The 144,179-nt window shown below is 39.6% G+C and overlaps 1 protein-coding gene and 1 pseudogene across 2 annotated transcripts; both read left to right on the forward strand.

The window, feature by feature from the left end:
* The first annotated feature begins 42,051 nt into the window (after window positions 1-42,051).
* On the forward strand, window positions 42,052-92,533 carry LOC308273136 (tubulin alpha-1A chain-like; annotated as a pseudogene). The gene is made up of 5 exons: window positions 42,052-42,208; window positions 48,649-48,709; window positions 74,013-74,186; window positions 74,431-75,157; window positions 92,379-92,533. The product of its transcript is annotated as a tubulin alpha-1A chain-like (transcript).
* An 11,872-nt stretch (window positions 92,534-104,405) lies between these two features.
* TRIML1 (tripartite motif family like 1) lies at window positions 104,406-111,882 on the forward strand (the record flags this gene model as incomplete). The annotated part of the gene is made up of 6 exons (XM_080709692.1): window positions 104,406-104,831; window positions 105,310-105,405; window positions 106,879-107,109; window positions 109,017-109,039; window positions 109,217-109,314; window positions 111,332-111,882. 6 exons carry the CDS (start codon window positions 104,406-104,408, stop codon window positions 111,880-111,882), a joined length of 1,425 nt encoding a protein of 474 aa, XP_080565818.1.
* Between the last annotated feature and the right edge of the window lie 32,297 nt (window positions 111,883-144,179).

The following is a 144,179-nucleotide window of genomic DNA, read 5'->3' on the forward strand; positions in this document are numbered from 1 at the left end:
TGGTCAAGAAAACAAAAATCCTTGTACATTAAGCCATCTGCTCCTAAAGTGGTTTGCGATCTGTTTCTATACACCCTTTAGAATTTTCACCAGCAACCTCTATCCTAATGTATGTGATAGATACATTTTTTTGGACAGTACTTTCTGGGATTTATTTATTTATTTATTTATTTGCACTGGAGATTGAACCCAGAGGCATTATACCTATGAGCTGCACCTCTAGCACTACTTTTTGCTCTTTATTTTGAAGCAGGGTCTCATTGAGTTTTAAAGGGCCTCACTAAATAGCTAAGGCTGTCCTTGAACCATGATCCTCCAGTCTCAGCTTCCCAAATGCTTGGATTACAAGCATGTGGCATCACGCCCGGCTCATTTTTTTGGTGGAAAATTTCTTAGAGCCTACTAGCCTTTGGGCAAAAAGGGCATATTAGGGAGAAAAATAATATTTTTTCTTCCCATGAAAATATCCAGTCATAAAACTGGATATAGCTGAGATCTGGTATAAAAAACGTTAATAAGAGGAATTGTACACATTTATTTAGTATAAATTTTATGCAATATATAACCTTCAGAAATAAAGACACAAAAACTGGGAAACTTGCATGTTTATGTGTGTGTGTATGAGTGTGTGTTTTCTTTTCTTTCTTTCTTTCTTTTTTTTTTTTTTTTTTGCAGTCCAGGGTCATTCTATCTTTGAGCTATACCCCACTCCTATTTTTTATTCTTTATGTTGAAACAGAGTCTCACTGGGTTGCAAAGGACCTCACTAATTAGCTGAGGCTGAGAACCAAATGCTGGGATTACAAGTGTCCACCACCAGGCCCAGCTGTGGTTTTCCTTTGGGTGCGGTGGAGGACTGAACCCAGGGGCATCCGATGTCTGAGCTACACCCCTAGCCCTTCTTTGTTTCTTTACTGTGAAACAGGATTTTGCTAAATTGCTAATTCTGGCCTCAAACTTGTGAACCTTCTGTCTCAGCCTCCTAAGTACTAGGATTACAGGTGTGTGCCACCATGTCCTGTTAAAACTGGGCATTTTTCATGCCAGGGTTGATGAGGAAGTGGCTGGTCCTGGAAAAGTACCATTAGACAAAGGGACATGACCTAGAAGTGATGAACCTGGGGAAGGAGTTGAGGCTGTCTGCTCAGATTTCTGTTTCTCTGTGTCTTCAGAGAGGACATTCCTTTCCACCTGGTATGGGGAATGTGCCTCTCACCTGAGGGTCTGATGACTTGCTTCAGGGGATAAGGCTGTGGGGAAGGCCAGAGGGAATTTTCTATGGCTACAGCTAGTCCGAGCAAGTGTTCCTTGGGGGGGAGGGGGCTGCTCTGTGCTACATCTGTCATCACACTTATGTCTACATCTCTTTCATCAGAACGTTTTGCCCAGTCTCTTCAAATCTGCCCATTGGAGCCTGAGCTTGCACAGACTCTCTTCCAAGTGGTTTTGAAGCTTTGCAATCTTTTAACCAGATAATCTAAAAGAGATTTTTTTTACACAATTAAATAGTATAAAATTTAAAGATAAAATGGAAAATTTACAAACAATATTCTGATATATTATGCAACTAAATGACCAGTGCTTATGATATACCATAACAACATAATAAAAGTTACTTACATTGAGGAGAAAAAAGATATATGTGCCTAATTTTTATAAATGGACAAAACTTCCCATGAAGTATCTCCTCACAGATCCACCCTGTATTGGCATGGTGAGCCTTCCTCCCTGTCTCTTTTGGCTTTCTCCATCCCCCAAGCTTTTTTTTTGTTGTGGTACTGGGAATGGAACCCAAAGGCATTCTACCTCTACTTCTGAGCTATTATTATTATTATTATTATTATTATTATTATTATTATTATTATATTATAATTATTATTCAGCCTTATTATTATTTTTTTTATATTATTATTTTTGTGGTACTGGGGATGGAACCCAGGGGCATTCTACCTCTGAATACATCCCAAGCCCTATTTTTTTAGTTCTTTGTTTTGAAATAGGATCTCACTGAGTTGTAAATAGTCTCACTAAGTAGCTGAGGCTGTCCTCGAACCTCAGTCCTCCTGTTTCAGCTTCTCAAATGCTGAGATTACAAATGTGTGCCACCACGCCTGGCTTTCTTTCTTTTTTAAATTTTTTTTAATTTTTGCAGGTCTAGAGGTGGGACCAGGGGCACTCGACCTAAGAGCTATACCCCCAGCCTTATTCTTTATTCTTTATTTTGATTGAATCTGGCTTTCTTTATTTTAAAACAAGATCTCACTAAGTTGCAGAGGGCCTTACTAAATAGTTTAGGCTAGCCACAAACCTGTGATCCTCCTGTCTCAGCCTCCCAGTGTTACATTTGTAAGTGTGCTGTGGGCTCTTCTTCCTCTATTCAACTAGGATTTGTTGAATAGGGAAATTAAAACTAATAGACAGTTTGGTGCAGCTTTAACAATTTTTTATTACAAAATCAGCAGAAAATATAAAGGGAAAAGAAGAAAAGCAGAGTGTCTGGGGTAAAGCCCCTCTCTACCCCGAACCTTTAAATAGATTTTGTATTAGTATGTTCTTTTTACTGTTACCAAGGCAATGGGCTAACTTATTTTCTTCCAAGTGGTGCCCCTTTGCCTCCAGACGGTGCACTTACTAAGTGCAAGGTTGAATAATCTACCTTATTTCTACCTCTATTGAATCGGGCTGTATTGGTTGCTTATCAATTATGGTGCTTTGAAGCAGCACAGAGTTTACATTTCCTATACCCAGGCCAGGTCACAAAGGAGAGGAAGGAAACAGAGGCGCTGACTGCCTCTACATATTAGGGCTAAAAGCTTCAATTTTCTCCAGGGCTTTTAATACTAAAGGAGGGAGGGAGCTCTGCAGTGTAATAGCTGCTGTCCATCCCTGCCCGTGCCTACACAGCACCCGGCACCTACACAGTACCCAGGCTCTGACGGCTTTTTACACTTTGGAAATTAATACTGGAGCAACTTTCCAATACCGGCACACCAAGTACTTGGATTAAAAGTGTGCGCCCCCACGCCCAGCTATGAATTAGTTTTTACTTCTAAAAAGTCACTATTTAGTGGTTTTCCACTTCTGGAAACAGACCATTCTGTACCCTTTTATCATGGCATTCTGTTAACATGTACCCCCACTTTCCTAAATAAACCTTTTATATCACTCTAATTTATTTTTTAGAACCAGTAATGAAACCCAGGGGCATTCTACCTCCGAACTACACCCCCAGCCCTATTTTGTATTCTTTATTTTGAAACCGGGTCTCACTGAATTGCAAGGGGCTTCGCTAAGTAGCTGAGGCTGTCTGTGAACCATGATCCTCCTGTCTCAGCCTCCCAAATGACGTACACACACACACACACACACACACACACACACACACACACACTGCTGGGGATTGAACCCAGGGGCAAAATATATATGTTATTTCAGCCAGTTGCAATACTCCTATGCCTATAATCCCAGTACTTGAGAAGATCACAGTTTCCAGGCCAGCCTCACCAATTTTGCAACCCTCAGCAACTTAGCAAGACCGTTTCAAAATAAAAAATCAAAAAGGCTAGGTTAGCGGGGTGTGGTGGCGCAGGTTTGTAATCCCCGCGCTTGGGAGAGACAGGAGGCAGAGACAGGAGGATCAAGCAGGTTTGAAGCCAGCCGCGCTGGCTTAAGAGACCCTATTTCCAAATAAAAATATAAAATAGGTCTGGGAGTGTAGCCCAGAGATAGAAGGGTTTCCAGGAACCCCAGCACCACCACCACCAAAAAAAAAAAGAAGGGCTAGGTTATAGCTCAAAGGTAGAACATTCCTGATTCCTGAGTTTAATCCCTGAGTGTGTGTGTGTGTGTGTGTGTGTGTGTGTGTGTGTGTGTGTGTATCTCCTAAGGTAAAATAGGTAGCTAATTAGAAGTAAATGGAACAATCAGAGAAATACTTTGTAAACTGTGTTTTAGTGAAATGAGAGACTTGTGATAAATAGGAGATTGGTGCTAAAACAAAATAAGCCTAGTGCTTACCATCCTAATTTCAATATTTCTCTAAATTAGTTTTCTCATTGTACTAAGTGAAAAAATCTTGGATAGTTTAAAAAATGTGGAGCCCTAGGCTCTACTTAGAGCATATTAAATTAGCATATCGAAGGTTATCTGCAATTGATGGTAATTTTCCATTTAAATAAGCATCTTGCTTAATAATTGCAGACCTTCAGAGTTTAGAACTACTTGGTCTACAAAAATTATCACAGAAGTGTGAAAAGATAGTTTTGGAGTATTATTTATAGCAGTGCAAATTTTGATACCATCTACCTGCTCAATGAAATGACTATTAGTTTTAATGCCACCTAGAAAATATTTCCTTTATTTCTTTTTTTTTGGGGCGGGGGGGTAGAACCCAGGGCCTTTCTACCTCCAGGCTATCCTCCCAGACATATTTTATACTTTATTTGGAAACAGGTTCTCTTACTAAGTTGCTGAGAGCCTAAGTAGCTGCGGCTGGCTTCGAATCTGTGCAATCTTCCTGTCGCAGCCTCCCAAGTGTGTGCCACCAAGGCCGGCTTCTTTATTTCTTTTAAAATAGGGTCTTCTTTTGTTGCTGAGAGTCTTCTTAATTTGCTGAGATTGGACTTCAAACCTGCAATTCTCTTGTCTCAGCCTCCCAAGTACTAGAGTAGATGTCTGTACCACCAAGTCCCCCTTAGAAAGTGTGTTTGTGTGTGTGTGTGTGTGTGCGGTACTAGGGATGGAACCCAGGGGCATTCTACCTCTGAGATAACCCCCCCAGCCTTATTGTTTATTCTTCATTTTTGAAACAGGGTCTCACTAAGTTGCAGAGGTCTCATTAAATAGCTGAGGCTGGCTGTGAACCTGGATCCCCCTGTCTCAGCCTCCCAAATACTGGGATTACATGTGTGTACCACCACACCCGGCTTCCCACTTACAAAGTATTCTTATTGGGCTGGATGTAGCTCAGTGGCAAAGTGCCTGCCATGTAAGCACATGCCCTAGCTTAGATCCCCAGTTCCAAAAAGAAAGAAAATATTTTTGTTAAAATGTTCATCATGAATCCAGCCCTGGTAGCCCACGCGTATAATCCAAGTATCTGGGAGGCAGAGATAGGAGGATCACAGGTTGGCAGCCACCCCAGGTATTTAGTGAAGTATCCCTCCAACCCCACAACTTAATGAGACCCTGTTTTAAAATAAAGAATAAAGCGGGGGTGATGTCACAGGCTTGTAGTCCCTGAACTTGGGAGGCAGAGACAGGAGGATCGTGCAGGTTCGAAGCCAGCCGCGCTGGCTTAAGAGACCCTGTTTCCAAATAAAAATATAAAATAAGTCTGGGAGTGTAGCCTGGAGGTAGAAGGGTTTCCAGGAACCCCAGTACCACACACAAAAAAAAGAATAAAAAGTAGGGCTGGGAGAGTAGCTCGGAGGTAGAATGCACCTGGGTTCAATCCCTATTACTACACACAAAAAACGTTCATCTTGTATCTAATTCTCAAGTAACAATTAGATAATTAGATTTAAAATACTCTATGAGGTAAGGACCTTAATTCTTTGACATATTGCTAAATCATGAAATAAAAAGACTTATAGTAATGCAAATGATATTCCTGTCCATAGAAATGCAAACATTCCCCTGGAATGCATAACAACAAATTCTTCTTCTTCTTTTTTTTTTTTTTTTTTTTTTGGTTGGGGATTGAGCCCAGGGACATTCTACCTCCAAGCTACATCCCCAGCACTATTTTATATTTATTTTTGAGACAGGGTCTCACTCCTTGTGGCTATCCTCAAAACTGCAATCTGCCTGTCTCAGCCTCACATGTGCCACCATGCCCAGCTGATATCAACCAATTCTGACAATATTTATATCTATTTGTAAATTTGTGACAACAGTTCTTATTTAACACATATGTGTGGTTCTCACATCTATTTGTAAATCTATTACAGCTTTCTTTCTTTGGCATATATGTGTGGTACTTTTAAGTTCTCCTTTGAAGTGCTTATAACAGCCTACAATTTATGCTTTCATCATAAAATAATAAATTAAATAAAATCTCCCAAGCTTATTTTGAATTTGCATTTGTATTACAATCATTGTATTCTCTCTCTCTCTCTCTCTCTCTCTTTTTTTTTTTTTTTTTTTTGCTGTCACTGAGGATGAAACCCAGGGCATCCTACCTCTGAGCTACATTCCAAGCCCTATTTTTTATTCTTTATTTTAAAACAGGGTATCAATGAGTTGCAAAGGGCCTAAGTAACTGAGGCTGTCCAAGAACCCCGATCCTCCTGTCTCAGCCTCCCAAATGCTGGGATTACAAGCATGTGCCACAATGCTCGCCTCCCCCTCCCTCCCTTTGAAAGCAGGAAAGAGAAATTTATTCAATACATTCATTCTGGAAAGAAGGCAAAGTGAGATGTGTTTTCGGCTTGCTGACAGGACTTTAGGTTTAAGTAGAGTAAAACCTGGGGCTCAGGTGAAGAGGTATACATTAAAGTGCAGTGTGGCTGACCATGCTGTGCAGTTCCGGTCCTTGGAGGTAGCTCCAGAGGTCCTTACCGCTAGTGGGGGCAATTTCCACTTGCAGCTCAGAATGTCAATCAGATCTGTAATCCTGGAAAGGGGGCCAAGACTGGAGCCTTCTAAGCACCGCCCCAGGAGTCAGAAACAAGATGCTGCAAATCCTGCCTCAGTCTTATAGTTATCTTCAAATTCTTGATTGTATTCTCTTTGAAGATTTATCTTTTTATCATTTTATTTTATTTTATTTTATTTTATTTTGAGGCACTGGGGGTAGAACCCAGGGGCATTCTACCTCCCAGGTACACCACCAGCTCTGCTTTTTATTCTTTATTTTGAAACAGGGTCTCACTGAGTTACAAAGGGCCTAAGTAGCTGAGGCTGTCTGAGAACCACTATCTTCCTGTCTCAGCCTCCCAAACGCTAGGATTACAGGCGTGTGCCATCACATCCTGCCAAAATTTATCTTTTTAGATTTTAACATTTTAAAAATTAACATGTTTTTTAAAAAAACTTTTTTTTTTTTGGCGGGTCTGGGGATGGAACCCAGGGCCATTTGACCTCCGAGCTACACCTCCTGCCCTATTTTTTATTCTTTATTTCAAAACAGGGTCTCACTAAGTCTTGGAGAGGCTCACTAAGTCTGAAGCTGTCCGGGAACCGTGATCATTCATCTCAGCCACCCGAATGCTGGAATTACAAATGTGTGCCACCACGCCTGGCAAAACACATTATTTTTAAACAGAAAAAGAATATTGCATAAAAACTTGAAATACCTGAAATACACTTAGTACTTAATTCTGTATTAAAATTTTGAAATACCTGAGATATACTTAGTTTTTATTCTTTTTCTAAAACTAAGTTTTTATTGCAATATATATATATATATATATATATATATAGAGAGAGAGAGAGAGAGAGAGAGAAATGCATACCCATATATGATTAAGATATGAAAGATATAGATTGATTTAGCTATAAAATATATAAGGTAAAATATATACCAGCTATAAAATAAAATAATAAAACCAATTTTTTTGCCGGCTGTGGTAGCGCACGCTTATAATCCCCGCGCTTGGGAGGCAGAGACAAGAGGATCACGCTGGTTCGAAGCCAGTAGTGCTGGCTTAAGAGACCCTGTTTTCAAATTTAAAAAGTATAAAAATAGGTCTGGGAGTGTAGCCTGGAAATAGAAGGGTTTCCAGGAACCCCAGTACCACCAAAAAAAGAAAAAAAACAAATTTGTTTTTGGTACTGGAGATTGAACCCAAGAGTATTCTACTTCCAAGCTACAACTTCCAGGCCTTTATAGTTCTTATTTTTTAAGCAGGGTCTTGCTATGTTGCTGAAAGTCTCAGAGTTTCGCTAAATTGCTGTGGCTGGTCTTGAACTTACAATTCCTCCTGTCTCAGCCTCCCAAGTACTAGGAACAGAAGGGTGTACTGACATTATAATATGAGTCATGATGCAGGGTTCGCCCCCCTACACACCAGCCATTTTAATTAAAAAAAAAAAAACGAAAAAAGAAAAAAAAGCTGGTCAGCTAGTCATGGTGGCACATGCTTCTTGTAATTACAGTACTTGGGAGGTGGAGACTGGAGGACTGAAGGTTTGAAGCCAGCCTCAGCAATATAGCAAGGCCCTGTGCAACTTAGTGAGACCCTGTTTCAAAATAAGGAATAAAAAAGGGCTGGGGTGTAGCTCAGAGGTAGCATGCCCCTAGTTCAACCTGCAATGCTGTGTGAGCATGCGCACACAACCCCCTCCCCCACCATCTAAAACATGTAGAAATAGCTTGACTTGAAAAGCATGATGGCAGTGAGCCCCAAGCATGTTCCTTCTCAAGCCCTACTGGATAATAAGCACATAGGAGAAATGGCAGGAATAGAAACTCTTTAAAAACATTAATACTGCCGGGCGTGGTGGCGCACGCTTGTAATGCCCGCGCTTGGGAGGCTGAGACAGGAGGATCGTGCAGGTTCGAAGCCAGCCTCTGCTGGCTTAAGAGACCGTTTCCAAATAAAAAAATATAAAATAGGTCTGGGAGTGTAGCCCCGAGGTAGAAGGCCCCTGGGTTCCATCATCAGTACCACTAAATAAATAAATAAATAAATAAATAAATAAATAAATACTTTAATACTAAGTGCTAGAAGCCAAATTTATCTGTAATAAATAATAATACAAAAGCCAATGAGTGGACAGATGTGTCACTGATGATAAGAGAGAAAGTCAGTGCTGGAAAAAATATGCAGCTTCTGAAATATTCCTTTAAACGTTACTAGGATACTTTAGGTTTGGTTTCTTTTTGCCTCTCTTTTTCTTCCTTTTATTTTAAAAGCTTTATTATTTTCAGTTTTATTCAAATGATTGCAAATGAACTAAATTGAATAGCTATTGCTGAAATGAGTGGTGTGTGTGTGTGTGTGTGTGTGTGTGTGTGTGTGTGTGTTTACTGGGGATTGAGCCTAGAGGCATTCTACCTCTGAGCTACAACTCCAGCCCTATTTTTTATTCTTTATTTTGAAACAGGTGTCACTAAGTTGGAGAGGATCTCACTAAGTAGCTAGAGCTGCAATCCTCCATCCTCCTGTTTCATCCTCCCAAGTACTGGGATTACAAGTATACACCACCATGCCTGGCTCTAACCGATTTTATAGGAATCTATTCTTGTGATAATGGAAGCTGAGAAGCCCCATGACATCCCTTTGACAAGCTGTGGAACCAGGAAGGCCTGGGGTGTAATCCAGTTGAAACTCAAAGGCCTGAGGCCCAGGGGAGGCAGGGAGGTAACTCTCAGTCTAAGTCTGAAGGCCTAAAAGCCAGAAGTGATGAAGATAATCTTCTGGTGTGATTCAGGAGTTCAGAGGCCTGAGAATCTAGAGTACCAATGTCAGAGCAGAAGGAAGCTGCCATCAGAGCTCAAGTAGAGAAAGCCAACAACCTTTCCCTACATTTTTTGCCCTATCCTGGTCCTCAATGCGTTGAATGATGCCCGCCCATATTAGAATGGAGATCTTTATGCAGACTACTGATTCAAATCTTCTCTAAAAACACCTTACAGGACACACTCCAAAATAACGTTTCACCAGCTATATAGCCACCCCTTAACCCAGTCAAGGTGACACATAAAATTACCTGGACTTGAAAATTAAAAAATACAATAAAAACATTCTCATCACACTTAACAAAATGATTGTACTTTATTTCAAGTGATTTTTTTTTTGTGTGTGTGTGGGTCTGGTGATGGAACCCAGGGGCATTCAGCCTCCGAGGTACACCCCCATCCTATTTTCTTTTATTCTTTATTTTGAAACAGGGTCTCACTGAGTTGCAAAGGGCCTCACTAAGTAGCTGAGGCTGTCCAGGAACCGCGATCCTCCAATCTCAGTCTCCTAAATGCAGAGATTACAAGCGTGCGCCACCACACCCAGCTTCAAGTTATATTTTCTACAAATATTTTTATCATTAAAATCTTTGTATCACTCTTCTGTACTCTTTTAAAGAAATCTAGTTAGTACTTTAATGCAGCTATATACTTAGGGCCAGGCAGGCAGGAGAGGGAAGGTTGAAGGTACATTTTTTTCAATATTCTAGTCCTCAGTGCTCTGAAGTGGCAGCAATTCAGTCCCAGCAATGCAATTTAGTTCTTAATTATGAAATAGCTTTTATATTTAATTTATATTTGTTCCCCGATTATGTGGCGAACTCCTTGAAGATAATGACTGAAGCTTTGCTTTTTTACAGAGATAAGCAGACTTCTCAAACATTGCTTTTTTCTAAAAGTTCTTCAAAATTTTTCATCTTCTTTATTCATAATTTTTAAAAATAGCATTTCAGTATATATATATGAGAAAAAAGTCAAAATCATCAAGTCTCTATTTTAAGTGGGAGGTTTCTTATTTTTTTATAGGCAGAGAAAAAAAATGAAAGCCTTTTTCTTTTGGAGGAAAAGATGAATGTTTATTTTTTAGTCAGAGTAAAAACTGACATATAAAAGTGACAACACATGCATTGAAATGTCAAGTACCCACTGGAGGATACTAGAGTCAGGCATCGCTGAGAGACTCTTGGTTGCATTTCTCTCATTCTTGTTCAAGTAAAGAGCAAGGTCAAAAGAAAATCTGGAAAGATCTTTTACTTTAAAAGAAAAATATTTCCCCCCAAAATGACCGAGGTTCTTAGCAAGCATCATTCATTGTTCATTCAGAAGTCAATGTTATATATGAATGAAATTATTACCAGAATGCATGATTTGCCTTTGTTTTGTGGTCCTAGGGATGGAGCCCAGGGGCATTCTCTTCCAAATTACACCTTCAGCCCTATTTTTTATTCTCTATTTTGAGATAAGTTCTCATTCAGTTGCGGAGGGCCTCACTAAGTATTTGAGGCTGGCCGCAAACCTGTGATCCTCTTCTCTCAGCTTCCCAAGTACTAGGATTAAAAACATGAGCCGTCATGCCCAGTTCATGATTTGCGTTTTTAATACAAAATGCAAGATACATTTTGCATAATAGATCACATTAAGGGCTGTCCAATTAAGGACGATTGTAGCAAGAATTCTCTGGAGAGAAGAGGTTTGCAAATATTTTTAATAACTACAGGTAGTATATAATTGTTTTAGCAAAAGCTAATAAAAACATGATTCCAGGTTTGGTAATGGATCAGGGAAATTAGGATATCGTGGACTTCTATGTTCTGAATATTAATGTCTCCTCAAAATACATATATTGCTAGCGTGCACTTGTAATCCCAATACCTGGGAGGCTGAGACAGGAGGATGGCAGGTTCACAGCCAGCCTCAACCACTTAGTGAGATCCAGTTTCAAAATGAAAGAATAAACTAGGACTGGAGGTATAACTCAGAGGTAAAATGTCCCTTGGTTTTATCCTCATTACTACAAATTATATATGTACTACAAATCATATATATAAATTTACATATAATTTTATATAATGTATTTTATATATTATTTATTTATTTATTTATTTATTTATTTATTTATTTTTGTGGTACTGAGGGTGGAACCCAGGGGCTTTTCTGCCTCTGGGCTATACTCCCAGACCTATTTTATACTTTATTTGGAAACAGAGTCTCACTAAGTTGCTGAAAGCCTAAGTAGCTGAAGCTGGCTTCAAACCTGTGCGATCCTCCTGTCTCAGCCTCCCAAGCACTGGGATTACAAGTGTGCACCACCATGCCTGGCTCCTAATATATACCTTGCAGTACAAACCAGGTATGGTAGTGCACACCTATAATCCCAGTATTTGGGAGTCTGAGACAGGAGGAACATAGGTTTGAGAACAGCCTCAGCAAGTAGTGAGATTCTCATCAACCTAACAAGACCCTGTTTCATAAAATAGGGGTGGGGTTTTAGCTCTAGGTAAAATGCCCCTGGTTCTATCCCCATTACCACAAAATACAAAAGTAAAATAGACTCTGTTTCAAAATAAAAAGGGATAGGGGATATAGCTCAGAGGTAAAATGCCCCTGGGTTCAATCTTCAGTCCCCCCTCCCCCAAATTCTCCCCAAATTTTATACACTTCCTTCATACTTTTCTACCCCAATATTTATATTGTTGTTATGGCAATTGAAACCAAGGACATTCTACCTCTGAGCTACATCCCCAGCCCAATTTTTTATTCTGTTTTGGGAACAAGTTCTCATTAAGTTTCAGAGGGCCTCACTAAGTAGCTGAGGCTGTCTGCAAACCCGGGTCCTCCTGTCTCAGCCTCCTAAATACTGGGATTACAAACTTGTGCCACCATGCCCGACTTACCCCAATATTTTTTGTCAAGGTTTTTATTAGAAATATTCGTGAAAGACAAATGGATACCTAATGGTAGGTTTACACACCTATTTTGCAAGGAATCTTGCAAGAAATTTGGAATCTAGTTCTGTTTGCCAAGTATTTGCTAAGTGATCATGAGCAGATTAGCTTTTTTGTTTGTTTGTTTGTTTGTTTTGTACTAGAGATTGAACCCAGGGGCGGTCTATGCCTGAGCTATACCTCCAGCCCTATTTTATTTTTTATTTTGAAATGGTCTTGCCCAGTTGTGAAGGGTCTTATTAAGTTGGTGAGGCTGGCCATGAAACCTGCAATCTTCCTGTCTCAGCCTCCCAAATACTGGGATTACAGCCCTGTGTCACCATGCCCAGCTAGGTTTTCTAACTTTTATGACCCTTAAGGTTTTTTTCCCCCATAAATGAAAAAGAGATTTGACTAAAATGACCCCAATATATATGCCCTTTCTAAAATCCTACAAATCCTTACAAACTTTCAACTTTGGGAGGAAATCAGATTTATACAAGATTTTCTTTACTTAAGAGCAATTAGAGGTTTCCTTTTTACCACTAAGGAGATAATAGACACATGGTTATCAACTGCTTAAGAATAGTTCTGAAATGATACACATTAGTACATTTTCTGCAAAGATTTAGAAAACTTTTGTGTAAACAAAATCACACCCAGAGCAATTTGGAAAATCTACTAGTTCATCACATTTCCTGTTAATCTAAAAGCTAATGAATATTGCCAGTCTATGATTATAAAACAAATAAAGCCTGTAAGTCTGGTAATATGCTGTTCAGAGACTATCATTGTTACAGTGATATTTTTGGACAGATTCTGTCTTGAGAATACAAAAATGCATTATGTTTTACTTAATTGTGAAAAGACCATGCTAATTAATACCATCAACTTGCCTTTTAATTCTGTTAATATTTAATTTTCATGAAGGAAAGTTTCTATATTGTAGAGTGTTGTTATTATCATTAGATTTTTTATAATTCTGGCTGTATTACTTACCATTAGTCAGATATCGAGGTGGTGTGGAATGGAAGCCAGAGGCATGTTACCTCCGAGCTATACCCCCAGCCCTATTTTTTATTCTTTATTTTGAAACAGGGTCTCACTGAGTTGCAAAGGGCCTCACTAAGTAGATGAGGCTGCCCATGAACCATGATCCCCCTGTATCAGCCTCCCAAATGCTGGGATTACAAGCGTGCGCCACCACGCCCAGCTGTGGTATCAATTTTGAAATTCTGCCAAGCACAGAAATGCATTCTGCTCCCTGGCTTAATTTACCTGGTCATAAATTCCACAGCTAATAGGCTTAATTTTGTCATTTCTGGCTGAAAGAGACAGATTTTTTTTTTTATTAGCCACAGACAAAGCTTTTTCTATATTTGCAATTTCCAAACACAGCCAACTGCTAATTAATTTTTAAGAGTATGTAACAGATACACATTCACAGTACAAAATTTGAGAGGCAAAAAATGATTTACACTGAAAAGTAAATTTCTGTTTTGGACTGTTCCTCCAGGTATCCAGTCTCCGACCAGTTCACATAATTTTGGTAAATTAAGATTGGTCTAGAATTTTTTTTATTGTTTTCTAACCTTTAAAAAAAGTCATTATAACTGGGAAATGCGGCTGATTTTTCAACTCCTATCTCTTTTCCTTACTAGGTCATATTCTCTGACGTTTTTATGGCTTTTCTTGACTTATGACAGCTTTGTATTTCACTTCATTTGTAAAGGTTAAGGTGCAGTTTATTCTTTTATTATTTCCTGACACTTCTCCAAGAAATAAACTGTTTCAGAGCTGAAGGTGAATGTATTTTGTTCTGTTGTTTGTAAGCAGAGATAGTTTTTAATATTTCAATACTTAAATATTTAAATGTGCTGCAGAATATGATATTTTGCCCTCAAATTGATCACATAGCCAATAGCGATTCCATAAAATTATATTGCCTAGTGAGTGACATTGTACTGGCAAAAGTCAAAATTGTCCAAAGACATATTTCATCCAACATGGCCTGTTAAGTGAGACACGACTGTAAACTTTTAATTTTAGACTAGTTTCAGATTCAGAGCAAAGCTGAAAAGATGGTACAGAGATACGCCATGTACTCCATACCTGATTTCCTCCATCATTAACATGTTTAATTTGACCAGAATACGCCACAACTAAAGACTAACCTTGATATGTCACCACTAACCACACACTGCACTTTATTTTGTTAGTTTTTCCTACTTCTTCCTCTTTCTGTTGCAGAATATTATCACAATGCCTCATTAGGTTAGTTGTCGTGGCTCCTTTTTGTTGTTTCTGGCAAATTGTCACGGGATTTCTCTTGCTTTGGTGACCTTAATGGTTTTTTACAGATACCAGCTATGTCGTTTGTAGAAACTGAACCAGTTAGGGGCAGGGACACAGGAGAAGGAGGAATAAAAATAAGTAACAAACTCAAACTCCGGGGCAAAAGGAGAGTAATTGTTTATTTATTTGGACTACTGGAGATTGAACTAAGGGGCATTTGCCTGCATCTCTATTTTATTATTTGAAATGAATATTTGAAATACTATTATTATTTATTATTTATTATTATTTTACTTTGAAACAAGGTCTTACTACTTGCTAAGGCTGTCCTCATATTTGAGATCCTCCAGTTTAAGCCTCCCAAGGACTGGGATTATAAGCATGCACCCCATGCCCAGTTCAAAAGGAGAGTCATTTTGAAGAATTTAGATTTAATCAACAACAAAATACCCTATATTAATACTTGCAGAATATAGCTAAAGCAGTATCTAGAAGGAAATAAATTATTTTATTGATTGATTGATACTGGAGATTGAACCCAAGGATGTTTTACCTCTTAGCTCTACCTTCAGCCCTATTTCATTTTTTATTTTGAAATAAATTTTCATTAAGTCGCAGAAGGCCTTGCTAAGTTGTGGAGGCTTGCCTCAGCCTCCCAAGTACTGAGATTACAGGTGTGCACCACCATGCACAGCTAATAACTTTGTATTAATTAAGGAATAGGAAGGATTACAACAAACAAATCAAGGATTCGACTCAGAATTATTTTTGGTTAATGAGTTGTAATTCATACAAGTAAGGCAGGATACCTGCTTTGTTTTTCTCTTTTCCTTTATTTAGTATACTTTTGAATAATTAATTAGAAATTAACAATTATATCTCTAGATAAAATATTCTGTGTGACTTTTCACTTCATTTATACTTTTATTTATGGAACATTTTAACAAGTATAGTTTAGTTTATTATATTGTATTGCATTTATTTATTTATTTATTTATGTATTTATTATGGTACTAAGGATTGACTCTAGGAATACTCTACCACTGAGCTACATCACCAGCCCTTTTTGTATTGTATTTTGAGACAGGGTATCACTAAGTTGCCCACCTGGTGTTGAATTTGCTATTCTCTGCTTCAGCCTCCCAAATCCACTACTGGAATTACAAGGATATACCACGATGCCTAGCATAGTCTAACTGTAATCAATCAATCAATCAATCAGTCAATTTGTTGTTTATTTTTGTGGCACTTGGGATGGAATCCAGGGGCATTCTACCTCCAGTATATACCCACAGCCCTATTTTAGTTTTTATTTGGAAGTAGAGTCTCACTAAGTTGTTGAGAGCCTCCCTAAAATTGCTGAGGCTGACTTCGAACCGGCGATCCATCCCAGCCTCTCAAGTATTGGGAGTACAGGTATGCACCACCATGCCCAGCATAGTCTAAATTTATTATCAGAAAAAAAAATATTTTTTTGGTACTGGGGATTTAACCCAGGGGCATTCTACCTCTGAACTATACTCCCAGCCCTTTTACTTTTTTGTTGTTTTGTTTTGAAACAGGGTCTTGATAAATTGCTAAGGCTGTCCTTGAAACTGGATTCCTTCTGTCTAAACCTCCCAAATACAGGGCTTACAGGTGTATGACACCATGCCCAGGAGAAAAATGCTTTTGAAAAAGTCAGGTGATACCTTGTCAGATTCCCCTGGTCTTCTGATATATTAAAACTTTTGTATACGTGTGAAAAAACTTGAGACACTTCATGAAATCTGACGCTGGGGTGCTATTTGGAGGTTTTTAATGAAAGAATCTCATACCACAGTTAAGACATCTGTTTTGTGCCATTTTTAAAAAGATGATACCTCTTTTTGCTGGGGCCTCAGTTCAGCACTCGGAGGACTGAATATCACTTTCTGCATCACCAACCACTTCTCTTAGGAAGCCTCCGACTTCTCGGGAGGCCCCTCATCTCACACAGCCAATGCTGGCAATCAATCCACAGACATGATAAAACCTGAGGAATTGCTGCCAGAGGTGAAAAAGCTCCATGACCAAAAACCATCAAGAGAAATTGAAAATGAAAGGTGAATGCAATTATACTTTTAATTTATAGCTAAATTATAATAGAAATTAAAATGGTGTTCCTTCACAGAGGAACGCTTAAAAAATCTGAAGACTGCGATTATGACAATTAATAGGATCATGATGTTGATTTGTGTCACATTACTGATATTCTTTGTCAATGAGACATTAAATTTAATAAGTTAATGAAGAAGTTATGACTCTGAAAAATAATGGGAGAGATTTTCATTTTAAATTTTAAAACGGATTCAATTTAATTCTTTAAAAAAAAAACTTACACAGTTTACCCAAATAATTTAGCCACAAGCACATCCTTAAGTATTTCTAATTCTTAAAATAATTTGATTTTACAAAACTATAGGAAGCTAGGTGTGGTGGCACATGCCTGTAATACCAATACTTGGGAGACTGGGACAGGAGGATCGCAGGTTTAAGGCTAACCACAAGAATTTAGTGAGGTCCCTAGCAACTTAATAAGACTCTAGATCAAAATAAAAAATACAATAAGGCCAGAAGATAAATAAGGCTCAGGGGTAGAATGCCCCTGGATTCAATCTCCAGTACCACTATCACAACTACCAAAAAGAAAAAAAAAGAAAAAAAAGTAGTTGAGCAACCTATTGTAATGTAGGTGGGGCCAAGCTAGTGCCATGGCTTATATTGAGGTTCCAGGAAGACCCATCCTGATCTTGTAAGGCTCCCCCAACGAGTGCCCATCAATTTTGCCCCTGCCTAAAATGGGATACACTTTTAAAAGCCCTATGGGAAGCTGAGCTCAGGGAAAGCACCTGCCTTCATATGCACCTGTTACCGTGTCAGCAGAACCCTTTCCCTTTCTGTACCTTGCACGCCTGTAATTTCAGTATTTGGGAGGCTGAGACGGGCAGATTATAGGTTCAAAGCTAGCTTTTGCAATTTAGAGAGGCTTTCAGCAACTTTGTGAGAAACTATTTATAAATTAAAAAAAAAGATCTGGGGATATAGTTCAAAGGTAGAATATTCCTGAGTTACACCCCCAAGCGCTTATAACTTGTAACTATGAAAAAAAAATATGGAAACCAAGCAAGTCCACAATGTTTTTCTTCCAATATATATATTTTTTTAAATTTCAGGAATGTTCAACCTGCAGAAAAGCTGCAACTAGTCAGTGAAAAACATTTTTATGAGCTGAAATCATTTGTGGCAGTCCTGAACTAAAATATATCAGAATGTGACTGTATTTGGAGATAGAGTAAGATCCTACTAAATTGGACGTGGTGGTGCACGCTTGTAATCCCGGTACTTGCGAGACTGAGACAAGAAGATTCCAGGTTCTAGGACAGCCTCGGCAACCTAGTGAGGCCCTTCCCAACCTAGTGAAACCCTGTTTCAAAATAAAAAATAAAATAGGTATAGGAATGTAGCTAAGAGGTAGACTGCCCCTGGGTTGAATCCCCAGTAGTGCAAAGTAAATTAGCAGGCAAGTAAATAAACAAATAAATAGGTGATTAAGTTTAAGAAAATGAAACAGGATGAGTCGTGGAGGGCCCCTGGCCACAGCCGAGCTATGGGATTCTCTTGGGGGAAGGGAGGGTGGATGCGGGGGAGAATCATCCTTATAACTAATGTAGGATAGACAAAAGGAACCCTGGACCTCTCCCGAGCTTGCTTAGGTGCAATGGCTGCCATTAAGTGACCTGGAGCCTCATGCTTTATGGGGTAATGGCTCTTGCAGCCTATTGCAAAGCAAGCGGGACCAAGCCAGTGCCACGGTTTATACTGAGTTTCCAGGAAAACCCATGCTGATCTTGTAAGGTGCCCACAATGAGTGCCCATCAATTTTGCCCCTGCCTAAAATGCCACTCTTAAAAGCCCTATGGGAAGCTGAGCTCAGGGAAAGCACCTGCCTTCATAAGCACCTGCTGTGTCCTCAGCAGAATACTTGTCCTTTCTGTAAGAAGACTGGAGCTGCAGGGACCCCTGCCTTCCAGGTCCTGCGTCCCACTTTTCTGTCACTGGACATAGTTCCCGAATGCACCAAAGGTCCTCTGTGCAGAATTCAGGAAGAAGGAGTGCTCACGGGTGGTCATTTCTGGTCTCCTGTTTGTTTGAACAGTTATCCCCACCTAACTCATGCAACATTCCCTCTGAGGTGCAGAAAGACTAACAGAAGGAAAGATTCTCCCACACTTGAGGTTTTAGCAATAGTAGCCTCCATCCATCCACCTGTGGCTGCTCTGAGTATTTGGGGAATTGCAATATTATATCAATTGGAAATATCAGTGATATCTGGGGTACAAGGGAAGATATATGGGATCCCACCCAGACAGAGGGGGGATGGCAGGCAGGGAAGGATAAATCGAGGCAGGGGCAAGAGTAGCAAAGCCCCATGCTCATAGAGGCCATCCCCGATAGACCATGAGACCAGTCTTTTGAAGCCCATGAATGACACCTGGTCAGATTTACCCCCAACTGGGTTTCTATCACAGGGTATAAGGAAAGAGAGTGACCGCCCAAGCACAGGACACCCTCTGTCATAAATGGGATCCCAGCAGTCCAAGGTGGAAGCTCAAACTCCCCTGATGTGGATTCTTCAACACTGGAATAAATTTGACTACCAGGCCCTAAAGAAAAAATTCTCATTTTCTCCTGCACTCCACATATAGGCCACAGAGTTCAGGTGAAATAAATAAAACTACCAAGACTGTGTTAAAAGTATGTCAAAAAAACCAAGCTAACTTGGCCTCAAGTCTCCCTTTAGTCCTGTGTGGCCCTAGGGATTGAACTCAAGGGCATTCTAGCTTCAAGCTGCACTCCCCCTCCCCCATTTTATTTTTATTTAGAAACAGGGTCTCACCAGGTTGCTGAGGCTGTCTTCAAACCTGTGATTCTCCTGTTTCAGCCTCCCAAGTACTGACAAGTACTGAGATTACAAGTGTGTGCCACTCTGCCTGTCTGTTTTTTTTTCTTTTTTTTTTTTTGTAAAATCAGAAGTTTCTTATTCAGGAAATATATTTTAGCACATGTGCTGACAAAGGGAGTACTGCTCAGGAGATATAAACAGTGATACAATGTGGTTGCTATAAATAGACACATATCTAAATTTTCTATTTGTCCTAATATAGCTAGATTTTGTTGGCATTGTTTTTCTCTGACCCTAAATTTAGTCATTTAATTTGTTTTGGTGAATGTTCTTCCACTTGAATTTGTCTGATAGTTGATTCATAATTAGACTTAGGTACAACATTTTTGGCAGGAATGGCACACAGGTGATGTGTGTCCCTTTAATTGTGTCACATCAGGAAGCTTTTATCATGGGTTTGTCTCATTATCAAGGACATTATATATGATCAAAATGGTGTCCTGCAGATTTTACCATTAGAGTGTACTCTTAGAGTTGCAATTCATAAACTGTTATTTGGCTGAGAGTTTGATATTCATTGTGTCCTCTAGTAATTTATCATACAGTAATTTTTTTTAGCTTATTGATGATTCTTGCCAGAATCATTATGGTGGTGGGCATAATATGGTGGTTTTATTTAAATGTATGAGATGGAATTTATTTAAAATGTATTAGTTGGGGCACCACCAGGTTTGGTGGTACACACCTGTAATACTAGTACTTGGAAGGCTGAGATAGGAGAATTTCAGGTTCGAGGACAGCCTCAGCAACTTAGCAAGACCTTGTTTAAAAAGAAAAATAAATAAATAAATAAATAAATAAATAAATAAGTAAATAAATAAATAAAATTTATTCATTTATTTTTGTGATGCTGTTTATTAATTTAATAAATTTATTTAATAAATAAATACTATTTATTTTTGTGATACTAAAGATTAGCTCAGGGACATTCTACCTCTGAGCTACACCCCAGCCCTATTTTTGTTTAGTTCCAAACATGGTCTCACTAGGTTAATGAGAGTCTACTTGTTGAGGCTGTCCTCGAACCTTCAATCCTCCTGTCTCAGCCTTCTAAATACTGGGGTCACAAGCGTGTACCACCATGCCGGGCTATAAATAAATAAATATAAAAAAAGAGTTGGGTGTGTAGCTTGGAAGTAGAATGCTCCTGGGTTAAATCACCAATATATATGCATGTGCGCGTGCACACACACACACACACACACACACACACACACACAAATTCCATATATATAATATATGTTGGAATTTTTAAAAAATGAACTTTTTAAAAACACACACTAGTTCCACATATATAATATATAATATACAGAATATAGAATATATAACATATATAAGTTGGAGGCTTTTTTAAATGAACTTTCAGCAGGACATAAATGGCACATGCTTGTAATCTCAGTATTTGGGAGTTTGAGACAGGAGAATTTCAGATTTACGTCTAGCTTCAGCAACTTAGTGAGTGCTTCTCCAACTTAGCGAGACCCTGTTTCAACATAAAATATAAACATAAAACATAAAATAGGGCAGGGAGTATAGCTTGGAGGTGGAATGCCCCTGGTTTCAATCCTCAGTAACACACACACATACACAAAAGGACTTTCCCTTTACATTTTCTCCTTTTAAATTTTCTTGGCAACATGGACTCATGAATTTATTTTGCTGAGCTTTTCTAGTATATTCTTGTCATTTTTTATTTGGACATTTAAATTGTTCCAGATTTTTCAAGTGAGCATGCTTTAGAGTTCAAGCCCATGCTCTGTGACATGGTTCTATAGGTTGTGGAACCTGTCTTTATTTTCTGAAAAAGATGTTGGAATCAATATACAATAAATAGCAAGCTTTTTATTGTATCTTATAGGTATATTTAAATCTAGAAGAGTAGCCTGTTTTTGTTTTCAAATCATAGTGACATATTGGAGAGACTAGTCCAGTTTATATAATGCTCCACCTTCTAGAATGGTACAAGTGCTTCTTCATGATATCACTTAACTTTCTTTATTACTGGTAGGTATTTTCTATAATGTGAAAGTTTGAACTAAAGGTTTTATTAGTTACATGGTATTTTTGGCAAGAACACTTAATACATTTCATTATACTTTATATCACATTAGGATATAACATTTAGTTGTCCTACTATTAAATTTAATAGATACCCTACTATTAAGTTGAGCTATAATTTCATTTTATGTATATACAATAAAATGTTTTTTACTCTATTTATAGTTAGTATCTATTTTTATTGAAATTAGTAGATATTACTATGCAATTATTTTAAATAATATTTTTACTGATTTCAGTAAATATATTTAATGGCTCCTTGAGAACACAACCTAAGGAATCAAAAAATTGCAAGTAGAGATGAAGAACCAACACATTTTTGCAATTAGATTCTAAAACATTGGCATTTTTTTTTTGTGCCACTAATTCCGATCTAGAAACATTCAACAGATACTTGATATACTGAAGAATATTCACAGTATCAATATTGATAATAATCAGCACTCCATATGTCAGGTTCCTCACCCATGAATTCATCCGAGGACTGAAAATATATATATAAAATGTTACATCCGTCAGGCTTGATAGCACACTCCTGTAATCCCTGTACTTGGGAAGCTGAGACAGGAGGATTGCAGGTCCAAAGATAGCCTCAACAAGTAGTAAGACTCTCATCAACCTAATGAGTAGGATTATAGGTGTGAGGCCATCTTTAGCAATTTAGTGAGGCCCTGTTTCAAAATAAAAAGCAAAATAGGGCTGAGGGTATAGCTTAGAGGTAGAATGTCCCTGGGTTAAATTATCAGTACCCTCTCTTCTCCCGCCTCCACACAAAGTTACATCCTTACTGAGATGTATTGTGTAGCCAGGCCAATGATGGTTGCCTCTATTAAACATGTGCAGATTGTTTTGATCTCATCATTCTTTTAACAATGTAATATAATACCTATTTACATTTGTTTCATATTAGGTACTGTAATAATTTAGAGATGATTTAAATTATTCAGAAGATGTATGTAGATTGTACTCAAATTCTTTCCCATTTTATATTTTGTTTATTTTTGTGGTGCTGGGGATTGAACTCAAGCTCTAAGCACCCTTTCCTTTTTAAAATTTGAAAATATAGTCAGGCTAGGTTATTGAAAGCCTCACTAAGTTGCTTAGTTTGTCCTTGAACCTACTATCCTCCTGTGTCAGCCTCCTAAGTACTGAAATTACAGTTATGCGCCACCATGCCTGGCATACTTTGCTATTTTATATAAGGGACTTGCTCATCCTTGGATTTTGGTATCTATGGGGGCCCTAGAACCATCCCCTCTAACTCTCACAGATACTGGGAGACAGCTATAGTCACAAAAATATAGGAACAGGTAAGGGTTCGGCAAGAGGAGACTTAATAAACCCAAGGTAGAATGTTTATCATGTAACTATTATGAAATTATTAAAGATAAGATTTCTGTGTAAAGATACAGAATAATGGGCAAAATTTATTTAAGGAGAAAGGTAAATTTCAGAGCCCTATCTATGACACTATTCTATTTGTGTTTAAAAATAAAGTAACTGAATGAATGATTAGAGGACATCTGAAACATATACAATAAGATTTATTTATTTATTTATTTGTTTATTTATTTATTTAGTTTGCGGTATTGGGGGGTGGAAACTAGGGGCATTCGATCTCCGAGCTGAACCCCAGTGATATTTTTATTCTTTATTTTGAAAGTTGCAGAGGGCAACTTTTTTTTTGTTTGTAAGAAAACAGTAAGCCAGAAGTGGTGGTAACACACTTGTAATCCCAGCATTTGGGAGGCTGAGACAGGAGGATTCTGATTTGCCACCAGCCTCAGCTACTTATTGAGGCCCTTTGCAACTTAGTGAGGCCCTGTTTCAATATAAAGAATAAAAAATAGAACTGGGGGGGTGTGGCTAAGTGGCAAAATGCCCCTGGTTTCTATTTCCAGTACCACAAAACAAACAAACAAACAAACAAACAAAAACAAAAAACAAAAAAATCCCCAAAACCAAAAATCAGTAGAGTTGAGCATGGTAGTACATGCAATCCCAGTACTTGGGAGGCTGGAAAAGGAGGTTACCATATATATATATATTTTTTCTTTTTTGGTGCTACTGGGGAAGGAACCCTTCTACCTCCGGGCTACACTACCAGACCTATTTTATATTTTATTTGGAAACAGGGTTTCTTAAGCCAGTGAGGCTGGCTTCGAACCTGCGCGATTCTCTTATCTCTGTCTCCAAAGCGCGGGGATTACAAGTGTGCATGACCACGCCCGGCAGAATAGGATATTTGAGAATAGCTTCAGCAAGAAATGAGAGGTCTCATTAACCTTGTGAGGCCTTGTTTTCAAATAATAATAAAATTGGGCTGGAGTGTAGTTCAGAGGTAGAACATCCCTGGGCTCAATCTCCATTACTGCATAAAAAATAGAGAATAACTTTGACAATATTACACATTTTTAAGGCATCGATTTTATTTAATTAATTAATTTATTTATTTATTTATTTATTGGTGGTACTGGGGGTGAAACCCAGAGGCTTTCTACCTCTGGGCTATACTCCCAGACCTTTTTTATATTTTATTTGGAAACAGGGTCTCACTAAGTTGCTGAGAGCCTCACTAAGTAGCTGAGGCTGGCTTCGAACCCGTGCGATCCTCCTGTCTCAGCCTCCCAAGCGCAGGGATTACAAGCGTGCGCCACCACGCCCGGCATGGCATCAATTTTAAATAAAAACTTATTTAGGTAATTGCTTACTTTTGACATTTTTACTTTCATTTAGATTTTTTTTTTTTTTTTTTTTTTTTTTGCGAATCTGGGGATGGAACCCAAGGGCATTGGACCTCTGAGCCACACCCTCTGTCCTAATTTTTTATTCTTTATTTTGAAACAGGGTATCACTAATTTGCAGAGGGCCTCACTAAGTAGCTGAGACTGTCCATGCACCCTGATCCTCTGGTCTCAGCCTCCCGAATGCTGGGATTACAAACATGCGCCACCACGCCCGGCTTAGATTGTTAAATTTATATGGAACGATATCTTTATATCTAACACTCTTCAAAAATTTTAGAGCAAACAATTGGCCTTTGTGAAATTTGGTATTATTGATTTACTACTAAAAAAGCAAAGCTGGGCATGGTATCACACGCTCGTAATCCCAGTATTTGGGAAGTTGAAACAGGAGGATCATAGGTTTGCAGCCAGCCTCAGCTTCTTAGTGAGGCCCTCCACAACTTAGTGAGACCCTGTTTACAAATAAAAAATAAAAAAATTGGGCTGGGGATATAACTCGAAGTTAGAATGCCCCCGGGTTAAATCCCCAGCACCAAATAAATAAATAAATAAATAAATAAATAAATAAATAAATAAATAAATCAAACAAGGTGTCCTGGGTTTATATCTGAGCAAATCATCCTTAAAGAATTATCTGATTCTCTAACCAAACTCTCTGACCACAAACATGACTTCAACTAATCTGGTTACGTGTGTGTGTGTGTGTGTGTGTGTGTGTGTGTGTGTGGTACTGGAGTTTGAACCACGGGGCATTCTACCTCCAAGCTATATCCCCAACCCTATTTTTAAATTTTTATTTTGAAACAGGGTCTCACTAGGTTGATGGGAGCCCCACTACTTGCTGTAGTTGTCCTGGAACCTATGATTTTCCTGTGTTAGCCTCCCAAATACTGGGATTACAAGCATGCACCACCACACCTGGCTTCTTGTTACAAAAATATTGAACTAGTAAAGCCAGAGAACTCTATAGATCAGAAAACTTAAGTATCAGAAAATACAGTTAATAATTGACAAAATAACAACAGAAACAAACAGGAGGGGGAAAAACAAGCTCAAAATAACAAAAGTAGGGAGTGATGCTGCGTGCTTGTAATCCTAGTACTTGGGAGGCTGAGACAGGAGGATTGCAGGCTCACAGCTAGCCTCAGCAACTTAGTGAGACCCTGTTTCAAAATGAAAAATAAAATAGGACCAGGAATATAGCTGGAGGTAGAATGCCCCTGGGTTCAATCCTCAGCACTGCACATGCAAAATTAGAATAAAATAAATATAAAAATAAATAGTGCTGGGGATGCAGCTTGGAGATAGAATGCTCCTGGGTTCAATCTCCAGTACCACACACACACATACATACATACATACATACATACATAATTTTAGATTAAAAAAAGTGTTAAAAATCATTTTAAAATTTATTTCCTAGCTGCCCAAGCATGTTGGCACATGCCTGTAATCCCAGTCCTTGGGAGGCTGATACAGGAGGATTGCAGGTGCTAGGCCACTCTCAGAAATTTAGCAGGACTCTAAGAAACTTAGTAAGACTCTGTTTAAAAAAAAAATCTGGGTATGGTGCCACATGCCTGTAATCCCATACTTGGGAGGCTTAGATAGGAAGATCATAGGTTCAAGGTCAGCCTCAGCAAGTAGTGGGACTCTCATCAATCTAGTGAGACCGCGTTTTCAAATAAGAAAATCGGGGTCGGGGTGTAGTTCAAAGATAGACTGCCTCTGGGTCCAATCCCCAGTACCACACATACAAAAATAAATAAATAAAAATAAAAATAAAATCAACAACAAAGGGCTGGGGGTTGCTCAGAGTTAGAATGCCCTGGGAGCAATCCCAGTATCATGACTGTAGTCGCCACCGCCGCCGCCATCATCATCACCATCATCATCGTTGCCGCCAGCATCATCATCATCATCATCATCATCATCATCATCATCAGAATGGATTCCTAAATAAGGTAGCAAGCTATAAAAGATATACTTTAGTTCTTCTATAAAAAACATCCATTATAAAATTAGTAAGTATACTATGCACAGGTAGATACACTGTGCATATACTGTGCCGGGGATTACCCAAATGTGTCACCACGCCTGGCTTGTGTCTCATTATCTTTTGAGTTCTGTTAACATGGCTAGCACATTTCTTAACCAGTGTAGGTATTCAAATACTGTTTAATTCATTTATCAAACATGTATTGAGCTGCTGTTCTGGGAAGTATCTTAGTAATCACTGGCAATAGAATTTACAGTCACAATCCTTGCCCTCAGAGATCCCAGTTAATGATGAAGATAAACATGAAGATAAATAATCCTAATGGTGCAATTTAGAGACAAGTAAAGAAGCAAAATGATGAACATCAAGTAATTATCTATTTCAGCACTTCCAAGGACCGAGTTATACAGCACATCCTCATGATGATTCTAGGTGAGCATCAGGAACTTTTTTTTTATTAGATAATAATTTATTGTAGGAAATACATCACAAAAACCAATAATTTTGTAGAGATTAATTTAGTATGAGGTGAGAGTAGGCATTTAATTTTAAGAAGCCAGTCACTATAAAAATATTAAGCAAATAATGGTTTGCACAGAATAAGGCTACTGCAGTAGTGTGGAGCAGAGATAAGAGTGGCTGAAGTTTTCTAAAGGTTCATCTGTCTTATGACATCCAGGTGTGCATTGCCTTAGCAGTGATTCTCCCTTCCTTCCTTCCTTCCTTCCTTCCTTCCTTCCTTCCTTCCTTCCTTCCTTCCTTCCTTTTCTCCATCTCTCTCTCTCTCTCTCTCTCTCTCTCTCTCTCTCTCTCTCTCTCTCTCTCTCCCTCCTCTCTCTCCCCTTTTCTCTCTTTGGCACTGGGGATTGAACCCAGAGGCATTCTACCTCTGAGATACATCCCTAGCCATTTTTAAACTTTTAATTTTGCAACAGGGTCTTGGTAGGTGGCTGAGAATCTGGCTAAGTTGCTGAGGCTGTCTTCTGTGATCCTCCTGTCTCAGCCTCCCAAGTATAGGAATCATAGGCATGAGCCGCCACATCTCACCCTGGCAATAATTTTTATATTTTTTAATTTTTTCTGGTACTGGGGGTGGAATCCAGGGGCATTCTACCTCTGAGCAACACCTCCAGTCCTACTTTTTTTTATCTTTATTTTGAAATAGGATCTCACTGAGTTGCAAAGGGCCTCACTAAGTAGTAGCTGAGGCTATCCTCGAACCGCGATCCTCTTGTCTCAGCCTCCCAAATGCTGGGATTACAAGCATGCGCTACCATACCCGGCTAATTCTTATATTTCAATATGAAAATAGCTTTGCTGTTTGGGGGATTTACTCTGCATCAAGCATATGTTATGTACGCCATGCTATTTCCTGTAATAGTTACAAGATTCCAAAGAGATAAGACTTTTCAGCTGGGCATGGTGGCACATGCCTGTAATCTCAGTACTTGGGGAGACTGAGACCGGAGGATTGCAGGTTTGAGGACAGCCTCAGCAAATAGTGAGACTCTTATTAACCTAGTGAGACCTTGTTTCAAAATAAAAATAAAATAGGCTGGGGGTATATCTTGGAAGTAGAATGTCCCTGGATTCAATCCCCAGTGCCACCAAAGGGGAATAAAAAATAAGGCTGGAATGTAGTTCAGAAGTAAAATATCCCTGTTCAATTCCCAGTACTACAAAAATAATTTAAAAATTAGTTAATTAAATTAAAAGAACCGAGGATGTGGCTTGAAGGTAGAATGCCTCTGGATTCAATCCCCGGTATCACAAAAGGAGAGAAAAATGTATTTTCTAGTGGACAAGATCATTTTTTTGTGTGTCTGTGTGTGGACCTGGGGATGGAACCCAGGGGCTTTCTACCTCTACTACACTCCCAGACCTATTTTATGAGCCTCACTAAGTAGCTGAGGCTGGCTTTGAGCCTAAACAACCCTCCTGTCTCAACCTCCAAGATAATTCAATTAAATGACACACTGAATTTTATTTTGCCTGGCTGGCAGGATTTTTGTGGTACACACCACCACTTCCGGTCATGAGCCTTACACCTGTGGTGCAAGGAAAATGTTCCCCTGGCTGGAGGCTGCTGGAAGGTGGGCAGTGCATCAGGGGAAACCTAAAAATTAAATCATAAGAAAAAAAATAGAGAGCTGGGTGTTGTGGCTCATGCCTGTAATCCCTGTATTTGGGAGGCTGAGACAGGAGGATCACAGGTATGAGGACAGCTTCAGCAGTTTATCAAGGTCCTCAACAATTTGGTGAGACCCTATTTTAAAAAAGAGGAGGGGCTGGAGTGTAGCTCAGGGGTCGAATCCCCTTAGGTTTAATCTTCAATACAAGACACAAACAACAAAAACCAGGCCACATTTGGAAGCCCTGTAATTACAGGTAGGTCATCAGTTTGTTAAGACTTGAGTCTGAGGTAGCCAGCAGTATGATTCTTGAAAGATCTCTGAGTTGTGTGCAGTTCATTTCTTGCGAGGCTGGTGGAAAGCAGGACCCTGTCCTGAGGCAGGTGGAAGAAAAACATCTAGTTATATTTTCTTGAGCAACAAAGGAGATGTGGCAATCAGGGAACAGTGAAGTGTAACCAGTGGGTGATATCAGTCAAAGCACAATGTGGCCAGAACATCAGCGTTCCGGCCAGGCGTTGGCTATGTGGTTTATGAGGTGTGAAAAAGGGGTCTCGAAAATACACAGAAGGGCAAGTAGACTGATGAATACATGGAAATCAGTCATAGCTGGTAATGTTATGTTGTTCAGTGACTAGATCAATGCAGAAGCATGGAATGGGCGATTCTTGGGCTATTGTTTTGTACAACCCCATTTTCCCTTCCTTCCTTCCTTCCTTCCTTCCTTCCTTCCTTCCTTCCTTCCTTCCTTCCTTCCTTCCTTCCTTTTTTTGGTACTGGGGTTGAAATGCAGGGGCATTCTCCCTCCAAGCTACACCCCTAAACCCATTGTATTATTATTTTGAAACAGGGTTCACTAAGAGAATTTCACTAAGAATGAGACTCGCCTTGAACCTGCAAGCCTCCTGTCTTAGCCTCCCAAATACTGGGATTACAGGTATGTTCCACCATACCCGACTACAGTCCCATTTTTGAGTCATGTGTAGTTTTTAAAGTTCTAAGGACAAGAATTAAAATGTTTTTAATACTTAAAAAAGTTTATTATTTCTTTGCTATGCAGTTGTAGCTACTCTAAATTTTGAAGGAAACGATACCTTAGGTTTCTTTTTTCTTTTCTTTAACGTGGTCTTGGGGATCAATCCCAGAGCCTTGCAGAAGAGCTAAGGTGTCTGACCTCATAAATTTCGAGTTTGATTGGGGAAAACAAATACCAGGAAAGAAGTACCATTTTCGACAGATGCTATGACAGGATGTTATGAGTACTTACGGTAGGAGAACGATAGAGAGGAAGAGGCAAGGTCAGAGAACACTTCCTAAGGGAGGTGATGTAGCATCGTGCTCCGAAATATGAGAACAAGTTAACTGGGCACTACACAAAGAACACTGCAGGTGGAAAGCCCTGAAAAGGATGTAAAGACGGCCAGTGTGGCGGAGTACAGAGATCTTCCTGGTCTCATACATGATGATAAGACAGTGCCAATGTTTTTGTAGCCCTGACGAGAGTAGATGGTTAAAATACTGGAATCTTGACGATCTCATGGATTAAGAAATGTTACCCTGGAGTAGCTTTAGATTGCAATTGTCTTATTATGAATATATTTTCATAAGATGATAAACTACATTCTTTTTCCTGTAAATTCTGTAATGTTTTTTGCATATTTTTCTATATTTCCCATTTATTTGAGAAACATCTTAACTTTATACATGACAAAAAATTAATAATAAAGATGAAAGATAAAAAGCAAATTAGAAAACAAGTGTCTGATGATATAAATAAAAGGCCACAGGAGGATCACAGGTTCAATGCCAGCCTCAGAAATGTAGTGAGGCCTTGTTTCAAAATAAAATAAAACTAGGGAGGCTCACTCTTTCTCAGAGGAAGGATGCCATCATATTCTATTCCCAGTACCAAAAGTAAAATAAACAAATAATAAATAAATATTTCCACTCCTTCTGACACCATGTTTAATAATCTATTTTTTCTAGCTGATTTGAAATGTCATCTCTATTAAATACTGCCTACATGTATGAATCCTTGTCTGGACTCTATTTTGTCCCGTCTATGAGTCTATATAGTCATGTACTAGTGGCACTTTTATTTATTTTTTTTGTGTGTGTGGTACTGGGGGTGGAACCCAGGGGCTTTTCTACCTCCGGGCTATACTCCCAGACCTATTTTTATACTTTATTTGGAAACAGGGTCTTACTAAGTTTCTGAGAACCTCACTAAGTAGCTGAGGCTGGCTTCGAACCTGTGCAATCCTCTTGTCTCAGCCTCCCAAGTGCTGGAATTACAAGTGTGTGCCACCACGCCCAGATTGTACTGTTTTAAAATTAGTATTGAATAGATTATTTTATTGACTTGTAAGGCTGATTATTTGCATAGAGTATTCTGTTTAAGAATGTTTTCTATTTATTCCTTTATTTTTCCATGTGTACACCTTGGAACCTTTGTGTTTGAGGGGATATATTTGTTTAATCTGGTTTAAACATTACACAGTTATGTGTATTCACTCTGTAATGTATATATTACACAGTGAATAAAAAGAAATGTATCAAATCATTACATGGCACCTCATTAATGAGTAATTTCTAGGTTTTTATGTATCAGTTGAAATTAATAAATAAGATAGATGATAAAAATAACTTTTAAACATCCAATTAATTTTGGTGGGGGGGTATTGAGGATTGAAAACAGAGGCATTATCCTCCAAACTACACCCCAGTCTTATTTTTTATTTTTGTTTTTTGAAACAGGATCTTGCTAAGTTGATGAGGGTCTTACTACTTGCTGAGGTTGTCCTCAAACCTGTGATCTTTATGTCTCAGCCTCCCAAGGACTGGGTTACAAGAATGAGCCACCACGCCTGGCTCAATTAAATTTTTTTCTATTGAGAAATTAAATAAAGAAAACAAAAAGGAACAATGGGGCTGTTTTAAGGAAAATACTCCAGGTGGAGGGACAGTGTGGGGCAGTTTGCACTGAAGTACACAATATGTGTTTGCTCAGTCGCAGCAAAAGAGAACGAGGAGCTGTGTCGCAGGCAAGAAGAACAGAGGTACCACCCATGTGGGGGAGAGCGGGCCATGAAGGCCAGACCCTGACTGGTTTTTAGTCAGAATGAGATGAAAAGTCACTGGCAGTTTTAGAGCATGGACGTACCATATGTGAAAACTTTGTATTTTGGGCATCTGAAAGAGATATCCTGCCCATGCAGAAGAAAAGAAGAAATAAAAAAAGAAAAGCATTATACAACAATAATTGCAATACTCTAGGTCAGAATGAAAAAATAACAACTGAAATGTGTAATAATAGAAAAATTAGGTCCTAAAATTTGTGCTGTACTCATACTGTAGAATACTAAAAAGTACTTGGAAGAACAAATTAAGTCTGAAAGCACAGAAAAAAAAAATTAGGGCTGTTATTCTGGGGGCAAGTTGGTATAACAGAGGGTACCTGGCTTGTCATTTGGGACTATTCATTGAAATATTTGTAGGTGGCCCCATGTGGTGGCATAAATAAACCAAAAATAAGATATAATAAAAATAAAAAGGACTGTGAGTGCAGATTAGAGGTAGAATTCTTCTGAATTCCGTCCCCTATATGAAAAAGAAGGAAGGAAGGAAGAAAGGAGAAAGAAAGAATGGAAGGAAACAAAGAAAAGGAAAAAGAAATATTGACTGTCAAAATGCTATGCCATTTGAGATTTGGCCCAGAGTGCTCAGCAGGAGGCTGAGTGGGGGCCAGAAAACATGATCAGCAGACTGGAAATCACTGAGACTGGGATGCTGGCATATGATGATTAGTTTCTACTTTTGATATGTTTGAAAAATCTATAAAAGTAAAAAAAAGTGATAAAGACTATAAATTCATTAAAGAGTGAGAAATAACTGAAGCTTAGAAGTCAGGAAATTATTCCACAACAACCTTAGCTGTTACTTTATTATGCGTTTAAGGCATATTTTTATCGAGAAAAGATTTGTAATAAATGTCTTGATATATTAGAAAATCGGTGTTGTGAAGATTAAGTGAGATGTGTAAATTATTGAGCCCACAATACTCAGTACCTATAAACCTAAAAGTTTTTTTTCCCCTGAAAATTGATTTTATCACTCAAAATATAGTAAGCTGGGCATGGTGGTGTACACCTGTAATCTCAGTGCTTGGGAGGCTGAGACAGGAGAATCACAGGTTTGAGGACAGCTTCAGCAAGCAATGAGACTCTCAGCAACTTACTGAGACCCTGTTTCAAAACAAAAAATAAAAATGGTCAGGGAAGCCGGGCATGGTGGTGCACACTTGTAATCCCAGCATTCAGGAGGCTGAGACCCGAGGATCATGGTTCGCGGACAGCCTCTGCTACTTAGTGAGGCCCTCTGCAATTCAGTGAGACCCAGTTTCAAAATAAAGAATACAAAATAGGGCAGGAGGTATAGCTCGGAGGTCGAATGCCCTTGGGGTGTAGCTGGGAAGTAGAGTGTCCCTGGGTGTTCCATCCCCAGTACACACACACACACACACACACACACACACACACACACACACTTCATTCTCTTCTCCATGTTTAACTTGCATTCCATGTTTATTATTCCATGTTTATTGTCTGTTTTTATCTCTGTCATGGCAAAATACCTTTCCATGTTTTTAAATTTTCTGTTGGACTCTGTGTTTTTGCTATTGATTTGTTAGAGTCCTTTATATTAAGACTATTAATTTTTTGTTATATATGTTGCAAAAGATTTTTGTAGTTGCATCTTTCTTTCATTTTACACAGTTTTAAATATTTCAACTTTTATTTTATATTATCTAGAATTTATGGCATACTTTAAAAAGTATTTTCTGTTCCTAAATCAAAAGGCTTTTTTTCCCCTGTAGTCTCTTTCACACTGTTGAATTAATTTGTTTGTTATTTCTATCTTTAATCCATCTGGAGTTTATTTTAAAGTGAGGATGTATATTTAATCCCTAAATGCATAACAGACCATTCCAGCCTGTTTATCGGATAGTTTATTACCTAGATCTAGTGAGGAGTTCCTTATTATATTTCTTTCCCTCTTTCTTTTTCTTGGAGAGTATTGGAGATTGAACTCAGGATTGCTTTGCCATTGAGTTACATCTATAACCAATTTAATTTAATTTATTTTATGTTTTGGGGACAGGGTACTAGAGATAGAACCCAGGAAAATTTTACCTTTGAGCTACACTCCCACCATATTTATATTTATTTATATATATTTTGGGTGTGTTTGGTAGAAAGAATTCCACCTCTGAGTTACATCTCCAGCCATGTTTTTATTTTCTATTTTGAAACAGGGTCCCACTAAGTTACTGAGGGCCTTTTTAAATTGCTAGGGCTGGGCTTGAACTTAAAATATTGTTTCAGCCTCCCAAATACTGGTATTTACAGATATGTGCTGCCACGCCAAGCCATATTTTATACTTTAATTTGAAACAATGTCTTATTTTTATTTTTACTTTTTTTGTGGTACTAGAGATTGATCCCAGGGGCATTCTACCTCTGAGCTACATCCCCAGCTCTATTTTTAATTCTTTTTTTTTTTTTTTTTTTTTTTTTTTTTGCAGGTCTGGGGATGGAACCCAGAGGCATTTTACCTCTGAGCTACAACCCCTGCCCAATTTTTTATTCTTTATTTTGAAACAGGGTCTCACTGAGTTGCAGAGGGCCTCACTAAGTAGCTGAGGCTGTCCGCAAACCATGATACTGTCTTAGTCTCTCGAATGCTGAGATTACAAGTGTGTGCCACCATGCCCGGCTTATTTTTAATTCTTTATTTTGAAACAAGGTCTCACTAAATTGCAGAGGACCTCACTAAGTAGCTGGGGCTGTCCGCGAACCTATGATCCTTCTGTCTCAGCCTCCCAAGTACTGGGATTACAAGCATACACCATCACGCCCAATTTGGAACAGTGTTTATTAAGTTGCTGAGTGTCTTACTAAATTGCTGAAGCCAGCCCCGAGCTTGTGATCCTTCTCTCTCAGCTTTCCAAGTATTAGGATTATAGGAACGAGCCATCACACTTGACTCTTCCAGCCCTTTTTAATTTTATTTTTGAGACGAGGTTTCACCCAGCTGCCCAGGCTGTCCTTAAACTGGCAATACTCCTGATTCAGCCCACATGGAGCTGGTATATTACTTTTCTTCCTCCTCTTCCTTTTGTTATTGGGGATTGAACCCAGGGGCATTCTACCTCTGAGCTAAACCCCAGTCCTATTTTATATTTTAATTTGAAGCAGGGTCTTCCTAAATTGCTGAGATTGGCCTCAAACCTGTGATCCTCTTGTCTCAGGCTCCCAAGTACTGAGATTAAAAGGGTACTTTATACTCCTTTGGTATACATTTTATCGGCTCTTTTCATACATTTATTATTCAATTTAAATGTTAGAAACACTGTTGTATTCCAAGAAAATATCACTTTAGAAATTAGGCGAACTCTGGAGATCTGTGTGGAGATTCCTTAGAAAACTGGGAATAAATCTGCCATATGATCCAGCTCTACCACTCCTGGGTATTTTTCCAGAGGGATTAAAATCAGAGAACTATAGCAACATATGCATACCTATGTTCATAGCAGCATAATTCGTAATAGCCAAAATATGAAACCAACCTAGGTCTCCTTCAATAGAAGAATGGATTGCAAAATTATGGGAAATGCACACAATGGAATTCTATTCAGCTATAAAGAAGAACAAAATCATGTCATTTGCAAGAATATAGAAAGTCCTGGAGAGCATTATGTTGTGAGATCAGCCAAGCACAGAAAGAGAAGGGACATATATTTTCTCTAATATGCCCAAACTAGGGAGCACTGGGGATACCAGAGGGACTCCAGATAATGGAAGGGAAATCTCAGCAAAGTTTGAATGGAAAGATAGTAGAGGAAGAAGGCAGAACTTGATTAATGAGGGTCTACATCCGAATATGTGTAAAAGTATGACTATAGCATGGTTACCCTGGACAATCATTGGTAGGAGGGAAGGGAAAACAGGGGTGGGGGAGAGAGGGCACCAAGTACAGTTTAAATGTATACCATTTATTTTCAATAAAAATGTATAAAAATAATCAGAACAATAAAAAATAAAATAAAATAAAGAAATTAGGCGAGAACTGGCATTTGTCCATACCAAATGTTCAAAGTGGGAACATAGTATGTTTTCAATTTTTTTTTTTTTTTTTTTTTTTTTTGCGGTACCGGGGATGGAACCCAGGGGCATTGCATCCCAAGCTACACCCCAATCCTATTTTTAGTCTCTCTCTCTTTTTTTTTTTTTGGTGGTACTGGAGATGGAACCCTTCTACTCCGGGCTACACTCCCAGACCTATTTTTATATTTTATTGGGAAACAGGGTCTCTTAAACCAGCAAGGCTGGCTTCGAACCTGCGCAATCCTCCTGTCTCCGCCTCCCAAGCGTGGGGATTACATGCATGCGCCACCATGCCTGGCAATTTTTAGTCTTTTTATTTTTTTGAAACAGGGTCTCACTGAGTTGCAAGGGGCCTCACTAAGTTGCTGAGGCTGTCTGCCAACTGCGATCCTCCAGTCTCAGCCTCCTAAATGCTGGGATTACAAGCGTGTGCCACCATGCCCCAGCTTTTTAAACTTCTGATGTCTTTCAAGTAAATTTTACTATTAATGTTTCCAAAATTATTTAAAATAGTTTTGTTAATTCATTGTTATTTCTTCTTAATTCATAGGGTTTTAAAAATTTTTGAGTTTTAAAAAATTTCACTGAATTTTTGCCACTCCATGTTTTAAATTTAGTTACTGATAAAGTAGCCTGTAGAAAACATTGTGAATCTTTGCAAACAGAAATACACATATACATATTCATAAGTCACGTAACAAATAATAACATGCCAAGTATAAAATATTAGTAAACTTTTGAATATATATTATTATATTTGCACATGTGCTTCTAGACATATACTCAAGAGAAAGCAATGCATGTGTGTACCAAAAACATGTATGGGACTATTTATGGCAGTATCATTAATAAAAAACTGGAAATAGCCAAAATGTCTACTATCAACAGAATAGATAAACAAATTGTAGCTCTGTACAATGGGGTATATCTGAACAGCAGCAAGAATAATAAAAGAGCCGGGTGTGGTCGTCTCCCTACTTGATAGGCTGAGACAGGATGATGGATGAATTGCAGGTTAGAGGTCAGCTTGACCCTCCATAGGGTTCTGTGACCCTCGATGTGGTACTATGCTTACAGCAGCAACAATAATAAAAAAGCTGGGTGTGGTCATCTCAGTACTTGATAGGCCAAGACAGGATGATTGATGAATTGTAGGTTAAAGGTTAGCAAGACCCTGTTTAAAAATAAAAAAGGGTATGGTGGCACACACCTGTAATCCTAGCCTTTGAGCAGCTGAGACAGAAGGATCACAGGTGTTAGGGAAATCTCAGTAGTAACATACCAAAATTCTCACAACCTAATGAGACTGTTTCAAAACAAAAAACAAAAAATATCTGAGGGGATCGGTCAGAGGTATCGGAGATAGAAAACCCCTGGGTTTAATCCCTAGTAACACACACACACACACACACACACACACACACACCAAATAACAAATAAGAAAAAGAAAAAGAAAAAAGAATAATAAAAGTTTTATTAAGTCAGGCATGGTGGCAAATGCCTATAATTCTAGTACTTGGGGAGCTGAGACAGGAGAACCGTAGGTTCAAGACCAGCCTCAGCAACTTAGGGAGATCCTGAGCAATTTAGTGAGATCCTGTTTCAAAATGAAAAATGAGATTTGGCTGGGCATATAGTTCAGAAGTAGAATACCCCTGGATTCAGTACCTAGTACAAAAATAATAAAAATAAAAAAGTCCCATTAATGTAAGAAACAATATAGAAAATTCTCAGGAGCACTGTTGAGCAAAAGTTTCACATAAAAAAACCACATGCTGGCCGGGCGTGGTGGTGCACGCTTGTAATCCCCGCGCTTGGGAGGCGGAGACAGGAGGATCGCGCAGGTTCGAAGCCAGCCGCGCTGGCGTAAGAGACCCTGTTTCAAAAATATAAAATAGGTCTGGGAGTGTAGCCCGGAGGTAGAAGGGCTTCCAGGAACCCCAGTACCACCAAAATAAATAAATAAATAAATAAATAAATAAATAAATAAATAAATAAATAAAAAAACCACATGCTCAGCTGGACATGGTGGGGACCTGTAAGCTTAGTACCTGGGAGGCTGAGACAGATGATTGTTTGTTCTCGGCCAGCCACAGCAACTTAGTGAGGCCCTTTGCAATTTAATGAGATCCTGTTTCAAAAATAAAAAGTAGCCCATTGTGGTGGCATATGCCTGTAATCCCAGTACTTGAGAGACTGAGACAGCAGGATCTTAGGTTCAAGGACAGCTTCAGAAGGCAGTGAGACTCATCAATTTATCAAGACCCTATTTCTAAATAAAAATAAATAAATAAATAGGACTGGGAGTGTGGCTCAGAGGTAGAATTCCCCTGGGTTCAACAAAAAAAAAAAAAAAAGAAAGAAGAAAAAGGAAAGAAAGAAAGAAAGAAAGAAAGAAAGAAAGAAAGAAAGAAAGAAAGAAAGAAAGAATGGAAAAACTATCATTTGTTTGAAGTTTGAAAACAGGTGAAACTAATCTTGTAATAAAAGTCAAAATACCGGTCTTATTTTGGGAGGTGGGGTGTTATTTAGAAAGGCATTAGAGTACCTGGGACATCTCTTGAATCTTATTCTTGGTGATAGTATTACTGTCATATAAATATGCAAAAGCTAATTTGAGCTGTATGTACTAAATACTTACCTACTTTATTTAACACAAATTTACCTAAGGTTTTTTTTTTTTTTTTTTTTTTCAGAACTGGGAATGAAACCCAGGGGAATTCTACCTCTGAGCTACAAACCCAGCCCTATTTTTTATTCTTTATGTTGTAACAGGGTCTCACTGAATTGTGGAGGGCCTCATTAAATTGCTGAAGCTGGTCAGGAACCTGTGATCCTCCCGTCTCTGCCTCTCAAATACTGGAATTACTAGCGTATGCCGCCATGCTTGGCTACCTAAGTTTCAAAAAGTAAGCTTCCTAATAGGTTTGTGCATATCTGGTGACCAAATAAAAGTGAAGTGAAAACAAAACCAAAATAGAAACTAAAAAAGAAAGTAGCTGTCTGACTTGTCACAAAAGCTCACTCAGTATTATAAGCTCCATGCTAAGCACTGACACATTGACCTGCTCTATCTGGACGGCCCTCGATATTCAACTTGGCACATCCCCACAGGCTCTTAACTCCCACACTTGTTGTTTCTTATGTGTCCAATATTTCTCTTTGTGACATTTCCATCTTCCAGGCTTCCAGGCTGAAAGTTACAGCATTACATTTTATACCTATAATAATTGAACATCATCTGATATCAATCTCTTTTCCATTTTTACTAACACCATTTTTAAGTGGACTACAAAAATAGCCTTCTAATAGGATCCTCCCCACCCAATCTGTGGCTCTTATGTACTTTGCAAAATGCTGTCAGTTTTATTTTCTAAAAAAATGATTTTTGCAATGATGGAAATGTTCTAGAGCCGTACTGTCCAACGCGGTAGCACTAGGCACAGCTGCTATTGAGATTGAGTGCTTAAAATGTAGACAGTCTGGGTGAAGAACTGAACTTTTTGTTTCTTTTTAACTCATTTACATTTACCTATTTATTGGTACTGAGTATTGAACCCGGGGGCATTCTACCTTTGAACTATCTACCCCTATACATATATTATATATATATAATTTGTGTATCTCTCTATATATAATATAATATAATATATATATATATATATGTATGTATATATATAATTTTTTGAAATAGGGTCTAAGTTATTGAGAGCCTCATTAAATTGCTGAGGGTGCCTTTGAATGTGCATTCCTCCTGTCTCATCCCATCAAGTACAGGAATTATTACAGGTGTACTGGGATTACAGATATGTACCACCACTCTCAATTAATTGATTTAAATAGATACACGTGGCTCGTGATTAGTGTGTTTGGCCAATATAGTTCTGGAAGTAATTGATGTCTGAGCTGTTTCTTTCTCCAGGTAGAATTGAACTTTACTTATGCCATGACTTTAGACCTGAGTAATTCCCTCTACCACAAAAATTTCATTTTGCATTGTGAAATCTTCAAGCTGAATTTGTTCTTTAAATACTACTCAAGTATATGATTCTTTCCTTTTCTTTCTTTCTTTCTTTCTTTCTTTCTTTCTTTTCTTTTTCTTTCTGTCTTTTGTGGTATTGGAGATTGAACCCAAAGGCATTCTTCCTCTGAGTTACACCCCCAGTCCTATTTTATTTTATTTAATTAAAAAATTTTTTTTTAAATTTTTGGTGGTACTGGAGGTGGAACCCATGGGCTTTTTACCTCCGGGTTATACTCCCAGACCTGTTTTATATTTTATTTGGAAACAGAGTCTAAGTTGCCGAGAGCCTCACTAAGTAGCTGAGGCTGGCTTTGAACCTGTGCAATCCTCCTGTCTCAGCCTCCCAAGCGCGGGGATTGCAAGCGTGCGCCACCCCGCCCGGCTGTCCTATTTTATTTTGAACAGGGTTACACTAAATTACAGAGGGAGGAACTCAAGTTGCTGAGGCTGGCCTGAGTCTCCTGTTTTAGCCTCCCAAGTACTGGGATTACAAGCCTGCACCATCACACCTGGTTCTGGATTTTTTTTTTTTTTTTTTTTTTTTTTTTGTGATACTGGGGTTTCTGGAAGCCCTTCTACCTCCAGGCTACACTCCCAGACCTATCTTTTTATATATTTTTAAAATTTGGAAACAAGGTCTCCAACGCCAGCACTGCTGGCTTCGAACCTGCACGTTCCTCCTGTCTCTGCCTCCCAAGTGCAGATTTTTAAGTAATTGCATAGGTACAATCAAAAGGTTTTTCTATCTTCAGGTACAACAAAAGGTTTCAGCCTCTACTTACTTATTATCTCTATTTCAAATGCACTTTGCAAGAGTCTCTATTCCTACATAGTAAACTTTTTATGACTAAAACCAGGCTATAATGTCTATCATATGTACAAATAAGCAAAATTTATAAACCATATAACTGGATCCAATCAAAGCTTGAGTAACTCACTATGGTAAACTAATTGGATATAGTCACACAAGCCATATAGCTACTAGAGTGATTTAGATTTGTATTAACACAGAAAGATGTTTATATAAAAATACAATATAAAATCAGCAGCATGACAAATACTAAGTATCTCAACCTAACTTACTTAAAGCCAGGCGTGGTGGTGCACGCTTGTAATCCCAGCATTTGGGAGTCTGAGACAGGAGGATCATGGTTTGCGGCCAGCTTCAGCTACTTATTAAATATAAAATATGTCTACATTTATACAGTAGTAAATGGAAAGAAAATATATTATTTCTGTTTTTTATTCTTTATTTTGAAACCAGGTCTCACTGAGTTGCAAAGGGCCTCCCGAAGTTGCTGAGGCTGTCCGCGAACTGCGATCCTCAGGTCTCAGCCTCCCGAAGACTGAGATTACAAGCGTGCGCCACCACGCCCGGTTTACTCACACTTAAAAAAAATAAAAACAGCACATTCAAATCCTGCAGTGTACTTATAAAGCAGATGTTCTTTAAATTCTGCATTAATAACTGTTTTCTGTCAAATCCATAGCTACAACATTAGTCGAAGCAGGAGTCTTAAGGTTAGGGTTTTAATTATTTAACAATGGGCTTCTGCTGATAGAGATTCTGGAAAAGGAAAAATGTCTCTACATTCAGTCTTCAACTCTGTCAAGCAAACTTCTTCCTGGGGAGGGCTATTCTAAAGACTGACCACCAATTCCAAAGTTCACAAGAGGGTCTACGCCAAGATACTAATTGAAAAAAGAAAAAGAAAACTATTTACAAAAAAGAGATCTTAAAGATCTCAAAGTGGGGAAGATTTTTTCCAAACATCACACAAAACATAGAAACTAGAGAAGATTTAAATACCTGGCAAAAACTATAAGAAGCAATATCAAGGCAAGCAACAATTGAGAAAAAACCTGTAGCAAGTATCAGAAACAGAACTCTCTCAACCTATAACTTCTATAAATCAAGAATATGAATAAGATTTAAATATAGAATTGAAAGTTATGGTTATTATTATTATTGTTATTTGAGTACAGGGATTTAAGTCCAGAGGCATTCTACCTCTGAGCTATGTCCCCAGTCCTTTTTACTTTTTATTTTGAAACAAAGTCTCACTTAGTTGCTAAATTTCTTGAACTTTCCATCCTCCTGTCTCACTCAGCCTCCCAAGTACTGTGATTACAGCTGTTCATTGTCATGCCCAGTGAAAATAGTGGTTAGTTTTGGAAACAGAGGAACAACCAGGCAGAAGCCCACAGAAAGTTTCCAAGATGTTGTAAAGAGACAGGGCATGTTCCACTGTCACCAGATGAAGCCAAACAATGGCCTGACAGGCTGGAGGTGGAATAAAACCAGCAAGCTAGAAGATGGGGCCTCTTGTCCTAGAAAAAGATGTCTTCGTTAGGAGGTGCAGATGTAAGGCTTTTGTAGAGATTTTCAGGGAGCTACAACAGAGGAGCGGGCACGAGGTGGTCATGCTTCGGATGATCTGCTTTTCAGACACAGGGCCTGTGTTATCTGCAGGTAACAGGATGCTCTGCATTCTGTCAATTGAAAGAAAAGCTACTGATTAGAAAAACTTATTGCTCATGTACTTTAGTTCCTTTTTCTAGGAATAGTTAACCTGCAGTTAATTATTAGTATAAAGTAAGCATCTTCATGAGAGAACACAGCAAGATAGTGAAAGCTAACTATTCCCCAGAGAACAGGGGAAGAAAATCTTTTCCCAGAGAAAATGAGAAACAAAGGAAAAGCAAGTTTCAGCAGAGAAGATATAAAAATGCAACTTTTCATGAAGAACAGCTTTGCTGGTGCTGGGAATTGAACCCAGGAGTGCTTTACCTTAGAGCTAACCCCCCAGCCCTTTTTACTTACTTTTATTTTATTTTATTATTAGAGTGTGTGTTAGAGTGTGTGTGTGTGTGTGTGTGTGTGTGTGTGTGTGTGTGTGTTACCAGGACTGAACCCCAGAGATATTCTACCTCTGAGTGATACTCTATATTTTATTTTTAATTGAAACAAGGTGTCTCTAGGTTGCTGAGGCTGTCCTTGAACCTGTGATTCTCCCGTGTCAGCCTCCCAAGTACTGGGATTACAGGCATGCACCATCATGTCTGCTTCACCAGAATACATTTAAATATCCATAGAGCTGTAACAAAAATAGGTAAATAGATCAAAAGGATTCCATGACAAATTAATTTGGGAAAAATATATGAAAAGTATGTTGTAACTGTCTATTTTGGGAAGAAGGATAGTGAGAATTAAACCCAGAGAATTTTTACCTCTGAGCTACACTTCCCAGTTCTTTTTACTTTTTGTTTCGAAACAGGATCTTGCAAGGTTGATGAGTGTCTCAATAAGTTGCTGAGACTGGTCTTGAACCTCGGATCCTCCTTGGCTCAGCCTCCCAACTATTGGGATTACAGGTGTGCAGTACCATAACTGGAAATTAATTGGAAAGAAATATGTTAATGTTTTTATTTTCAGACTCTGGAGCGGGATATCTGATTGGATGAAGGAGCAGACGTAGAGAAGCGTGACCATTCACATGAGAAATTTAAAAACAAGTTTCTACAAAGTCCTGCAATTTAGTGATCCAAGCAAATCAAGTGCATTTCATAATTATGCTTAGGACAACTACAGTTACACAAATTAAAACCTTAACAGAGGCAAGAAAATTTCAAGAAATACTCTATATCCAATTAATTATAGTTCTATTTGTGTGAGATGGAACTCGGGGGGGGGTAAAAATCAGTTTTTTCTTTCTCTATTTTCATAATGACAGCTCATGGATATTTAATAACTGAAGCCTTTAGTTTTTTTTTTATAAGCTATCATAAAGCATTATCCTGGCAATATTTGAAAGAAGATGCTATATTCTTTCCTTGTTGTAGGGAAGGTATCCAGTTGCCATTTCAGGTCACTGAAGAAGACCAGGGTCCAACTTCACGGCACTTTGGTGACTCAACTCCAAGTCTCTTCCCTGTTTTACTGGAACCATTCAATTCTGTCTCAGCTCATTCCAGTAGGACAGAATGAATACCAACTAGTGGATGTTGCCTTCTAAGAATACTGTGGATGCAGCTCCCCAAGGGCAATATGGGGTTATTTGATTTTGTCAAATCAAACCCAGAACCTGAGTGCGTGTGTGTGTGTGTGTGTGTGTGTGTGTGTGTGTGGCTGCACACATGTGTGTCTGAGTCTAGAAAGTAATAAACCAAATGTAGCAAAACAGGAAGATATGTATATGTACATGAAATTTTTTCTTCTTTGAGGTTTGAAAGGTACTGGGGATTGAACCCAGGGTCATTCTACCTCTGAGCTATACTCCCAGTCATATTTTTTTATTCTTTAATTTCAAACAGGGTTTCACTAAGTTGCAGAGGGCCTCACTAATTAGCTGAGGCTGACCATGAACCCAGATCCTCCTATCTCAGCCTCCCAAGTACTGGAATTACAAGTGTGTGCCACCACACCCGGCTGAAAGTTTTCAAAATAAAAAGTTGATATTAAAAAAAGAAAGAAGCGGGACATCTGGGAAGATGGCGACGGAGCAAAACAGGGCTTATGAGCCCCGCTAACAACCAATCTCTATTACCACAAAATCAGCGCCTTTCATAGCCAGAAAACACCATCAGCAGAGAAACAAAAAATGTAATTTTAAGGGATAGAGAAAAAGAGGGCTGGAAAAACGAGACACCAGAAACCAGACCACAGTACTGCAGCCGGAGCCGCAGCGTGAAGCGGCAGGCGCCATTTTGCCTTGCAGCACCAGGCTCCAGAGAGGAAGGGAACTCATAACGGAGCTCAGAAACCAGAGAGGAGATACGCTGGCCTCACGCCCGAGAATGCAGCAGCAGCGCCTTACTGCTGGCGGCAGCAGCGAGTTCACCGGACGGCACCAGACCAACGCACTCAACAGCTCACCAAGCTCCAGAGAGGAGCGGCGGACAGCGAGCCGAGGTGAGCCGCTGTGGAACAGCCGGGCGGGATTCGGCAGATTTATCGGCGCAGGGAGCAGCTAAAGCTCCCAGGGGCTGGGCTCAGCGCACCCTGAAGGGACTCAGAGTGGAGTTCAAAAACAGAAAAGAAATACGCCAGCCTCACGGCCGAGGGCGTGACAGCAGTGCCATATTGCTACTGGCGGCAGCAGACGCGAATTCACCGAGTCCACGACAGCTCCATATGTGCACTCAACAGTGAGTCAAATTGCGGCCCCAAGAGGAGAAATCCCAGTACTGTACTCCCAGGGACTTGACCCAGTGGGGGAGTGGTGGTGGCAGAGATATCACACCATAGGAGAACGCCCACCTGGCACCCCCCATGGTCTAAAGCAGCCTCGATTGACTCCCTGGGTCTGAGACTCTGCAATACAACCCAGTAAAGGAGTAGTGGGGACTGAAATACCACAGACTCGAGATCCACAGCACCTTAAGTGAAGTCGTAGTGACCTAGGGAAGAACCCAGAGAAGGCACAAACTTCCGAAATCATGGGAAAGAGGAATAACACTGGAGCAATGAATGCCCACAACCCCACAACATCAGAACCAGATAAAACAGAAATTCAGAGATTTCTAGAAGATCAAATCAGGAAAATAACTGTAGAAATAATAGAGGTTTTTCGAAAAGAATTCAGAGAGAGCCAAAGAGAGATAAAGGATGCAATTAATGAAGTAAAGGCCTCAATTCAAAGTACAAACAACCGATTAGTACCACATGCAGAATAGAATCTCGCTCCTAGAAGATGATCATTCAAAAAATGAACGCATAGTTTCTAATTTAGAAAAAAAAAATCGGCAGCAGGAATCTGACATTGAAGAAATATGGGCCCATTTTAAGAGAGCTAACCTAAGAATAATTGGAATAGAGGAGGGAAAAGAAGGTGAAACCAAAGGGATCAACAATCTCTTCAAGGAAGTAATAGCAGGAAATTTTCCAAACATAGAGCAAGAGGTCGATACACAGGTCCAGGAAACTTATAGAACTCCCTTTAGACAGGATCGGAGAAGAGGATCCCCATGCCACATAATTGTCAAAAAGACCAATGTGGAAGCCAAGCAGAGAATCTTAAAGGCAACAAAAACAAAGGGCTAAGTGACATTCAGAGGCAAACCAATTAGAATCACTCCAGACTTCCCAAACCAAGTCATGAGAGCCAGAAGGGCTTGGAGTAACATATTCCAAACTCTGAAAGAAAACAACTTCCAGCCAAAAATTTCCTACTCAGCAAAACTTTCTATCAAACTAGATGGGGAAATAAGAAGCTTCCATGACAAACAGAAACTGAAGGAATTTATGTCTTCAAAACCAGCGCTAGAGAAAATACTCAAAGAGATTAACTCCAAAGAAGAAATAGGTAACACACACCAGAACCAGAGAAATAAGATTTTCCATCCATCAGACAACTAAGACTGGTTATCTGTGGAGATTCATTATTTATGTTAGTCTTTTACCTATCTCTAAATTGTATTGTTTGCTTTTATTGTTGTTAATTTTTAGGATTTCTAGTTGGAATATTAATATACCTTCAGATATAGCATTTGGAAATATTTTATCCAATTCTATTAGTAACTTTTAACTCTGTTTACATTGTCTTTAGATATACAATATTTTTTTATATTTTAGGGAGTTTGTATACTCTTCTGTTGCCTGTGCCATTGAAATCATATCCAAGAAATCACCGTCAATTTCAATGCTGTGAGGTTTTATGACCCAGATTTTCTTCTAAAAGTTTATAGTCTTAAGATTTATATTTCGGTCTTTTATCTATTTTGAGTTAATATTTGTATATGTGTTAGGTAAGGGTCCAATTTTATTCTTTTTCATGTAATTATTTTTCAACAATATTTAGTTAAAAGATTATTATTTCCTCCACCAAATGTTCGTGGAAATCTTGTAAAAAATAACTTGACAATATATGGAAGAATTTATCTCTAGGCTTTTATTTAACTCCAATGGTTTATATATCTGCCTTTAGAACAGTACTACACTGTTTCAATTATTGTTGCTTTATATGGTTTGAAATCAGAAAATATACATCTTCTAGCTTTGTTCTTCTTCGAGATTGTTTTGGGTATCTAGAGTCCATATTCCATATCAGGATAGATTTTTTTCTGAAAAATAAATAAATAAATGTATGATAGCTTCACCTAAAAAAAAAAAGAAAAGAAAAAAATATTCTCTGATAAGAAAGAAAGCAAAAAGAAATATTGAACTGTTATCTTTTAGTCATCAAAAGCTTGGTATCAGACAAATGAAACTGTTTTGTGAGATTATCATCGTTAATATTGTATAAATTGCTATAAAACTAGATGTCAACCACTAAGCCAAGCATGGGAAGGAGGGATGGGGAGGGAACGGGGTGGGGATCGGGTAGGGGCTAACTGGGCAATGTGTGCATGTATGTCTACAAAAGTATTTTCTTTATACCATTATGATGTATGAATACATTGCATCAATAAAAAAAAATAAAAAATAAAAAAATAAAAATTTAAAAAATTTAAAAAATAAAAAAAATAAAAAAAGAAAGAAGCTGGGCATTGTGATGCACGCCTGTAATCCCAGCATTTGGGAGGCTGAGACTGGAGGATCATGGTTCTCGGACAGCCTCAGCTACTTAGTGAGGCCCTCTGCAACTCAGTGAGACCCTGTTTCAAAATAAAGAATAAAAAATTGGGCAGGGGATATAGCTCGGAGGTTAAATTCCTCTGGGTTCCATTCCCAACCCCCCCCCCCCAAAAAAAAAAATCTAAAGGTCTGGCCAGGAAGCCTTTCCTAAGGGTGAAAACTTAAAATACAAAGTTTCTAAGCTCAGCTAATTTAGGATGCCTGCTGGAGTTGTGGTTGGCTGGGAAGCAGCATGTAGGTCTTTGGCGGGTAGATGATCTTTAAGAATTCTCCTAGCTGGGCATGGTAGCCCATACTTGTAATCCCAGCATTCGGGAGGCTGAGACTGGAGGATTGCGGTTCGCAGACAGCCTCAGCTACTTAGTGACGCCCTCTGCAACTCAGTGAGACCCGGTTTCAAAATAAAAGAATTAAAAACAGGGCAAGGGTGTAGCTCGGAGGTCGAATGCCCCTGGGTTTCATCACCAGACCCACACACACAAAAATAAATAAATAAATAAAAGAATTCTCCTGAAAGCTATGTGTGCTGAAGCATACCTATAATCCTGGTACTTGGAATGTTGAGATAGGAGGATTACAGGTTCAAGGTCAGCCTCAGAAATGAGCAGACTTTCAGCAACTTAGGGACACCCTGTTTCAAAAAAAGATACAGGCAGGGTAAACCTATGATCCTCCTGTCTCAGCCTCCCAAGTACTATGGTTGCAGGTATGGGCTATCGTGTCTGGTGTACTATTTTGTGTGTGTGTGTGTGTGTGTGTGTGTGTGTGTGTGTGTGTTACTGAGGGTGGAACCCAGGGGATTTTCTACCTCTGGGCTATACTCCCAGACCTATTTTATACTTCATTTGAAAACAGGGTCTCACTAAGTTGCTGAGAGCCTCACTCAGTAGCTGAGGCTTTGTGCGATCCTCCTGTCTCAGCCTCCCAAGCACAGGGATTACAAGTGTGCGCCACCACACCTGGCTTGGTATACTATTTTTAAATATTCAAAATAATCCTCACCAATTCACATTCAAACTATTATTTATTGCTTGCTTACTGCACTTAAGTGGCAAACCATATGCCCAGGAATCCTAAGTTTTCAGTTAGACACAAGTTTAAGGAAACATTTGAGTGTTGCGGATAATAAAGTCACTCAGTGGGTGCCTTATCACTGGCTAACAAGTCCTGGAGGAGCAGCTTATGTCATTTTCTTTTTTTAAGTTTTTACTGGACTGATGTTCTATAATAGACTTTTCATTTTATTGAGTTTCCATAAGTGTCAATTTCTGTAAGCCTGAAGCAGTTCAAATTGTTTATTGGTGTATTTTTACCAAATTTTTCTTGTGCTTTCCCAGGCTGGAGTACCCTGACTGTCACGGTCCTCCCCTCGGCTTCTCTTCTCATTTCACTTCTTAGGTTGGTAATGTGGTGATGTGCCCTCAATTGTTGCCCCCTTTCTTTGAAACTATATATGGGCTTGTCCTTTCTTTCTTTCCTTCCTTCCTTTTCTTTCCTTCCTTCCTTCCTTCCTTCCTTCCTTTTTCCGGTACCAGGGATAGAACCCAGGGGCATTCTACCTCCGAGCTACAACCCCTAGCTACACGCCCAGCCCTAGTTTTTATTCTTTATTTTGGAACAGGGTCTCACTGAGTTGCAAAGGGCCTCACTGAGTAGCTGAGGCTGGCCACAAACTGTGGTCCCTCTGTCTCCGCCTCCCAAATGCTGGGATTACAAGTGTGTGCCACCACGCCCAGCTTACATAGGGTTTTTTTTTGTGTGTGTGTGCTACTGGGGATGGAACCCAGGGGCATTCTACCTCCAAGCTACACCCCCAGCACTTTTTTTTTGTTCTTTATTTTTTGAAACAGGGTCTCACTGAGTTGCGAAGGGCCTTACTAAGTAGCCAAAGCTGGTTGCAAACCGCGATCCTCCTATCTCAGCCTCCCAAGTACTGGGAATACAAGTGTGCGCTGCCACCCCTGGCTAGGGTTTTTTGTTTTTGTTTTTTAAATGAGAGTCAAAGGTTTCACTAACATCTTAGTACATCTTTTAAAAATTCCTTGTATAATTATCATGGGATCATGTGAGATTCCTGGTAACCTATAACATTTAAATTTTCATAGTTGTCTAAAAGAAAGATAGTCCACTATTTACTCATTCTTCATTGTTTTGAACTTGATTTACTTTTATGAAAGAAATACATATACTTTGATTCATAACTTCAAAAGGTGTTAAAAAAGGTTTCTAATTTTGAAATCAAAACAAGCTGGGAGTGGTGGTGAACACTTGTAATCTCAGTACTTGAGTGACTGAGAGACAGGAAGATTGCAGGTTGGCCACCAGCCTCAGCTACTTAGTGAGGCCCTCCACAACTTAGTGGGACCCTGTTTGAAAATAAAGAATAAAAAATAGGGCTGGGGGTGTAGCTTGTAGGTAAAATGCCTCTGGGTTCAATCCCTAGTATCTCAATGAATGAATGAATGAATGAATGAATAAATAAATAAATAAATAAATAAATAAATAAATAAGTAAATAAATATCAAAGCAAGCCGGGCGTGGTGGCGCATGTTTGTAATCCCAGCGCTTGGGAGGCTGAGACAGGAGGATCACACAGGTTCGAAGCCAGCCTCAACTGCTTAGTGAGGCTCTCAGCAACTTAGTGAGACCCTGTTTCCAAATAAAGTATAAAACAGGTCTGGGAGTATAGCCCAGAGGTAGAAAAGCCCCTGGGTTCCACCCCCAGTACCACAAAATAATAATAATAATAATAATAATAATAATAATAATAATAACAACAACAACAACAACAAGTTTAATTTGGGTGTGGTGGTACACATTTGTAATCCCAGTACTTGGGAGACTAAGACAGGAGGATCACAATTTTGTAGACCAGCCTTGGCAACTTAGTAAGACTCTCAACAACCCAGCACAACCCTGCCTCAAAAAAACAGAAATTAGTATAGCTCAGGTAGAAAAGCCCCTGGGTTCCACTCCTAGTACCATGAAATAAAAAAAAAAATTAGCTGGACGAGGTGGCACATGCTTGTAATCCCAGTGCTTGGGAGGCTGAGATAGAAGGATTACACAGGTTCAAAGCCAGCCTCAGCTACTTAGTGAGGCTCTCAGCAACTTAGTGACACCCTGTTTCTACATAAAATATAAAATAGGTCTGGGAGTATAGCCCAGAGGTAGAAGACCCCTGGGTTCCATCCCCAGTAACCCTCCTCCCCACACACACACCACAAGTTCGAGTTCTTCTCTGCACCCCTTCCTGCTACACAGATACGTAGTCATATTCAATTCTCATTCTTTTATTTTTTATTTATTTTTCATTTTTTATTTATTTATTTTTGTGGTACTGAGGATTGAACCCAGAAGATAGACTACCTCCAAGCTACACCCTAGCCCTATTTTTTATTCTTTATTTTCAAACAGGGGCTCACTAAGTTGTGGAGGACCTCACTAAGTAGCTGAGACTGCCTGAGAACCCAAGATCCTCCTGTCTCAGCCTCCCAAGTACTGGGATTACAAGCATGTGACATATGCCTGGCTTCAATTCTAATTCTTTTAAGATAAAATTATTGTCTCAAGTGCATAAACAATAAGATATTAATAAAGTGTTCTAAGATGTAAGATGCTTCCTACAACCAGTCAAATTAAACAAAAAAAAAATACAATTTACATGATATTTCTTTCTTTTTTTATGTGTGTGTGGTACTGGGGTTCCTGGAAGCCCTTCTACCTCCGGGCTACACTCCCAGACCTATTTTATATTTTTATTTGGAAACAAGGTCTCTTAAGCTAGCGTGGCTGGCTTCAAACCTACAAGATCCTCCTCCTGTCTCCGCCTCCCAAGCACGGGGATTACAAGCATGCGCCACTCCCCCTCCCCTGGCTACATGATATTTCTTAACTTTTCAATTTCAGGTATTATGAAAAGCTTACTATTATAAGAACTAAGGATTTGCCAGGCTTGGTGGCCCATTCCTGTAACCCCAGGACTTGGTAGGCTGAAACAGAAAGGTCGCAGGCTCAAGGCCAGTCTCAGCAACTTAAGTTCTGAGCAACTTAGTGAGACCCTGTTTCCAAATTTAAAATAAAATAGGGCTGGGGGTATAGGCCAGATATAGAAGGCCCCTGGATTCCATCCCCAGTATCACAAAATAAATAATAAATGAATCCACTCCCCACAGATAACCTTGTTCTCTCATTCTAATTGGCTGTAGTCACAGCATTTGATGAAATCTTTTTCTATTGTATACTTTGTGGTCAAGAAATATCCCCCAGCTGAGCAAAGATATTTGTCATTAATGGACCATTTAGTTTGTTACATAGTTAACAATTTTCTCATTTTTCTATTAGTTTTATTTTCCTTTCTTATTTGTTTTTACTATTCTAAACACAAATTCATCTCTCACCTTTCACAAGGGGTATAAAGTTTTCTTTGATATAATCAAACATTGGTCATTTTACTTTTATTTATTTTTTCTTCAAGTTACCTTTCCACGAATCCTCTCTATTCAGTTCCAGTTTGGGCTAGCTGTTGACATCATTCTGGGGATTCCCCCCATCAACATCACTGCGATAATTCCCTTACCTTTTTTCTTCCCTATATTCTGTAGACAATGATCAGCAACACAGGGATCATGATTTTTATTTTTATGTTTTTGCGATGCTGCAGATTGAACCCAGGGACATTCTACCTCTGCGCTACACCTCAAGTTCTATTTTTCTAATTTGGAAAGAGGCTTTCATTAGGTTGCTAAGAGCTTCACTAAGTAGCTGAGTCTAGCTTCAAACCTGAGATTAATGTATTAATCCTCCTGCCTCAGCCTCCCAAATACTGGGATTACAAGTGTGTGCTACCATGTCTGGCTTAGGTGTCTATCATCTTGACTAAACAAACAGTTCCTTATACAAAGCACTAAAATCAAACTGCCCAATCTGCCAGGAATCTTTGCTTTGTTCTCTCATGTAACATACATTTCTAGCATATGGCAATCACTTAATAAATATTTGTTAACTATCTTGAAGCTGAGATAGGATGATTACAGTTTTGAGACCAGCCTCAGCAACTAAACAAGCTTCTGTTTAGAAACATAAAACCAAAAAAACCAAAAAATATTTTAAAAAAAGGCTAGGAGTGTAGCTAGGAGGGAGGATGCTCCAGGTTTAATCCTCAATACCCCAAACAAACAAAACAATAAAAAAAGATAAATTCTTAGGCTAATGTGTTAAGAGGAAAAATAGTAAAAAGTTTGGATGGAGGCATGTATTGAAGGTAGAGTGTATAGTACTTGTGGATAATACTTATGGATAGATATTTGTGGATTCAGTGATTACTCCAAGGCTATCGAGGATCAGACTGGAAGGTAACAGGTTCAAGCCCGGCCTCAGCAGTTTAGTGAGATTCTCAGCAACTTAGTGAGGACTGTTTCAAAAGAAGATAGAAAAAGAAAAAGAAAGGGCTGGGGTGTACTCAGAGGTAAAATGCCCCTGGATTCGATTCCATTTCCAGTACCACAAAATCAAAACAAGCAAAGTAAGCCCTTGAAGTGTGTATAGAACATGGGTTGCATAAGAGCTTGGTGTTTTCAGAAAATCAGCTGACTCTGATGGAAGCTATAGAGAAACACTGTAAAGATATGAAGAGGGAGCACATGAGCCCGAGAGGCTCTTTGTCCAGGGCCGGGCATCATTCACAGCTTGTGTGAGGAGAGCTCATTGTCGTCATGAAGGGAGACGAATGTATTAATTCAGAAGTGTGAAGAAGACTGAATTGAGAATGTTAAGCTTTCTTTTTTTTTTTTTTTTTTTTTGGTGGTGGTACTAGGGGTGGAACCCAGAGGCTTTCTACCTCTGGGCTATACTCCCAGACCTTTTTTATACTTTATTTGGAAACAGGGTCTCGCTAAGTTGCTGAAAGCCTCACTAAGTAGCCGAGGCTGGCTTTGAACCTGTGTGATCCTCCTGTCTCAGCCTCCCAAGCGATGGGATCACAAGCATGCACCACCACGCCTGGCTAAGCTTTCATTTTTATCAAACAATTCACCTTTGACCAAGGTACCATATTAATGTATTTCTGCTCATTAAACAAATTAAATAACCCAAAGAAATCAGTGAAAAAGCGGTTTGGGTGGGAAAGATGTTTGTGATAGATAGTCACATCTTTTCCATAAGTATTTGGAAAGAGGCCTTGTTCTTAAGGAGGTGAAATACGTCACACGCCTTGTTCAGCTCTTCAGACTACTGTAGACCACGGAACTTGGATCTTTGTCTCTCCTTCACAGCCAGTAATCAGCAACTCTACAAAGACAAGGATCCTATATTATTTGAGGAAATGCACATAAATAGTTCCTGGACTAAAATTCATTGTTATTTGAAGTTCTGAATCTCAATTTTAGATGTAGGAATAGCTTTTAGCTTCAGACATTCCCCATTCCAAAGAATAATGATAAGAGAAAAGGAGATTGCCACAGAAGCTCTTGCCTCCCTCCACCCACCACCATTTTCAAATAAAAAATCTTCTAGTATCTGTGGTATGTGGACTGGCCACATACTTCTTCTATCTGAAACTAGAATCACAATATAGGGTAACCGTAAACTGATTAGAAAATGTTCCTTAGGGTAACACAGAGCTCTTAAAACACTTAGGAAAACAACCAAAGACTTATTCACAGAAAGTTTAATCTATTTCTTAATTGAAAATATTTCGCAAATATGTGAATATTTCTTTAAAATAGTTTTACACTAAATTTCCATTCATTGCTTCTTTTGAGAAAGTGAGTTTCGTTTTCCCAATTTTGTCAGCCCTCCTCTTTCCCTTTTTTTCCCCCCTGGTGAGCCTTAGCCATGGACTCTGAATCCCTTTGTGGAGGAGTGCCAGGTAGAAAGAATAGTTGCCTGGGGTTTCAAGAGTTTGAACTATTGTTACTCTGTGAATTTGAGTTTGTTGGCTTCTTGGCTCCACTTCTGTCTCAATAAAATAAAACAAACATATCAACCTGTTGAGGTTAAAGGATTAATTAATGCAATAGAGAGAAAGCATTTGGAAGGCTGGGACCTTGGGTTCAGTTTCCAGGGCTGCAACAACAACAAAGAGAAAGAGGAAGCATTCACAACCTTATCTTGATAGATAGCAAATATACAACATTACATTATTATTTTTAAATGACTGGTGATATTTAAGACGGCTGTGGTGGTACACGCTCATAATCCCAGTACTTGGGAGGCTGAGACAGGAGGATCACAGTTTCACGGCCAGCCTCAGCAACTTAGTGAGCCCCTGTTTCAAAATAAAAGAATAAAATAGGGCTGTGGGTATAGCTCAGAGGTGGAATGCCCCTGGGTTCCATCCTAAATACTACAAAAAATAAAAATTAAAAATAAAAGACAGGTAACATTTAAATCCAATGCCCTTTCTTTTTTGTCATTCTGTAGCATCCATCAACACAGAATGGCTTCTTCTCATGTGAGGAGAAAATTTCAGTTTCACACTTGATTCTCTCCAGAACAAAAGTCCCGTTCTTTTAGGTTCTTTCTGACTTTCCAATTTGTCAAGAAACAACTACAATGCACCCTTCTTCATCTTTTCTCATCCCCTACTTGTGTGAGTTTTTTGGTTTTGTTTATTTGTTTATTTATTTATTTATTTATTTGGTTTAGGAGATTGAACCCAGTAGCACTTTACCTCCGAGATACACCCCAGCCCTATTTTTATGTTTTATTTTGAAACAGGGTCCACTAAATTGCAGGGGGCCTCACCAAGTAGCTGAGGCTGGCCATGAACCTATGGTCCTCCTGTCTCAGCCTCCCAAGTACTGGAATCACAAGCATGCGCCACCATGCCAGGCTTGTATTTTATTTTGTACTGGGGATTGAACTCGGGGGTATTCTACCTCTGAGATAGCCCCCCAGATTTTTTATATTTTATTTTGAAAAAGGGTTTCATTAAGTTGCTGAGACTGGCCTCAAACCTGAGATCCTTCTGTTTCAGCCTTTCAAGAACTGGGATCACAGGCATGCGCCACCACGCCAGGTTCCGCTTGTATATTTTCAGCTTTAATGTCCCATTGACAGTGTTTATCACAATTTAATATGGAAATCTGAGAAATCAAACCTTTAAATATTTTTTCTATTTTTCATGAATTCTTCATGTCCTTTATATTCCGAGTTTTCTTCTCTTGCTTTATACAAGATGTGTGTGTGTGTGTGTGTGTGTGTGTGTGTGTGTGTATGTGTTTGCATGCAATGAGGTCTCTTGCCTTTCTTTAGCTCTTGTCTTTTATCTAACAGACAGTATTTCAGGGAGAAGCCCTGTCTCTGAATTGAGGATAGGAAGTGTAGATAGGTATGTGTTATGAGACTTCCTCAGCCCTTCCCCCTAGTTTTTATTCAAGAAATGTAATTTAGTTCAGCTCAAAAAAGTCTCATGGCTTGACTTTTCTGCATATTTGTAGAGCACTTTTTCCAAGTTATAACTACAGAACAAAATTACATTTCCTACTTGGTCAATAAATGTGCAGCCCAAGATAACATTTAACACAGACGATAGCACTATCTTCCCAGTATGTGGAATAATCCCAGGTGTTTCATATCATTGAAGGCTTCTCAAAGAGCCTGAGATTCCAGAAGTCTTCCTTAGCCCAGATACTCAAGACTTAAGAGTTTCTTAAAGCTACTTCGGATTATATTTTCTTACACCAACAATTTTCCTAAAACAGCTATCTGATTGGCTGTCGTGGACTGAAGAACACGTTTGCCTTTCTCTAAGAGGATGTATCTGAGGCTCAGCTATCGCTACATCTTTGCACTTTGAAGCTTAAGATTGCACAGCAGGAAAAACACCAGATCCACTCAGTCCACCAGCAATTGTTTTCTATTTTTGCTTATCCTAACTTTGTTCTTTATCTGGGCTACCTATCTCAATTGCCTAGAGAGCTTTGAGAGAATGATGCTTAGTTCCCAACCCCATTGATTATGATGTGATCCGTATGGAAATTTGGCTTGAATGTTAAGGTTTTAAAAAATTTGTCAGATGACTTTTGGATAGGCAAAATTTTCAGGAGCTAGGGATGTACCTCAGTGGTAAAGTACTTGCCTAGCACTAGGAAGGCTCTGGGTCCAATTCCTGGTACTGCCAATAAAATAATACTGCTGGGAGTGGTGTCAAACACTTGTAATCTCAGTACTTAAAAGACTAAGTCAGGAAGACTGTAGGTTTGCCGCTAGCCTCAGCAATTTAGTATAGTTGTAATCTGGGTGTAGTGATGCATGCCTGCAACCCCAGTACTTGGCAGGCTGAGATAGGAGGGTTTCCAGCTCAAGGCCAGCCTCAGCAATTTAGTGAGACTCTCAGCAACTTAGTGAGACCCTGTTTCAAAAATAATGGCCAGGTGTGATGGCACACGCTTGTAACCCAGTGCTTGGGAGGCTGAGATAGGAGGATCACACAGGTTCAAAGCCAGCCTCAGCTACTTACTGAGGCTATTTGTAACTTAGTGAAATCCTGTTCCAAAATTTAAAAAGAATAAAATAGGTTTGGAGGTATAGCTCAGAGGTAGAATGCTTCTGGATTCCATCACCAGTAACACACACACACACACACACACACACACACACACACACACACAGCAAAAAAAAAAAAAAAAAAAGAAAAAAGAAAAGGGTAAGGGTGAAATTCAGAAGTAGACTGCCCCTGGGTTTCATTCCCAGTTACCCCCCCCCAAAAAAAAAAAAAAAAAACCCAGCAACAACAACAACAAAAACTTTGTAAATGTTGCAATGATGTTCCAGGAAGAGTTCTTGCTAAGGATATCAGAAAGACTTCCTTGATCTAAACAATGAGCTGGGGTTAGAAAAAACAAAACAAAAAATAGAGGTAGAGGAGGGCAGTGCCTTAGTAACAGAAAAAGATGTGCAAAAACTTTGAGACTGCTGATTTCACCAGGCACTATTGACTCAGAAGGTCAGTATCCTGTCAACACATTACTCTCAAGGCCTTAACAACATGGGCTTCAATATAGGTGGGCATGTGGCAAATTAGTAATTATTTGGGAAACTAGTCAGTAAAGTTTGTTCCAAGAGGGAAGAGAAGGACAGGTTTATATAGATTATCAGGAAAGCAAAGAAAGTTACAAGCGAGATCGTTTAGATTAGTAGGTAATTCGAAGGTCCTCTGGGGTTCAAAGACAACCTCAGCTAGTAGTGAGACTCTCATCAACCTAGTGAGATCTTATTTCAAAATAAAAATAAAAAAGGGCTGGAGGTGTTGCTTGGAGGTAGAATGCCCCTGGTTTCGATTTCCAGTACCAAAACACAAAAGAAATAAACAACCTCCCACCAGTATTCTAAGATGGTTGACTGTTCACAGATAACTTATAAAGCTACTTCACTAAATGATAGCTTTGTGTGTGTGTGTGTGTGTGTGTGTGTGTGTGTGTGTGTGTATGCCATGCCAGGGATTGAACCCAGGGACATTCTACCTCCAAGCTATACCTTGAAACTATTTTAATTTTTGTTTTGAAACAAGGTCTTGCTGGGTTGCTGAAAGTCTCACTACTTGCTGAGGCTATTCTTATACCTGTGGTTTTCCTGTCTTAGCCTACCAAGTACTAGGAATACAGGTGTATGCCACTATGCCTGGCTTAAATGATAGCTTGGAGAAAGAATACCGACAATGGTGCGACAATGGTCTCTATAAGGATTGAATTTCCAAAGTTCATTATCCCTGCTTTTCACAAAAATCTTTGGTGTTACTCAAGGTTTTTCAACCTTAACAATAATTAACTTTTGGGCCAGATAATTCTTTCCCTGGGGGGGGGGGCTGTGCTGTGCATTATAGGATACAGAGACAACACTGGCCTCTACTACCTTCTAGATCCCAGTAGTACCCTGCACTCTCTCACAGCTGTGATATTCAGACATTGTTTCTGGACACTGTCAAACGTTCCTGGGGGTGGGGATGGGAGCAAAAATGCCCCCAGTGAGAACTACTAGTCTGGCTTCCTGTAAACTAGTTTTATTACTGTGGGTTGTATGGCAATGAAAATGTTTAATTTGAAATATCTTTTTTTTTTTTTTTTTTTTTTTGGTGGTACTGGGGATCCTGGAAACCCTACCACCTCCGGGCTACACTCCCAGACCTATTTTATATTTTTATTTGGAAACAGGATCTCTTAAGCCAGCTTTGCTGGCTTCGAACCTGTGTGATCCTCTTGTCTCTGCCTCCCAAGTGTGGGGATTACAAACATGCGCCACCACGCCTGGCTAATTTGAAATATCTTTTAGCAGAAAATTTTCAATAGACTTGGAGACATATATATATATATATATATATATATATATATATGGAATTTTGAACATTAATTATATCGATATTTATTGCTATGCTCTCTCACATTTCTCTGCATAATGAATCATCATTCATTACAAATTTTTATGTTTTTCTCAGGATATGGGGAAGGGATTGGGAGCCACTGTTCTGAATGAATGTTGCAAATAATTTTCTCACTTGTGACTCACTAACAATGTAGTCCTTTTCTCAGAGTCAGGACACTTTTCCCCAAGTTTTCTTGTGATTCCCTGTGAAGATGCAAAATAACTTTTCCCAAACTTACCTATTTACCAAAAAAAGAAAAAGAAAAAAGGTGCTTTGGAAGCAAATTTTGAAAATTTCAAAAAGCCAATTAAAAATCTCTTTAAAGAGACAAGTCCCAGACCTCCATGAATCGAAGCAAGCACCTTTCTCCTATTTGCCGTTTGCTTCCTCTTATTCCATCCATCCTTAAGAACTTAGTCTCCTCCGTGTACCAGAGCATACCTAGAGAGAAATGTAAACCCTATGCTTCTACCAGATGTGGTGGCACAGATCTGTAATTCCATTACTTATGATGCTGATCCAGGAGGATTGCAGGTTTTAGACCAGCCTTAGTAAGTTAGCAAGCCTCCGTTTCAACATAAAAAAGAAAAAGGTGTATAATCCAGAGGTAGGACACACTACTACTACTACCACTACTACTACTACTACTACTACTACTACTACTAGTAATGATGCTTTTTCACTATCTTTAGAAATTGGCTTGTACTTTTGGTAAATTTGAGTAAAACTGGACCATTGGACAACTGTCCTACTACCTTCTTGTGCTTCTCAGAATATGCAATCCTGTTCCTAAGCAATAGGATTAAAGACCAAGCTCGCTTATCTTTCCTGTGGTACTGGGGATTGAACCCAGAGGCATTCTACCTCTGAGCTACACCTCCAGCCCTACTTTATTTTAATTTTTATTTGGAAACGTTCTTGAGCCTACGATCCTCTTGTCTTAGTACCCCAAGTATGTCTGGTTCAAGCTTGTTTTTTGACATGAAGATCTACATTTAATCCCTCATGTTTATTACTTGCTAGATACTTAACAGCTATGTGATTTTTAAAAAAAGGGACCTCTAGGCTTTGCTTCAATGAATGGATGTCATGAAAGAAGGAAGTCAGTAAAATGATGGGAAGGTACATAGTCGCCCAAGAAATGATGAAACAACAAATGGTGGACTAGGAGCATTGTAGAAGTATCTGAAACCCTGAGGCTGCTCAGTTGTCCTGATAACCAGTGACACCAGGTACCACCTGGAATCCATTCCAATTTTCTAAAGATCTTTACCAAGCTGGGAACAGCTAGAAGCTCTGGTATCTACTAATAGAATAGCTGATCAAAGGCTCTTCCCCATGACTTAATCACTCTACTCATCTTCAATATCCTCCATGGGATGTAAATTCCTAAAGTTGCTGACATCAGGTGCTTGATATTAAGTAAATCAAGGGAGAATGGTTGAACTAAGGCTAGAAAACCTATGAGAATTCTCCAGGAAATCAATCTGGGAAAAGAAGGAAACTCAGTGTGATTCCTTGTACTTGAAGGAAAAGTGACACTCGTCTTTTTTATGTCTCAGACTTCCCCTTCTCTAGACTTTCTTTTCAACCTCTAAATATTGTGGTTTTTCAGGGATTCCTTCTTTCTCCAAGGTGACCTCACCTAGCTTTCATTTTTAATCATCTTTTATACGTTCATGACTCACTACACAAACATATTGCTGAATACTAGTTGGATTAAAATACAGGAATTTCAAATATAATAGACCCAAAATGTAATTCCAACCCTATCTCTCTCCAGGCCCTGCTTCTCAGTTAATAGCATTCTCGTTGCTTTGTTGGTTAAGCTATCAATTTGGAGGCGTCCTGTATTTCTTTTTTCCTCTAATGTCTAATCCAGCTGCAGGTTCTTCAAGTTCTATTACTTTACTTCAGTAAGTTAAATTAACTTAACGTCCTGGACTGGCAGCCCAATCCACATTATTAGAGTAGTCTCAAAAGCCATATGGCTTGAACTTAAATTGCAAGTTGTCCCAGACTCTTAGTATCTTCAGAAGACTGGCTGAAAGAATGCAAATTCTTTCTACAAAAATTCACACTTTTATTGAGTGTGGTGGCACGTGCCTGTTATCTCAGTATTTGTGAGGCTGAGATAGGAGGATTTCAGGTTCGAGGCAACTCAGTGAGGCCCTCAGCAACTTAACAAGACCGTTTTCAAATAAAAAATAAAATAGGGTTAGGGGTATAGTTTGGAAGTAGAATGCTCCTGGGTTCAATTCCCAGAAACACACACACACACACACACACACACACACACACACACACATACACTACACACCTTTATTACAGGTTTCAAAGGATTTCTAAAATAAAATTTGAGGAATAAAGAGAAACTTATAAAAAATCAGTAATCACATGTCCCCCTCAATAGAAAACTACTATTGAGAGATATTAGCAAAAAATTAATCTGTAAGGAACTCTAGATAATGGAATTATTAAGCAAAGATTTTGAAGTAACTTCACTTACTATATTTGAAGAAAGAGAAAATCTTAAAAATATTTATAGGTTATAGGGGCAGGGGATATAGCCTAATGGTAGAGCACATGGTGTGAGGCTATGGGTCCCATACTTAGCACCACCTCTTCCCCTAAAAGAAAAAAAAAATACAAAAAAACCACTGCTACCAGAAAATGTCTATAGGATGTAGAAAACTAAAAAGCAACACTGAACAGATATAAGAACCAAATATGTGATCCAGAAATCAAAAGCAAAATAAATTAAATGTTCTAACGAATGATTATAAAGTTACTAGACTGATAACCCTCATAAATATAAGTATAAAATTCTTTAAAAAATGCTAGCATATTGAATAGAGCAATATATAAAATACATAAAAATTATCACCAACTGTTTATCATATAAGTGCAGGGCTGGTTCACCATATGACAACAAATCAATATATTTTATCTTATTAATGATTAAGAAAAAATTAAAATGTCATGAGATACAGAAAAGGCTCTTGATATATTCAACAATCACTCATGATTCAAATGTTTAGCAAGGAAGGAATACAGGAGAACTTTGTCAACTAATATAAGGGCAACTATAAAATCCATATGGCTAGCTGGGTGTCATGGTGCACGCTTGTAATCTTGGCATTTGGGAGGCTGAGACAGGAAGATCACTGTTCACAGTCAGCCTTGGCTACTTAGTGAGGCCCTTTGGAACTCAGTGAGACCCTTTTTCAAAATAAAGAATAAAAATAGAGCTGGGGCCGGGCGTGGTAGCTCAAGCTTGTAATCCCTGCGCTTGGGAGGCAGACACAGGAGGATCCGCGCAAGTTTAAAGCCAGCCTCGCTGGCTTAAGCCACCTTATTTTCAAATAAAATATACAATAGGTAATAGGTCTGGGAGTGTAGCCTGGAGGTAGAAGGGTTCCATCCCCAGTACCACCAAAAAAAAAAAAAAAAAAAAAAATAGGGCTGGGGTGTAACTCAGATATAGAATGCCCCTGGGTTCCATCTCCAGTACCGCATACACACACACAAAAAATCCCTATGGCTAACAGCACATTTTAGGGAGAAAGATTCAACATATTGTAGGTTGGAGCTAGTACAATAAAGCAAGAAAAATATTGAAGAGGTATAGAAAGTAGAAATGAAGAAAAGAAACTGTCCACACTCATAGATTATACCTATGTTTTAGAAGAAAATTCCAAAATGATTTTCATGAAAAACAAATTTACTAGGTCTATGAATGTGCTTAGCATAAGTAAAAGATACAAATGTCAATATACATAAGTTAATATAATTTCTGTATAACAAACTAGAAATGATAAAATTTCAAGTAAAAATTGGTATTTAAAAATACTAGCCAGGTATGGTGGCACATGCCTGTAATTCCAGTACTTGGAAGACTGAGACAGGTGGGTTGCAGGTTCAAGGCCAGCTTCAACAACTTAGCAAGACCCTGCTTCAAAATAAAAAATAAAAATAGAGAGGTGTAGCTCAGAGACAGAATGCCCCTGCATTCAATACTTCCTATAGAACTACCCATCAAGCTAACGTGATATTGACAAAGAGATAGACACAATACAATGATCAATAGACTTATTTGATTCCACAAATAGGCCTGGTCCTATATACCAATTATTTCCAACAAAGGTGCAAAGTAAATTTAATGGATAAAGGACAGTGTTTTCAACAAATGATGATGAAAGAATTAGAAACCTTTGTACAAAATAACAATAATAATAGTAATAAATAATAATAATAATAATAATAATAATAATAATAATCATGGGCCATGGCAAATAGTGTGACATTTGGGACACATACTTCAACAAAGTAATAATACAGAAAATAAAATAAACAAATAGAAATATAACAAATCATTAGTCATTCCAGAAATGCAAATTAAAATAGGATAGCATTACCCATCTACTAGGCCAAATTTAATAAAATAAGTTGATGTTAATAAATGCCAGTCAGGATGTAGAATGACCAACTCCTTCATACATTACTGATGGGAATTAAATGGGTCAAGTGGTTTGCAAAACAAGTTTAGCAATCCCACTCCTTGAGAGTCAACCAAAAGATAGAAAGTCATGTCCACACAAAATTCTGTATGCAAATACTTACAGCAGGCTGGAAACAAGCCAAGTTTCCATGGAATTGCAAAACTATAAATAAGTTATGGTATGCTAACAAAATGTATAGCTATCAACAATAAAAAGGAAAAATTGCTGACACATGTAACAACTCAGATATATCTCTACTGCATTATGCTATGTGAATGAAGTCAGAAGCAAAGGCTACATGCCGCATGACCCCATGATAGGAAGGCCACATTGAGAAAGTGCAAATCACAAGGACAGGACAGATGTATCCTTTGTTACACTTGTTGAAAAATTCTCCCGAAATTATTAAATATTTAAGAAGAGGAATCTAGCTGAGAATGGTGGCTCATATCTGTAATTCTTGTACTTGGGAGGCTGAGACAGGAAGATTGTACATTTCAAGGCCAGCTTTAGCAACTTAGTGAGACCCTGTTTCAAATAAATAAATAAATAAATATATAAATACATAAATACATAAAGGGCTGGAGGTATAACTTAGAGAAAGAATGTCCTGAGTTCAATCCCCAGTACCACCACCAAAAAACAAACAAACAAGCAAACATAAAAGCAGATATATCTCCTTGGAAGTATATCTCAGGGTTGGTAAAATGATAAATAAATAATTTGCATAGGAAATTTATATATATTTCTTGAAAGTTGTTTAAGGAGTATGACATATAAAACTGTGTGTTTTACTGGGGATTGAACTCAGGGGCATTCAACCTCCAAGCTACACACCCTTTTTTTTAAACAGTGTCTCAGTAAGTTGCAGAGGGCCTCAAGAAGTTGCTGAGGCTGGTAGCAAACTTGCTATCCTCCTGGAGCTGACTTTTTTTTTTGGTGGTACTGGGGTTGGAACCCAGGAGACTTCTACCTCTGGGCTACACTCCCAGACCTATTTTATATTTTATTTGGAAACAGGGTCTCTTAAGCCAGCTGAGGCCGGCTTCAAACCTGCGCGCGGGGATTACAAGCGTGCGCCACCACGCCTAGGCTGAGACTGACTGTTTTTGATTCTACAAATGAGTGAGATTGTGTGGCACTTGTCTCTCTGTGCTTGGCTTATATTACTTAACATAATAATAATCTGATTCCAAACACGTTATCCCAAGTTACAGGATTTTGTGGTGGAATGGTATTCCATAGAGTATACACACCACACTTTCTTACCCACTCATTAATTGATGGCCACTTAGTTGATTTTATTTCTTGACTATTGTAAGTAGAGCTGCAATAAATGGGTTTGCAGCTATCTCTTTGACATACTGGTTTCATTTCCTTTGGAATATTGAGACTACTGGATGATAGGACAGTTTTATTTTGAACTGTTTGAAGAACCTCGGTACTATTTTCCATAATAGCTGTACTAATTTACATTCCTCCATGAGTGTGCATAATGCTTTTGGCAACTGGAAAACAGCTGCTTAACCTTCTTGCATGGTTTATCATTGGATGTTCTTTTTAGGAAGAGACCCTGAATGTGTACCATTCACTGCTTATTTCCCAAATGCTGTAAAAGTTGTTCTAGAGAGTCTCATCTGGAGCAGTGCTGAGGTGGGTTCCACTCACATCCTTGGCCGCTGTGCTGTGATCTTCTGGAGGCTGCAGAGGTGTTCAAAACCCCTGACTTCACTCTCCTTCACTTTATCATGTTCTCTCTCTCTCTCCAAATGGTTTATTCTCTGCAGAAACATTTCTATTACTGTTTGACAACAATATATTTTTCCTTCCTTCTTTCTCTTTCTCCTCTCCTCCTCTTCTCCTCCTCTTTCTTCTTCTTCCTATTTTTTTTTTTTTTTGTGTGTGAGATTGAACCTAGGGACATTTTATCTCTGAGATACATTCCAGCCTTATTTTATGATTTTTTTTGAAACAGGATTTTGCTAAGTTGCTGGGAGTCTCACTAAGCTGCTGAGGCTGGCCAAGAACCTGCAATCCTCCTTGTCTCAGCCCCCCTAGTACTGAGCTTACAACCAACCTTCCTTCCTTCCTTCCTTCCTTCCTTCCTTCCTTCCTTCCTTCCTTCCTTCCTTCCTTCCTTCCTTCTTTCCTTCCTCTCTCCTCACCTCCTCTCTCTCTCTCTCTCTCTCTCTCTCTCTCTCTCTCTCTCTCTCTCTTTCTTGGGATTGAAGCCAGGGGTGGTCTACCTCTGAGCAGCATCTCAAGCCTTTTTTATATTTTTGCTTTAAAGCAGGGTCTTACTAAGTTGCTGAGAGCCTTGCTAAATTGCTGAGGTTGACCTTGAACTTGCAGTCCTCCAGTTAAAGTTTCCCAAGTCCTGAAATTACATGTGTGCACCACCATGTTTGGCAGATCTTGTTTCTTATTTACTAATTCAACCATGTTGCATTTTTTATTTGTTATGGCATTTTTGTTCAGAAAGTTTACTATTTCCTTCATTAAATTAAAACTATTATAATTTAATTAAAAACTAAATTATGCCAGTTAATGAGAGAGTAACTAATTTAGCTGATGTGTTTCTCTTTTTATTCTTCGAAATGTATTCTGTTTCGTCCCATAAGCACATAATTATGTAATTAGGAAAAATAATGAATAATGGCATATTATACAGTATTGTTAATCTGGTATTTGCCTTTTCTTTTCTTTTTATTTCCTGTGTGTTTGTGTGTGTGTGTGTGGGGGGGTATGGTATTGGGGATTGAGCCCAAGGCATTCTATCTCTGAGCTGCAAGTCCAGTGCTATTTTTTATTTTTTTGAAAGAGTCTCACTAGGTTAATGAGAGTCTCTCTACTTGCTGAGGGTGTTCTAGAATAGGCTGCCATCATCCTCTTTCAGCCTCCCAAATACTGAGATTACATGTGTACCACCAGGCCTAGCCTTTTTTTAAAAATAGTATTTCTTAGGCTATGTGCAGTGGCACACACTTGTAATCCCAGTGTTTGGGAAGCTGAAACAGAAGGATCGCAGGTTCAAGGCAGCCTCAATTCTCAGCACCTTAGTGAGACTTGTTTAAAAAAGAAGGCTGGGGGTGCAGCTTGGAGGTTGAATGCCCCTGAATTCAATCCCCAGCAAAGCGCACACACACACACACACACACACACGCACACGCACACGCACACACACGCGCACACACACACACACGCACACGCACACACACACAGAGCGTTTCCCATATGTTCACATAAAGCCATTGTATCCTTGCTACATGATAAAGATTACTTCATATTACTAATGTGGTATAATTTATTTTGTGTCATATTGTTGGATATAGGTTGTATGTAACCTCTTGCTCTCAATAAATGTTGCTTCCAAATGCACTTCTTTTATCCATACATGCACATGATTATGCTATTTGGAAGTAACAGTAATAACACCTACTACTTATTGATTGCTTAAAATGTACAAGAGACTAATTAATGGACCTCCTGTAGATCATCTTACACAAAATTCACAACAATGTTTGGAATAGGGGCCATTGTCATCTCCATTTGCAACTAAAGAAACCAAGTCAGAGCTACTGTAACATGATGAAGGCCCCAAGGAGCCAAAAGATAGCCATGCTAAACTCAGCATCCCATCAATCTGGCTTCAAAAGTTAATTCTGTGTGTGTGTGTGTGTGTGTGTGTGTGTGTGTGTGTGTGTGTGTTTTACTGGATATCGAATGAAGGGACATTTTCTAGCTCTGACCTATACACCCAGCCTTATTTTATGTTCCTGTTGGTGCTGGGCTTTGAAACAGGGGCATTCTATCTCCAAACTCCACCCCAGCCCTATTTTATTTTTTGGTTTGAAATAGAATCTCACTAAGTTGCAGAGTGCCTCACCAAGTCCCTGAGGCTGGCTGCAAAACTGCCATCCTCCTGTCTCAGCCTCCCAAGTACTGGGATTACAGGCGTGTGCCAGCAAGCCTGGCTGTGCTTTTTCTTTTTTGGATGTAAGTATATTTGCAGCATAAATAGTATCTATAAACTAATAGATGTATTTTACCTTACCCATATGTCTTTTTCTATACATGTGAGGATAAATTCATAGAAACAGAATTACCAGGAGTGTATATTCATGCATTTAATACATCTGTGGTTGTCAATAAATAGCTTATTCTGGAATTGACATAATGTTTAGCTCTTCTTTTTTTGTTTCCAAATATTACAAGGATATTGCTATTAATATCTCACTTATAGTATCTCCCGGGACTTCTCTAGCTTGGTGGCAAATCTCATCATCCATTGATTCATACTAGCTTCTCGCCAATTCACATCCTGTAGTCTCAGAAAGCTCAGCCCGTTTATTACTCAGCAGCCAGAGCCTGTCTTCTATTCAGACCCAGCCATTGCTTTAAAATTCCCTTCTTCCTCCCTCAGATAGTGATAGGATAGATTTCAGGATAAACACAACAGACTGACCACTAATAGATATCCCATTACCATCTCTAACCATAAAGACAAAGAAACAAAGTAAAGGAAGAAATAAAAAGCAAAGATCCAAAGGACAAGGAGAATTTGAAGCAAGATTAGCCAAGGTAGTGACACAGTCTGAAAATACGGAATGCAGATATGGGAATGTTAATTGATTTAGAAATGATCTGGAAGCTACAGGCTCTGAGCAAAGAGGAGACCAGGGCGGTGGAAGGGCTTCTGAAGGGATTTCCCCCCCCCCCGGGGACTGAACACAGGGGTATTCTACCTCTAAGCTACACCCCAACCGTATTTTTTTTTTTTTGAAACAGGGTCTCACTAGGTTGATAAGAGTCTCACTACTTGCTGAGGCTGTCCTCCAATCTACAAACATCCTGTCTCCATCTCCCAGGTACAGGGATTACAGGGGTGTGCCACCATGCCCGACTAACACCGAGGTGTTTAGACTAAGTACATCAAAAATATAGATACCAAAATATATAAAGAGAAATCATGGGAGAGTTGGATTCCAGAGGTAGGGAGTATATCAGAGAATCAATTTTGGATATAATTTTTGTTGTTGTTATTGGGGTTTGAACCCAGGGGTATTCTACACTGAACTACACATTCAGAGCTATTTTATTTATTTATTTATTTATTTATGATACTAGGGCTTGAACCCAGAGGCTTTCTACTACTGAGATACATTCCAGCCTCCTCCCCCTTTTTTTGTTTATGAAAAAGGGTTTTTTAGGTTGCTGAGAGTCTTGCTATTTGGTGAGGCTTTCCCGAACCTGAGATCCTCCTGCCTCCATCTCCCAAGTACTGGGATTACAGGATTTACAGGCTGGTACCACCATGCCTAACTTGCTTGCTTATTTATTTATTTATTTATTTATTTATTTATTTATTTATTTTTGTGGTACTAGAGATTGAACCTGGGTGCATTCTATTTCTAAACTACCCTTCCAGCCCTCTTAATTAATTAATTAATTAATTAATCTATTTATTTTTGTTAATGTTTGGTAATGGGGATCGAACCCAGAGGCATTCTACCTTAGAGCTATACCCTCAGCCCAATTTTGTTTTTATTTGTAAACAAGGTCTCATTAGGTAGATGAGAGCCTCACTACTTGCTGAGGTTGTCCTCAAACCTGTGATTCTCTTGTCTCAGCATCTCACATACTGGAATGACAGGTGTCCACTGTTACACTTGTAATGGCATTATGGGCTTTCTTTTTCTTTATTCAGCTAGACTTTGTTGAATAGGGATATTAAAACTAATAGACAGCTTGGTGTAGCTTTAACAATTCTTTATTACAAAATCACTAGGGAAACAGAAAGGTAAGAGACATAAAAGCAGTGTGTCTGGCAGGCACAGCGGAGAGCCCAAAAATGGAGCTTCGGCCCCATCTCCATCCCTGGTCTTTATTTATTTATTATTTATTATTTATTTTGAAACAGGGTCTCACTGAGTTGCAAAGGACCTCACTAAGTATCTGAGGCTGGCCACAAACTTCAGTCCTCCTGTCTCAGCCTCCCAAATGCTGGGTTTACAAGTGTGTGCCAAGAAGTTTGGCAATCCCTGGTCTTTATTTTTATGTATTTGCTTATTTTTGTGGTACTGGGGGTGGAACCCAGGGGCTCTTCTACCTCTGGGCTATACTCCCAGACTTATTTTATATTTTATTTGGAAACAGGGTCTCACTAAGTTGCTGAGAGCCTCACTAGGTAGCTGAGGCTGGCTTCGAACCCGTGCGATCCTCCTGTCTCAGCCTCCCAAGTGCTGGGATTGCAAGTGTGCACCACCACGCCCGGCAATACCCGGTCTTTAAATACAGATTTTGTATTGGTGTGTGTTTATCAGTGTTAACAAGGCATCGGGCTAGTAATTTATTGTTTTTTTTTTTTTTTTTTTTGCCAGGTGATGCCTCTTTGTTGTCAGACAGTGTACTCACTTAGTGCAAGGGTCAACAATCTACTTAGCTCTGTTTTATAGGGCTGTATTGTTTGCCCATAAACTATGGGTGCTCAGAAGCAGCACACAGAGTTTACCTTTCCTATATCCGGGAAGGGTCACAAAGAAGAGATAAACAGAGGTGCTGATGGCTTCTACTTATTTCTAAGGCCAAAGGCTTCAATCATCTCCAGGGCTTCTAAGACTAAAGGCCTTAGTTTTCTTTACATTTTTACTGTAGGTTGGTTCATCATTAGAACAAAAGGCAGAAAGAGAGAGAGAGAGAGAGAGAGAGAGAGAGAGAGAGAGAGAGAGAGAGAAGAGAGGAGAGAGGAGAGAGGAGAGAGGAGAGAGGAGAGAGGAGAGAGGAGAGAGGAGAGAGGAGAGAGGAGAGAGGAGAGAGGAGAGAGGAGAGAGGAGAGAGGAGAGAGGAGAGAGGAGAGAGGAGAGAGGAGAGAGGAGAGAGGAGAGAGGAGAGAGAGAGAGAGAGAGAGAGAGAGAGAGAGAGAGACTGACTCTGCAGTGTAACAGCTGCTGCCACTCCTTGCCTGAGTGCCTGTGTAGCACCCGGACTCTGAATGCTTTTACATTTTGGATGTTAATACCAAAGCAATTTTCCAATACCAGCACAGGTGCCGCCATTCCCAGCTCTTTTTCTTTTTCTTTTTTTTTTCTTTTTCTTTTTAAACTTTGAAACAGGGCTTTATTAAGTTGCTGAGGCTGGTCACAAACCTGAGGTCCTCCTGCTTCAGCCTCCCAAGGACTGAGATTGTAAAACAGTGGGCTTGATATGGTGAGTTAGATTAGTCAAGTAGACATCAAATAAAAGATGCTAAGTAGTAAATTAGAAGAGTTCTGTTTGGAAGTCTAGGCTACTAATCTAATTGGGAACGGTCATTTTGGAGGTGACATTTGACCCCATAAGACTCAACAGGATCAACGTGCATGGAGACCCTGAGCAGTGGTCACCGCCAAGCAACCAGCCCGCTATCACCTGGCTCTGACTTTTGTAACTGCTGCTTTCTAGACCTCCCCCTCTCTACTTGACTCTCCTGCAATCTGTTCTCACTTTGGCAGGTAGAGAATTTCTGTGAGAATGAAAGTTAAATCCTGTCATTCTTCTGCTGAAAGCCTTCCAGTAATCATCTTATATAAAGTTAATTGTGAACTGGGAGTGGTGGCACACACCTGTAATCTCAATACATGGAGGCTAAGACAGAAGGATCATAAGATTGAGACAGCCTCAACAATTCAGCTGGACTCTTGGCAACTAGCAAGACCTTGTCTCAAAACAAAACAAAACAAAACAAAACAAAACAAAACAAAACAAAACACCCAGCCAGGCCTGGTGACACATGCTTGTAATCCAAGTACTCAGGAGGCTGAGACAGAAGGATCACAGGTTTGAGGCCTGATTTAACAATTTAGCAAGGTTCTCTATAACTTAGTGAGATCCTGTTAAAAAAACAAAAAAGTTGGACATGGTGACACATCATAACACTTGTAATCTCAGTACCTGGGAGGTAGACAGGAGGACGAATTGTTTAAGGACAACCTCAACAACTAGTAAGACTCTTTTCAACTTGGGAGACCATCTTTCAAAAATAAAAATAGCTGGGCATGGTGGCGCACGCTTGTAATCCCAGCATTTGGGAGGCTGAGACCACAGGATCCTGGTTCCTGGACAGCCTCAGCTACTTGGTGAGGCCCTCTGCAACTTAGTGAGACCCTGTTTCAAAATAAGGAATAGAAAATAAGGCAGGGGGTGTAGCTCGGAGGTTGAATGCCCCTGGGTTCCATCCCCGGGCCCACAAAAAAGTAAATAAAAATAAAATTAAAAAAATAATAAAAACAAAATAAATAAAAATAAAATAAGGCTGGAGTGTAGTTCAGAGATAGAATGACCCTGGATTCAATCTCGACTACCACAATAAAATAAAATAAAATATTAAAAAGGCTGAGGGTATATATCAGAGGCAGAGTGCTGCTGGGTTCAATCCTGCATACCACATACAAATAATAATAATAATAATAATAATAATAATAATAATAATAATAACAACGATGATGATGATGATGATGATGTAAATTGTTTGATACTATTGGGCTTTTTTATATTTTGATCTCATTATCTATGGTGTCGCCATTCTTTTTACAGCCCCAGCCAAGTGCACATCAGCCTCTAGACTGGTGTCTAGGAATGTAGACCATTCCCTCTGCCTACAACATTCCTTTCCAAGATGATTATATGATTTGATGCCTTATCTTATTAACAGCACTCACCACACACTTAATTTATTTTATGTTTACTAAGATGCAAATTCCACAGGATCAAATTTTTTTTTCCCCCAGCAAAACACAGGGGCACACACCTATAATCCCAATACTTGAGAGGCTAAGATAGAATAATTGAAGGTTCAAAGCCAACCTCAGGAGATTAGCGAAGCTTTCAGCAACTTGTCAAGATGTTTCCAAATAAAAACCAAAAGGCCAGCGCTTGGGATGCTGGGACAGGAGGATCTCACAGGTTCGAAGCCAGCTTCAGCTACGTAGTGAGGCTCTCAGCAACTTAGTGAGACCCTGTTTCCAAATAAAGTATAAAATAGGTCTAGGAGTATAGCCCAGAGGTAGAAAAGCCCTTGTGTTCCACGTCAATAGAACCCAAAACAAACAAAAAACAAAAACCAAACAAAACCAAAACCAAACCAAAACAAAAAAAGGGATAGGAGTGCAACTCAAAGGTAAATGCTCCTGAGTTCAATTCCCAGTAACATGCACACATACACGAGAGAGAAAGAGAGAGAGTCCCTAGTATAGGGGGAGGGGGAGAGAGAGAAAAGAGAGAGAGAGAGAGAGAGAGAGAGAGAGAGAGAGAGAGAGAGAGAACACGAGAGACCAGACACAGAAAATAGTGTTAAGTGTTAAGTATAAAGACATGGTTTGAAATTAGAAATGAAATGTGCATAACAGATGGTGAGCCCTTGGTTTGGACAGCAGTTTTCAAATTGCCCTTTAAAAGGTTTTACAATTTATATGATTAATAACAATACATGACATTATAATCCTCTATGTCACCGTTATAAACTGTGTTCTTCTTTTTTTTTTTTTCCAACAAAGACTGCGGGTGCCATCTAACCCATCTCACTAAGAATTTAACATATTTCCTTCTTTTATGAGCAAAGCTCAGAAGTGTTTTATATGTTTAAAACATATTTTCAAAAATAAAAAAAAAACACAAGAAAGCTATGCCAAAAGAAAAAAAAAACAATTAAAAGAGAAAAAAGATATTTTCACTTTCTTTTCTAAAACTTCTATTTCATTTTTTACTTTATTCTTACAGTTTTATTAATAATGCATAAATGGTTAACAGGCATCACCAACTTGACTGACCTATCTTAGCTGTCTTGTGAAAAAGGACTTTCTATATTTTTCAACTTACTAATCATTGTTCATAAGCTGGTTAAAAATGTCATAAAAATATGAGATCCTTCACGAATTTGGATGTCACCCTTGTGCAGAGACCTTGCTAATCCTCTTTCTATCGTTCCAATTTTAGTATATGTGCTGCCGAAGTGATCGCAACTCTTTTTCTTTGATCATTTTTCCATTTAGTCTTATAGACTTTTAAAAACTCCTTACAAATTAAGGAATTAGCACTTTCCACACCCCACAGATTGCAAGTATTTTTTCCTGCTTTGTCATTTCCTAGTCTTGTCATTTAACTTTGTTTACAAGACATTATTTGCTATTTAATATTACTGGTAATTTTCCTGCAAGAATTAAACTAAGCACTGAGCTGAATCATCATCATTCTTTCTTGTTCATCAGCCAATATAGTCTTAGCCACTTCAAGTTTCTTTCTCAATGTGTTCAATATTTCCTGGAGTAATTCTTGTAGAGAAATAGATTGCAGAATTTCAGGTATGTTAATTGCTCTAAAACAATTAGACTTTTATGCTTAGACAACTAAAATGTTAATAGCCTATCTATGCATTAGCCTTGAAGTTGAGGTTGAACTAAATATGGTATTTATCTGTCATCTCCTAAGAACCATCAAATAAGGAAACGATTTTGAAGGACCAAAATATCTGTTCAGTCAATCATTAAGAGGCATTGTGCTGGATATGATGGTGTGTGACTGTAATTCCAGTACCTGGAATGCTTAGACAGGGGGAGCGCAGGTTCAAAGCCAGCCTCAGCAATGTAGTGGGACTCTCAGCATCCTAGCAAGACTCTGTTTCAAAACCTAAAAATATTTTTTGAAAATTTAAAATAAAAAAGGGCTGGGAGTGTAACTTGGAGGTAGAATGCCCCTCCCTGGGTTCAATTTCCAGTACTACAATAAAATTTTTATTTTCAACCACCAAAAAAGTGTTGGCCAGCCTGCTTTGGGATTTTCATAAAACTTTTCCTGTCTCTGTCAGCAGCCTCTGGTGTCTCATACACCATGTGATACTGGTGCTCCTGGGACTGGAAGCACTTGCTGCAAAGTCTAAGCTGAAGTTCTCCATTTATCCAGCAACCCCACCTCCAGATTTCCACAGCTGTAGTGGAACCCTACAACTCCATCCTTACCACCCACACCACCTTGGCACACTGTGCTTTTATTTTATTTTATTTTATTTTATTTTATTTTTTTTGCAGGTCTGGGGATGGAACCCAGGGGCATTCTACATCCGACCTACACCTCCTGCCCTATTTTTTATTCTTTTTTTTTTTGAAACCGGGTCTCACTGAGTTGCAGAGGACCTCACTAAGTAGCTGAGGCTGCCCGCGAACCGCGATCCTTTAGGTCTCAGCCTTCCGAATGCTGGGATTACAAGCGTGCGCCACCACGCCTGGCTCCACTCTGCTTTCATGGTGACAATGAGACCATTTATGGCATCTGTCACAGAATCCTCAACATTGGGCGCCCAGCCTACACTAACTTGAACCACCTTATTAGCTATTAGGTAGATTGAGTCTCCCATTACTGCTTCCATCAGATTCACTGGTGCTCTGAATGTCAATCTGACAGAAATCCATACCAACCTGGTACCTTATTCCTGCATCCTCTTCCCTCTGGCCAAATATGCCTGCATCATATCTGTTGGGAAAGCCTACCATAAACATCTTTCTGTAGCAGAGATTACCAATGCCTGCTATCAGTCAGCCAACCAGATGGTGAAATGTGACCCTCGCCACGGTAAACACATGGCTTGCTGCCTATTGTACCATGGTGATGTACTTCCCAAAGATGTCAGTGTTGCCATTGCCACTATCAAGACCAAGTGTATTATCCACTTTGTGGATTGGTGCCCCACAGGCTTCAAGGTTGGCATTAATTACCAGCCTCCTGCTGTGGTACCTGGTGGAGACCTGGCCAGGGTACAAGTTGTATGCATGCTGAGCAATACCACAGAGCTTGCCTAAACCACAAGTCTGATGTGGTGTATGCCAAGCATGCCTTTGTTCACTGATAATGTGAGTAAGAGAATGGAGAAAAGAGAGTTTTCTGAGACCCGTGAGGACATGGCCACCCTAGAGAAAGATTATGAGGAGGTTGGTGTGGATTCTGTTGAAGAAGAAGGTTAGGGAAAAGGAGAGGAATACTAATATTTGTTCCTTATAGCCCTGTACCACATCATACTTCTAGAACTTCAGCCTCAAAATTAGCTGACAGGCATTAATGTTTTCTTATTAGATCAGTTTCACTCAGTTATGATCATGTCTATCTTTTTCCATGTGTATCTGTAAGATTCTTCCATTATGTCTCAAAGTTAAGGTTTTAAGAAAAAAAAACAAAAATAAAAAGGGCTGGATATAACTTGGAGATACAATAAAAATTTACAATGCTTAAGTAATTTATTGTACACAATTATTTTTTATTTTTTTTACACATTTTGTTTAGCAGTTTTCTTCTCTACTTGCTGAAACTGTTCTCGAATCTGTGATCCTTTTGTCTCAGCCTCCCAAGTCCTAGGATTACAGACATGTGCCACCACACCTGCCATAGCAGAAGCACCTTCATAGCAGAAGTTTTCAAAGTGTTGGTTTGAAGATTTGATTTTCCTTTTCACTGTGCTGACATCAGTAAAGATAGTCAATAAACAGGTTTTAAAGGTTTGCTACCATTGAGTGTTACCAAATAGTTCTAAACAGTACTTATTGCATTAAGAAAATATAACTTCACATATTTCATACTCTCATTTTCTTAAAAAGAGAACTCATTTCATTTAAAATTACCCTTATGTCTTCAAAAACAGATTAGTAAATATTAAAGTGTAAGGTTTGTTTAATATTTTTGGTGACAAAATAGAAAATTTATATAAAAACATTATACCATATTTGGAAACACAGCAGCTCTCTCAAGAAACTGCACTTTATAATTGCTTGATATGCAAGTTATTCTACCATTTATAAATAATATTTTGACTTTTAAAGAACAATTGAAGCACATCTGTAATCTGAGTAGTTGGGATGCTGAGACAGGAGGATCACAGGTTCGAAAGCCAGTCTGGACAATTTAGTGAGCCTCTCTGCAACTTTGTGTGGAAAAAAAAAAAAATAGGGCTGGGGGTGTAGCTTATAGGTAGAATGCCTCTGGGTTAAAATCCCAGCAACACACACACACACACACACACACACACACACACACACACGCAAAAAACAACAACAATTGAACTGAACCATTAGACTTGGTAATTTGAAAGATGTTTTCTCAATGTTAGCCTGTCGGTTAAAAAAAACCTGTCAGTATCAGATTCTAATGATTAAATTGGAACTTGAAAGTAAAAATTATTTGGGGAAACTCATATTCACCATTTGTAAGCCTGACAGCTTTCCAATATTTAAGTCTTTTCTTATAAGATTGGTGATGATAATAACAAATGTGATTTTGGTATTGCATAATAAAATATGTCAAAATTTGGAAGATCTTCAAACTCAGAACTCATTTCTCCAAATGACCGATGCCTGTGGTTACACAATTATGCAAGAGTAAAAGGAGGATTCAACTTATACGACAGACCAATAGATCTAATGTAAAAGAGTGCCAGAAAAGTTAGTTGATTGGACTACAGAAAAATGATGATCTGAAAATGCTATTTGAATGTTTCTCTCCTTTCCAAGTACATATCTGTAAGAGGTCAGATTCCAAACAGTACCAGAATAGCAGTACAATAGACAGGGTACAGTGATCAGAAGTCAGCTGTTCTGATCAGCCACGGATCGAAGGGGTTGCACTTTTCTTGATAATTTTGCTTCAGAAAAAAATTCTTCTTCACTAAACTTATTTAAATGAATTGGCAGCCAGGTGTGGTGGTACAGGCCTGTAATCCCATTACTTGGGAGGCTGCGACAGGAGGATCACATGTTTGAGGGCAGCTTCAGCCAGTAGTGAGACTCTTATCACCCAATGAGCCCTTGTTTTGAAATGAAATAAAACAGAACTGGAGGTGTAGCTTGGAGGTAGAATGCCTCTGGGTTTAATATCCAGTACCAAAAAATAAAAAATTAAAAAAGTGAATTGGCTATAACTTAAAAATGTACTCTTCCTAATAGAGTAAATATGGATGTTAACACAGATAATTAAAAAATCTTATTGGGATTTTTCCTAATAATTTTAGTACAAAAGAATCCTGAAACCAAGAGGCTGAGAATTTTGGCCTCAATGGACATATTACGCCCAAGTGAGATATATGTATCTTTTGTATGTGTGTGTGGGAGGGTACTGGGGATTGAACTTTGAAGTATTCTACCTCTAAGCCACACTGCCAGCACTATTAATTTTTTTTTTTTATTTTGAAACAGGGTCTTGCTAGGTTGATGAGTATCTCACTAAGTTGCTGAGACTGGCCTTGAACCTGAGATTCTCCAGTCTGAGCCTCCTAAGTATTTGGGTTACAGATATGCGCCACCATCCAGACTTAAATTTATCTATTGTTCTTATGTTTTGTCAGTTTCTTGGACATAAGGGTGATACAAGTTTGCACTCCAAGCAAGATACAAGAAAAGCATTCAACTTTTGGATTGCCTACTGGCTGGGGGAGAAATACAATCTTCATATTATTTTCAATTGGTATTTATTATAAGTGTGACTTTAATTCTTATATGCTTAAATACCATATTTATTTATTTTGCTGTGAACTCTAACATTTAAGTCGAATCCATTTTCTTCTATGAAGTTTTGACCTTTTTGAGTCAATTACAAAGAGATGGTTATACTTCTAAAAGAATACCCTCTTTTCTGTTATCCGTGTCTTTGAGTATGTTCTCCTCTTTCTGTCTGCTTAGGTCTTTCAGCTCTCTGTGAGCTTCACGTGTCTGATCTCTCTGAACTTGTCTAGAGGACTCCACCTAGTCACCAAAATAAACTCACCAACTCAGATTTCCTTGAGCTTTGAGCAACAGTTAGAATTGCTGACTTTCCTTCTTACTGAACATCTTCCATCTGTCAAAAACCTGTAGCTGGTAGCCTTCTGATTTGTCTGCTTCTCAACATTTATTTATTTTTGCATGTCTGGGGATGGAACCCAGGGGCATTTGACCTCTGAGCTACACCCCTTACCCTATTTGATTCTTTATTTTGAAACAGGGTCTCACTAAATTGCTGAGGGCCTCACTAAGTAGTTGAGGCTGTCTGCGAACCGCGGTCCTCTGTCTCAGCCTCCTGAATGCTGGGATTACAAGCGTGTGCCACCACGCCCGGCAGGTTTATTCATTTCTGAAGGTTTCAAGTACCACATTAAAGCCATTAAAGCTTTTTTTTTTTTATGGTACTGAGGATAGAACCTAGAGACATTTGATCTCCAAGCTATATCCCCAGCCCTATTTTTTATTCTTTATTTTGAAACAGGGTCTCACTAAATTGCTGAGGGCCTCATCAAGTAGCTGAGGCTGTCTGTGAACTGCGATCCTCCTGTCTCAGCCTCCCGAATGGAAATGCTGGGATTACAAGCATTCTTACTTACATTAATGTAAGTAATTCTTACTTACATTACTTACTTACATTAATTCTTACTTACATTAATGCTTGTAATGCTTACATTAATGTAAGCATTCTGGCTTACATTAAAGTTTTTACCTAAAGATGGAAAGCCCTGGAGAACATTATGTTAAGTGAGATCAGCCAAGCACAGAAGGAGAAGGTACATATGTTTCCTCTAATATGCCCAAAGTAGGAAACACAGAGGATACCAGTGGGACTCCAGATAATGGAGGGGAAATATCAGCAAAGTTTGAATGGAAAGATAGGAGAGGAGGAAGGCTGATCTTGATTAATGAGGGTCTACATCTGAACACGTGTAAACTTATAAATATGACATGATTATCCTGGACAACCATTGGCGGGAGGAGGGAAGGGGAAATGGGGGCGGGGGAGAGGGCACCAAGTATAGTTTAAATGTATACCATTTATGTTCAATAAAAAATTTGTTTAAAAAAAGTTTTTACCTAAAGCAAAGTTCTTCACTCATTTGCAATTGAATGTCAATTAAGTATTCAAAATTAACGTCTAAACCACATGTGTTGGCACACTCCTCTAATCCCAGTTGTTAGAAGGCTGAGACAGAGGGACCACAAATCTAACGAGACTGTATTTCAAAATAAAAAAATAGGGCCCGGATGCCCTATTTTTCGATGCCCAGTAAACACACACACACACACACACACACACACACACACACATGCGCGCGCGCGCGCGCGCGTGCACACACATTAACATCTAAATCTGCTCTGGATCTCAGTTCCAAACTCATTTTACAACACATTCATTTACAGCTACAGTTTGAACTATCATTTTACCAAGGCAAGTCTTGTTTCCTAGTTGAATTGTCTTGATTTATCCACTCCAATCTTCAGTTCCTTTCCACTTGGTGAGAATACTATTTTAAACCCCGCACCAGTCTTCTAATCACTCCCGCTGCATATAGAATAGTATGCCTGGGCTCTGTGAGTTCTGTCTGTGATGCCTGGCAGAGGTCAAGAACAAAAGACTCGAGGAAGGCAGTAAATGCCTCTAACCATCCCTCAGCCCCAGCCCCATAAATTTACCCATCCTGGCCTGCTGCTAAATCCACCTATTTAGCAGCTGCCTCGCTCTCCCTCCTCCTAATGTCCTGAAAAAGCCGCTAGTCTGTAAGGAAGGGGGCTCCTGACTCTCCAGGACTCTCTCCCGCTCAGTCCTCCTCCAGACTTCACTCCAATTAAAGAGCCTGTTCTGGTCTGGAGAGCTGTTTTCCTTTATCCCTGTATTTTCTAACAGTATGTATGTGGTTAGCTTAGTTATGCAGTCTCCACCTCCCCCATTCGTCTAACCACCTCCTACTCTCATCAGCAGCCTCCTCCAAGCTCCATCAATTCCACTCACATCAAACTCAACCCAAATTCATGGGCGCACTTTTGCTTCCCCAGGCTGCAGTGCTCTGTGGCCATAGATTTGTAATTTTCTCTCCCTTTTCTTTCTTCCCATCAGTTCTCAGTTCAAATGTCACTTCCACAGAGGGGTCTGTTTGTCCATACTGCTCCATTTGAAATCCTTCCCATTATTTGTACTCTTGTATTTTTTTTTTTTTGTTGTTGTTGTTGTTGTCATTTATTTTTTGTTTTTGTATCTCACTGATTTTATCTTCCTGTGAGGTTTACTTCACAGGAGTATTGCTCACTCTTCATCCACAAGGAATTAAGTTACTCAAGTGCCCTTGTGACTACGTCTGAACCACTGGATATTCAATATGTTTTTTGTTTGCTTTTTTGTTTGGCATCGGGCATTTGACCTCTGTCTGAGCCACACCCCTGCCCTATTTTATTTTGAAATAGGGCCTCACCAAGTTGCTGAGGTTGATCTCAAACAGCAACCTTCCCAAATACTGGGTTTACAGGCATGTGCCACCATTTAAAACATCTTAAAATGTTTTAAAAACATTTTACATAAAAATAGTTCATATCAACTAGCAAAGTCAAGTCAGAGAAGGCCAGAACAAAGATTCAATATTTTTAACAAAATCAAGAGAAGGGAAAACTGGAGAATAATTTCTCTCCCCAGCATGTTGCCTTTGTGCTAAATTCATACCTACCCTTGCCTTTTCTTTCCTAATTTTTTGTTTTCCTTTGTCTTGGCTTCTTTAAGTATTCTTTTATGCACACACACACACACACGCACACACACACACACACACACGCACACACACACACACACACTTTAATATATAAAGTTTCTAGGAATACTAAAAAATAAAGCTTAGGAATTTAAAGAAAACCATGAATTGGACATGGTGGCACACACCTTTAATCCCAGTACTTGGAGGCTGGGACAGGAGTGTTGCAGGTTCACAGCCAGCCTCTAGCAAAGCCCCCAGGAATTTAGCAAGATCCACTTTCCAAATAAAAAATAAAATAGGGCTAGCTGGGGGTGTAGCTCAGAGGTAGAATGGGTTCAGTACACACACACACACACACACACACACACACACACACACACACAAAACAGAAAGAAAGAAAACAATGATTAGGAAAATGATCTATATTGAGGAAAACTTATCTACTTTTTCTTCTGCACTCCTGGAAATTTTTTTTAGAGAAGATAGCAAGAACAGCGGAGACTAGAGAGCTTTTCTCAGATGAGTTGCTTCCAGACCCCTCCCTCATACAATCTGGCCGGTCTCTTTGATGTTTCTAATCATGTCCATATAATTAATCTAAGACAGTGGTTTTCATACTATAGCAAGTACTAAAATCTTAGCTTCTTAAAATGAATTTCTGGACCCCACCTCCAGGGTGTCTGATTCCGTACATCTAAGGTATACTGAATTTACATTTCTAATGTGCATGCCATCTAACCCTGACCTTGGTCATTATTCTTAGTCTGTTTGGATGAGTGAATGTTTTGTTATATCTCCAAAGTCCTATACAGTGCCTAACGCCTCATAGTCCTTTACTATTTTCAGAAATGAATAGCCTAGCCTGAGTATATTGACAATTTCACAGGGTGAAAGCCTTTGAGCTAATACTAGGGATCCCACTGTGCTTTCTCCTTAGCTGTTAAGTATTTTTTTACCAGAGAATAATGCCTGACTGCATTGTTACTTTCTAGAATGTTTGCTGAAGGAAATCATCATTACATTATTTTTAGGTAGAAAATTGAAAGTAGAGATAACTGTGCCCAAGAAATTTGTCAGTTGGGAGATCGGGGAGCAATCCATGGCAGTGCATATTTGGCCTCAGTGAAGAGGGATTCGGCACAGCTTCCTAGTCTTCCAGCTCTGTCCCTGGGAAGAATCTTATTGCAGTAATCAATTGCCTGCTAATCAAACTTCAGTGATTTTCGTTGTGTGTGTGTGTGTGTATGTGTGTGTGTGTGTGTGTGTGTGTGTGTGTGTGTGTGTGTGTGATACTGGGGCTTGAACCTGGGGCATTCTACTTCATTCAGATCTACACTTCTAGCCTCCTTTCTAATTTTTTGTTTTGAAACACAGTTGTCACTAGGTTGCTGGTATCACTGTTAGAAATAAATTTCCAGGGTGTCATAAAAAAGATACATGTTTGAAATGATTTTAGTTTTTGCAAAGACGGACCCCATCACCCGTAAAGTCAGGTGCACAGGAACAAAATGGTAGAAACCTGCTGGGTCTTCTATTTCTAGCAGGAGGCTCCTGTATAGACCTAGCAGTGGGAGCACAGCTGTACAGTCTTTATGCCATTGGCTGAATGGGGTACTGGGGGAGGATTTGGCACTTGCAATTTCCAGAAAATGCTGACTTTACAAGAGAATATAAGCCGCACAGGTTATAAAATGGTGGCTCTACAAAATGGAGCTTAAGTCAGGCTATTCCTTTGATAGAGATGCTCTGATTATATTCTCACCTCACCAAGTTGCTGAGGCCGGTGTTGAGCCTGCAATCCTTCTAGCTCATCTTCACAAGTAAATGATTCTCTCTTTTTAAACTCCTGATGTGAGTGGGAGAAAATTTTCTGCCAGACTATCTGATCTTCCAGAAGAAGGCTTTAGCTGTGGAGTCTCTAGTACAACCCTCTCTTATCTCAAATAATACTCCACACCCATTATTGCTTCCAAAGCTGAATTCTTCTCTAGTCTTCAAATAGACCTGATCATTCCTCTGTGTCTCTCAACGTACCAGCCAGGGCAGCGTCCTCTCCTATTTTCTTTTTTTCTCTACTCTTTTTTTATTTATTTTTACACAATCTTCCTTCCTCTTCTAAGTCTTGGTGTAGCCAACTTGACTATAGATGTTGTCAGTCCCTCTATTTTGTCTTGAATAATCATGTCTATAACTCATGAGCTCTTTTTGTATGTGGTACTAGGGACTGAACTCACAGGCATTCTATGCCACCACCCTTTTTAATGTTTGTTTGTTTGTTTGTTTGTTTGTTTGTAAACAGGTCTACCATGGAGCTAAGAAAGATGCTACACTGCTGAGGCTGTCCTCACAGCTGCATCTACTCCTTCTCCGCCCACATGCTGCCATCACAGTTGTGCGTCACCGTGCCTGGCTGAGTTTGTTCACTTTGACAGGAGACTTTTGTGACCTTTGAATCAAAGGATAAATATTAAGTACAGTTCTCAGGTTTTAGAGAGACTCAAAGTCTATTTTTTTAAAGTGAGTAATACTAATTTTAGAAGATTCTATGGTTTAAGATAATTCTAAAAGCCATGTGATCTAGAGTGCTAAGGTCTTATATATCTTTATATACTCCACAGTCCTATGGGGTAGGTAGTATTAAAATATATATTTACAAGTTATAAAATAGATGATATAATGACTGACCAAAAGCACTTAGTCAAAGCAGATATGAGATGTGGATCCCAGCCTACCTGATGCCAAGTTTTATGGTATATACCTACTATACTTCCCTGTCCCTATCACGTATTAATGAAATACTTTGCTAATTTATAAAGAAAGATGCCTTGGACTTGCATACAATTTATAATGAGATGCTTTTTATAGGGCCAGAGTAATATCATTAGAGGGAGCAAAGATCTTTTTTTTGCGTGTGTGGTACTGGAGATCGAACCCAGGGGTATTCTACCTCCGAGCTGCGCCCTCAGTCTTATTTTATTTTTATATTGAAACAAGGTCTTGTGAAATTGGTGAGAGTTTCATTACTTTCTGAGGCTGTGTCCTCAAACCTGCCATCCTCTTGTCTCAGCCTCCCAAATACTGGGATTATTGGCATGTGCCGCCACAACCAGCTCAGGGGTTTAGCTTTCAATGGCTACTTCTCTATTGTTCAGAGGTCCGGGGTTCTATTTAGCATTTTCTTTTAAAAAGCTTTAGTAAGTCCGGTGTGGTGGTGCATACTTGTAATCTCAGTACTTGGGAGGCTGAGACAGGGGTTTCATAGGTTCTTGGCCAGCTTCAGCTACATAGTGAGGCCCTTTGCAACCTAGTTAGAACCTGTTTCAAAACAAAGAATAAAAAATAGGGCTGGAAGTGTAGCTCCTATGTAGAGTGCCCCTGGGTTCAATCCCCAGTAACACACACACACACACACACACACACACACACACACACACACACGCTTTATTAAGCCTGGTGTGGTGGTGCATGTTTGTAATCCCAGTGTGTGGGAGGCTGAAACAGGACGATCACAGGTTCAAGAAAAGCCTCAGCAAGCAGTGAGACTCTCAACAACCTAGTAAGATCCTGTTTCCAAACAAAAAATAAAACAGGGCTAGGATGTAGCCCAGAGCCAGAATGCCCCTGGGTTTTATCTTCAGTACCACAAAATAAATAAATTAATTAATAAGTAAATTAATTAATTTTACAAAAAGCTTTAGTAAGCCAGGAGCGGTGGCACCCATTCGAGCCATCCTCGGCAATTTAGCAAAGCATTCAGCAACTCAGTGAGATCCTATTTCAGATTAAAAAATAAAATCGAAGCCTTTCACCTGGAGGCACACACTTATAATCTTAGTACTTGGGAGGCTATGATAGGAGGATCCTAGGTTCCTGGCTAGCCTCAGTAACTTTGTGAGGCCCTTCACAATTTAGTGAGATCCTGTTTCTAAATAAAAAAAAAATAAAAAAATAGGGCTGAGGGTATAACTTGGAGGTGGAATGCCCCTGGGTTCCATCCCCAGTACCACAAAAAGAAAAAAGAATAAAAGAAAAGCTGGCCTCTGTGACAGGACAGGTGCCCAACAATGGAGAGTTGTCCACTGATTGCTGTAAATCAGTGCTTGCTCACCCACACCCCAATAAATAAATAAATAAATACAAAGGGCTTGAGGTAGAGCTCGGTGGTAGAATCCCCCAGCTGCGATCCCCAGTACACTCACTGCCCCCAATACACACAAAGGACAAAGGACATTGAATATTATAAAGCACTGTCCAAACCCCTGTCTTTGAGGAAAAAAGCAGCTTTATGAATAGACTTGTCTAGACATTATTATGTTGGCAATATTAACTCAAAAAAGGGAATTTTATGTTGCACAAGTATTTTTTTTCAAAAGCAGGCTGTATTAAGCTCTGTCTTGCCAGAACTTAATGCAGTGGAGGCGATTTGTCAAGTGCGCTGCTACCCAAACACTGTTGTGCACTTTCCTAATCCTAGCAGGGAGAGCGCAAGCAAGGGCAGCGAGAAGCTAAAAACAAAACCAAACAAAAATCAGTTTTATCTGTCTTCTCTCAAATTGCAGTGAGGGAAGCCTATCCCCAAAACTACTTTCAATATTAGTCCTAACTGCACGAGAAAAAGCTTTTTCTTAACCCCCTCGGTCCTTTGACTAAATCTGGCCCTGCCTGCAATAGCTGAGTGTGGGTGCTGTTAGCTGCTCAGTAGTCTTGCTAAGGTTCTGGAGCAAGGCTGACTTTTTTTTTACTTCTCCTGTTAAAATGATTAAAGTACCAGGCATGGTAGCCATGCCTGTTAATTCCAGTACTTTGGAGCCTGAGACTGGAGGATCACAGGTTTGAGGAAAGCCCCAGCAATTAGTGAGTCTCTCAGCCACCTAGCAAGAACCTGTTTCAAAACAGAAACATAAGAAAAGGATGGGCCTGCAGCTCAGAGGTAGAATGCCTCTGGCTACAGAAATTTTTTTTTTTCCCCAGTGGTACTGGGGTTCCTGGAAGCCCTTCTACCTCTGGGCTACACTCCCAGACCTATTTTATATTTTTATTTTTGGAAACAGGGTCTCTTAAGCCAGCGCGGCTGGCTTTGAGCTTGTGCGATCCTCCTGTCTCCGCCTCCCAAGTGCGGGGATTACAAGCGTGCACCACCACGCCTGGCCAGAAGTATTTTTAAGTTAAAAAAATCTGAGCTGGGCATAGTGGCCCATGCTTGTAATCCCAGTACTTGGGAGGCTGAGACAGGAGGATCGCACAAGCTCAAAGCCAGCCTCAGCTACTTAGTGAGGCTCTCAGCAACTTAGTGAGACCCTGTTTCCAAATAAAGTATAAAATAGGTCTTGGAGTGTAGCCCAGAGGTAGAAGGCCCCTGTATTTCATCCCCAGCACCACAAAAAAAAAAAAAGAAAAAAAATCTGTAAAAGCATGCTAAGCATAGGCCAAGTAAACTACAAGAAAACAGGCTCTTGTATTACAAAGCTTGGGACAACAGAAATTTTATTTTATTTGTGGAACTGGAGATTGAACCCAGGGATATTTTACCTCTGAGCTATACCCCCCATTCCTATTTTTTATTCTTTATTTTGAACCAGGGTCTCACCAAATTTCAGAGGCCCTCACTAAGTACCTGGGGCTGGCTGTGAACCTGTGATCCTCCTGTCTCAGCCTCCCAAGTACTGAGATCACCATGCCCAGCCAGAAGTTTTATTTTTATGAATAGCTTGGTTTTGAAAGGTTTACTAAAATATTTACATTCATTGGAATTGTTTCTAAACCTTTTGACTTCAACATATGACTATTTTCCTATAATTTCAAGATTTTTGGGGGTGTGTGGCACTGGGGACCAAATCCAGGGGCATTCTTCTTCTCTTTTTGCAAGTAAATTTATTTAGTTATTAATTTTTAATACATTTTTATTGGTGCATTATAGGCATACATCCTAACGGGGTAAGAAACTTGTAGAGATATACATGCACACATCACTCAATCAGCCCTTACCCAGTCTCTATCCCCTTCCCTCCCTCTCCCTCCTTCCCATGCTTGGTTTCATGATTGACTTTGATATGTTTGTTTAAGTACATGATGTGCTTTAAAGAGTGTCCCTCTTTCCCCTCTCATCCCCTCAGATGGGTCACCTTAATTGCTGCTCTATAGGATCCCTTCTTCATCTAGAGTTCCTCCTGTTACCCATTTCTCCCTAGTTTTCACATATTAGGGAAAGCATCTGATTTCTTATTTTTTTGTGACATTTCCCTGTAAATACCATTTTTTTCTTCTCCTTTATGGCTGGGTAAAATTCCATTGTGTATATATCCCATAGTTTTGTAATCTACTCATCTGTTGAAGGACATCTTGACTGGTTCCATAGTTTGGCAATGGTGAATTGTACAGCTATGAACATAGTTACTTATGGATTAGTTTGGTATTTTGGTTTTTATTGTTTTGGGTAGATACCCAGAAGTGGTATTGCTGGATCATATGGTAAGTTCATTATCATTCTTCTGAGGATCTTCCATACTGTTTTCCAAAATAGTTGCATTAATTTGCAATCCCACCAATAATGTGTTAGAGTTTCTATTTCTCTACATCTGATCAATTACAGTTTCTTTCTTCCTTGGAAGTCCTTCTTTTATTTTCCACACTGATTCTCACTTACTGAAATCCTGAAAGCCAGAAGGTGAGTAACTCTGACGAGATGATCCACTCACAACCAGTTTTTAAAATAGAGGTCACTTGGATCTGGGAATCTGCTGAGAGACAGGTGAGGCAGCGGCAGCTTCAAGTGCTTCCTGACCGCAGTTGCGGGGACCCGCTGGCCCTTTGCTGTGGAGCAGCCCCGGGTCCCGGCCTTGCTGCAGGGCAGGCTTTGGTCCCAGGCTCACCGAGTGACAGGCTCCAGTCCCGGCCTCACTGGCTGGGGTGTCGGGCTCCGTGTGAAGCAGGCTCCATTTCCTGTCATCATGGGCAGGATGTTTTCAGAGGTTCTTAATTTTTCTTCCATATTTTTTTTTAAGTAGGAGAAAACAGTATGTGTCTTTTGCAGAAGCTGGGAGCCCGAATACCTAGCAGCAATGGATTTTATCTCCCTTCCAAAAGCGGAGGCCCACAGCTTCACCACGGAGAGCGGAGAGCGGAATCTGCTGCTCCAAGCGCACCACGGCCCCCAGCACAGTGGTCATGAGTGCTGAGGCCTCTCAGGACTTGCAGCATAGGGAGCCTGGCTGGCCACGCGGGGCTCCCTCCAACATGCCTCGAACATTTTTATTTTTATTTATTTATTTATTTATTTATTTATTTATTTATTTATTTATTTTTGCAGGTCTTGGGATGGAACCCAGGGGCATTCAACCTCTGAGCTACAGCCCCTGTCCTGTTTTTTATTCTTTATTTTGAAACTGGATCTCTCACTGAGTTGCTGAGGGCCTCACTAAGTAGCTGAGGCTATCTGAGAACCTTGATCCTCTGATCTCGGCCTCCCGAATGCTGGGATCACAAGTGTGCGCCACCACGCCCGGCTTCGAACATTTTATTACATAGTGTATTGTTCAGAATTCCTGAGCATGTGTGGCAGGAGATTTTTTCAAAAATTCAAGGTGGATTGGATTGGATCTGTTTGCCTCTCCCGAATACTGGCTGCTGCCGCTGCCACCACCGCCGCTGCCACCACCATCTTGGTCTCTCCTCTTCAATATTTTTTAATAAAAGAAAACAGTACATGTCTTTTGCAGAAGTTGGGAGCCTGAGTACGTAGCAGTAATGAATTTTATCTCCCCACCGAGAGCAGAGGCCCACGGTTTCACCACAGACAGCAGGATCTGCTGCTCTGAGCGCACCCCAGCCCTCAGTGCTTAGAGGAGCGCAGTGGAGAGGAGTGTGGCGGTCAGGAGTGCTGAGGACCCGGGACACACAGCTGGGCATCCCAGCCCAGCCATGCTGGGCTTCCTCCAGTGTGCCCTGAACATTTTTCTTACAGAGTATGTTGTTAAGAATTTCTGAGTATGTGCAGCAGGAACAATCTACTTTCTAATCTCTTCTGAGATGTTCTTCCAAAAATCACCTTTTTTGTGGTGGCGGGTGCACACCACGCTGCCATCTTGCCTCTAATTCCCCCATTTTCCATACTCTCTTTCTCTTATATTTTAGATAGGAAGTCATGACTGGAAATATCTCTGTATGTTGTCCCAATCAGATATTAAACCAAAATCTATTGTCCAGGGTTTCTCAGAGGAATACATATCCTATTCAGTTGCTGCCAACTGTCACTGCTGTGGCCACTGCTGCTGCCATCTTGGCCAGAAGTGTTGGCATTCTTCTGAACTATGACCTCAGCCCTATTTTATTTTTATTTTGAAGCAGGGTCTAACCTCATTATTTGCTGAGGCTGTCTTTGGACCTGGCATCCTCCTGTTTCAGCCTTCCAAGTGATGAGATTATAAGCGTGAGCCACCACTCCTGACTTTAAAAATAATTTTAAATAGTCATTCCTCTTGAGGAGGGAGGATAAATTTGGCAAAAACATTGATGAATTATATCCATTAGTCACTGTTTATGAGATGTGCATATGAATAAAAAATTTTTCTTCATGTTATTAAATCTTAATGTTCACATTATTTCCAATAATATAGATGCAACTTAAATGTTTGGTCTTGATCCCCTTTGATAATGACCAAATCAATAAATCTGATACTTTAAAATATTGTTATAGCCTAAGCATGGTGGTGCATCCTCGTAATCCTAGTACTTGGGAGGCAGAGACAGGGGGATTGATTGCAGGTTTGCACCCAGCTTCAGCTACTTAGTGAAGCCCTCCACAACTTAGTGAGACCTTGTTTCAAAATAAAGAATAAAAAAATAGAGCTGGGAGTATAGCTCAAAGGTAGAATGCCCCTGGGTTCCATTCCCAGTATCACACACACAAAAAATTACTATTAGAGAATTTACTCAAGCTTTGGTAAATGCTTTCTTATGAGTAGTCAGTAGAATGCAGGGATTGGCTAAAATTTTCAGTGATTACAATTTTGAGAAAAATATAAATATCTCCTCCTCCTCCTCCTCCTCCTCCTCCTCTTCCTCCTCCTCCTCCTTCTCCTTCTTCTTCTTCCATATTAGAAGCTGAACCCAGGAGCATTCAACCTCTGAGATACACCCCTTTTTATTTTTTATTATCTTGTTTTCAAACAGGGTCATGATATGTGCTGAGAGTTTGTCCAGTTGCTGAGGTTTGTTTAGAATCTGTGATCCACCTGTCTCAGACTCACAAGTACTGATATTCTAGGCATCCAGTACCACACCTGGCCCTAATCTCTTGAAGGTAGTACTGTCTAATACTGCTTCAGTGGCTATACATTCCAATTTGAATTCAGGAAGGGCCATGAAAACTAGCAACTAATTCTGACCTGTTTCTTGGTCCTAGATAGTTAAAAGACAGTGTGCTGTCCTAAAGGTCTGTGTAGTGTGCCCATAGTTAATGATACAGAACCCCATGTACACTATGGAACAAGGAAAAAAGGAAAGATGTACAGTATCAATGGCAAAATGGACAAATAAAATAACAAGCAGTCTCTGAGAACATCACTAAGTAAAACAGTTCCCAAATAGCAGGCAAAAGCCCATCCTTATTTGTAATACACTTTGAGGAATTAATACTACAGAAGTGTGTGTGTGTGTGTGTGTGTGTGTGATACTGAGAATTGAACCCAGAGGCATTCTACAGTTAAGCTACACTTCTACCCCTACTTTATTTTTTTATTTTGAAACAACTTCTCACTAAGTTTCTGAGTGTCTTGCTAAGTTGCTGAGGCTGGACTCAAACCTATGATCTTCCTGTCTCGTCTTCCCAAGTACTGAAATTATAGGGGTGCACCATCATGCCCAACCTAAAGAATTTTTTTTTCTTTTTTTGTGGTACTGGAGATCAAACCTAGGGACATTCTATCTGAACTACACCTCCAGGTCTCTTTTTTATTATTCATTTTGAAACAGGGTCATGCTAGGTTTCTGAGAGTCTCACTAAATTACTAAGACTAGTCTCAAACCTGCAGTCCTCCTGTCTCAGCCTCCCAAGTACTGGGCTTACAGTTATATGATACTATATCTGTATGAATTAATACTAAGTAATTGTGATTGTACAAAGTATACGGTGCCGCTGGGCGTGGTGGTGCACGTTTGTAATCCTAGCATTCGGGAGGCTGAGACAGGAGGATCACGGTTTGTGGACAGGCTCAGCTACTTAGTGAGGCCCTTTGCAACTCAGTGAGATTCTGTTTCAAACTAAAGAATAAAAAATAGGGCTGGGAGTGTGGCTCAGAGGTAAAATGCCCTTGGGTTCTATCCCCAGTACCACAAAAAAATGTATCGGGTGCTCATGCAAAATACTTCAGTAAACATAAATCTTTATTGGAGAAGGAGATATTTTTCTACTATAAAATGTCTTATAATCTTGTTTCTCTGCTCTTCTCTCCCACAATCACCTCCAAAGAATATATTACAGAAGGAAATTTTTGAGATTCAATGATGCCTGGACAATCAAATCTGTTGAGATTTATAGTGAATATTCTGATTTTTGAGGGGAGGTGGGGGGCAAAAGAGGCAGGGGATACAGCATCAGTCAAGGGAAAGTTGTCAAAAACTCTAAAAATCTCTGCCTCCTAGACTGTTTGCTTTAGAGACAAAAAACTGCAATGTGTGTAACTTGCAAACCAAAAGCCCACCCTCCCTTCCTCCCTCCCTCTTCCTTCCTTCCTTCTTTCCTTCCTTCCTTCCTCCCTTTCTTCCTCCCTTCCTTCGTTGTTCCTGGAAAAGAGAGTAGATTGAGGGGAAAAACTATACCCAGGTTCAAGGAGTGTTTTTATTTGATCTTGGTCCTGCATAGATAAGCCTAGGTCTCTTAACTTCCCTAAGCTTGGAGAGGTAGAACTGAAAAGCTCAGCAAACCCAGGCCTACGTTCTTATTAGGAGAGCTCCATTGCCCCATTGATAAACTTCACCTGAAACCCTCCACCTCCATTCTAACCTAATCTCACTTAACTTAAGCCATCCTGGCTACTTGTTCAAGCCTTCTTAAAACAACCTGGGGATCCAGGTATGGTGGTGCATGTTTGTAATCCTTGTACTTGGGAGGCTGAGACTGGAGGATCACAGGTTCTCAGCCAGACTCAGAAACTTAGTGAGGCTCTATGAAACTTAGTGAGATTCTGTTCAAACTAAAAAAATAAAAAATAAAAAATAAAAAATAAATAGGGGATTGGGGATGCATCTCAGAGGCAGGATGCACCTAAGTTTAATCCCCAGTACCACAAAAACAAAAAAAAAAAAAAAGGGAAAAGTTAATAATTTTGAAATGGTACCTGTGAACAGTTATGCTTTTCTTAAGCAGTTACAAACAGAATAATGCTTTGTCTCCATTACCTTCCTTCATTGGATACTTTTAATAGGTAAGTCTTACCGTAAATATAAGGAGACATGGAATGGACATAACCAAGACTTTGGAGGCTGTCGCGGGAGGATTGTAGGTTTCAAGTCAGTTTCAGCAACTTAGTGAGACCCTCAGTAATTTAGCGAGACTGTGTTCCAAACTAAAAGGTAAAAAGGGCTAGGGGAGTAGGTTGGAGGTAAAATTCTCCTGGGTTTAAGTCATGGTATCAAAGAGGGAGGAGATACAAAGATAGGTCTGCCCTTCTCAGGTGAACCTTCAAAAAGGTCTGGCTTTTTTCTTTTGAGAAACAGTCAACACAAGAGACCAGTGGCTTAGAGATGAGGGGACACATGGCATCAAGGGCCTGGGAATGACGTCTAGGAGCCCAGAGCAAGCCCCTTTTGACAGTCAGCGGGAAAATGTCGCCTTTGGCCAGTTCTGTAATCTCAAAGAACTAAGTCAATGATCTAAGTGAACTTGGCAGAGAGCCCCAAGTTTTAGATGAGAAGGTTTCCTGGCCAGCATCTTAATTTCAGCCTCGTAGGCCTGTGCAGAGGACCAGCCGTTGTATGCTCAGCTGCAGACCTGCAGGACTGCGAGCTCATATGTGGGTGCTATTTTAGAATGCTAAGTTGTAATAATAGAAAACAAATATAGACACTTACTTCATTGAACTGCCTCTTGGTGCCTGAGGGGAGAAAGAAATAGGGTCAGAGATGGAGTCTCTAAGCAGCACATGCATCTTGTATTGGACACGGAAAACAGAGCAAGAATTCTGTTCTAACACAAAATTATTTTATTAGACCAGAATGAAAGCCTTGAAACAAACCTAGAAGAGCTTTGAAAGAGAATTTAGTCTAACCGGGATTTTTTTTTTTCTCATAACAAAAGAAAAAAAAAATTGCTCTTTCTCTAGAAGAAAGCAGCCTCCTCCTTGAACCAAAGGTCACCTGAACCAAAGGTCACCACAGATGCACCCCACTCATCCCATCCATGCCTGTTCACATGTGACAAGGATGTGGACGTCTTCACATATTTAGTAAAATAAGCAAACATTGCTTTTTTATTTTTGACTAAATCCCGCATTGTTTCTATTCCCAAGACATGCTTTCTGCTTTGTTTTATCCTCCAAAAGTTTTAAGATTTGAAAGGTTCATGTTTCACACAGTATTTCCTGTTCCTCCATCGCAGGCTTTCCCATAAAACAAATGAATTTATGTAAAAGGCCACGGCTCTAAAGTGCCATTAAGGCAATGCTTTTTGCTTAGACTATTTGGAAATTTTCTATTTATAAAACCAAATGCAAAGCCAGGCGTGGTGGCACATGCTTGTAATCATAGTACTTGGGAGGCTGAGACAGGAGGATGGCAGGTTTGAACCCAGTGTCAGCAATTTAGACCCTGTTACAAAGTAAAAAATGAAATAGATCTGAGGGTGTAGCCTGGAGATATAAAGCCCCTGAGTTCCATACATACACACATACCACATAACAGTTTCCCTAAGTTTAGTTGTGTTATATTTCTAGCAAATATAGCATATTTTTACCACTCAAAGAATCATATGCTTGGCCAGGTGTGGTGGTGCACACTTATAATCCTGGTACTTGAGAAGCTAAGACAGGAGAATTGCAGGTTTGGGGGCAGCCTCATCAACCTAAAGAGAACCAGTTTTGAAATAAAAATAAAAGAAAACTAGGATAGCCGGGCGTGGTGGCGCAGGTTTGTAATCCCTGCGCTTGGGAGGCGGAGACAGGAGGATCACACAGGTTCGAAGCCAGGCCCGCTGACTTAAGAGACCCTGTTTCCAAATAAAAATATTAAAAAAATAGGTCTGGGAACGTATCCCGGAGGTAGAAGGGCTTCCAGAAGCCCCAGTACCACCAAAAAAAAAAAAAAAAAAAAAAAAAAAGAAAGAAAGAAAGAAAGCTAGGGTATAGCTTGAAGGTAGAAGGCTCCTGGGTTCAATCTCCAGTACCAACAAAACAAAATAATACAAACAAACAAAAAACAGAAAGCCCAACAGAATATAGTGGTGTACACCTGTAATCCTGGCTCCTTTGAGAAAAAAGAAAATTTTAAATTGAAAACTAAGAAGCTGGGCGCGGTGGCGCACGCTTGCAATTCCAGTATTTGGGAGGCTGAGACAGGAGGATCACAGTTCGTGGACAGCCTCAACTACTTAGTGAGGCCCTCTGCAATGCATTGAGACCCTATTTTAAAATAAAGAATGAAAAAATAGAACTGGGGGTGTAGCTCAGAGGTAAAATGCCCCTGGGTTCAATCCCTAGTACCACACCAAAAACAAAAACAAACAACAACAAAACCAAAAAAAAAAAAAAAACAAATAAATAAAAACAAAAAGTAAGAAACTTTGAGATTCCTTTTTTGAGGGTACTGAAAGTTGAACGCAGGGGCATTTTACCTCCAAGTTACACCCCCTAGGCCTTTTTACTTTTATTTGAATCAGGGTCTTACTAAGTTGATGAGGCTGTCCTTGAACCTGCAATCATGTCTCAGTTTCCTAAATCCTGAGGCTACAGTTATGCACTATCAGCACCTGGCTGAAAACCTGAAATTCTTAAACATGACAGTGCTTTGCATATATTTGGATCTCTACTTAGTATCATAAGTCTAAACCAGTAACTTAATTCTATGTTTTATCTAGCGCAAAGGTGCTAACCCACTAGCAGATCATCAGCTCCTTGGTTAAATGAGGTATATTTGCTGGAGTTTCCATCCGAGAATCAGAGCTATGGCTGCAGATTTTCAGCATGTGCCTCTTCAGTAAAGAAACTTAGGTTATAACATGTAATTTTGGTCAATCCCTTCCTATCTAGTCGCCCCCCCCCCCATGGTACTGGGGATTGAATCCAGAGATGTAGTACCTTTTAGGCACATCCTCAGCCTTAAAAAAAAAAAAAAAACATTAGGTTGTTGAAGCTGGTCTTGAACTTCCTGTCTTGGCCCCCCAAGTACTAGGATTACAGGCATGCACCAACACACCTGGCATTTTTTTGGGAGCCTGTTTGAAGTAACACAATGAACAGGTACATCTATCAGGATGCAGACTGAAATCTTGTCAGAGGCCCTGGTAGTACTGAAAGAACATACTCGTCGGAGAGTTCAGACCCTTCTGAGCTCATGAACTTACACATCAGTGAACTGGCTTCCATTCAGGAAGACTGACACATTCCTCCTTGCCACTAACATGCACACACATCACTCGACAGATTTTTTCCTTGGCTCTTAATATATGCAAGTGTCTTTCTTTTTCATTTATATTTGGCGTTTGTTCTTGATGAAATGCTGCAATTTTTTCCAAAGAGAGAAATTTCTGCTTTGTGTAATGTATTCTCCTAAAAAATAAAAATAGAACTCATACTCTAAGTCATATACTAAAAATAATAGTTCCTAAAGTGTTACAGCAGAATACTTTAACCTACACAACTCAGAAATGTTAATAACCCTTTAAACATACACCAGAATCAAAAACATATAAATATCCATCAAAACCAAAACCAAAACTATACTTTTTTTCTTTTTTAGTACTGGGGATATTCTGCCTCTGAGCCACACTCCAGATCTGTATTTATTTATTTATTTATTTATTTATTTATTTATTTATTTTGCTGTACCAAGAATGGAACCCAGGAGCATTCTATTTCCAAGCTACAGCCCCAGCCCTATTTTTTATTCTATTTTCAAACAGGGTCTCACTGAGTTGCAAAGGGCCTCACTAAGTAGCTGAGGCTGTCTTTGAACTGCGATTCTCCTGTTTCAGCCTCCCAAATGCTGGGATTACAAGCGTGCGCTACCATGCCCAGCTTTTTAGTTTTTATTTTGAAATGGGGACTCACTAAATTGCTGACAGTCTCATTAAGTTGCTGAGAGAAACTGGCCCCTAAACTCTGATCCTTTTGCCTCAGCCTCCTAAGTGCTGGGATTACAGCCATGTACCACTATGCCCAATTTATGGTATGAAGCCAGAAAGGAGTTATCTGATAGTCAGTTTGGGAAAGTATTGAGGCTGCTGAGTTTGGGTGGCAAGGACATGGTGCACATAGGAACGAGATAAGCATCTCTTAGACAGACCCTCTGCTGAAATGAGCCAAGGAGAGCAGAGTGTGTGGTTATCACGATAGCAGAGAGATATCACATTGATGGTTTGTGTACTTGGCTGAGTTCAACGGTTCTTATTTGAAACCAAACTTTAGTGTGCTGGGAAAAAGTCCTGTTTGAATCAATGCGATTTTCATATATTAAAACAACTCCCTTATTTGCATTATAGAAGCTTTCTCTTTCCAGCCTTACAGTTAATGTCCAACTGTGTAGGACAATTGTCAAAGAAGCTTCAAGCTAACAGACTTTGAATTTCACCTGCCGTCTGCAGTCCGGGCACTCTCTTTGTACATATTTTCTCATCTTCAGTTACCTCTCTAGGCCAAACTTTTATTTGTAGTTTATATATTTAAACTCATATGTTAACTACTTGAAATCTCTACTTATATATTATTCAGGCACCTCAGTCAACCTATCTAAAATGAAGTGTATGAATACTTATATCACACTACCCTCTCCCTATGTCAAAGAAATAATCATTCAGTTGTGCAAGAATATTGCAATAAGCAGGGCATGGTGGCACACCCCTGTAATTCCAGTCCTTGGGAGGCTGAGACAGAAATATTGTGGGTTCAAGGCTAGCTTCTGAAACTTAGAGAGACTCTGTTACAAAATGAAAAATAAAAAGGCTTGGGGTATAGCTCAGAGGTAGAACATCCCTGGATTCAATCTTTAGTACCAAAATAAAAAAAGCTATTAGTATCATCTGGGTTTGGTAGCTCATGCCAATAACCCCACTATGTGGGTGGTTGAGACAAGAGGCTCTCAGGTTAAAGGACAGCTTCAGCAATTTAGTGATATGCAGCAACCTAATGAGAGGAAAACAAAACAAAACAAAAAAATCACCAGGGGTGTTGCTTAAAGGTAGAATGACCCTGGATTCAATTCTAAGTATCTCTCATCCTCCTCCTCTTTCTCTTCTTTCTCCTCTTCCTCTTCCTCTTCCTCCTCCTCCTCCTCCTCCTCCTCCTCCTCCTCCTCCTCCTCCTCCTCCTCTTCTTCTTCTTCTTCTTCTTCTTCTTCTTCTTCTTCTTCTTCTCTCTCTCTTTCTCTCTCTCTCTCTCTCTCTCTCTCTCTCTCTCACACACACACACACACACACACACACACACACACACACACACACGAGAAGAATATTGGTATTAACTACTGCCCATGAATGAATGCCTTCTTTGTAGTTTGATAGGTAACCATCAAGTCTTAACTCTCTAGTTTCCTTTCCAAGTCCCCCTTTACAGTCCAATTCTATCCATCCCCACTGACAGGATCCCAGTTCAGATGAACTGAGAACTGTGACTAGCTATCAGGTTTGAACTATTTTGATCTCAGTCCTTAGACAATCATTAGCAAAAAGAAAAACGTGGAGCTGAGGAGGTAGCTCAGTGGTAGAGCACTTGCCCAGTGTGTGTGAGGCTCTAGGTTTGACCTCTAGTCCTCTGCCTAACCCTCAAAAATAAATCTGTTCATGCCAGTCTTGTTTAGTACACTAATGAATATGCATTTACTTTGGAATTAAGCACAATTCTTTTATATCTACAAGGCCCCACCTAATAACTTGAAGATGAGGATCACTACAGTTTGGATGTGGCTGGTCCCTGTGTTCTTGTGGTGATGAGAGAGGTATTGGGACCTTCCAGAGGTGGGGTTGGAGGGAGGTGCTTAGGTCACCCAGGAGTGCTGCCCTTGGAAGGAATTAAGGTAGCTCTCAAGGGACACTGAGTTAGCTCTCACATGCAAGAGTTGCTATAAAAACCTGAGCCTGACTACTAAATTGCTCTCTGGCTTTGTGCCTGGCCATATGATCTCTTATTCCCATATACATCCCCACAGTTTAGTCAGTTTACTGTTATGAGAACATACACCTGAGATCATCATTATAGAGAGAAAAGGTGGATGGGAGTCCATGATTGGTTGGCATGTGCTTTTTGGCCTGTGGCAGAACAGCACATCATGGTGGAAACATGTGGTTGACGGAGCAAAACCATTCACTTCATGGCTGAGAAGCAGAAGACAGAGAGAAAGGGTGAGACTGAGATCTCATCATCACTGTTGAGGCATGCTCCCAACAACCTGAGGACCTCCCACCAGGCCACTACTCTTAAACATTCTACCACCTCCTAATAGCACCAAGCTGAGGACCAAATCATTAGTACATGGGACTTTGGGAGATATTCAAGATCCAGACTATAGAACTTACCATGATGCCATCTGCCCAGACATTCACTCAGAGTCTGAACCAATGAAGCCATCCAGTCTTGGACTTTCAGCCTCCAAAACTAGAAGCCAAATAAGACCTTTTTTTTTTTTATAAAGTAGCCTGCCTGTTATCTAATTATAGTTTAAAAAAAAGTGACTAATACAAGGAGATTGACTTATTCCTATTTCTAGCTATTTCTACTTACTAATTTTGCCTTCCATTCCTCCCTGTTCTACCAAGCCAAATCAGGGCAGAATCCCTATTAGGGCACCCTTGGGCAGCATCCTTAAATATTTCTTAGGAACTGTCTGAGTCTAGTTTCTTCAATACCCACTGCAGCCATTTTATTATAGGTTCTAAATCATGACTGTCCAATTACTTTTCTGGCTTTCTCATGAGACAAGCTTCCTTGAGGCAGAAACTTATTATGTTCTCCAGCCTTTAAAACATTGTGGGAGCTCACATTTGAGCAAATTGGTATTTACACTGTGGTAAGGTAAAGCTTCAACTTCTGACCATGGGTTCACTGAAAAGCCCTCCTTGATCATGAGACCATCCATATTTGGAAGAATCTCAAAAAGAGTTACCTGTTTATTTTTATTTTTCAAGAATGGTCCTCTTTTGTGAGATTATATAGCCTTTTTAATTCTTTATTATAAAACAGGGTCTAAGTTGCAGAGGGCCTAACTAAGTAGATGAGGCTGGCCATGAACTTGCAATCCTCCTGTCTCAGCTTCCCAAATACTGAAATTACAGGTGTGCATCATCATGCCCAACTCTGGGGATTTATTTCTAACTTCTTAAGAGGCACTTAAGATGGGAAGGAGAAGAGGGAAATTCCCTAATGTACATGCTATACATTCACAAACATATCAAAGTCAATCACTAAGACAAACATGAGAAGAAGGGAGGAGGAGGGAATGGAGTGGGAATTGGGAAAGGGCTGAGTGATGTGTGCATGTATGTCTCCACCATCTTGTACTTCATTAAGATGTATGACTACAATACACTAATAAAAATAAATAAATAAATAAATAAGCTTTTCACATAAACAACTGAAATCACCTAAAAAAGAGGTACTTAAAACAAGACTTGTAGAGAGTGTGGTGGTGCACACCAGTAATTCCAGCACTTAATAGGTCAGATGGAACGATCAGAGGTTCAAGACCAGCTTGAGCAACTTAGTAAGACTTGTTTTAAAATAAAAATATAAAAAGGTCTGGAAGTATAGTACAGAGGTAGAATGCCCTTGGGTTCAAATCTCTGTCTGTCTGTCTGTCTGTCTCTCTCTCTCTCACACACACACACACACAAAAGAAACACACACACACACACACACACACAAACACACACACACACACACACAAACACACACACCTTGGAGGAAGGAAAATAAAATTAAAATAAATTTGTCTCCTTTCAGCCTGGCCTTTGGCAACACCTGCGGCAGCCCGAGGTCACATTTTCATCTCCAGGTTCAGTTTTCACCGGCCAGAGGCTCTCACCTGAGGCCCCAGCTGTCCCACGCTTGAAGCCTTCTGGCTCAGGGCTCTCTGAGGACACCACTCATTCTGCAGTAAAAGGAGGAGGAAGAAAGGTGGTTTGGTAGAAGCAGAGTGAGTGTTAGCTCAGAATCCAGTTCTTGTGGGGGTGGTTTTATTTATTATTATTAGGGAACTACTGCTGTATAGGATTGAGCAGTTGGAAATGGGAGTTGAGGGGCACCTAGAAGACATGCTATGTGGGAGCAGTGGATGTGAACTGTCAGCGTCTTGGCCCAGCCTGTTACCAGAAATATGCTTTCTGTCCCCAGTTGCACTACAAGGAAGAAATTTCCATCTTTTGGGGTGCTGCTTCTCAAATATTTTTGTACTCTTCTTTAGCTCCCTTGGTTTCAGTCATGTTCACAGGGACATTGCATTTCTCCTGTATCACAGCACCCTTGGAAGCCTCTAGCTCTTAGGTGTTTTTTTTCCCCTTGGTTCTAGGGATAGAACCACTCAGGGTTATTTTACTGTCAAGTTATACTCCCAGCCCTTTACATTTTTAAAAACATTTGAAACAGGGTCTTGCTAAGTTGTGAGGGTCTTGCTAAGTGGCTGAGATTGGTCTTGAACCTGCGATCCTTCTATCTCAGCCTTCCAAATACTGAAATTACAGGCATGAACCACATGCCCAGCTCAGACTTATTTTTTAAAACCAGGATTTTATGCAATATAGTTTTCTAACACATCCCCATCTAGTGCATTGTCTCCACTAAAAAAAAATGAGCTTTCATTATACCTTTAAATTTCTTTTCTACATGTTCAAACTCTAGCCAAATCCAAGTGACTGTTGTCACTGTGGACCTTTTGAGCTATTCCCACCTTCTGAAAATACATCTTCTGAAAATACAGTCCAGAGAAGCTGCCTGAGCTGTTGATCCCAGAGTTCATACTTGGCTGAGCAGTGCCTTGACTGTTGTAGTTCATTTTGAGAAGGCTGGCCCATCCCGAATTTATTTCACCTGTGAATCAAACTGAGATGGCATGTTTAGAAAAATGGTGAGAGGGAGTGTGGTGAATGAGTGTGGCCATCATGATAGCTGTTCAGTTTCTTTCTGGCAGCCCTCAAGTGCTGTTAATTTCTTTGAAATAACTGAAGATTTTCATCCACTGATAAGTCAACAAGTGAGATGTAATGTAATCAGTGGACAAAAACAAAGCAAAACAACAACAAAAAAAGGCAGGAGATAGGAAAACCAGTGATCTAGTCCCAGTTTGACCTAAGAATCAGGGGACCAGTCAATATACTGGAACCTCAGTTTCCTTTATCTCATCTCAAGGGTAGTTAGACTTTATGGTCTTTTGGCTTCAAGTTAGATACAAGATCATGATTATTTTATTTTTATTTTTTGGTGGTACTGGGGTTTGAACTCAAGGGCATTCTATCTCTTACCTATACCCCTAGCCCTATTTTATTTTTATTTTGAAGCAAGGTCTCACCAGGTTGATGAGAGACTCCACTTGCTGAACCTATTTTCAAACCTGAAATCCTCCTGTCTCAGCATCCCAAGTACTGGGATTATAGGCATGTGCTCCCACACCCAGCAAAAGACCATGATTCTATAATAATATGGTTCCTTTATTTCTTCATTAAAAATTCCTCTGTGTGTGTGTGTGTGTGTGTGTGTGTGTGTGTGTGTATGTTACTGAGGATTGCACTCAAAGGAGTTCTACCTCCAAGATACCCCCTTAGTGATTTTTTTTTTATTTTTTGTTTTGAAACAGGGTCTTGCTAGGTTGCCGAGAGTATCCTTAAATTGCTGAGATTGATATTGGTCTTGAACCTGTCAACTTCCTGTCTCAGCCTCCCAAGTACTGGAATTACAGGTGTGCACCATCATGCCCAGACAATTGAAAATCTTTTTACTGATAAAGTGAGCCTTTGCTATGGGCAAAAAATTCTTTTTGACCAGATAAATAAGACACAGTTTTTATGTTACAAAGCCTAGATAAAAAAGGAGTTGAGCCGGGCGTGGTGGCGCACGCTTGTAATCCCAGCATTCGGGAGGCTGAGACTGGAGGATCGCGGTTCGCGGACAGCCTCAGCTACTTAGTGAGGCCCTCTGCAACTCAGTGAGACCTGGTTTCAAAATAAAGAATAAAAAAATATAGGGCAGGGGGTGTATCTCAGAGGTCAAATGCCCCTGGGTTCAATCCCCAAACCTGCAAAAAAAAAAAAAAAGAAAGGTGTTGAGTTGGAAGAGGAAAATGGAATGCTGAGGTGGACCTTGGATGTGGAATATGCCAGTATCCCTATTCCAAATTGGAATCCTTTCTCTGTGATGCACCATCACTCCACTGTAAGGCTTACTCTAATGATTCTGGTCCATATTAAGGCCTCCTTCTGGGTTTGTGTGGAAATAACACACTAAGGGGAGGTGGTGATAGTTTATCAATCTTTTTTCTGATGGTAGCATTTGGAGTTCTTGTATTTTTTTTTTTTGTAAGACCTTTTCTTAAGACTAACTCCTAGCAATATTTTGAAACTGTGCCTGGAACTAGAAGCAGCAGAGATTTCATGATACCTCAATGATGCTGCCTCTTTTCCTATTTAAAATAATACAGTTCTTTGCTCTCATTGTTTCTTTTTTTAGCTTAAATTCTCATTCCAGTCATTCACAAATACTATAAGGGATATATGTTTAAGACATTTTGAATTAATATCTTCAGAAAGGTGGGTTTTGCCTAGGATGAAGGAAAGTAGAGAGAGAAGCATTTGGGGCTGGGAAATTTATTTTTTTCTCAAAGTTTAAGATGAGAAAATGCCCAAAATCTGTGGGAGACTAAGTAGGAAAGAAGAAATTAGTGGAAACTTGAAATTCAGAAAAAAAAAATTCTGGAATAACTTGGATAAGGGAGATCCATGGAAGGTTGCCAAGTGGGGAGTGACAAAAAGGACAAAGAAATTTGTTCCAAGGAGTTTAGTGGCAAAGTCAGATGGCGGAGACTCTGAAGATGTGCGTAAGATGTCATTTCTACTTTCTAGCATATAGCGAGTGAAAGTTGGGCCATGGTAAGAACTGACTCTTTAGCTTATGACACTATGAATTTGCAATACTGTCACTAGTCAGAGTGGGCACGGATCTCTTGACAAAGCTCAACAACAACACAAACATGAAATAAATGACGGTTAAAGACTGCTTTAGGAGCCAGGCATGGTGGCGCACGTTTATAATCCCAGCATTTGGGAGGCTGAGACAGGAAGGATCACAGTTCGCAGATAGCCTCAGCTACTACTTAGTGAGGCCCTTTGCAACTTAGTGAGGCCATGTTTCAAAATAAAGAATAAAAAATAGGGCTTGGGGTGTGGCTTGAAGGTAGAATGCCTCTGTGTTCTATTCCTAGTATCATACAAGCACACACACAAAGACTGCTCTAGGGAATAGTTTACAATAGTGCAGTGTTCTTGTTATGAGTACTTGATTCTGAATTGAGATATTTGTATCAGAGATTTGCAACCAGTGACAATATTCATGCCAGATAGTACTACAGGTGAGGACCAGTGTCTGGAATATACATAAATAATACACATTACTTTTTTTAAAGTCCTAAGAAAATTTCTTCTGACATATCTTTTTCGTATGAGGCGACAGAGAATAAGAGGTTTGAGAATGCCTAGTTAGGACACTTTCAAAGGAAGAAAATGAGTAAGCAAAATTTTTTACAATTTTTGCTAAGATATTATTCTTTCTTTATCCACTCTGCAGTGAACAACTTTCAACTTTTCAACTCTTGTGACAACTTCCAACAAGAGTGTCGTTTTAGATGCTTCCCATGATGGCAAACAAGTGAGTATTATGGTCTGCAGGGCAGGACAATGAATATAACTCAGGTAATCATTGTATATTTAATGTCAAGGAATATTTCAATGGATTAATACTCATTTTCTTGGAATTAACAGCATTAAACTAAAATACACAGTTTCTGTGAAGGTTCAGAGCAAAAAACTTGGCCAAGCCAAGCGAAGAATTTACTAAGAAAGGAATGTATGTGACAGTTTTCTTTCATTTCTCAACTTGTTTTCCTTAGTGCAGTTTCTCAAATGATTGAGATCATATATCTAATAAAAATATTAGAGATTACTGTAGTTCAAATCTCTTTACGGGTTTTCACCAAATAACCTAAACTTCCACCCTAAAAGCAGTATTTTAAGTGGTTTTACAGTGCTACCTATGTACCATAACCAACTCTGAAAATCATGGCCCTTAGGGGCAAATCTCCTGCTCCCAGTGGGTTGCATGGAGAGGAATTCAGGAAAAGTTTGCTGTTGATGATGAACCCAGTGTACAGGAGTTCCACGCTGAGTCACAATTGGCTTTGTGTTGGGAGAGTATATGTCAATTGGTGAAATCAGGCACGGGGAGAGTAAGCGTTTCTTGTAATAACAACAGAGCAACTGATCACTCACTCGTTACTCAAAACAATAGAACCGCAGGGAGGACTTCTCCAACCCCAGAGTAGAAGTGTAGCCTTGCCCTGATGTCCATCCTTGAGAAAATGTCTACGGCAGATCTGATGGAGAATCTCAGGGAAGAACTCACCTGCTTCATCTGCTTGGACTATTTCAACAGCCCAGTGACCACTGAGTGTGGCCACAGCTTTTGTCTCATGTGCCTCCTTAGGAGCTGGGAGGAGCACAACACACCTTTGTCCTGTCCTGAGTGCTGGAGGACCTTGGGGGGGCCTCATTTCCAGGCCAATGAGCGGCTGGGGAGGCTGGCCAGCATCGGCAGGCAGCTCCGCTCCCAGGTGCTGCAGAGTGAGGAGGAACTGAGTGGCTGCGGGAGGGTGCCGGCAGCCTCCAGGACATTCTCTGACGATGATCAGAGTGTGAATACCTTTTCCACCCAGAGTCATGGAATAAACAGAGTGTATTTCTGCAGTGAGGCTGAGGAGCAACACAAAGTAAGATTGGCTGCTCAATATGAGTCTCAGAACACAAATCAGGTTCTGGGGCTTTTATGTGGTTGTTCTCAGAATTGAACCCAGTGGAAATTCTACCTCCAAGCTACACTCACAGCCATTTTTATTTTATTTTATTTTATTTTATTTTATTTTATTTTTTATTTATTTTAAATTTCAAAACAGAGTCTCGCTAAGTTGTGGAGGCTGGCCTCAAACCTATGATCACCCTGTATTAACATCCTAACTACTGAGGTTACAGGCATGCATTCCAAAACTTTGCTTCCAGAACCCAGTTCCCACAAAAATCCCTGATGGTGTCAATCAGGGGTGCTGGTCTCAAGGTACCACACCGCGAACTTGCACGGATCCTGCCTTCTCCCTTTGCTTAGAGTGCCGGTCATCTACTGATGACTGACTTCAAGGTCTCTTCACAGCTTGCTACTCCATTCATTTGCCAAAAAGTGTCTTTCTATTGCAGGAGAAACTCCAGGAAATTTTAAATATTTTGCGTAAAAAGAAGAAGGAAGCTCAGGCTATACTGACCCACGAAAGGGAGAGAGTGATACTGTGTAAGGTCAGTATCTGACTTGCTTTGGTTCTTCTGTATGATTCTGTGAGCAAGACTATGGGGACATGTAGTGAAATGTCTGGGGGAAATAAGACAATTTTTTCTAGTCCTGGCCTAACCCTAACCCTCAGCAGCTCAGCAAAACTCTGTTTCAAAATAAAAAATAAATATAAAGGGCTAGAAGTGTAGTTCAGAGGCAGAATGGTCTTGGGTTCAATCCCAGTACCCAAAACTTCAAAATAATAAAATAGTGGTTATGCCGGGCGTGGTGGCGCACGCTTGTAATCTCCGCACTTGGGAGGCGGAGACAGGAGGATCGCGTAGGTTCGAAGCCAGCCACGCTGGCTTAAGAGACCCTTTTCCCAATTAAAAAAAAAAAATATATATATATATATATGTATATATATATATATATATATATATATATATATATATATATATGAATGATAGGTCTGGGAGTGTAGCTTGGTGGTAAAAGGGTTTCCAGGAACCCCAGTACCACCAAAATAAATAAATAAATAAATAATAAAATAGTGGTTATTTAAGTCTCCCAATAGACTTTGAGTTCTTTAGAGTGAATATATATATATGTATATATATATATATATAATTTCCTTTTCTAGTATGTACTTCAATGCCTACTTTCACTGAATAAGTATTTGTTAAATAAACATATACATTTTGCATAATTTTTCTTCTTAGTTGACTTTGCTTTTTAAAATCATGGTACTTGCTATCAACTGTCATTATGTTTGAGGTACTGAAGATGGAACCCAGAGGCATTGTACCTCTGTGCTACACCCCCAGCCCTATTTTTTTAGTCTTTTTAGTTTTGAAACAGGGTCTCACTGTGTTCTGAAGGGCCTCGCTAAATAGCTGAGGCTGTCCACGAGCCACGATCCTCCAGTTTCTGCCTCCCAAATGCTGGGATTACAAGCGTGTGCCAACACACCTGGCCATCATCTGTCATTTGTGTGTGTGTGTGTGTGTGTGTATTTTTTATTTCTTTCAGTAGTGACATTCTCCTTGGGAAATTTGGGTTTTGACTTCTACTGTATCTATAATAGAAGACTATACTCAAAAACACCAAACTCAACACTCAGCTAGGCTACAGAAAATATATGTTATGGCAGGCATGGCAGTGCATGTTTGTAATCCTACTACTTGGGAGGCTAAAACAGGAGGATCATTGGTTCAAGGTCAGCCCCAGCAACTTAGTGAGACCCTGTTTCAAAATAAAAAGTAAATTAGTGCTGGGGGTATAGGTCAGATGTAGAATGCTGCTGGGTTCAATTCTCAGTACTACATATAAAAACACACAAAAAGAAAAGAAAAGGAAAATATATTATGTATGAAGTTTTAAGAATTGTCAAAGCAGAACTACAGGATTAAATGATTAAAAAATATATGGCTATGATTGTTTCTGTTACTAACTTTCTTATTCTGTTTGTGTGGGTGCCCACACGTGTGCGGTGGCAGGAAGAGACCAAGACTTGTAAGCAGGTGGTCGTGTCGGAATACATGAAAATGCACCAGTTCCTGAAGGAAGAGGAGCAGCTCCAACTCCAGCTACTGGAAAAGGAAGAGAGAGAGAACATGAAGAAGCTAAGGGAGAATGAGATCCAGCTGACCCAGCAAGTCAGGAGCCTAAGCAAAATGATCAGACAGATAGAGTCCACCTGCCAGAACTCAAGTCTGGAATCCTTCGAGGTGAGGCTGCACTTCATGAGCGTATCAGGAAAACCCATTAGGAAAGCATATGGTATTTCAAGCCATATGAAATACATTTTTCCACATTCACCTGAAAAAAGTTCTGCCCTAAAAGTAGTTTTACCAAAGAATTGACAGTATGTTAATAAAATCATCAAAAGGAGGAGGAAAAGCTAGGTGTGGTGGTGCTTGCCTGGAATCCCAGTACATGAGGGGCTGATACAAGTGGATCACAGGTTTGAGGACAACCTCAGCAATGTAGAAGGACCATCAACTTAGTGAGACCCTGTTTCAAAATTAAAAAAAAAATTAAATAAAAAGGGCTGGAAGTGTAGCTTGAAGGTAGATTGCTCCTAGGTTCAACCCCCAGAACCACAAGGAAAAAATAAGTAAATAAAAAGGGAAGGAAAGGAAGAAAACCAGGGGGAAACCTACCCCAGATAAGCCTAATGCTAACTGCAATCTCTTCTGCATCCTCAACCCCTTGCAATCTCAGGTTTGTCAAATATTACATTTATTCATGAGCAATCGCTATGCCCTCAGCACGCTCAGTGTAATCTTCTCAATAACCTCATGAAGAGATAAGGACTATTATGATACAGACTATAGATGATTGTCACCTACAAAACCGGTTTATAGTGGTACCATCTAATGACTCAGACCTAGGGCAGTAAAGTAATTTGCCTGTCAAACAGCTACTAGGTTGCAGAACCCAGGTGCTTGTGTGTCGACCCCATTTTTCTTACCATCTTTGCTCAGCTGCCTTCCTGGGCATTCTCTAGAACCTTTTTCAGTGTAAGCAATGTGAGCTGACTCCAGCTGTAGGTCTGTTTTTTGAACTATTTTCCCAGGATGCTACCATTTAACTGTGTGCCTTCCAAGCAAACCACTCAACTCCACACAGGTGTAGTAGCCTCAGCTTTCACTGAAAAGTTTTTCTTTGTTCATCTCTGGCTACATGAAGCATCAAATAATGAGGCTAATATGTGGCTCCTTTGTTAACAACAGGTTCTTTCTCTTTTTAAACATTTATTTATCTTTTGTGGTACTAGGACTTAAACCTAAGGGCATGCTACCTCGGAGCTGTACCCCTAACTTTTTTTAAATATATATTTTGCATTAAAACATGGTCTTGGCCGGACGTGGGGGCACATGCTTGTAATTCCCATGCTCGGGAGGCTGAGACAGGAGGATCGCACAGGTTCAAAGCCAGCTTCAGCTACTGAGTGAGGCTTTCCGCACCTTAGACTCTGTTTCCAAATAAAATATAAAATAGGTCTGGGAGTGTATCCTGGAGGAAGAAAGCCCCTGGGGTCCACCCCTAGTACCACCAAAAAATAATGATAATAATAATAATAATAATAATAATAATAAAACAGTGTTTTGCAAAGTTGCTGAAGGTCTCCCTAAGTTGTTGAGGCTGGCCTTGAACCTGTGATCTTCCTGTCTTAGCCTCCCAAATACTAGAATTACAGGCATCTACCACTATGTCAGGCCTTTTGTTTATTTATTTTTATTTTGAAACAAGGTCTCATTAAGTTGCTAAGGCTGTCCTCAAACCTGCTATCTATCTTCCTGTCTCAGCCTCTGAAGTGCTGAGATTACAGGAGTGTGCTACTATGCCCAGCACAACAGGTTCTCTTGACAAGTGATAGTATGAGGGAAAAAAAAGTATTTTTTAGTCATTGTAAGAAACGTCTCAGGTCCACCAAAATCCACCACTAGAAGAAATTGGTGATGTGTTTTTTTTTTTTTCCCCTACCATATGTGCGTGCTCCCTTTAAGGTATGCTAGGACCATGGGAAATCGATTCTGTGAACTTGGAAAGGAGTGTTTCTAAAATGGATTCAGTCTTTGCTAGTGATCAAAATGAATGAACAGTAACCTTCTTTCTTTTCTACCCTTAGGAAGTAAGAGGTGCCCTGGAAAGGTAGGTTTCCATCAGGTGCTGAGTTCTGTAAGGTGTGTGGGGGGTTCTGGTTCTGGTGAAATAGACACAGAGATGGGGATGGGTGTCTGTGCTGTGGAGTGAGATGGACTCGCCTGGGGTGGGCACAAGTCTCACGGTCCGTGCCGGGGGAGAATGAAGATCTCTGCTGTCTTCTAGGAGTGAATCACTTCTGCTTCAGTGTCCAGAGGCCTCTGCCACGGAGCTGAGTCTGTGCCGCATCACTGGAATGAGAGAGATGCTAAGAAAATTCAGCAGTAAGTCGGCCTAACTTAATAAGTTAGGCTGTGGGGGTCTTTGATGCTAACTCATAACATACACAGGGTGTATGTTATGAGACACACACCTAAGCTCTTGGGCAGCTTTGTCTAGTCCAGTAGTCATCCTCCAATGTTCTTCTTTCAGTTAGGCTCTCCTGAGTCAGCACTGCATGGCAGGCTGGCCACAGACCCTCTCTGCTTAAGCTGCAGGGAGACTCAGTGTTTTGCCTGGCTTTGTTCTCCATCTATGGAGTCCTGGTCCTTCCTTTGTTTTTATTGTTCTGTGATGTCTACCCTGTGCGCATGCACACCCATACCTCTCAGGCAGCGGTTTTTGCATAGTAAGCTTTGACCCCGTTAGGATAAAAACTGATTTAACTTTTAAATTTCTATGACAAAACATTAAAAAAAATTACCATTTTAGCATGTTGCAGATACTTTGGCTAAGACAAGATAGATCAGCATTAATTCTTAGTTTTATCTTGCTGACAATCTGCATTCAAAGAAAAGCCTAATGAGCTTTGGACTGGACAGAACATTTGATAAGTATCTAGTCTGTACCCAGTGCTCGGTGATTGGGCTCTGACCTTTCTTACGATGACAAATAAGACTGATTATTGCTTTTACTTTCACAGAATTTTTAGTAAAATTGAGGGGAATGGCATTAATCACAGAAATTTCCATCTGGTTGGGATTTGGTTTATAGACAAAATATGCAAAATTGTATGAGAGAGGGGCCTAGTCCTGTGTGGAGAGTCAGTGGAAATCGGAGGCCTCTGCAGTGACTCTTCCCAGGAGGTTGGGAGAGGAGGTGTCCCGATCAGATTGACACTAAGAGTTGCACTCCATGGAAGCTGCATTGGAACACGGCATAGTGAAACCGGCTGACTAGGAATTGCCCTCCAAGTACTCAGTAACTTTGTGATCTTTTTTTTTTTTTTTTTTTTTTTGGTGGTACTGGGGTTCCTGGAAGCCCTTCTACCTCCGGGCTACACTCCCAGACCTATTTTTACATTTTTATTTGGAAACAGCGTCTCTGAAGCCAGCGCGCGTGGCTGGCTTCGAACCTGCGCGATCCTCCTGTCTCTGCCTCCCAAGCGCGGGGATTACAAGCGTGCGCCACCACGCCCGGCAACTTTGTGATCTTGATGGAGTTTGCTAATCGTTATGGACCTCAGTTTTCTATTTTATGTAAATGAGAAAAACTTAATAGTACTTGCAATGATTAAAGGAGATAATGTCTAGAAAATGCTTGGCACATTAGGAAGAGTTCAGTAAGTGAGAAGAGATTGTATTTCTTTCCCACCCAAACTGAAGAGCCAGAATCAACCATGGCTTTACATAAATACTAACCACAAAGAGAATCCTCACGTGGATAAATTAATCTGAGTCCAAAATTGTCTTATAAACAGAGCTTCTCTATTCCTCTATTAGAGATTCCTCTCTCCCTCAGGCAAGCTAAGTGTCTTTTCTCTACGTAAGTCTTTCCTGCTTCTTTTTAGAGGTTCATTCTGCGTTATGGAACACTGAAAAATGAGCTCGGAGGTTTTGTTGTAAGCCAACCCAACCCAGCCCCACCATGTCTCCTTCAATTACATTTAGAGAATAGTACTAAATACTAAGAATATATTTTGAATTCCACATATATGGGAGGGTTTCCAAGGATGTCAAAGAAGGATACATTTTTTTGGTGGTACTGGGGTTCCTGGAAGCCCTTCTACATCCGGGCTACACTCCCAGACCTATTTTATACGTTTTTATTTTTGTAAACAGGGTCTATTAAGCCAGCACGGCTGGCTTTGAACCTGCGTGATCCTCCCGTCTCTGCCTCCCTAGCGCGGGGATTACAAGCGTGCATCACCACGCCCGGCAGAGGATACATTTTTAAAAATTTTATTGGTGCATTATGATTATACATAGTAGTGGGATTCATTGGTAGATATTTGTACGTGCACATAGCAGAGTTTGACCAGTTTCATTCTCCCGTAGGATTCATTCTTTTCTCCTCTTGCAGCAGAGATAACTCTGGATCCAGCCACAGCCAATGCCTGTCTAATCTTGTCTGAGGATCTGAAAAGCGTGAGATATGGAGGAATCAGACAGCAGTTACCTGACAACCCAGAAAGATTCGACCAGTCAGCGACTGTGCTGGGGGCTCAGATCTTCACCCATGGGAGACACTACTGGGAGGTGGAAGTGGGCAATAAGACTGAGTGGGAAGTGGGCATCTGTAAGGACTCCGTGTGCAGGAAGGGGAACCAGCCCAAACCCCCTGGGGACCTCTTCTCACTCATAGGCTTAAAAATTGGGGAAGATTATAGTCTGTGGGTCTCATCGCCCTTGAAAGGGCAACATGTCCGAGATCCTGTGCACAAGGTTGGTGTTTTCCTAGACTACGAATCTGGACATATAGCGTTTTACAACGTGACAGATGAGTCCCTCATCTATAGCTTCCCTCCAGCTTCATTCCAGGAGGCCCTCAGGCCTATCTTTTCGCCTTGCCTCCCAAACGAAGGGACAAACACAGACCCTCTTACCATCTGCTCACTGGACAGTCACATTTGAGAGACCTGGGCCTAAGCCGCTGCTGAGGATGAGGTCTGGGACCACCAGGTGAGCGTTTATTCAAAGGACTAATGCATGGAAAGCCTTCGCATCAGGTCACCTGAAAGAAAACCCCATTCTCCTCCACTAAGTTTCCATGAACCCGACACCGAAACGAAGAGCTGATTAGATAATCAAAGTCAACACCAGTAAGAGAAAGCTGATGAGATACATCGTCCCTTTAACCAAATTCATTATCTGGACTATCCCATGCATGTGCTGGTCACTTAAAATGTAGAGAGAACTAGTCCCCCTTGCCCTGAATCCCACTGTCATAGGCCAGTTTTATAAATACATGTAATTTTTTCAAGTGTATTTATTTATTTGACTTAAAAAACTGTGCAATTGGGATGTGTTCATGTTCTGTCAGAGTCCCTCTGGGGGACCTGGTGTATACATTGTCCTTTCCAGGATGGGTGACAGGGACCCAGGACTCAGCCGTCTCTCAACACTCACTTTTCTTCCTATCACATCAGGCCTGGGGTGTTTGTACTCAGTGAGGGTTATGTGTTCAGAACGCTGCAAACATTTGCACAAATGCCCTCAGATTACTCAAGTTACATTATCACAAAGAGGCTGAGGCTTCTGATGTCTGCTCTTGTCAAAAGATGACAGAGGAAAGTCTGTTCAATAAGTGTATCCTGGTAATGCAGAGCATGCAGCAGTATTGAATTTTTCTTAAAAAATTTTTTTTGGTGCATTGTAGTCACACATCTTAATGGGGTACAAGATGGTAGAGGCATACACGCACACATCACCCAATTAACCCTTACCCAATTCCCACTCCCTTTCCTCTCCTCCTTCTCATGTTTGGCTTAGTGATTGACTTTGATATGTTTGTGAATGTACATCATGTACATTAGGGAATTTCTCTCTTCTCCTCTCCCATCACCCCCAGTTAGGCCACCTTATTTGCTCATCTATGTTTTCTCCTTCATTGTCTAGAGTTCCTCCTATGTCTTTTTTTCTCCCCAGCTTCCGCATATGAGGAAGAGCATCCAATATTTTGCTTTTTGTGACTGACTAATCTCACTTAGCATAATGTTCTCCAGTTCCATCCATTTCCCCACAAATGATATAATTTTGTTCTTCTTTATGGCTGAGTAAAATTCCATTGTGTACATATCCTGTCGTATTGAGTTTTATATAGGGTTGTTTGCTATTTGCTATGAAGAGAATGCTTTTAGTCCTCCGAATCCTAGAGCAAGCCCACTCTCCCAACTCAGCACCAGGGTCTACGCACAGTTCTTTCTGGCTGGTTTCAGAGCATCTCCTGGTGGACCTGATGTATTCATGTCATCTAGTGGTCTGTTTCTGTAGTTTTTAATTTTGGGGTACTGGGAACAACCCAAAGGCATTCTACTTTGGATCTACACCACCACCCCTATAAATTTTATTTTATTTATTTTAGTATTTTTTGTATATGTGTGTGTGTGGCAGTGGGGATAGTGGGGATTGAACCCAGGGTCATCCTAGCTCCAAGCTACACCTCTAGCTCTATTTTACTTGGAAACAGAGACTCACTAGGTTGATCAGTGTCTCACTACTTGCTGATACTGTCCTTAAATTGTGATCCTCCTGTCTTAGCCTCCGAAGTACTAGAATTACAGGCGTGTGCCACCACACTGGTCTTTCATTTTTTTATTTTGAAATACAGTCTTGCTAGATTGCTGAGAGTTTCGCTAGGGTACTGAAGCTTTCCTAGAGTCTGTGATTCTCCTGTGTCAGACTTCCAAGAACTGGGATTACAAGGAGTACACCACTGCACTGGCTATCTCGGCTGAATTTTTTTCAGTTTTTTTTTAAATTGGAATTGTACCTTTCTTCCATTGAAGGATGACACCAACCACAGAAGGTATATGTTTATCTTTTCCACTCAAATGAGTTGGTGTCATAAAGCAAACACAACTACTGACAGGATTTAACTACCCAGGATCACTGTTAAGTACTAAAATTTTCAGGAAAATAGTTTATCGCAAATTTTTGTTGTCTCTTATGCTTTGCATTTGCTGTGTGCATTGACATCGTGTTATCACACATAGCTAGTACCTTTACTGTATCTTTGTGATCTTTTTAATGTATTTGTGTATATATGTATACATACATTCTAAAGCAAAATAAAAGTACTAACTAAATGTTACATAGTGAGCTTTTTTCATATCATTAGATATTTTTAAATGATGTCTTCATTTCTAAATACGTAAGCACATATGTACCAGGAATTAGCACATTTTGTAAATTACATTTGTCACACCAAATATTTACATTTGATAAATGATATGAAGATATTATCTGGTAAATAGTCCATACTAAACATTTTCCACTTGTTCTTATATTGCTCTTTGCAGCTATTTGTTTTTTAGCCTTCCAGCATCTAGGAATAATACAGGGGCAGGCATTGAATTTAATTGTCTTGGAAAATATGAGTTTTAATGGGAGCCATATTTTACTATGTACACTTCCTAATTTATTTAATCATTTTTCTATGTGGAATTGTTTTCTACTTGTAGCAATTATAAATGACATTGTGATGAAAACAAGTGTGCATAAACCTTTTCTGTATCTCTCATTATTGCCCAAGCATATCTCTGCAGGCAGGAAAGTTCCTTGTAGGTCCTGCGTCCAGTGACTCTACGGCCTGCACATCCTCCTACAAAAGTTCTGTGCACACTGCAGGTGGCCCCAAACGCTTTTACTCACATTTCACATTAAAGGGGAAGATGCAGAAGCTTAGAGAAAGTGAAAGAACATGCTCTTGGTGCCCTATGGTCTTGCTAGAAGCATTGTGCTTATATATACCAAAAAATCTATCCTGGGAGGAATTAGAGGAGGGTTTTTTGGTTTGTTTGTTTGTTTGTTTGTTTGGTGTGTGTGTGTGTGTGTGTGTGTGTGTGTGTGTGTTACTTGGATTGAATACAGAGGCATTCAATCTTCAAGCTATAACTCCAGGCCCCTCTTGTGGTACTGGGGATTAAACCCAGGGACATTCTACTTCTGAGTTATATTACCAGCTCACTTTTAAATTTTTTGGTTTTGAATCAGGCTCTCTCTAGGGTGTTGGGAGCCTCACTAAATTGCTGAGGCTGGCTTCAAACCTGCAATCCTCCTTTTTTAGCCTCCCATGTACTGGGATTACAGCCCTACACCACTACCGCCAGCTAATGCTTGGGTTTTGAAATCAGTCAATTGTTGGTTTGAATGTTTGACTTCACCACAAAGTAACTTTTAAAACTTTTACACATCACTTCAAATCCCAGAGCCTGAGTTGCCTCTTCCCAACAATGTAAAAAATACCTACTTGCTATGCCAATTTTGTGAGAACACATAAAAGCAATGAATGCATGGGACACAATGAATTTTGGTTAGTTCTTGCCTTATCTCTTTAAAGACTACAGTTTGTAATTCTTCAAAAAGGGGACAAAAGAGCCATAGGATTGCTGGGTGGGGTGGTGCATGCCTGTAATCCCAGTACTCAGAAAGCTGAGACAGGAGGATTGCAAGTTTGAGGATAGCCTCAGTGACACAGGGAGACCCTGTGGGGAATAGGGGTAGAGCTCAGAGGTAGAACGAACTTGGGTTCAATCCCCAATATATAGGAAAAGACTATAGGATGCTTTGTGGAATATAGAAAACATAGGCAACAAAAACTATGAAACATTTCCAAGGCAAGCATTACTATTTGAGCTGGAAATGTCTTGACATACAATTTAGCTGGAAGGTGGGCATGGTGGCACACCTGTAATCCTGGGACCGAGGGAGCTGAGATAGGAACATTCATTGCGGGTTCGTGGACAGCCTCAACAAATAGATTCTCATCAACCTAGTGAGACCTCGTTTCAAAACAAAAATAAAAATAGGGATGGGGGTATAGCTTGGAGATAGAATGCCCTTGGTTTCAATCTCCAGTAACACACACACACACACACACACACACACACACACACACACACACAATTTTTTGGAGGAAGAGAAATCCTGTACTGATTACTTTCTTTTGTGGAAATCCTTTCCTTTTGACCTTCATATTTATGATCACCTATTAACCAATTAAAAATGTATTAGTATATTAGTAAATAAATAAAGTCAAAATCTCTTAAAGTAGTAATCTCATTTTCACTTTCCAGGTCTTGCAAGTCTCAAACTTCTCTGCCCAGAACTTGCAGGACAAGGTTTGAACTATGCTAATCTCTAGCTCTGCAAAAGCTTAATAGTGGCCAACTAAATTATGTGTGCTGAGATACAGATCCCATCAACACAACCCTGTCAGGGAGGTGCATGGGATGGTCACCATCAGCTGGGAACACTGCCATTTGCTTCTTTTTGAGAGAGAAAGAGGGAGGGAGGGAGGGAGAGAGAGAGAGAGAGAGAGAGAGAGAGAGAGAGAGAGAGAGAGAGAAAGAGAGAGAGAGAGAAGGGAGCGCGCGCTAGGATTATCTGAAATATTCTGTTGTAACTTTGTTCATGACAGCTCACAGGATAAAACAAGTATATTTTTAGAAAAATAAAAAAATATAAATTTAAAAATTAGGTCCTACTGAGGAGGTAGAAAGTCTCAAAAAACCCCGTTTCACTACTGGGCATGATGATGCACACCTCTAACCTCAGTGCTTGGGAGGCTGAGATAGGAGGATCACAGGTTCAAGGTTAGGCTCAGCAACTTAGAGAGGCCCTTATCAATTTACTAAGACCTTGTTTGTTTTTTTTTTAAAAAAAAAATAGGGCTAGGGGTATATCCCATAGGTAGAATGCCTAGGGTTTTAACCCTCAATACAAAAAAAAAAAAAAAAAAAATTAGAGGTCTTAAACAGAAGGGCCTGAAATTCAAGTTTCATTAGCTCCCTGGCACATTAATTTCTGGGTTACCAGATGCAAAGATGAAGTGTGAAGGCATTAAGCCATAACTCCCTGGTTCAAATTCTGGCTCCATCATTTACAAACTGGAACATGCTGGGCAAGTTTCTGATTATCCTGTGCCTCCGTTTTCCCATGAGTAAAAAAAAGATTGGAAATTATGTTACAGTTTAAATGGTGGGAGTTCTTTTTCTTATTCAATTAAAATTTGTTGAATAGAAAAATTAAAATAGGCAGCTCAGTGCAGATTTAACAAATCTTTACAACCCAGTCAAGAAATGAGAAATCGAATTGAATAGACACTTTACAAAAGAAGAGATATAAATGGCCAATAGATTCATGAAAAGATGTTAATCATTAGCCATCAGGGAGATGCAAATCAAAACTACACTGAGATTCCATCTAACCTCAGTCAGATTGGCAAGCATAAAGAAATCAAACAATAATAAATGCTGGCGAGGATGTGGGGAAAGAGGAACTCTTTTACATTGTTGGTGGGAGTGCAAACTAGTTCAGCCACTATGGAGATCTGTGTGGAGATTCCTTAGAAAACTGGGAATAGATCCACCATACGATCCAGCTTTACCACTCCTGGGTATTTTTCCAAAGGGGTTGAAAACAGAGAACTACAGCAACATATGCATATCTATGTTCATAGCAGCACAATTTGTAATAGCCAAAATTTGGAAACAACCTAGGCCCCCATCAACAGATGAATGGTTTGCAAAGTTATGGGAAATACACACAATGGGATTCTATTCAGCTATAAAGAAGAACAAAATCACATCATTCGTAAGAAGATGGAAAGGGCTGGAAAGTATTATGTTAAGTGAGATCAGCCAAACACAGAAAGAGAAGGGACATATGTTTCCTCTAATATGCCCAAACGAATGAGCACTGGGGATACCAGAGGGACTCCAGATAATGGAAGGGAAATCTCAGCAAAGTTTGAATGGAAAACTAAGAGAGAAAGGAGGCTGAACTTGATTGATGAGCGGCTATTTCCAAATAGGTGTAACAGTATGAATATAGCAAGGTTAGCCTGGGTATTAAGTATCGGGAGGTGGGGGAAGGGAAACGAGGTGGGGGAGAGGGCACCAAATACTGATTAAGTGTATAACATTTACTTTCAATAAAATAAAAAATAAAAATTAAAAAAAACAAAATTAGTAGGAAATAGAGAAGAGAAGGAAAAAGCAGCATGCTGACCCACTTGCTGGAGATCCCACAAATGGAGCTCTGGACCCTTTTGGGGACCCTGACCTTTAAACAGATTTTGTGTTGGTATCTTTCTCATCAGCATTACCAAGGCAATGGGCTACTTACTTATTCCTTAGCCAGGTAGTGTCTCTCTAGACAATGCACTTACTAAGTGCAAGGGTCAAGAATCTACCTGGCCCTTGTCTATTGTATTGGGCAGTATTAGTTGCTTATAACTAGGGTTCTTTGAAGCTGCACACAAAGTTTACCTTTCCTATGCCCAGGCCAGATCACAGAGGAGAGGAGGTAAACAGAGGCACCAGTTGCCTCTATTGTAGTTTTAGGGCTAAAGGCTTCCGTTGACTCTAAGGTTCTTACTATAGGTTAATCATTAGAATGAAGGGCAAAGACAGAGAGGAGGACTTCTGGGAAGATGGCAACCGAGAAAAGCAGCATTTACGAGCCCTGCTAAAACTTGATCTCTATTGCCACAAAATCAGCGCTTTTCATAGCCAGAAAACACCATCAGCAGAGAAATGAACAATGTAAACACAAGGGACAGAGGAAAAAAAGACTAGAAGAACAACCAGAGACCAGAAATTAAGCCTGCAATGCGGCAGCAGAGCGAGCTGGCACCATCTTCCCTCATAGCACCAGGCTCCAGAGAGGAAAGGTAAACAAGGAGCTGAAGTGAGCAGCTGCTGATCATTCGGGTGTAATTCAGCAGTTCTTTCAGTGCAGAGAACATCTAAAACTCCAAGTGGTCAAGCTCATCATGCCTTCCAGGGACTCAGAACAGAGCTCAAAACCAGAAAAGAAATATGCCAGCCTCACAGCCAAGGGCGTGGCAGTGGTGCCATACTACCAGCAGCTCCAGCCTCACAGCGGAGGGTGTGGCAACGGCACCATATTGCCAGCAGCGATACTGGAGTTTATCGTGCCCTGGACAGCTCCTGATCAACATGCACAATGGCCGTGAGTGAAATTGCGGCCCCTAAAGGAGAAATTCCTGTACTGCATGCCCAGGGACTTTGATAATCTCCCTGGGTCTGAGATTTTGCAGTCCAACCCAGTGAAGGAGTAGTGGCAGCTGAGATTACCACAGACTCTAGATACAGAACACCCTAAGTGAAGTTGTAGTGATCCAGGGAAGGCACAAACTTCTGAAATCATGGGAAAGAGGAACAACAAGAGAGCAATGAATGCCCACAACCCCATATTATCAGAACCTGATAATACAGAAATTCAGAGATCTCCAGAAGATCAGATCAGGAATATAACTGTAGAAATAATACAGGATATTCAAAAAGAATTTAGAGAGAATCTAAAAGACATAAAGGATGCAATCATTGAGGTAAAGGCCTCAATTCAAAGTATAAACAATCGATTAGACCACATGGAGAATAGAATCTTGCTCCTAGAAGAGGATCACTCCAAAAACGAACACATAATTTATAACTTAGAAAAAAAAATCAGACAGCAGGAATCTGACATTGAAAAAATATGGGCCTATTTTAATAGAGCTAACCTAAGAATAATCAGAATAGAGGAGGGAAAAGAGGTGAAACCAAAGGGATCGATAATATCTTCAAAGAAATAATAGCAGAAAAATTTCCAAACATAAAGCAAGAGATCAATACACAGGTCCAGGAAACTTACAGAACTCCTTTTAGACAGGATCAGAGAAGAGGTTCCCCACGCCACATAATTGTCAAAATGACCAATGTGGAAGCCAAGCAGAGACTCTTAAAGACAACAAAAACAAAAGGCCAAGTGACATTCAGAGGCAAACGAATTAGAATCACTCCAGACTTCCCAAACCAAGTCATGAAAGCCAGAAGGGCTTGGAGTAACATATTCCAAACTCTGAAAGAAAACAACTTCCAGCCAAAAATTTTCTACCCAGCACAACTATCAAATTAGATGGGGAAATAAGAAGCTTCCATGACAAACAGAAACTGAAGGAATTTATGCCTTCAAAACCATCACTAGAGAAAATACTCAAAGAGATGAACTACAAAGAAGAAATCAGTAATACACACCAGAACCAGAGAAACAAGATTTTCTATCCAGCAGACAACTAAGCAAAGAAGAATATATTCATGTGTTTATTGGTTACAATCTTTGGAGATTTATTATTTATTTTAGTCTTTTACCTATTTCTAAATTGTATTGTTTGCTTTTATTGTTGCTATTTTTTAGGATTTCTATTTGGAATATTAATATACCTTCAGATATAGCATTTGGAAATATTTTACCCCATTCTATCAATAACTTTTAACTCTGTTTACATTGTCTTTGGATGTACAATATTTATTTTTATATTTTAGGAAGCTTGTTTGTTTATTCTGTTGTTGCCTGTGCCTTTGAAATCATATCCAAGAAATCACTGCCACTTTCAATGTTGTGAAGTGTTGTGACCCAAGTTTTCTTCTAAAAGTTTATAGTCTTAAGATTTACATTTGGGTCTTTTATCTATTTTGAGCTAATATTTGTATATGGTGTTAGGTAAGGGTCCAACTTTATTCTTTTTCATGTAATTATTATTTTTCAATAATATTTAGTGAAAGAATCATTATTTCCTTCACCAAATGTTCTTGGAAACCTTGTCAAAAATAACTTGACCATATATAGAAGAATTTATTTCTAGTCTTTTATTTTACTCCACTGGTTTATATATCTGCTTTTATAGCAGTACTACACTGTTTCAATTAATGTAGCCTTATAAGGTTTGAAATCAGAAAATGTACATCTTCTAGCTTTGTTCTTTTTTGAGATTGTTTTGGGCATTTAGAGTTCATATTGCATGTTAGAACAGATTTTTCTGGAAAAAAATGTATGATAGTTTCACCTTAAAAAGAAAAAAGAAAAAAAATATCCTCTGGTAAGAAAGAAAGCAAAAAAAAAAAAAATTGAAATGTTATCTCTAAGTGATCAAAAGTTTGATATCAGGCAAATGAATCTGTTATGTGAGATTATCATTGTTAATTTTGGATAAATTGCTATAATATTAGATGTCAACCACTAAGCCAAGCATGGGAAGGAGGGAGGGGGAGGGAATGGTGTAGGGTATGGGCTAACAGGGTGATGTGTGCACGTATGTCTACACAAGTCTTTTATCCCATCATGATGTATGAATACAGTGCACCAATAAATAAAAAAAGACAGAGAGGAACTCTGCATTGTAATAGCTGCTCCCTGCCTCAGTGCCTGCACAGCACCTAGGCTCTGACTATAGTTTACATTTTGGAAATTAATATCAAAGCACTGGCACATTAATACATTTTGATGCCTCATCCCAATACTGGTACAAATTATATCTGCCTTGTGAGGTTGTTGTATGTACCATATGATACAACATTTGCACTTAGAACATCAGTGTGTGTGTGTGTGTGTGTGTGTGTGTGTGTGTGTGTGTGTGTATGTGTTACTGGGGATTGAACCTAGAGGCCCTTAACTCTGATCAAAACCCTTAACGCTTTCTATTTTTTTTATTTTATTTTAAAGCAGGGTCTTGCAAGGTTGCTGAGAGTCTTGCTAAATTGCTGGGGCTGGCCTTGAACTGTGATTTTCCTGGCTCAGTCTCCTAAGTACTGGGATTATAGGCATGTGCTACTATACCTAGCTGAGATCGTTTCTCTTTCCATAGTACTCCTGCCCTCTACCCAGATGGGAAATAAATGTACAGGGTACTTTGGAGAAACAGGCAGAGTGGTGTGTGTGTGTGTGTGTGTGTGTGTGTGTGTGTGTGTGTGTGTGCAGGGTATGTGATGTCTGGAGAGCCTTTGCAGGAGCTCCTTTCTCTCAGAACCTTTTTCTCAGCTCCCCTTCTTGTCCTTTCAACTTGTGTCCCTCCCCTTCAAGCTGCCACTCCAATCTCCATGGATTCTCTTTGTTTCTCAGACAGGAAGAGCTGGTTCTACAAACCTGCTCTAAGGAGAGAATCTTATTGAGTTTTTGGGCTTTTGTTTCTGCAGCGTGAGGAAGGAAATGGCCCTGGGGTGAATGATTAGCGAGGAGAGGGAAAGCACACAGAGAGAGACCAGAGTGATGCTTGGAAATAACATCCCAACACACATCTGTTTTTTTCTACAATAGAAGCCAGGAGACTCTCTTGAGGTTAATCTAGAGAGATTCATGGTAATTTTACATGCATCCTAGTCATTTTATAACTAGATCTTTTCCACTAATGAGCATCATTCAAAAGCCAGTTTTAAGCAGCATAAATGCTGAGAATAACACTACAGTGTATATACTGTTACAAGTTTTGTTTTAAGATTCAAAATATTTTTGCTTCCTGGAGCTCTGGGCTCTAGAGCTAGCAATTCTAACTAGACTTCTTTTTCTTTTTTTCCCCTAGATCTAAAGAACAGTTAGACTAAGTTAAAATTTTATTAGACATTTTGAAGAGTCTGTTAAATATGTTGTCTCTTCTGAGGTGCTGGAAATATTCTGTTCTTATCTGGCACCTGTTACCTCTATTGTTCAGGTTGTAGAAATGCAGTGAGCTGGAAATGTATATGTTTGATTTCTGTGTGTAGAGTGCACTTTAGTAGAAACTTTTACAACAGTGACTGCCTTTCACAACAGTCTGGGTTCTGGTGAATCTGAATGAACAGGAGTATCGTCCCCTAAGACTCTGACCCACAGGGGCTTAGAGAACGACACAGACACCTCTTCAGCTGAAATATAAATTCTTCTTTAATGGATCCTTAATATGTTTCTTCTTCATATGTCTCTCAATATGTCTGACAATGCGTACAACAAGCACAATATATATCAGCATCAAAATCCCTCCCTCTATTCCCTACCAACCCCAAGCTTCCATAGCTAGGGCATGTACACTTCTGACTTTCTAATAGGCAGGCTGGTGGTAGCACAAGGTGCTGCGTCACTGATCATTCTGCAGGCACGTAGCATGGCACACTGCGCATGCTCAAGGAGACGCCCATCTTGTGAGTCTCATGACTTGGCTGCAAGCCTAGGCGCCATCTTGAATCCACGCTGGCAACAAGCCTGGGTGCCATCTCGGTCCAGCCGAGTGGGTCCCGACACAGGAGTTTAGCAGGTGGGTCATTCCTTTTTGGGGGAGTACCTTCAGAACCAAGTCGTGTGTGTGTGTGTGTGTGTGTGTGTGTGTGTGTGTGTTACTGGGGAATTGAACCTGGGACATCCTACCTCTGAACTATACCCCCAACCCTGTTTAGTTTTTTATTTTGAAACAGGGTGTCACTAAGTTGCTGAGGGCCCCACAAAACTGTGATCCTCAAGCTAAAATGCCCCATCTGCTTAGCGCCATCTGGAGTTGAACTGATATAGCCCAGCCTTCACACTCTTCCGCAGGTATGTCTGCAAGTGGCTGCCCTTGAGCAAGGAGATGACTGCAGCCAAAGCAGCTCCTCAAAGCACTGGCAGCTACTAGTCCTCTGCCTGGGAAATTTCTGAGGGGAGATCTGGTAGATGCATCAAAGCACCCACCATCACCCTGGAGGACTCCAGGAGGAAAGCTAGGGTCAGTTGACTGTTCATTTTGAAACTGCATATTATTTATTTTATTAAAAAATTTGATGTGTGGGTGCTTCTGTAGTTCAACACATTAGTGTTCAATTGTTCATACTTTGCTTGTATTGGGAAATGGCTTTGGTAATAATTTCTAAATGTATTGGAAAATAGCTTTGGTATTAATTTCCGGAGCTTGGGTTTGGTGCAGACACTTGGGTAGGGAGGAGGAGGCAGCTATTACCCTGCAGAGTTCCTGGCACCAATAATGATTAGAAAGAACACAAAAGAGTTGTAGCCCAGGGCCTTCAAGTTTACCTAGTAAGTAACTTCTAGCAGATAGGTTAGAATTACCCCCAAATGCTGAAGGACCGTACAAGCCTTCAAAGAGGGCAGATACCATGAGATCCTTGACTTTGATAGCCAAGTAACACATTTTGGTCCAGAGACCAGGGCGAGCCCACATTTGCAGGAAGAAAGATTTTGGTTAAGCAAGATGTAAGATAGTATAATGAATCCTCATAATTACATCAAAAGACTTGCCCCAAGAATGGGCAGGGTCAGGAAGACTATTGATTAAGCAAAGAAAGAGATAATAATCTTTTTAAAAATGGTTTGGTATTCAAAAACTTTAGTTTCTTATTTCAAGTCGTTCCAGTATGTCATTTTCTGGTTTAGTGCTTTATAATTTCTGTCCCTTAATTTTGCCTTTGTAATAATAAAAATTGCTTAAGCTTACAGCAAATATTTCTGGCTATTCTTTTCTAAAAATAGCTAAGAACAAGAACCTGCGCCTCCATCCCATACTGTTACACATACACCATCATCATTATTTATTTTTTGAATTAAAAATTTTATTGGTGTATATTAATTATACAGAATAGTGGGTTTCATTGTGGCATATTTATACATGTATTTTGCATAATTTGATCAGTACTTTTAAAATTTAGCTTATTTTCTCATAAAAGTCGTATGGTAGACAGCCATTAAGATGTTCTACAATGATCCCCATCTTCTAGTATCCAGGACTTTGTGTAATCTCTACACCTTAAGTATGGATTGGATATATTTGTTTAACTATGTATACATGCATATATATGTATATTTTGTATCATTATTTTAAAAATTATATAGAGTATATTTCTTCTTTTGCCCATAGATGTTTAAACTTTGGGTGGTCTGTTCATCTCAAATTTATATAGTACTACATGTGCAAATAGAACTATTTTCACATGATGCCTTCTGCAAAGTTCTCTTTCCATGGATATTGCTTATTTTAGTCTGCATTTGACTCACTGATTTTATTTTTACTCCTATTTTTGAATTTTTATCTTGCATTGATGCTTTTACTTAATTAATGGACTAACTCTTTGCCATTGCATGTGTGTGTGTGTGTGTGTGTGTGTGTGTGTGTGTGTGCATGTGTGTGTGGTGCTGGGGATTGAACCTGAAAGATTCTGCATAGGGATGCTGTGTAAAAGCACGAGAGGACACCAGAATGCATGGTACCAGCTTTTAATTGGGTACAGAACTTTCCTCTCGGGAATGGAGGCCAGTCAGCAAAGAGGCCAGTCCCAATTGACCAGTGGGGCCATCCGAGGCCAGAGCAGAAACGCTTCTCTTTTAAGGCTGATATCTTGGGGGTGGGACTAAGCATGGGAATGCCGCTTCTCTCTTCTCTAGCAATATTGCTTGCGGAGCAGACTCTCTGCCTCCAGGGTTTCGCCTCCTGCACTCACGGAGGTCATGTGGGGAAGGGGAGGGACCCGACTTATCAGAACCCAGGAGCATTCTACTTCTGAGTTACATACCCAGCCTATTTTATTTTTTTATTTGAGAGCAGGGCCTTACTAGGTTGTTGCTGAGGCTGGCTGTGAACCTGTGGTTCTCCTGATTCATCATCCCAAGGGCTGGGATTATAGGCATGCACCACCACACCTGGCTGCATGCTTTTCATCAGTTCAATCAAATTCATTCTCCCCTTGCTTCCCCTTTCATAGGTAAGAGAATTGAGAATGAAGTCAGTTCATAATGGGAGGAAAAAGAGTGTGAGGTGTGGAATTCTTAAGAATGCACTGACGACCTCCCATGATAGGAATACTGTTGACAAAGCTCCTCCCCAATCCCCTCTGCACCTTGAAACCCATCACAGTGTTTGTGCATAAGCCCAGCCTCCTGGAGAGCTCTCCTAAGTTTAACTAAGAATGGCAAAACAGTGTTGACAGCATCGTGGGACATACAGGACACCCCTCCTCCAACATTGGCTGGTAGAATTATGGATGGCTTTGCCAAGGCAGTTACACAGCCTCTCCCTTAACTTTTTGCCCCTTCACTTGAGGTATGGCGGTATCTGTGTAAGGGGAATAAGGCTCCTCCCTCATCTCCCTTACACAGAATGGAGTGCCGGAGCTCCCTGGACCTATACTGCCTCCAGAGCATTGTGTGCATCTCTTCTCAGCCTGGGTTCTAGTGATACCATGCTGATAGCTAGAAATGGGTAAGGTAGGAGCAGTTACATAGGACTGTCAGGACACATTACAAATCAGGACTCTTCCCCCATAGGGACTTGAGTGGTAAACATTTATCAGCACAATCTTGTCTTCCTCAGCATCTCACCTCATAAGGCCCTTGTGCATTTAATCCTGTCTGTTGTCTGCTCTTGGAGCACCCAGATTAACACAAAAAGGGAGGAAAAGATTAAATCTATCTTGGAACTGTCTAGTCAGTAGGAAAAATCTTAAGAACCATCAAGAGCATCAAAATAAAATTTATTTTATTTTATTTTATTTTTATTATTTTACCTAGCCAGGTGTGGTATGTGTCTGTAATTCCAATACTTGGGAACCTGAGACAGGAGGATTGCAGGTTCGAGGCCAAATGCATGGTAATTTAGTGAGATTCTGCTTCAAAACAAAAAATAAAAAAGACTGGAATGACTCTCAGAGGTAGAATGCTCCTGGATTTAATCCCCAGTACCACACACACACACACACACAAATTATTGTATCCAGTGGGACACTTGTCATCTGCTAAGGTTACATATTATCCCCAGGAACTGATGTACAGGATATTGGCTTTTTGCAGAAATCATCCCTATAATTGACATAGCATACATTTTTGGGCTTTGCAGTCCCCAAAACCTTCCAAATCAAACCTTGTTCCCAAGATCCTCATGCACACATTCTTCAGTGGAACTGGAATGATTTCTTCCTTAAATTGTGTTTTTCACTTTTCTCATTTCATTTATCACCATAACCTGACCTCGATTTTCCCTCTATTTCTGATTTTTTTACAACCTTTTTTCTCCTCTTGAAAATCTCCCAAATCTTTTTTTAAAAAATTTAATCTTTTATAAGGCAATTCATGAAATGTTCTCTCCCTTTCACTCAAATATTTCAGCATTTAAAAAATATAGATTCTCCCAGTATTTCTCCAGCTGTTTCTGGCCCAGGGCACATCTCCCTTAACTTCCCACAGCCTAGAGAACACCTAGAAATGTACTGGGTTGTAAAGCTGTGCTTTAAGCAATAAAGATTTTCTTCTTCCCACAGTTGCTTTCTCTTTACACTCCTACCAGAAGGTGCAGGGAAAGGCTCTACCAGCTCTTCTTTCCCTTGGCTCCTCACTTGGGTTTTATTCCCTAAGTCCTGTGACTCATAGATGAATTCTAACCTCTGTGTGTGTGTGTGTGTGTGTGTGTGTTGTGTGTGAGAGAGAGAGAGAGAAAGAGAGAGACAGAGACATAAAGAGACAGAGAGACAGAGACAGAGAGAGACAGAGATTTATTAATTGATTTTGGCCATATGACTTTTGAGATGGTTTGCCAGGATTTTATTTTATTTTATTTTATTTTTATTTTTTGGTGGTCCTGGGGTTCCTGGAAACTCTTCTACCTCCGGGCTACACTCCCAGACCTATTTTTTATATTTTTCTTAATTTGGAAACACGGTCTCCTAAGCCAGTGAGGCTGGCTTTGAACCTGCATGATTATCCTGTCTCCGCCTCCTAAGCGTGGAGATAAGTATGTGCCACTACGCCCGGTCAAGATTTTAAATTATGAACTAAGATCTGGGCTTGGTGATGCTTGCGTGTCATCGGTGATGCATGCTTGTCATCCCAATACTTGGAAGGCTAGGGTAAGTCAGAAGGATCACAGGTTCATGGCCAGCCTCAGCTACTTAGTGAGGCACTCCACAACTTAGTGAGATCCTATTTCAAAATAAAGAATAAAAAACAGAGCTAAGAGTATAGTTCAGAGGTAGAATACCCCTGAGCTCAATCCCCAGTATTGCAAGAAAGAAACAAAGAAAGGAAGAAAGAACAAAGAAAAGAAAGAAAGAAATATTTTAAAAGGAATTTCCAGTTTCTTTTAAAAATTTATTCACTTTTTTGTGGTAATGGGGATTGAATCCAGAGGCATTCTAACTCTGAGCCACACCCCCAACCCTGTGTTACTTTTATTCTGAAACAGGATCTTGCTAGATTGATGAAGAGTCTCACTATTTCCTGAGGCTGTCCTCAAATCTGTGATTTTCCTATCTCAGTCTCCTAGCTACAGGAATTACAGGTATGTGCCACCATGTCCAGCTCTCCAGCCTTTTACAAAATTTGATTATATAGAAGTACTAATTTCATTTATACAAGGCAAAATCAGCTAGCTAGAACCGTTCAGCAAGTTATGTGACCTCCTTGTTTACTGCATCCACTCCTCACCTCATTCTGCACGCTCGTTAGCTGCTGGAGTCCTGAGAGTGTTTGAGTGTATGATCTTCCCTGCAGCCTCCGAGCTGATAGAAAGACCGCTGTCCTTCTGACCCTCTGCTTTCCTCCTGGGACTTGCATCGCTTGAGGTGCATGTTGCAGACTCTTACTTCATTCTGTAGCCAACACTGAGAAGAAAGCTCCCTCTGGTTCTTGAAAAAGAAAGGGGCCGTGTTCTCCACCATACGACATTTAAAGATACAGCCTAATCATATTTTTCCGTCAGAGCATAAATACGATGCATAGTTTCCCTTGCTATGCCATGTTCTTGACTTGAAACACTGTTTGGGGTTCTACTAAGGCCCAGTGGCAACCTCTTTTGGTATTGTTTGGCTCTGCCTGTGGAAGAGTATAAACATCCTACATCCAGAAGGAAGGAAAATGAAACTTAAAGTTTTTGAAGTCAGTAAAAGTTTTGCATTTTTGTGGCAGTTTAGTGGCTGGGCTATTCCTTCCACCTCTTTGCAATGGACTTCCTACCAGTGTCAGTAGGCAAGGGACTTTGCTGTGGTTCTAATAGTGAAGGCTATTAATTGATGTAGTTTAAAGTTCTTTGTACTAATACACTTTTTAAACTACTTTAGAAAGAATATAGTTGCAGTGGAATTTGGTTATGGATGCCACCTTTATGACACCAACGTATCTGACCTTCAAGACTCACCTCTGCAAATACATATGTGTGTACAGTTGATACATGTATACATAGCAAGCCTTCCTCAGCTAATGAAGAGTCCCATCAAGCCAGGCATTGTCTTGACTCCATTACTGATGTGTAAATTGTTTCCTGCTGTCATTAGTAGGACAGTTTCTCTGAGAGGGAGAAAAGTGTCAAAATGCAGTGATAATAGTAGTAATAATGATGAGAGCATATGCTTGTAGCACTTTACTATTTGCTTGGAATTTTAAATATTCGAATGCTTAATGCATTAATTCATTTTACCTCACAACTTAAGAGATAAATGCTGTAATCATCTCTTGTTTCTAACTGAGGAAACAAGGCACAGAGAGGTTGAGCAATTTGCCCAAATTCACCGAGCTAACAATGAGCATCGGCAAGATTTGAACTGGGTGATCTGGCTCAAGTTTGTAGTGAATTATCATTGCAGTTGCAGAATAAAAATCTCTACTACATACTAAATGCACAAGGTTGTTTCTACTCACTTCAAACATTGGACAAACAATTTGATATTTTTTTCTGATGAGCTACTATAAAGAAGAGTCTGAGAATGTCTTTTAAGAAAAAACAAGATGTTGAAGATACATGATGTTTTAAATTTTTATTTTTTTGTATTACTGGGGATTGAACCCAGGGAATTCTGCCTCTGAACTCTACCCCACCCCAGCCCTACTTTAATTTTTATTTTGAAACTCACTACATTTATGAGAACCTAAGTTGCTGAAGATGGCCATGGACCTGTGATCCTCCTGTTACAGCCTCCCCAGCACTGGGATTACAAGTGTGTGCCACCATGCCCCGCAGTATAGAATCTATTTGGTACCATGAGTATTTTATGCTGGAAATCAGATTATATTTTATGTACCTCTTCTCACCTCCAACAACCTTATCTTTTGTTTCATGGACAGTATCTTGGCTTTGTGTTAGGATTTGGATCCTCATCCTCTCCTTGGAGCCTAGCCCTCTGGGCATCGTGACCCCACTGGCTAATCATTGCATTCTGTAGATGAGTAAGTCCGCTGAGCTACAGGAACTGCTGTTTTGAGGCTTCTTTGTTGTTTTTATGAAATCAAGTCAAAGATGATACCTGGGACTTGAATCATTTTCTATGCATATGAATTTTCTCCGTAATAGGATGTAATGTATCTCAGATGAGCAGTAATTTCTCATAGTTATTAAGCATCTATCATAGGTCAGGTGCTGTGCATAATATTACTGCTATCAGGAAAGTTAAAGACACGATGCCACATAACTGTCAAGGGAAAAAGCACTGCACCTACCTAGTCAGCTAACTCCAGAGCCCCTTTTTAATCATGGGGATAGATTATTGTTTATCAGAGATTAGATAGTTGAAGGAGCCAGTTTGAACACTAGAGGTTGAGGGATGCTGTGGTACATGAACATGGAGGAACAGGTGATTCCGGGATTTTTAGAGATTGAGAAATTAATTCTTCTGACAGCCTAGGGATGGGAAAATAATTTTTTATAGCAATCATCATATACATAATTATTTCAGTTGCACGACATCACTTTATCACTTTATTTCCAGAAAGAATGAAGAAGATTGAAGGTTAAGTATTACACCTTAGAAGGAAACGCTCAGTTTAGTGTTGCTTGAAAAAAAAAACAAAAACTGATGAAGCTGCAGGCCAGGAGAGAGAAAGTATCGGATGACGGTCTGCTGAGACAGCATTTGAATCAGTACAGTGGTCCTTAGAACACCAGGCACTACTGTTCGACAGTAATTTCTCCATATGCATGGTTTCAGTTATCGAAGATTTTAGGTTTGAATGGGTAGCTGCAGACTGAAGATTTTAAATAAAAATGATAGAAATAAGCAATCCATCAATTTTAAATTACATGACTTTCTGAGTAGCATGATGACATCTTCACCATCATGCTCAGGATATAATCTCTTGATCCACCATGCTCACAAAGTACACACTGCCTGTTGTTAGTCACTTGGTAGATGTTTGGGTTATGGGGTTAACTGCCATAATATTGCACGGTTAACTGCGATAGGATTGAAGTGTTTGTGTTCAAGTAGCCTCTATCTTACTTAATAAGGGACACAAAGTACAGGCCAGCATTGCTAGCAATGTAGATATGCCAAAGAGAAGCCACAAAGTACTTCCTTTAAGGGAAAAGGCGAAAGTACAATAAAGTATTTTGAGAGAGACAATGTTCATATAACTTTCCTTTAGTATATTGTTATAATTGCCCTATTTTATTAACTCTTGTTCATTTCTTACTGCGCCTAATTTATAAAATAAATTATATCATAAGTTTGTATTATAGAAAAAAACATATACAAGTTTTAATCCTATCTGTAATTTCAGACATCCACTGGGGGTCTTAGAATATATCTTCTATGGATAAAGAGGGACTACTATATTTTTAATGACATCAAACTCATTCATAAAGAACTAGTAACAGAAAATTCAGAAGGAAAGACATAAGATGCTACAAGAAACCCAGTGTTCCTTCTTTCACGTCATGTCTGAGATTCTTTCCTCTCTTTCCCTATTTTGCATGTGGTTGACAAAAACAAACAAAACAAAAATAGAAAGAAACAACGAAAAAAGCACTCATTTATCTTTTCTGCCACAAAATGTAGGATCCTCAAATGACAGCAAAATTTATTTATAAAACAGACGATTATAGCCAGTTGTGGCCGCGTGTACTTGTAATCTCAGCATTTGGGAGGCTGAAACCGAAAGATCGCGGTTCATAGACAGCTTCAGCTACTTAGTGGGGCCCTACGCAACTTAGCGAGACCCTGTTTAAAAATAAAGAATAAAAAATAGGGCAGGGGGTGTCGCTCGGAGGTCAAATGCTCCAGGGTTCCATCTCCAGACCTACAAAACAAAAACAAAAACAAAAACAAAAAACAAAACAGAGGATTATAGTTGAACTCTCATATTCTTGGTCATTATGTAACCAGAGGGTATTACCAATATTTAAAACTAAATATCTGGTGTCTGCATCCTGTATGCCAGTAGTTTTCTCAATAGGCTGAGGATCTGCTGATTACCAGATGGAGATATCCATCATGTTCCCTGCAACCTGGTATAATTTGAAAGAGTTAAAGTCTTGTGTTGCAGGTATTTTCCTTTTGAATATTAATCAAAAGTGGTAGATCAAGTACAAACTGATTAAGAATTGAGGTTTCAAAAGAAATCAATGATTGCCGGGCGTGGTGGCGCACGCTTGTAATCCCCGCGCTTGGGAGGCGCGCAGGTTCGAAGCCAGCCGCGCGCGCTGGCTTAGGAGACCCTGTTTCTAAATAAAAATATAAAATAGGTCTGGGAGTGTAGCCCGGAGGTAAAGGGCTTCCAGGAACCCCAGTACCACAAAAAAAAAAAGAAATCAATGATTAAAAATCATCATAGCTTATGTTTTATTTAATTTTATTTATTTAATTTTTGATACTGGAGGTTGATCTCAGAAGCATTCTACTACTAAATGTTCCCCCAAATTAATTTTTTTTAAATTTTGAAACAGGATTAGCTGAGGATGGTCTCAACCCTGTGATGCTCCTGTCTCATCATCCCAAGTACTTAACAGGTATATACCACAACACCCAGCTCCCGCATAGTTTATAAGGATATACTTCCTACATGTTTATTATCTTAGCACTTTTAAAAGGTAGTTTTAAACAGGCTCAGCACTATTATTGCTTTCTTCAATTGCGATTTACACAGGGATGGCCTTGAAGGCCACTGCTGCTACATCTTACTGAAAAGACCACTGTTTGGGAAAGTTTGTGCTTAAGAAACTTACTATTAAGTTCCTGGAAACAAAGAAAAAGAAAACAATTTTGTCAATTTGGGGCAATGCTGACCAGCTAATTGTTTTGCATGCTAATTGAGATTCAATGAAAGAGAAAAAAAATCAATGAGCCAAAAGCACATCTTATTTAATTTAAGGAACCTATTCAAAAAAGTTTGAGGAAAAATTTTCTCTTTTTAGTAGGAATAATGGAGAATTATTAAGTTAACACATGCTAATTTCAAGTGAATGATCTCATGGGCATCTGCTATTTTAACTGTAGAATAAAGGCCAGATGCTATAATGATAATCTTAAATACCATAAATTAAATAGCAGAGAATTTTCTCTTTCCACCGGGCAACAATCTTTGGTGAAAAGTAATCTAGTTCACTGCATCCTATGGGGACGGAGGCTATGGGAGATCATCTCTGCCATTCCAGAGCATGGTTTCATTCAACTGCATTGTTTGGCCTAAACCTATCTTCATATTTGAGTGATTAAACAAAAACCAAAGTGGCCTCTGTACTGAGTGAACTGTACCGTAGCATGACACGGAAATTAAGTACAACCTATATAAGTGTAACCAAGCAATGGAGTCTCAGCCATTCACAGTGGTTGAGCATTAGCCAACCACTGACTGCCAACTAGTCAAATCATGTCCATATAAGGCAAAACCTTTATCTCACCACAAGCATGTGAGGCAAATGCCAGTGATAGCAAATCAGGTTGTTTCTGTCACTTCTTTTTTTCCGGCTATAAATGTAGCTGGCCCATGTAGTAGGGCAGGGCATTATGAGTCAATCCCTTTTGGTCTGGAATGCTGACTCTTGGAATTTTTTTTCCCCCATGGTACTGGGGTTCCTGGAAGCCCTTCTACCTCCAGGCTACACTCCCACCTATTATTTTTTTTGGAAACAGGGTCTCTTAAGCCAGCGAGGCTAGCTTTGAACCCGTGATCCTCCTGTCTCCGCCTTCCAAGCGCAGGGATTACAAGCGTGCACCACCACGCCCAACAGAATTTTTTTCTTTAAATAAACTTTGTTAAGATTGTTTGTTAAATGTAACTTATCTTAGATTCTTCTTTAATAGCTTTAAGCTTCATTCTTTACTATTTTAAGCCAGTGAGAGGGAGCAAGAGGACTGAGGAAGAGTGGAAGACTAGAGCGAGGGATTTGCCTTTAAATGTGTGATAGAGAGGCCTCAAACATCTCTGTCTCAGACTCCGCTGGTCATCTGCTCACACATACCTGTGAGGAATGTTGGGAATTAAATGCAGCCAAGTGCTCAAGAGAAGACATCTGGGGACAATCGGCAGTCTCTCCAGCAGCTGTACTAAAATTTGACATATGTTACCTAATTGACAGGAATGCTTGGGAAATCATACAGGTTTTCAGTTCCTGTCATCCTTATTTAAATGCGATTTGAAAGTCAGTTTTTTTCTTCTTTTTTTAATTTTAAAAAAGTAACAAACTTATGTACTCTATGCTATAAAACATGCCAGTGTGGTCTGAGGCAGCGTCTCTTAAGAAGTCAAGAAAAATGTTTCTGCGGTGAGAGGTGAGAATATTCATACTAAAAGGTATCAAAAACCAAAAAAATCTTTATGACACTGCAGGGCAACTTTTATCTCTAAATGAGTTTGCATAAAATAGGAAAACACGTTTAGGTTTAGATTTTTTTTGTGTGTGTGGTACTGGAGATTGAACAGAGAGACATTCTACATCTCCAGTTCTATTTTTTTTTTTTTAAACCAGATCTCGCTAAGTTGCAGAGGGCCTCACTGAGGCTGGTCTCAAACCTGTGATCCTCCTCTTTCCACCTTTCAAGTATTGGGATTACAAGTGTGTGTGCCACCAGGTCCGGCTGGGTTTGGATTTTGAAAATATTGATAAGGAATTGTGGAACCAAATTAAGAGTAAGGACATGGAATTTATGCATAATTAGGTCATTTGAAAGCAAAATTTAAGAGAAATTATAATGACACATGGTCAGAGAATTCTTACATTCTACCTTTTTATTTTTGGTTCTGGGATTCCAATCCAGGGATGTTCTACCTCTTAGCTATACCCACAACACTTTCAATTTTTATTTCAAAACAGGAACTTATTAATTGCTGAGCCTCACCTTGAACCTGTGAAGTGATCATATTGTTTCAGCCTCCCAAGTACTGAGATAACAGGTGTGCACCACCATACTCACTTTAGGTTCCACCCTTTAAAATTATGTGTGTAGCCAGGCATGGTGGTGCACGCTTGTAATCCCAGCATTTGGGAGGCTGCAACAGGAGGATCACAGTTCGCAGACAGCCTCAGCTACTTAGTGAGGCCCTTTGCAACTCAGTGAGACCCTGTTTCAAAATAAAGAATAAAAAATAGGGCTAGGGGTGTATCTCAGAGGTAGAATGCCCCTGGGTTCAATCCCCAGAGAAAAAATTATGTGTGTGTATGTGTGTATACACACCCATAATATACATATTATGTGTATGTTTGTATTTGTGTGTGTATGTGTGTCAAAGAATGAGAGAGAGAGATCATACCTAAAATAATGGTAGAATGGCTTGGAAATCAAAGAATAAATAATCAAAGAAGTTTCCTCACTCAAGAGCAGCAATGCTAGGTGATGGAACAAGAAAAAAGAGGATGCAGAAAAGGGAAGGGGTTAGTTTCTTTGAACCCTGAGAAAAGTTTCTTAAAGTCATTCACTTTAGCTGGGTGTGGTGGCGCACTAGCATTCAGAAGGCTGAGACAGGAGGATTGCACAGGTTCGAAGCCAGCCGCGCTGACTTAAGAGACCCTGTTTCAAAACACACACACACACACACACACACACACGCCTGGGAGTGTAGCCCAGAGGTAGAAGGGTTTCCAGGAACCCCAGTACCACAAAAAAAAAAAAGAATAAATAAAATTGGGCAAGGGGTGTAGCTCGGAGGTCAAATGCCTCTGGGTTCCATCCCCAGACTCCCCACACACACGAAAGAAAAAGAAAAAAAAGTCATTTACTTTAAAAACAATGAAGGGCTGGGCATGGTGGCACACACTTGTAATCCCAGGACTTTGGAGGCTGAGACAAGAGGTCATGCAGGTTTGAAGCTAACCTCAGCTACTGAGTGAGGCTCTCAGTAACTTAGTGAGTCCCTGTTTCCTAATAAAATATAAAATAGGTCTAGGAGTGTAGCCCAGAATAGAACCTCCCAAGTTCCATCCCCAGTACCACAAAAAATAAAAATAAAAACAATGAAGGGTTATGATAGTCTGAATCTCAATGTCTCCCAAAGGCCTGTGTTAAAGGTTTAATTCGTGGGATGCAGCTGTTGGGCAGTGTGCAACATTAAGAGTTGGAGCCCAGTGAGAGGTCTTTAGGTTGCTGGAGGCATGTCCTGGAAGGGAACAGTGAGGCTCAGCCCCTCCTCTTCCTACCTTTGGCCTCCTGGTTATAAGGCAAGCACTTTTGTTCCACGGTACTCTAATGGTGATGAGATGCCTCACTATGGCCCCAGGGTAATGAGGATATTTGATCATGAACTGGGACCTCCAAATAATGAACTGAAATAGATTTTCTTTATTTGTAAGTTAGTTATCTCAGGTATTTTGTTATAGCAACAGAAAGCTGACTACCACAGGGAATATACCAGCATTTGTTAAATTGATGAGAAAAAGACATTAAAGGAAGATACATGAATATAAGAAAAGATAGTGAATGACACTAGAAAATACCTGTACCCTTTCATCCATGTCCAACTGTCTCCCAGATCTACTGTATAATCTCTCTATCAGGTTATAACTCAAAGAGGCATCTGCCTCCAACAACTGCCTGGCACTTTCCATCTCTCTCTTCCCACTACAGGGAAGAGAAACAGCTACATGTATGTTCAATTGGCACTTGCCTTAGTGTTCTCACATTCAAATAGTCATTTTGATTCTCTGCTGTTAATATTATATAGGATGCAGAAACCGCTACTATTTTTAATCCTTAAAAAAAGGACTCACAGAACTTGGTCAGACTCAGAAATATCACAAAACAGGAGCTTGTGTCTGATCCATGTAAGCACTGTGAATTTGCTACCCCACTTCTGGATGATCTTAGCTCCATCTCAGGTATATGACAGAAGTGAGTTTGGAAAATCTTCATGAAAGAATTCTATCACTTGTGGAGGTCTTCTGGCTTCTTAGGGAAGTCTGCCTTTGACAGAAGACTTGAGCGGCAGGGACAGAGATTTTCTATGAACTCCCAGCCTCACAACAGACACAGTCTCCCCAGCTGTTAATATCCTCCACCAGCGTGGTATATTTGCTGTGATTGGTGAACCTATACTGACTAGTCTTTATAATTGAAGTCCACAGTTCACATTAAGGTTCACTTTTAATGTTGTACCTTCTTTGGACATTAACAAATACATAAGGCATGTATCCGTCATTATAGTATCACAGACTAATTTCACTGCCCTAAATGTCCTCTGTTTTTCCTGTTTGGTTCTCTTCCCAGTAACCCTTGGTAACCATTACTCTTTTTACAGTCTCTGTGGTTTTGACTTTTCTCAAATGTCATATGGTTGGAATCATTCAATATGTACTTAAAATTTTTAGACTAATAATTCAGTGGAACTTTCCTTTATGCTAGAATAGGCTGCTTCCTTGATTGCATTTTCTCCTGTGTTTTTGTAAGATATCTTCACATTTTCTCAATTTTCATTTTGCCTTTAATGTAGGGAAATGATTTCTAGTTCTCACCATCTGTCCGATAATATTCCAAGATGCCTGACACCTGGAAAAGAAACCTACATTGAATAACTCAATAGGCTACCATCTGATACCACATCTCCCCGAGGATGATCTGATCACATCACTCACGTAAAAATACACTCAGTTCTTCTATTATGCTTGTTTACAAAATGCAAATTTGTTCCAACACAATTGATGTATCAGAGAACAATTTGAGCATAATGTGAATTTCATGTTTGTTTATGCATGATTTCACCCTTGAGAAACACTCTAAGGTGAATAGAGAAAACTGCACCCAGCTGAACCTAGGAACCCTGAAATGCACAACATACACACCCACCTTAAACATCTGCGGTTAGCTCAGTGTGCTGCAAGTGGTATGAGCTGTGCCCACTCACAATTGGCATGAACAACCTTCTGTCTGACTTGTTTTCTTTCTTATTTCTCCTGATAACCCACCCTTGCAACACTCCACAGTGACTCACAAGCGCAATCCTTCTGATGTCCACATCTACAAGCAAATCTCAAATCCTTCACAAAGAAAAGTGCTATATTTATTATAGTATTTATGTATTTGTTAACCATTTAACTAGTGTAAAACTGAGACACTGTATTTACTAGGTTCCTATCTTTCTTTTTAATGCATCAGCAGACAATTTTCTAAGTTTTGTGCCCATGAAACCCTAAGCCCTGTGGTTTTTATTGCACTATTTTTCATACTGAGGTGATTTTTAGAAACACATGTAATCATTCCAAGCAGTTATGTGTATATGCAAGCATGAAGAAACAGAATTTTTTCAGCATTCCACCAAGAGTCCAATGTCATCTATGCACCAACCTCTTTATATTTTCTTATGCTACACTTGCAAAACAGTTGGAGGAAATATTTTTTCTTTGTTTACTCTTGCTTAGGTGGGCTAGTGTTAAAGTTGAATAATATGGATGTTTATTTGAAAATTGAAGATATTATAGCCATTAATATGGAGTTGTTTTCTGTTTCTGAGAGCCTTACACAAGTACATCAAAACTGAATTCAGAAGTATTCCTGTAACAGATTAATTTTGGAGAAAAAAAGATACCCACTAAAACAAACTTCAGCCCATCACAAATAGACAAGTATTATCCAATCATGAACAAACATCTATCAACCAACCACAAATAGCCAACTAGTGGTTCATTATATAACCAGAAATTACACCTGATCCTGCCCAAATAAGGCAAATACCTAGCAGTAGCTAATCAAGTGATTTTCTTACTGTTTTCATGGTGAGCTTATGAAAGCCCTCTGCTTATGCTGATAAATTGGAGATCTTTGAACCACTTATGGTTTTGAGCGCTACCCAGTATATAACTCCTCTAATGCTCAAATAAACTATCTCTCTCTCTCTCTCTCTCTCTCTCTCTCTCTCTCTCTCTCTCTCTCTCTCTCTCTGTGTGTGTGTGTGTGTGTGTGTGTGTGTGTGTGTGTGTTACTAGTGGATGGTATTCAACCTCTGGCTTCACCCCTATCCCTAATTTATTTTTATTTTGAAGTAGGCAGACACTCCTGCTGATTCTCTTGGTGACACATTCTGTCTTCTATTGACAAAATATCTTTTGGTCTGTGAATAAAACGAGGCTGTTTACAAGCAAAGGTGAAAGCATAAAAGATTTTCAATAAACTCCTAAGGACTCATTAGAATTGGGATCAATTTTATGCACTCTGGCTTAGGTGGTATCCTTCCATGATCTGATCGGTTCTAAGAAGTCCACTGTGTTAGGAATAGAGAGAATTGCTGCATTTGTGTTCAAAGAAAATAAAGTGCATAGAATTTCCCAAGCTGAGTGGAGGACAGGCTATGATAGCTAATTGGGCTTGTGTATATTTGTGTTATGATGATCTATGAGGGAAAAGTTAGTAAGAAAGGCTCTCTCTCCTCTCTCTCCTCTCTCTCTCTCTTTGTCCCTCCTCCCTCTCTTCTTTCTTCTTCTCTTTCTCCCCTCTCTCTCCCTTTCTCTTTCATCTGACTGAATCTAGGTTTAGATTTTAGTTATTTAATCAGAAATAGGATTTAACTTCTATAGGATATTAATGTTTTTTAAATTTTTATTTATATGTGGAACATATTGAAAATGGTATACATTTAGACTGTGCTTGGTACCCTCTCCCCCACCTCCGTCTCCCTTTCCCTCTTCCCAACAATGAGTGTCCAGGTTAACCATGCTATAGTCATACTTTTACATATATTTGGATGTAGCTTCTCCATTAATCAACCTCAGCCTTCTTCCTCTCCTATCCTTCCATTCTAGCTTTGCTGAGATTTCCCCTCCATTATCTGGAGTCCCTCTGATATCCCCAATGCTCCCTAACTTGAGCATATTAGAGAAAACATATGTCCCATTTCTTTCTGTGCTTCGCTGATCTCACTTAACATAATGTTCTTCAGATCTTTCCATCTTTTTGTGAATGGCATGATTTTGTTCTTTATAGCTGAATAGAATTCCATTGTGTGTATTTCCCATAATTTTGCAGTCCATTCATCTGTTGATGGAGACCTAGGTTGGTTCCATATTTGGCTATTACGAATTGTGCTGCTATGAACATAGGTAGGCATATTTTGCTGTAGTTCTCTGATTTCAACCCCTTTGGAAAAATACCCAGGAGTGGTATAGCTGGATCATATGGTGGATCTATTCCCAGTTTTCTAAGGGATCTCCACACTAATCTCCATAGCTGCTAAACTAGTTTGCACTCCCACCAACTATGTATATTAATGTTTTATTCCATATGTTTGCAATTTTTTTAAAATTTGTTTTAAGACACAATGTAGAAGTCAAGGTAGAGTTCAGCTGTGTTATGAGTCCTTCACTTTCTAGTTTTCCCAGGCTTGGGACATTATGAATGCAAAACAAATAGTATATATTTTTTTTGTTTTGATGCTTCTCTCATAATATATATTAGTTATTATCACATGTCAGAATCCCACAATTTTCTTCCAGAATGTGGTTTCAGAAAATCCTGAAATAGGTTAAAGCCAAGAAGATACCTGTAAGTGAATTAATTCTGCAATGTGAGCTGACAATGACATCTATAGTGTGATGGTTAAGGAGAGAATTGGCTTCAGAAAAGAGGAAAAATTGATATTATTATATAGGTACTGATTAAAGGGTTGTCCTTCAGTGATCACATGTTGGAAGCTTTGTCCCAGTGTAACAGTGTAACTGGTGGTAAAGCCCTTAAGAAGTAGCATCTAGTTGGAGGTGATTAGCTCATTTAGGGTGCTACCCTCAAAAGGAATTTATAATGGACTCATTGAAAGTGTTAATTTCAGAGAGTGGGCTTTTTACTATATGATAAAAATTAGTTTGTACATTCTATATATCTACCTTTCTACCTATCTATAGGCAAGATTATCATCTACATGTTCTGCTTTCTGTCTATGTGATCTCTTCTACACACATTCCCACCATGGTTTGATGACATCAACCATAAGGCTTCACTAGAGCAGAACAGAAATCAGCACCATGCTCTTGACCTCCAGAACTGTGAACTAAGCAAACCACTTTTTCTTTATAACATAACCAGTTTCAGGTATAGTGTTATAGCAACTGAAAAATCGACCAATACAGGTACTTACAAATATTTTACTTTTTATCATGTTATAGTGATACAACAATGTAGGTTTAGTAGTTAAACAACACAGTCTCTAATAGTTGGTGTCATGTAAGCTCTAATAAATGTTAGAAATTTGAATTTAGCATGGGGTTTGAATCTTTACTTTGGCTCTTAGAAATGTTTTGACCTCAAGTAATTATCTTAACCTTTCAAACCTAATTTATTCAACTGACCTTTTATTGCATATCTACAAAGGGTCTACCACTGATCTGTCTCGAAGGAATAACAGATAAAAGACAGAGTCCCCACTCTGAAGAGAAACTATCAGACTTTAGTTTTCCTCAAGTGTCAAAAATTTGAATAGTATCCATCCTGCAGCATGTTGTAAGGATTAAATGAGATAAATTTTTATGAGAGTGTTTTGCATTTAGAAGAAACTCAATAAATGTTAATTTCTTTCTTTCCCCAGTGGCAGCCTAGTGGGAAGGAAATTTTTCAGCTGGGAAATCTTCATTTGTGCTTTTCGAATAATATTAACATTGCCTTTAGGGTGACTGGCTCTGAATAACAAGTATGAAAACAATATTAGAATGGAGGTTACTCTGTGGATTGGTGGAAATTATAGGAAAGTTTTGGTTAATATTCAACAGTTGAATATAATCTTATTAGAAGAACGATTTAAGTGTATCTGGTTTTATTGTGTGATGAGAGATACTAACCTCTCTATCATTGACAGGACCAAGTGGGAAACAGGTGAGACTTTGACAGTAATTAACAGACAGTCATATTAATGCTCTCAGGTTTCTAGAAGAGTCTGCTATAGTAAATGTGGGAAGTCTGATAATGAAAGAGAATAATAAAAAATTGAAAATTCCTTCATGTACTAATTCTATGATCCTTAATTCACAGTGGGCAGGATCAAAGTTTTACTCAACGTAATTTTTTTTTCTGTATAATATTAGACTACTGTCTCTAAGAAAACAAAAGCCCACTTTAGAGGTTTGCTTGCTCATTGGTGAATTCATGAGGGAGTCCCACAGCTGGCATAATAGGAATATTGAATGAGAGAAATGACCACTGTTGTTGTGGTCCTTGTTCCTCCTCCTCCTCCTCCTCCTCCTTCTCCTCCTCCTCCTTTTCTTCCTCCTCCTCTTCTTTCTCCTCTTTCTCCTCTTTCTCTTTCTTCTTCTTTTTCCAGTACTGGTGATTGAACCCAGGGGAATTTTACCTCTGAGCTATACCCTCAGCTCTATTTTTTATTCTTTATTTTGAAACAAGGTCTCATTAAGTTACAGAGGGCCTCATTAAGTAGCTGAGACTGGCTGCAAACACAGGATCCTACTGTCTCAGCCTCCCAAGTAGTTGGATCACAAGCATGTGCCACTATGCTCGGCTCACAGTTCTTCTTTAGAGCTGAGTAAAATTCCATTGTGTGTATAAACCACAGTCTTGTGATCCATTCTTCTGTTGACAGACACTAAGGCTGGTTCCATAGTTTGGCTGTTGTGAATTATGCTGCTAGAAACATGGATATGCATGTATCACTATAATTTTCTGACCTAATTTCTTTGGAAAGATACCGAATAGTGATATAGCTGGATCATATGGTAGTTACATTCTATACATATATGAATGTGTGTATACCAATATCAACACCAATCTCAATAGCATGTCCTGGGAAGGGGAGAGCACGGGGTGGTACACAAAAGGAAAGATACCGAGTGCTGTGTGCATGAATGTTCCTATCACTGAACCTCATTCTGATGTATGATTACAATGCACCAATATAAGTATATTTAAAAAAGAAAAAAATAAATGACTACTGTTATATGACACTTAGGGGCTACCAGGAACACGCCACAGTGGAAGAAAGTAGGATTATTGGTGCTGGCAGGAACAAAGGAAACCTTACCTTGAGAAACCCCAAGGACTCTCAGGATGAAATGTTAGAAAAGGCTTGATGTGAGTTTTCAACCTTTTTTAAGTGACTTGGATGAAGAATCAATGAAATATACTTTTCTCTGGTGGGAATTCTACTCAACTATCTTAGTGTTTTTAGCAGGACATGTTAGTGCATGCCTATAATCCCAGTACTTGGGGGATAAAACAGGGGGATCACAGTTTGGAAGTCAGCCTCCACGATTTAGCAAGACCTTCAGCAACTTTGTGAAACTCTGTTTTCAAATAAAAAATAAAATAAGGCTGGGGGTGTAGCTCAAAGGAAGAATGCTTCTGGGTTCAATTCCCAGTACTAAAAATAAATAAAAATTAAAAGAGTTGGGGTATAGCTCAGATGTAGAATGCCCCTTGTCTTAATCATAAGTATCAAAATAAAACAACAACAGCAAAAGTCTTATTTATTTATTTATTTATTTATTTATTGCTTTTATTGGTACATAGTCTCACATCATAATGTAAATCATGTTAACAATGCCGTACATGCCCTCAGTACTTGGTGTCCCCTCCACTCCCCATTTCCCTCCCTCCCAATGCCAAGCACCCAGTAATATGACAATGGTATATTCACATGTATACACATAGTCGATGGTAGTATTTCCATTAATGAACCTCAGTCTTCCTCCTCCCTTACCCTTCCTCCCTGACTCCACTGAGGTTATCGTTTACTATCTGGAGTCCTTCTGGAATCTCAGTTACTCCCTAGCTCACACATATGACCCTTCACTTTCTGTGCTTGATTAATCTCACTTAACATAATGTTCTGTAAGTCCTTCTGTCTTCTTGCAAAATGACATAATTTTGTTATTCTTTATTGCTGAGTAGAATTCCATTGTATTTTCCATAATTTTGTAATCCATTCATCTGTTGATGGACACCAAGTTTGGTTCCATAGTTTGACAATTGTGAATTGTGCTTCTATGACTATGAGTATGCATATATTATTGTAGTTCTCTGGTTTCAACCCCTTTGGAAAGATACCCAGGAGAGGTATTGTCCGATCATAGGATGCAAACTAGTTCAGCCGACATAGAAATTAGTGTGGAGGTTCCTTAGAAAACTGGGGATGGATTCAGCGGAAGTCTTAACTGTTCCTCGAGGCAGCGGGGTTACACAGGGCCCATGGGTGGAGGGTGTTGCTGCGTCTTGGGCTTCGCAGTGGGCTCTTGTTTTGGGTCTGTGCTTGCTCTGGTGTTCACTCAGGTCTTGCTTTGCTGTCTCTCACAG

Source organism: Muscardinus avellanarius (assembly GCF_963383645.1).
Source record: "Muscardinus avellanarius genome assembly, chromosome: 14".
NCBI classification, from domain to species: domain Eukaryota; kingdom Metazoa; phylum Chordata; class Mammalia; order Rodentia; family Gliridae; genus Muscardinus; species Muscardinus avellanarius.